This window comes from Mesoplodon mirus, assembly GCF_964341445.2.
Source record: "Mesoplodon mirus genome assembly, chromosome: 4".
NCBI classification, from domain to species: Eukaryota; Metazoa; Chordata; class Mammalia; order Artiodactyla; family Ziphiidae; genus Mesoplodon; species Mesoplodon mirus.
In genome coordinates this window covers 13,266,618-13,410,796 of record NC_138979.1, presented here as the reverse complement: position 1 = coordinate 13,410,796, position 144,179 = coordinate 13,266,618, and the positions used below count along the sequence as shown (strand labels likewise).

Here is a 144,179-nt window from a genome sequence, read left to right as displayed (position 1 = left end):
TGAGAGATGGGAAGAAAAGATGAACATGATTAATAGGTGTTTGTTTCATAAAGACTCTAGGGAGACTTTTAAATCCTTCACTTGCTCCTATATGCTCACCGAAGTGGAGAGCTAGTTCACATGCCTTTCAAAGCCTTCAAAGGAGAACTGAGTAGTTACTCAATCTTTACTGATGCTAAATTATTCCATTTGCGTCCTGTTGTTGTGAAATCAGGTGATCTTCATGCATTGGTGCAAGGTTAAATGTTGACTGTATTCATTAGAAACTTTTTTTTCAAATAAACACCTAAATTATGCCTCAAAAAGTGTTTCATGGTGAGTCTGTTTCAAATAATGCCTAAGAGGCATTAAAGACTAAAACATCTTTCTCGTTCTTTATTCCTCCCCTCCACCCGGAAAGAACTGCACTTTGAGTTTCCTTTTTAAATTCTTTTGATCAAAAAATGCATAATCTACTTTGATGCAGTTTTTTTGTTTTAAGAATCACTTTTGTTCTCCAAATTCGTATAACTATAAAGGGGAAGTTAAATGTACAATATTTGAACCTTTAAAATTATGGGTATTCACTTCTGATAAAGATTTTGCCATTCTTAACTATATTTTACTAAGATAACTATTTGATAAAAATATGAGTATAGCTTGACTAATTAAAACAGGACCCATAGATGCTGTGAGCACAGTAGCACAAAATTTCTATCACTTTGCTTTTGAAAGGTGTTTATTTGCAGCTGCATCTAAAATTTTTAATAATTCTGTCCAATATGTTCATGAATAAGATATTAATCCCTTAACTGTCGAAGTACAGCACGCTACACGCGCGCACTATATGTATACATGTGTATACACACACACACACACCCCACGCAGGAAGGAATCAATTGCTGTATTCCAGAAATGACAATGAAAGAGGAAAAATAAGCAAGAATTATAATTAGGCGTCTACAGTCTCATTCACAGAAGGGCAGTGCTTGGGGGTTAAGCTGTTGAGTTAAAAAAAAAAATCCCCCAACCAAAAACCAACCAGTTGCCTCTGATTGGAGCTTCCCGCAGGCTTTCGCGCTGAGCGAGGAGCGGGGAAGGCGTAGTTCTCGGGGGCGCTGGGGGCCGGGATCCCGTCACCGTCACCACCTCCCGAGGGGTCTTTCGGGAGCGCTCCCGCGGGCCCCGCAGGAGCCGGTGACAGTCCTAGGTGAGCGCCGAGAGCAGAGAAAGCGCCGAGCGCGTCCACAAAGCGCCCGGGCCGCCCCTCGCGCTAAGGCGCGGCGGCCCTAGCAGCGGGCGCAGAAGGAAGGACTGGACGGAAGCGGCGGCGGCGGCGGCGGCGGCTGGCGGGCGATCGGGGTCGCGGGCCGGGGCGCGGCCCGGGAGGCCGGCGGGGAGCCCACGGGTTGGGAGGCCCGCAGCCCGCGCCGCCGCCGCCGCCGCCGCCGCCCCCGCCCCCGCCCCAGCCCCAGCCGCGTGCGCGCGCGGCCGCATCAGCTGAGCGCGCGGCGCGTGTCACGTGGTGCGCGTGTCGAAGGTCACGGCGCGCTCACAATGGAGCTCTCGGAGTATGTGCAGAAAGGCTTCCAGATGCTGGCCGATCCCGGCTCCTTCGACTCCAACGCCTTCACGCTTCTCCTCCGGGCGGCTTTCCAGAGCCTGCTGGACGCCCAGGCGGACGAGGCCGTGTTAGGTAAGCCGCTGGGCTCTGAGCTGGATCGGCCTGGGTGGAGGGGCGCTCGGAGAAGAGGAGCGAGATGGAGCGAGAAGGGGAAAGCCCCGGGAAGAGGAAGTCTCCGGGGTTTGCCCTTCGCTCCGGACGGAGTGTGGGGATGTGGCTCTACCAGAACCCACATCGGACCCCGAGCATTGTTCTCTCCCCAGTTGGCACCTGCACACGGCCAGCTACACGTTCCTGGCCTGATTTCCTCTCCCAGGCTCTTTGTTCCTTTGTAAAGCCGGTGTTCAAGACTTGTTTGTGGCCTAAACATCTAAGGTTTTCAGCCTGGTCTGGGGCAAAGGCTGTTTGACACTTGGACTTCATCAGGGTAGCTCCCTGCAATTCAAGTTTTCAGTGCTAGGTTGACGAAGGTTTTAAAGGGTCTGCTTCCAAAGTAATTACTACGTCAAATAGTGTTGACATTTTTCAGCTTAGAGAATACCTCAAGTTCCTCTGATCATTCCAACACTCTAGTTCAATATGTTTTGCACAGGTTCCACGCCTAGACCCTTAAAATATGGTGCATAATGTTTTGTTCTGCACTAGTTATCAGGAGGCGAGTCTTATAAATGGTCGGGTCAGTGATTGCGGAGTGCGGTGTCAGTATGGATGGAGGCATATTTTAAGACAGATCGCTATTACATGATTTTCTTAAATATAAATATCTCAACAATTTTTTTTCTGTAGTTTCACGAGCTAAATACGTGTACGAAAAGTATGAAAGTGGAAGTTCTTTAAACGAAAATAGTAACCACCACCTGGTTAATCTCAAAAAAAAAAAAAAGGATGGCTGTGGAAACCTGAAAATATTTTGAAAATTGTATTTTATATTCTTAACTCGTTCCCTCTCCCCCACCTCCATGTGTTAATGTCCATGGAGCCAGTTAGCATAAAATTAATCAATCTTTAGAAGGAAAGTTTATTCATTCTTAAGTTTACACCATATAAAATATTTATCTCCTTATTTTCCTCGGAATTTACTCCATCCATCTTTAGAGTGACCACTGTATATTTTACTCTAGGACTATGTTTTTTAAAAAATAAATAAGAGTATTAAGGTAAACTAAAAGAAGGTAATTTGACCAGGTAATTGCATAATTATTGATGTGTGATCTTTACTGTTTTGCCATTGACCATGTTGCACATCTCATTTACTTATATTTTCCAGTCCTTATAGTTGAATTCTTCTTGTTATCTTGTTAAAGAGGGTTCTTTACCCAAATTAAAATACCTTTTTAGAAACAGGACTATAAAGAATTTATTGTCACAGGCATCACTGGCAATTAATTTATTTTAGATCACCCAGACTTGAAACATATCGATCCAGTGGTTTTAAAACATTGTCATGCAGCAGCTGCAACTTACATACTGGAGGCTGGAAAGCAAAGAGCTGACAAATCAACTCTAAGGTACAGGATTTATTTAAATATCCATTTGTTTTCAAATAGTGCCTTTATGATTCCAATTTCAGTTTTTAAAATGGAGACTAAACTTACGCTTTTTTTTTCTTTAGCAGTTACCTAGAAGACTGTAAATTTGATAGCGAGAGAATAGAATTGTTTTGCACGGAATATCAGGTTACTTACTTAAATTTTTAAAAATTAACAATTACTATTTTTCTTCTACTCTGTTTGCAAAGACGTATTTTCTTTCTTTTTTTTCCTCCCAGAATAATAGGAATTCCCTAGAAATCCTACTGGGAAGGTAGGTCCTGTATAAGGTGTCAAGCTGAGCTACTTTTTACTTGCAGGTATGAATGGAGAGTGTTGGTGTGAAACAAAACAGGACAAAAAAACGGGATCTAGACCAAAAGAAAAGGGGCTAAAGGGCAAGTGAAACAATTGCAGTTAAGCTAATGTTTTTAAAGATAAAGTTTATGGGGATAATTTTTTAAACGCTCTTTTACTCTTCAGAACTTGAAAATAAAGTTTAACAATGTTTTAAATTCAGAATGGATTAAAATTGTGTGTGTGTGGTGGGGAGGTGGTAGACACCATTGTTGGTGAAGATAAATACTAAAAGTTCTCCTGTAGCTATTATGTACAAAATTATCATTGTATCTTTCAGTATAGGCAGATCTTTCCCTCATATAACTGATGTTTCTTGGCATTTGGAATACCAGATAAAGGTAAAGTTTAACAAACTGTTCTCTAGTGGAACTTAGGGAACTTTTTTAAAAAAATAAGAGTTAAAGACTGAAATCAATGTGTCGTGTTGTTTTAGACCAATCAACTTGATAAGATGTACAGACCTGCATATTTGGTGACCTTAAGTGTAGAGGTATTTATACATAAGCCCTGTCTAAAAATTAAATGTGTAATGAAATTTAAAATTGCCTTGATTTAAATAAACAGCATTTTTTTCTTCCCTAGAACACTGATTCCCGATCCCACCCAGAGATTAGTTTTAGTTGCAACATGGAACAATTACAGGTACAGTATTAGGATCTGTGAATATGCCTATCTTTTTACAGATTTTCAATTGAGAATTATGCCTATGTAAAGTTCAAAAGAAAATTAACCATCTGTCAGTAGATAATAAAGGTTGGTTAAGGATTTAATGGTGAGGGGGCTTCAAAAGCAATATTTTAACGTAGGCTTCGCTTTTGAGATTATGATGTTACTAACAGAATTGGTCTGCATTTGCTGTTCCCTCCAATTAAAATAAACTTTTGTAGTGTTGAGTGTAAATTCCTTCTATTTGTGATAAGTGTGAGCCAGTAGGACAAAGCAAAAGGAAGAGCTTGGCTTTGAAAATGTCTTCTTTGCTTTCAGAAATTGAATTAAACTCTCAAAACATGATTTTTAAACAGTAGTTGTAAATGACTTTTTATAAAGGAGCAAGTATACAAAAATTCTAAAACTGTTTATATTGCCAGTGTAAGACTGGGGAAATTAAAAATTACATTGATTAATGGACATGACAACGAATTTATTTCTTACCACTTAAAAAAAATGAAGATCATTGCTTGAAATTTTGATGAGATTGAATTTTTCAAAAGGGATCTCCTGCAGAGTCGTTTTAATGTAACCATTAATCAAACTTTAAACTTTCAGAAGGTGTGAATACAGCATAATCTTTGTTAGATAACTTGAGAAATTTAATTTTGATATACTTTGCCTGTTCAGAGGATTCAGTTAGAAACTATATCTCACATCTGAGGGCAAGCAGCCCATTTGAAGATGAGATATTTTAGAGAAAAACCTTCTATTGACCTTCTTTTAATTTTTTATATCTTTTATATTTTAGAGGAAACCTTCTTTTGATAGTGGTTTGTCAAAGGTTTAAAATCTTTGTGAATTTTAAACTTGTTTAGAAAGTGTCCCCGACTCTTTTCTTGCATCTTTCTGAAAGTTGGATACTTCTTTCTTGTGTTTTTATCCTAAAAACGATCCATCATATACATCTTTCAGGACTTAGTAGGGAAACTTAAAGATGCTTCGAAAAGCCTGGAAAGAGCAACTCAGTTGTAACTTGGGGAAGTTAACGATCTGCCCCGGTCTAGAGGAAGACCAGGAACGCCTTGCCGTCCGCCGAACCATCGTTTCTGGGAGCTGGATGTCTTCCTTTTCAGGATAACAAATTTTTTCTTTTGGATTTCTGTCACTCATCAATTTTGACACTTTTTTTTTTTACACTTGTGAAAGGGTTAAGAGGGAAAGTTTGCCTAAGTATTTGAATCATCTTTAGTATTATCCGTACACTGATCATATTTGATCTTTTCCAAGTCTTCCAAAAGGAAGCAGACAGTATATTCTGAATAAATAAGTTGTTCCCACTAAAGAGTGCTGAGTTTGTTTGGATTTGAGTTTGTTAATTATTACTTTGAAAACACAGACACGATTGGCGTTAACTTTTAACGATCGCCTCTTCTCAGAATTAAAGTTAAGCATAGTGGGAAAGGATGCGATCTTCGGGGTTGCCTGAAGACCCCAGCTTCGGGACGTGGGGAAAGGGCGCGGTCGCCCCGCGCCGGGAGCCGGCCCGTCCCGTTACCTGTGCCCGAGGGCTCGCCCGCAGCCCGACCCTCGCCCGTGGGGCTCCGGAGGCCCGGCCCGGCCGGCCCCGCGCGGAGCCCCTGCCCGGAGCGAGCGGCTGCCCGCGCGCGCCCCGCCTCGGCCACTGGCGGGCGAGGAAGGGGGCCGGCGCGGCCGCGGGAAGACTGGGGCGGGCGCTGTTGTTTCCGCGAGCCCAACTCGGTCGCAGGTTCCGCGCCGCGGCGCCGGAGTCTGGGCCGCAGCCCGTGGGGCCGAGCGGGGGGCGGCGGCCGGGCGCTCTCCTCTGCTGGAGCCCGCGGACGTGTGCACCGCGGGCGGAGGCGGGCGGCGGAAAGAAAGAAATAACGGGGGGTGGGGTGGGCTGAACTGCTTGCGGGGCCAGAGCGATGCCCGCGCCGAGAGCAGGGTGGCGCGAGTGGCGCTGTGGAGAAATGTCTCCGCAGCCGCGCCAGCAACGCCGCCGCGCCGAGCGAGGGGGAGGGGGCCGGGTCGCGCTGCTCCGAGGGGAGGGGGCAGCCGCGGGCCCGACTACACCGACACTAATTCCCAGGCCGCCCTTAAGGAATGAGGGGAGCACGTGACCCGGTGGGGGGGCGGCGGGGGGAGGGGGCGGGCGGACTCTGAGCCATTTTGGAGCCGGTGTCAGTTTCCACTCTGCCTTCAGCGGTGCTTTTTTTTTTTTCCACCCTCCCCTCCCCCCTCCTCAGCCTTCCTCCCCTCCCCCCGCCTCTCCGCACGCACACACACGGCGCCCCCCACCCCCTCCTCCCCCCACGGCAACTATGAAATAATAATCGTAGTATTAAAGGCAGAGATCGGGGCGAGACAATGGGGATGTTGGCGAGGGAGCCCCGATCCGGATTAGAAACACCTCCCAGCCCCGCAGAATAATACTGATCGCGCCCCCTCCGCGCGCTCCCTCCCCCGAGTGCGGAGCGGGAGGAGGCGGCGGCGGCCGAGGAGGAGGAGGAGGAGGAGGCCCAGGAGGAGGAGGCGTTGGAGGCCGAGGAGGAGGAGGAGGAGGCCGCGGAGGAGGAGGCCGAGGCGGAGGAGGAGGAGGAGGCCGGGCTCGGGAGGCAGCATGAGCCGAGCGCGGCGGCCGCGGCTCCTCTCGGCTGCGCTCGTTGCCCATTGACAGCAGCGTCTGCAGCTCGCTTCAAGATGGCCGCTTGGCTCACATTCATTTTCTGCTGAACGACTTTTAACTTTCATTGTCTTTTCCGCCCGCTACGATCGCTTCTCGCCGGCTGCTTTTTCCGGGTACGTAGGAGGCGAGGCGCCTCCGGGACGGGGCCTGGGGGCGGCGGGGGTCGCGCCGGGCTCGGGCCGGCCGCCGGTGGACTGGGAGCGGCCCCCCCGCGCCTCGCCCGCGCCGGCCGGGAGGGCGCTGACAGCGTGGGCGCCGAGCCCCGCGCCGCCGCCGCCCGCCGCCCGCCGGCCCCGCGCGCCGCCCGGCCCCGCGCGCCGCCCGCGCCCGCGAGCGCGCGCCCGCCGCCGCCCGCCGACTCCCGCGGCGCCGGGACCGACCCGCAGCCCGCGCCGCCGCCGCCAGCCGGCCTCGGCGCCGCTCCAGCCGCCGCCCGCTCCAGCCCGGACGCGCCGCGCGCGGCCCCACGTTTTAGTTCCTTTCTCCCCCGAGCGCCCCTCTACACCCTCGCGACGCACATGGCCCCCGAGAAGAACACTTCTATTTGCAGCTTCTGCGGCTCTCCCGGCCACGGCGCCTTTTGTTGAGAGGTAGATTTTGATGAAACGGGGACGGGTGCCTGAAATCGGGAGCTGCTTGGGTCAAGTGGCTTCCCTCCTCTCCCGAAGAAAGGGCTTTGGAGGGGTTTAAACAGCCAGAGAACGCCCCCATTTTATAGGGACGGGTTGCGTGGGGGGCAGCGATCCCGCCAAGGTGGATGTTAGGCTGGTGAGAGCCCGAACAAAAATGTTATTAACTTAAGTTGAAGGGACACTTGTGAGAAATTGGATGGCTTGTAAGATGGCGGTTCCCAGTTGTTTCCAAGGTCTCCTGCGTTTGTGTTTAAAATGGTAAAGTTTTCAAGGTGTAATTTGTTGGGAGTCTTGGATAAGTTCTTCAAACATTACTTGGGACGTGCTCACTGGGAAGTGGGCATTTCAAATTTGGAGCTTTTTTTGGAGTGATGATGGTGAGTGGACGTTAGTCTTGCAAGAGGTTTCCTCTCTTTCTTTCTTTTTTCCTCTTTTTGTTTTTTTTCTCTCTCTCAGAGACTACAGTTTTTCTCTCAACCTCTAGTATGGGATGCACTTAGAACCATGACTCAAGTCCACAACGTTTTACAGGTTTTGCTAAATGTCAGCTTAGGTCATGTGGTGAGGAGATGCTTTGGAAAACGTGCACTAAAAAGTTGATGGCATATGTTTACGCAGTCTTTTGGGTTTGACAGCCGTATAGCATGATCTTTTTCCCAAAGATTTACAGTTAATAATTGGAAGTAAACAAGTATAGAGACTTTGATCGTTCCCAATTGCAATAAAAGGATTTAGTGGGCTTAGTGGTCACGGTTCAGTATTTGAAATACAAGCATGTATTAACCCCTTCCCTTAAAGTAGGCAAAATTCTGGGCATATTTATTCAAATCCAAGTGTAGGTTGGTGATGCCTAGAATATTATGAGTAGTTCAACCTATATTTTATAGGAAGCTTAACCCCCAAGTTCTGGGAACATATTATATGCCACGCTAAAGTCTTGAAACTTAAGGATGCCAATTGTTAACAGCATACGCTAACTTATGAGACTATATTAACATTTGAGTTTTATTTTAAGTAGAATCCCTTAGAGGTTGATTTTGTGGGCAAACATATTTTTTTTAAAATATTTGAGTTCATTCCCATACATCTGCCCCAAAGTGCAAAGGTGTTTGAAATAACCTACTTGTGTAAATTTACACCTAGTATCTTTAAAGCCATATAAGTCACTATGTATGCATGTGTGTATGTATACACACACATATACACACGCTTCTGTAAGAAAAGTGAGCATTTAGTTGTACTTGAAAAATCCATTAATGTTCTACCATCAAGTCCTTGGATGTGCATTAAGTGCCCCCAAAGGTAAAATTCTCCCTAGAAGTCAAGTTACCCCCAACTTTACCCATACTTGTATTGGGCTGGGAGCCCCACTGGGGTTATGGAGTTCATTTGCATTTGTTAGATTGCAATAGTCAAGCTGATTGTTAACATAAGAACTTGCTTCTGTTTTCCTTCATTTTGACATTACTGGTGTTAGGCCTCCAACTAAAGTGACAGCCCCAACTGAGTATGTTATAATGGCAAGTTTAAACTATTGAGTATTTTTTCCATTGTATGTTTGGTGCATTTTTGCTTGCTTAACTGGCAGTTTCTGTGGTGGAACCTAGAAGGTTTTCCTTTCTAAGGTGCAAGAGATTGTTTCTGAAACCTTATCAAGCATGTCAGATGTTTTGGAAGTCTTCATTAGGTTCCCAGTACTTTCAAGTGGTATAAAAAGATAAAGAACTGATTCTTATACAAGTAACAAAGTGGTATTTACTAGCATTATAAATGGTTATAGGGTTGTGGTCAAATTCTTGTGAATTGAGGTAGAGGAGTTGTGTGAATTAAGACTTAAGATGAATTTGAAAGGGTTTTGGTCAAGTGCATGAGACTTAAACGTTCAAAGCCAACCAGTAGATAACCTTTCACTGAGGTCTTATTGTTCTGTGTGTTAATATTTGTGTTTGTCTGGTGTTCATTTTATGTAAAGTAGAGGAGAAAGAAAGGCAGCTGTTTTTATTGATGCCCCTTCCTGAACTTCATGATCGGTGGCATTAGTGTGATGTGCTTTTGCAAGGGGACAGAAGTATCACCTTGCTAACTATCTTTCTAGTAAAGGTCCTGCTGTTTCATAAGGAGAGTTTTCTTTGAGAACCAAGAAGGCTTGTCTTTAATCACCAAGTACAATAGAATTAAATTTTGCTACTCTTTAGGGACACTGCTCCATCCACAACGCGTCTGTAATCCCACTTAGATTTATATTAACAATATGTTGACAATATTCCTCTAAACAAGTCATCCAAAGATAACTGAGGAGTCACACATGACGTTTTCTGGTTGAAGTCACTGGTTGCCACTGTGGTCAATTTTCATAAAAGAGGCTTTGTTTTGTTTTTACCGTTTTTTTTTTGTTTTGTGTGTGTGTGTGTGTGTGTGTGTGTGTGTGTTTAGTACTCTAAAACTTTTAGTTTCAGCCATTGAGCTGTGTTGATTAGTATTTCCCTCTTCTGCATTAAAATTCCCTGAGAATTAAAACCTCAGATGCATCTTCAAGTTTCACAAGTTCCTAGATTTCTGTTCAAGGCAGCTTTGAGAATGTGCTTCAGAAAAGTCTGGAAGCTTAGTCTTATTTCAGATTCTGAAATGAATGAAGTGGGAGTAAGAAATGCATTTTTCAAGCATACTGCACGAAGTAATTGACTTCCCTGATTGTCCGCTGTTGTATTGTTGCTGACAGTTCCCCACCGTGACTTTTCTGTAACATACGATATCTGTTGGGAATAGCATTTCATTGTGTGGGGTTTGCATGGAGGTGAGGCTGAGAAAATGACATTTGTTTTTCTCTGCTCTCGGTGCTCTGGGTTGACAAGGTGTTGATTTAGTGTTGGGAATGGGCTGGTCACATGGTTCTTTACTTATTGTCACTGCCGTCGATTCAGGTAGTTTTTCTTGCCTCTATCCAGCATAGCTCTGGTAAAACACAAGGCTTTGCCCACTCCTTGTCTGCTATGAAACAGATTTCAGTTTTCAGCCTTTCCAAAACTTTGTATCGCTCATCCTCATCTACAGAAGAACTTCCTATTAGAGAAGAAAGCTTTAAAGAGTTTCAGTTCAATAAACATCTCTGCAATTTGAGCCCTGACGGTTTCGGGCTAAGTGCACAGTTGGCAATTCTCAAAAGATCCCTTCATGAAATTTTTGACCTAGTGATTGCTAACAGGAGAGACCGAAAGAGTCAAGATCTGAAAGAAGCCCTTCGCGCCGAGTCGACGTGGAAAGAGGCCCCCAAGAGTGGCCGAAATGGCTGGAGTGCGGTTTGCATTTTCCTTTACCACTGCACGCTCCGGGGTCCCCCAGGCTGTCTGCCGGGTCGCCTCGGGCCAGGATCCTGCTCCCCAGCGCGGCGGGCCTCGTGGGGCCGCCCCACCCCCGCGCTGTGCGCCCGCACCCCACCCCGCCCCCGCGCGGCCCCGCCCCCGCGCCGTGCCGGCCCCTCCCCCGCGCCCGCCGCTGCCGCCGCCCGGCAGCCCCGCACGCCCGCCGAAGCTACGGGCTCGGCCCGGCTCCGCGCGGAGTTGCAGCGGTGGCCGGATGCCAAGTGTAAGTGTAAGTTGCTATGGAAACCCCGACAGAGGCGAGTTCCGAATCCGGAGCGAGACGGAGCCCCGGGCGCCGCCGGATCCGCCCCTCCGCATCCCGGCCCCCCGGCCCCCGGGCGTCCGCGCGCTCAGGCCCCAGCCCGAGGCCGACTCGAGGTGCTTCTCCTGCGGCCCCAGCACCCAGCTCCGGAAATGCCAGGGATGCAGATAGAGCAGAATTTGCTTTCCCTTTGTATCGCGTCAAAACGTGCCAGGTTCTGGTTGCCGGAACCGCTTAAAACAACCAGAACCCCTGGGAAGCCAGGGCATGCTCCTGGATTTTCGATCGAAGATCCATAAGGAAGTTTTACCCTAAATTTGGAGTCCTGGAACAAGCCCTAGCGGTTGGTAAATATCTGCGGGGAGCGTGTAGCGTCTGCAGCAGCCGTGGGGCTGCTGGGCTGGAGGACAAATGGAAGAAAGAGACCCGAATGCTCTCAGCTCCCAGCCCCCACCCCAGACCTTTTCTTCTCCCTCCTGGAATGACCTGAGAGACCAGAGATTACTTTTCTTGGATCCTTTTTCACCTTTTCAGTAGAATTGATTGAGGTCTGATCAGTGAATTCTTTCTGTAGAAGACGTTGGGACAGTCCAGCTGCACAGTGTTAAACGAGTTTTATGAACTCCTCCAGCATTTCAGAGCATATAGTTACTGGGAGTTGGAGATAATCTCGATTCTCTTTCTCTGAATTATGGCCAATATTTCTTTGTCTTGCAGGATCTTTTATCAAGCAGAAATGCATCGAACAACCAGAATCAAGATCACTGAGCTAAATCCCCACCTAATGTGTGTGCTTTGTGGAGGGTACTTCATTGATGCCACAACCATAATAGAATGTCTACATTCCTGTAAGTACACAGTTTTAGACCTTTTCTTGTGTCATGTATATTTAACATCTTGTCCTGAAATTTGAAAACTAACAATTCCCACTGTCCTTGAGAATGTTGGTACAAAATGAAGAAGTTGTTTTCTGCTCTTGCATTTAGTGACTTTTTGTTAATGCATATTTATTAAAATATTGTATAAATATAAATTGTATAAGTGTTCTCAGGATATTAACTGAGTTTGTTTATTTAATTAGAAATGCCTTTTGGTATTTACCATTTTGTTACTACTAGTTCTCTATTTCTGACACTAATTTTGTTGCTTAGCATCTACTTCCTGAACTTTAAAAAATTGGTGTTTTTATTTCTAGTCTGTAAAACGTGTATTGTGCGTTACCTGGAGACCAGCAAGTATTGTCCTATCTGTGATGTCCAAGTTCACAAGACCAGACCACTACTGAATATAAGGTAGGAAAATATTTTAAAACATTGTTTGTAATTGTTATTGGAATTGCATAATTATTGAATTTAGTATTTATTTCTTCACACAAAATTTACCCTTCAGTCCCCGTCTAATGCGTGTTCTTTGTGGAGGAGGATAGCCCTTAATTTCTTGGCCATTTTAATGATGACTAACTTTAAACAGAGTTCAATATTATTCAAGGGATTTTAAGATTTTTTTAAATCATTTTAAAAAATGGAATTAGTTCTCCATTTTTGCATTGCTTTATTGACCTTGTGACAGGCAAGAGTGCATGTGTTTAAACTGCTTCCATTCTCTCCTCTTTGTTCTCTTTCATATTAGCTAATTCAGTAGTTTGGAAGGCACACTTTTCTTGACTTAGTGAAATGTGAAGAATTTATTAGTGAATATAAAATAAAGTATTCTTCTAATTTAAAAACAGTGCGACTACATAAAGAAGTTTTATCCTCATAATTATCGTGTTGATGTAGTTATAGACAGTGTTACAATCAAGTAAAATACTATAACAGAGAAAACAAAGAATGTTTAAATACTTAATGAACACTTTTAGTTTTTGCCATATTAGTTGATAGTTTATTTTCTAATTTATTCTTTTTCAGGTCAGATAAAACTCTTCAAGATATTGTATACAAATTAGTTCCAGGGCTTTTCAAAAGTGAGTAACTTGCTTAAAACTGAATTTTTAAAAAGTACTTATCAGTTTTACCTGCTATGTTTAAGTCTTTTTTTTCCTCCTCTTTAGATGAAATGAAGAGAAGAAGGGATTTTTATGCAGCTCATCCTTCAGCTGATGGTAAACTCTTTAGAGGGGGAAAGACATTTTATTTGGAGGGAGAACTTAGCCAGTAATTTATTAAAATTAAGCTTAAAAGTACCAGTTCCATTCTTCTATATGTATAATATTTAATTAAGTATTTAATTCTTAAAAATTGAATTTAAAAATGTCTTTATAGCTGCCAATGGCTCTAATGAAGATAGAGGAGAAGTTGCAGATGAAGATAAGAGAATTATAACTGATGATGAAATAATAAGTTTATCCATTGAATTCTTTGACCAGAACAGGTAAATTCTTTAGAAAATGTGTTTTATGCTAATATATTTATTAGATACATTGTTTGCCTAATAAATTATTTGTTTCTTAGATTGGATCGGAAAGTAAATAAAGACAAGGAGAAATCGAAGGAGGAGGTATGTTCCATGATACAAAAACACATAGAAGATGCATTGTTTGGATTCTAGATTTTATGAGGGTATATGTTGCCCTTTAGAATATCCTAGGGTCAGATGTTGCTATCAAATAGAAGAAAATCATCATGTTTGATGTTTAAGAGTGATCTATATTCGATAGTTACTAGATAGAATTTATCTTATATATGATTACTATTCTTACAAAATATTTTCAGTAATTAATGTTTAATGCTTTGATGTACTGAAGGAATCTGTTCATTTAGTATTTATAATAATAGCAAACTCAAAGTATAGTTGAGAACTTAGTCAAATCTCAGCTTTGGTATTTGTACCTTTTATCATACTCAGACATCTATCTATTTTTTTTGACTTTAAAAAAAATCTTAAAGTTAGGAATTTTAAAAAATTATTTTTCTTAAATATGCTCTTAGGTGCATGATAAAAGATATTTACGATGCCCAGCAGCAATGACTGTGATGCACCTAAGAAAGTTTCTCAGAAGTAAAATGGACATACCTAATACTTTCCAGGTATCTACTTTATAGTCTTCATGCATTTTATGTAAATCGTTTTAAAAAAAATTTCAATGACATTTTTCTTCTTGGATTCTAAAGCCAAAACAACGGAAAATTTTTTTTAATTTAGTACTTTACTTGGAAATAGCTCTTAAAATATTTGGTATGGATTCTGTTTTATGCTGTGAAAACAAATCCCTTAATAATTTCAAGAAATGTTTTCCCTCATTTGAAGTTTCCAGAGGGATTCTTTCTTTGTTCAAATGTTTGGAGAAAATGTTTTTTAAAAGCATTTTTGGATTCTATTTAGATGGCCCAAAAAATCTAGATTTACCGTCATTCTTGGTGATGCCTAGTAACTGAAGTGTTCTTTTTCAACAGATTGATGTCATGTATGAAGAGGAACCTTTAAAGGATTACTATACACTAATGGATATTGCCTACATTTATACCTGGAGAAGGGTAAGTAGCGTACCTGATGCTCGCAGGTTATTTTGATAGACTGTACTTAAAGATCTAAGACTGATTTTTTTTTTCCTCTTAACTTTATAGAATGGTCCGCTTCCTTTGAAATACAGAGTTCGACCTACTTGTAAAAGAATGAAGATCAGTCATCAGAGAGATGGACTGACAAACGCTGGAGAACTGGAAAGTGACTCTGGGAGTGACAAGGCCAACAGCCCAGCAGGAGGTATTCCCTCCACCTCTTCTTGTTTGCCCAGCCCCGGCACTCCAGTCCAGTCTCCTCATCCTCAGTTTCCTCACATTTCCAGCACTATGAATGGAACCAGCAGCAGCCCCAGCGGTAACCACCAATCTTCCTTTGCCAATAGACCTCGAAAATCGTCAGTAAATGGGTCGTCAGCAACTTCATCTGGTTGATACCTGAGACTGTTGAGGAAAAAAATTTTAAACCCCTGATTTATATAGATATCTTCATGCCATTACAGCTTTATAGATGCTAATACATGTGACTGTCGTCCAATTTGCTTTCTTTTGTAGTGACGTTAAATTTGGCTATAAAAGATGGACTAGATGTGATGTTCATATGGACGTTAATTGAAAAGAAAGATTATTTCTCGAAAGAATTGATTTCTGAGAAAGCAGGCAAGATGTTTTTCTGTGTGTTAGGACAGATGTGAAATGGTTTCTGTAACCATTGTTTGGATTTGAAAATCTTCTGCGGTGGATATAAACATTGGGCCATAGTTTGTTAATCTCAACTAACGCCTACATTACATCCTCCCTGATTGTTCTTGTTATTATGCTGTTTTGTGAACCTGTAGAAAACAAGTGCTTTTTATCTTGAAATTCAACAAATGGAAAGAATATGCATAGAATAATGCATTCTATGTAGCCATGTCACTGTGAATAACAATTTCTTGCATATTTAGCCATTTTGATTCCTGTTTGATTTTTACTTCTCTGTTGCTGCGCGAAACCGATCAAAGGAAAGTAAACTTCAGTTTTACAATCTGTAAGCCTAAAAGCGGGTACTACCGTTTATTTTACTGACTTGTTTAAATGATTCGCTTTTGTATGAATCAGATGGCATTATGCTTATTGTACAATGCCATATTGGTATACGACATAACAGGAAACAGTATTGTATGATATATTTATAAATACTATAAAGAAAATATTGTGTTTCATGCATTCAGAGATGGTTGTTAAAATTCTCCCAACTGGTTCGACCTTTGCAGATACCTATGTTTGAGCCTTATCACCATTGAATATTTTTAATGTGGATATCTAATTCTAAATTTTGTTCCATTGGAAGCAACTGGCATATAGTAATACTGACTTTTTTCTAGTAATACCTGTTTACTTTTAAAATTAATAGTTGCATTAAAGAAAAACTTTTCACTAAGGAAATTGGAAATACTTTCTTCATTTCCCATTGCTTATGATGGAATTAATGTGTTTTTAAAATGCATATTGATCGCTGTAATTCTAAAACAAATATTTTAAATAAACCAGCAAATTGCTGGAAGAAGGCATTTTATCTAAAATTATTTTAATATGTGGCATAGTGGAAATTTCAAATTTAAGAATTGCTTTTACAGTTATAAACAGTGGAATATGCCCTCTCTGTAACGTCTGGAAATAGAAGCAATTTATTGTGAGCTTCTACAGGTATTAGTTTTTAAATAGAGTGAGCATGTTGAATTTAAAGTATGAATATCCCCAACAGTTTTCAGTTTTTGTTTTGCTTTGGTCGAACTTGTTCATCACCCATCAGTTATTTGTGAGGGTGTTTATTCTCTATGAAATTGTTTCATGTTTGTATGGGGAAATTGTAGTTAAACATTTCATTGTCCCCCGTCTGCAAAAGAAGCACAATTCTATTGCTCTGTCTTGCTTATAGTCATTAAATCATTACTTTTACATATATTGCTGTTACTTCTGCTTTCTTTAAAGATACAGTAAATGAAGTTTTATGAAACCACAAAATACATATATTTTTATTTTGACCTAAATTTGTACAGTCCCATTGTAAGTGTTGTTTCTAATGATAGATGTAAAATTAAATTTCATTTGTAATTGGAAAAAATCCAATAAAAAGGATATTCATTTAGAAAATAGCTAAGACTTTAATAAAAATTTGATATGAAAAGCACAATGTGCAGAAGTTTTGGAAACCCTATTGTGGATTACAACAGGTAAAAGCTGAAGAACATCCATTGCTGTCTTAGTGATGTTGCTGAGAGTACATGCTTTGTTGTATAATTGCTTGAAAGCCCAATTGAAAGATGTATCTGTTTATTTACTCTACAATCTTTGAAGTAAAAGTTACCCATGTTTGCCAATTTTGGTGAATTTAACTCATTTTTCTAGGCTTTTCTTCTCAAGTTGTTCATGATGTTATCTAAGACAAGAAAAAATAGTTAATGGGAGTTTCAAGTGATGTTTTTACTTTGGATATGACTGTATATAAAAAATGCAAAAATATTTTTCAAAGGCTAAGAACTTAAAGTACCAGTGGATTGTCATTCGACTTACACAAAACCAAGTCATAGGATCAACACAGAGCTCAAAGATTTTACATCTCAACCTTTTTATGGACTTATTTTTTAAATTACTTAGTAAAATATCAGATATTGCATTTATGGCTTACCTAGCACTATTGCACCATATTTGAAAACATGTCCATTTATTTTGTTTGAAAGAGGAATTTCCCCCCTACTCAATTTGAAAATTGCTTAAGCTTTAAAGGCTATTTCAGCTAAAATTTGTCTTTTAATAAAACAGAAGAGAGTATAATGTTTTGTATTTTATAAGCAGCCATCACGGGTTTGACAATTAGGCTTTAAAACTTTTACTGAACTACCACTTAAAATTTCAATGTTACCAAAACCCATATCAAAGCTGCTAACTTTGTAACTCTTAGCAGTCAATGCAGGGTGCGTGAAAAGTCGGCTTTAAGTTTGGCTTTTGCTTCTGAACAGTATTCTGGCATTCTATACCACAAAGTTAGAGCTAAAAATATTCCACAGAAAATGCCTAAATTGATTTCACAGATTTTAGCTTAAATGCAAAAAAAGAATGAGGCTGGTTGCTGTTGTATAAATAGTGATCTATCTTGCTTTACACATGCATACCACTTTACAAGTACCTTTTTGCTTTTAAAATTGCCGGCCGTTAATTGCTCTGAGTTGAAAAAAAAGTTGCCCTTCAGTTGACTTAACCTACCAACCATATTGCTTTGTTTCCTTATCCATATGTGCAAATGTTAGGACCTTTGGAGGTACAATGCAACAGGCAGAGTAAGCTGATAGGGGCTTTCCTTCATCCTTTCCTCTTATTCTTTTCCCAATATTGGAGTTGCAGTTCATTTGTGAAGTCTTTCCATACACTCGTTGCATAGGCCTATCAAAAAGTTTTGTTATGAAACCTTAATAGCAATGTAAAAGGAATCCATGTGAAATCCTACTTGCACTGGCCAAGAAGAAATGAAAATGTTTGTTTTTTGAAAAATAGCTTATGGTAATCTTTGGAGGAGATCGGATTTTAATTTTAGAAACAATTTGCACATGGAACCTAGTCTCCTTTAGAATCCTGAGGTGAAGGAAGTGTTATTTTCATTTCTCTTTATATTTTAAAGATTTTAAAGATATATCTTTTCCTTCTGACATTACCCTGGAATGACAGTTGGAAATTCTGATTCAGTTTGGTGGTCCATGAAATGGAGGCTCCATATTATTTTGAAATACAATGATTGTTTCTTCCATACAGTTTTACTCGCCTTTTATCCAAAACAAAAGGTCTTGATGAAATTACATTTTAAAGGACCCTTAAAAAAAAGTATATACCTTTAAGACTTCTAAGTTTCAAAGAGCACAGAACGCAGCTCCAACATAAGGCTCTTGGGTTAGATAAGGTCACTTCGCTTGAGGATATTTCTTCAAGTAAAACATGAACAGTACAACAGGGGATTATTTCTAAGGTAGCTTAAAAAAATCCGGATTCCTCCAAAATAAAACTTGAATTAAACTGGGACCACAGAATTCAGATAGATGGGTTCTTTACAAGGAAGAGAAAGTATCACATATTAGAGCCTCCCAGTAGATCAGACTTGGGAAATACCACCGCGAAGCCTGTCCATCTCCTTACAAATCTCAAGATCGCCCAGTTTTGATTATGAAAGTCTCCGAAAATGTTTACACAGTCGAGTGTTTCCTGTTTCCGCACTTAATTTTTTTAACGTTTTTTCTTCTTTTGGTTCTTGAAACGGATTTCCTTTATTTGCACCAGTTTCTTTTTCTGAGTGTGCAATTTCTAGAGGTCTCACATGAAGACTTCACCATCAACGTTTTGTCTTCATCAAGTCGACGACATCAACAGTTATTTATCACTGGAAAGGCTACTCCAGGATCCTTATGAGTTTTCTGAAGAAGTTCAAGTGCCTGTGGAAAACTCACCCGAAGTCTCATTTAACCCCCTAAATGAATAGTAAGCACTCAATAAAACTTCCAATGGATGAGTTAAATTACCCCCATTCTTCTGTTTTCTTAAAATATCCCTTCCAGAGGCTATTAGAAGGGAATTTCCCAAAATAGCAAGTGATGTTCCCTCAGAGTCACCTACATTTCAGTTAAAAAAAAAAAAAGTTACTTCTCGCTCTGATTGTTGGGTGGTCATCAACTCCAAACTTCAAAGTGAACGTGATTTCAAGTTCCGTGCGGATTCGGTCTCTTCAACTCTGTCCTTCTAAGTTAGCTAGAACCCAACAGACCCTCGGAAGGCTGCGGACTAGGGTACTCGGGAAACGCGTCGAAAATTGGGATGGAAGGAACGAGAACGTTATAGAGATGGATAAAGAAGTTACTGGAGACAGCAAAGCCTGTCCAGGAGCTCCAGTCTTAGGTCTAAGTGCCCCCACGGGTGGAAATATTCAAAGAAAGCCGAAGACAGCAGCGCAGTGCGCGGCTTGCAAGATAAAGCGGGGGCGAGGGTAAGTAGGGTGGAAAGAGCAGCGGCTTTAAAAAAAAAAGAGAGAAAGGCTTCCTATGTTCGGGTGCCCGGTGGAAAGGGCACAGGACGCCCGGCTGTTGAAAATGACCTTCGTTTCCCGGCAGCGCTGCCTTCCCGATTAGGGAGCCTTTACCAAAAGGACCGGTTACAGAGAAAACGGCCCTTCTCCCTGTTTTATTTTTTAACCAGCAGCTCTCCGAGAACCGCAAAGAGCGACAGCCCAGACCTCCGCCCCCGATTGCGCCGCGGGGTTCGGCCCGGCCCAACGCTCGAGCCCAGGCCGCAGGGCACCGGGAGGCCATTTTGCGCGTGCGCCGCGCGCCACTCTCGGCTCGGCGGACTCGGATCCCGCCAATTTTGAAAGCGAGATTCCCAGGCCTCGGCAGGCTGGGGAGGCGGGAAAACGAAGTCGTGTCTCCAAGGCCGGACCCGGTGGCGAGCGGCGGCGACAGCCGGGTGCGCGTGATCTCACAAGGCGGCCCCCGTCCTGCCGAAGGCCTCTCCACCGGGCGGGACACCGAGGCGCGCAACCGGCCCCTGGGCCGCGAGCTCAGCGCGGGCAGGAAAGTGTCCCACGTCCCGGGAGGCGGCGTCGTCGCCTGCAAAGCCCTCAGAAGCGATTCCTTGCGGGGCCATTCCAGATTATCGCCTCGCTTTGCCCTCCTCCCTCCGGCTGCTTCAAATCCTGTGCCCTTTCTCCTTCAATAACAAGGTATCCTTGGAGTTTAGGGTTTTGTTGTAAAGACTGTAAGCCAAATTATTAACAAAATATAAAACTTCCATTTGAGGGTTCCCGAAGGCTGAGCTTCAGCCTTCCCGAAGGGTCCTCGAGTTGAACTTGTTTAATGGGTAGAACGGGCTCTAATCCCCTGGGAAGATAACCTGACCAGGTGACAGTGTCGAAGAAGGGGTGGCTGCGCGATAGGAATCTTAAGATCTGGGCAAAGGACCACACTTTGGGACCCAAATGCGAAGCCTGGGTCTCCGGGCAGGGCGAACCTGGAAGGTCCGGTGCTCTCGCACTCCGGCGCCATTGAGACCCCGGCGGGGCAGAGGATCGGGCGGTCGGAGGTTGGGACATCGCCTCTGAAAGCCGCCGGGACGCAGCGGTTTCCAGCAGAGTCCGCGCCTGCCTGATCCCCGGGGCAGAAAAGCTTCTCTGACCCAGGAGTCCCACGTGCGCCCAAAAACAGGGAGAGGAAGGGACGCCTTGGGGAGGGGACCGGGGTAACAGCAGAGAAATGAAAGCGGCCTAAAATGGGCGACGCCCGGCAAGTCCTCTTTATCGGCGCGGCAGACTGCAGGAGCCGCCATTTGGTGGCGGATTTCGGTATTTCAGTAGCACGTTGTGCTGAACGTCACAACTGGCTTGTCTACGTGGCAAGGTCGTTTCGGAACCGCCGTTTTTAAAAATGCAAATTTCCCCCTGGCCTCCCCCCTTCCCCGGAGCACCGACCCCTCCCCCACTCGCGGTGGAGAGCGACGCATCTCGGCTCCCCCTCGACCCGGGGCGGGGACCTCGGGGCTGCACTGGGCTCCACCCGCGCCCAAGGGCTAGTGTGATGCGGGGTGGAGCCCAGCGCAGGACTAACGTGTGTTTTTCTCCCCGTTTTTCCCAGATTGCGGGCCCGCAGCTTTCCTCTCCCCTGCGGAGAATCTCATTTCCTTGGGGCGGGGACGGGCATTATCTTTTTGCGGGGGTCGCGTGCCAGCCCTGGCCTCCCGCCTCACACCTCTCGGAAGCAAGGAAGAGAAACGCGGGCCAGGCCTGGCCGAAAGGGACCCACCCGACGAGACGCGGCTCCTCGGGTAGTGTCGGGTTAGCATCCCGGACTCGCGCTTTCAGCTCGCTCCAGAGCCCTCGGGAGACCCGGGGAGCTACACACCTCTGGGGAGTGCCAGGACGTCGGCGTCCCACCCGGGGTCACCCTGTCTTCCACGGTCTCCATTAAAAGCCCCCGAAGCGCGAGGTGCCTATCGAGTGGAGAACAAAGGGCCGAGGGGCGAGCGCAAGGCGAGTCGGCGCGCGCGGCTGCCCTTGGCTGGGCCCGGCTCGGAGGCGGGGGCGCCAGGAGGGCCGACTTGCGGCCAGGAAGGGAGGCGGCGGGCGCGCAGCGGAGTCCGCAGCCCCCGCCTCCCCGGCGGACTGAAAGAGCCCAGTCTTTGAGCCAGAGCTGCCATGTTGCATTCGCGGAGGACGCCAGTAATTTGACGCTCCCGAGGCAGCGACACCCCCAACCCGAGAGCCTTTCGGGGCCCTACGTGCCGCACAGCAGTGGTCACAGCCCGAAGGGACCGCGGGGCGCGGGCGGGAGCGCGAGCCCTGCGGGCGGCCGAGCCGGGGCGGCCGCGGCGCCACCGCTTCCCCTCGCCACCTTCCTTCCAGGGGCTGCAGGGCTGCGCGCTCGGCAGAGGCTCGGTTGCCAGTAGCAACCACACGACGGCGATTTGCAGCCAGGGCTGCAGCCGCGGGTACCGCCGCCGCTTCGTACATCTCGGTGTCTAGCATTTAGAACTCTAGGGGTTGCCCTCGTTGACATCTCTCGCCCCGACCCCTCCGGGTCCTCATCCTCCAAGACCCTCAGCTCCACTCAAAAGCTAGTTCCCCCAGCTCGGCCCTGCCCCCATGGCAGACAATAGATAAATAGGCTCCAAGCGCACGCTGCCGCGCAGGCACCTGAGCCCCCGAGATCCCGGCGCTCGGCTTCGTTCCAGCCCCAGGTGCCCTCGTCTCCAACTTGAGCCGAAATTCTTTGTCAATGGCCAGTCCATTAAAAAGCTTTTCTAGATATCAGCAATAAGGATGGTGGTAAAGAAGTCAAGATGCCCACTCCCTCTCTAGTAACATCGACACAAAGAGCTTAGGGTTGTGTCTGCCCTTGGTAAAGGTGGCTTTCCTCTGGGTTATAAAAAACCACAGGCAAACGCTACAGTCTTCCCTCTTCTTTGTCTACCACGAATATTTTGCATGAAATTCATAATATAACTGCTTGTGTAGCTCAAACATTACCTCCAGATACTTGTTCTTATACATAAGTGGATGGAGCACTTTCTTCTCCCTCATCTCATGTGATGAACCACACCAGACCTCAGCAGTGGGGATGCATAAAGAAAATGATTGACATTAACCGTTAGGAATCTTTCTGCCTTTTCTAATGTCTGTGGCTCTAGGACGTTGATTTAATTTTTAACAGAACTCTTGTTAATGTTTTAAACAAGTTTTTATTGAAGAAAAATCTTCAAAGTATCCAGCAAAATATTTTGATTAGCTAGTAGGATAACCCCGGGAAATACATGCATTGTCAAATTTCATCGCTCTTAACAACTGACCCGGTTTTAAACAGCTATTAAATTAGTGGAGTGTTCTTCCTAGATTGACATTTAATGTAAATCACAGATGTGCTGAAATTTTTAAGTTTAAAGCTCCTTGAGGACAAGCACCTGTCTTATTTATCTTTGTATGCTCCGGAGTCCCTTTAACATAACTCAACAAATATTTGTTGAATTTCCAGAGGATTCCAGAAGTTCAATAACCCTTATGAGAAATAAAACTTACTAATAACTACTATAAAGCTTGGCTATCTTTAATGAACTCAATGAAAAGGTAAAGATTTTCCAAGCCAGTGGCACTAATCAGATATCCTCATTCGTGCATATTTTTACCTAATTATATTTCGAATGTGGTGACTGTACTAAAAAATATCTGACAGATGTTTCCAGAATTCTAAGAATAAGAACTTGTCACTTTGTTATTTTCCCACCAAAGGTGTCTGGAAATTGGTTAAATAGGCATAAGATGATATTTTAAAGTGACTTTCATACAGCACAGGCAGGGTGTTAACTGTCTTCACAGTTCAACAGGAACTCTTAAGGAGCTACTATTGGATACTGCAAAACTAAGACAATGCAGCTTGAAATATCCTATTTAATTTAATCTTTAAAACATACTGAAAATAGTTAATATGTCTTAATCATATCTGATGATAAACTCAAATCAACATGCCTCCTAAAATGCTTCTTAGGTATGATGTTATGAAAGGGGTTCACCTTTAAGCTTCACAAAACGTCAAGTTCATTAAATAAGACAGTTTACTTCAAAGAAGAAAGTTAGCACTACTTGGTTCCTGGGGGCAACATAATGACCTGTAGCTTGCCCAACACTCCCCACCTCCACCTGAAAAACACGAAAGCAAGGCTTTAGTGAAAAGTTCCTTTCTATGGTCTTTCAGGAAAGAAGCTCCAACAACTTGCTTTGGACCAAGTTAAAGAGATTATCTCCCTTTTTCATTACGACTGTGTCTTTCAATGAATTGAAGGATAAGATCAAAGTGCATTCATATTCATGTGAATTATCTCTATTGACTTGAATAATGATGGATTTCATTGTTTTATTTAAACTGAAACCAGAAATGCTGCTGCTTTTGAGTCTACACCCCTAAGGCTGTAGAATTTCTTCTGAGGACTCAAAAGCCAAGCAATGAGGTCTGACAACCACGTCATTTCCATAATGTACTTCCATACAAAGGATTTTTTACTGGAATTGGTTACATTTCTATAGAATCTTACCATGCAATTTTTGACTCCTTTCCAACCTGAACAAGACTCCTAAGTTCAATAAACACTCATCCAAAATACTTAAGTATAAATGATACTGGGAAAATGGAGTGCTGTTTAGAAAGCATCTAGCTGTTCATGAATCAGAAAATTAATGTTACCAGTAATTAATTCAGAAGAGTGTTTTTCCTTTGAACATGATATATTACAGTTTGTTTTCTAGTGTAACTGAGGAAGTCAGTCAGGGTAAGCTTGGGAAAATGTGTTCACCAGCTGTTTCTTTCTAAATATGCCTCATGACAATTATCTTAAAATATATTCATTTGGGTTCTCTTCAAACCATGCCATCATTTTCTAATGAGAAAGAGGTTACGAGACCTGAAGGACTCCACTCACTTTTACTAAATAATCATTCTGCTCAAATTATTCACCAATTAAAATTATCACTTTGGAGACCACTTCTAAGGAAATTCATTAGAATAAAGTAAGTTTACAACAGAATGATATAAGCAACCTTTAAAATAGGCTTAAGGAAATCCTTTTTCATGAACTTAATATACACAATTCGTATAGGCTCTCTAAACTTAAAGACAGACCTTAGTGCAACCAAGTCTATTATATTATCATGGTCTGCAATGGGTTCTGAGAATACACTTTCCAAGAAAACTGGTATCTTAATTGGTATCAGTCTTAGATGTTTGCCATACGTTTAAAGCATTATGCATAAGCATGATATTTTTAAAAATCAAGGTTTTTCTATCCAGTTGTGCTACAAGAAGTCTCTATCTTAATTGTCCCCATTTGGTGTCCTCAGTATTGCAAGGCAATCTTTAAGCCAAAAGTTTTTTAGTAAGTTTGGTTCTCTGGGATTTGACCATAAGTATACTGACATTACTTGTATACATCTCATTTTATCTGTAAACTTCCAAGACCTTTACCCTTGACTTATAATCAAAATGATAAGCAATTACGTATTATTTCACCGGGAAAAAAAAGCACTCCTAGAATAAAAAGCATTTCTTTACTATTCATTTCCTGTCTTATTAATGGGAAAGGCATTAGTATTTTCTTCATATTGGTAATCATTAATCTTTTCTTATGTTGTCCATATGAAAACCTTTATTCTTCGCTTTAAAAAATAAATATGAGGTAACACTGGAGTAGGACGTAAAGTAGTTCAGCTTTAGCAATATTCAGATGTTTCCTCAGAAATACCAAAAAAAAAAAAAAAGGCAGGAGTTGTGTTGTATAGCTTACTTGGACTAAGGAGGATGCAAATCATAGCGCAAGTTATCACCACTTAAAAAATGGGAAGCTGTGCCACTGAGTCTTCCAAGTCTAGCCTACGTTTTAGCGGAGCTCTCTCTCGGCTCTGATAATCTGTAGGGGGAACCGACGTGCAGGGTGGATAGACAGCCTGTACTATTTTTGTGAAAGCAGAAACCTTGAACACCGTCTATCTGTACTTTTGCAGTATTTCCTAGGAGTCAGAGCATACAGTCAGTTATTTTTCAGAGTAATCAATGAGCAAGAAGTTTTGGCTTGAGATTTGATGTAGCGAAATGACGTCAAAAATTAAAAAAAAAAACAAACCAAAAACACGAGGCTCGCACATGCGCAGTGACATGCAGCTCTTTTTTCTTTCCTTTTTTTAAAGTAAGCTTTGGGCTTCTCACTCAGCCTTTGGGATCCGGCCTGCGCCGCCGGGGTCTAGGGAGCTGGCTGATGTAAGGTGGTGTAGGATTCCCACACCCCACTCCCGGCCAAGAGAGTCTGATCTCCCTCCCCCGCCAACGGGGCTCTCTTTTTTTAAGTCCCGAGAGGAGCAAGTCAGGGGAAGCAGGGCCGAACGGAGCGGCCGCCGCGAGCTTTTCTGGCTGCGCAACGCTGCGGGGCCTTTGCTCCCGGGGTTCCAGCTTCCGCCCGCTCCGGGCTCGCCCCTGCGAGTTGGCCACACCATTCCCGGGCCCACGGGTCAGCCGCGCCGCGGGGAGGCTCGGGCCGGGACCCCTCCGCTGGAGCCTGCGCGGCGGTGCGGTGCTTGATGGAGGCCTGGCCGGGGGAAGCAAAGCGAAAGGACAGAGGCCTTCTTCATCTTGCAACCCGCCCCCAGCAGACACCGGCTTGCGGCATCTGCGGCCCCTTCCCTCCTGATCCCCAGGCCAGCGGCCCGCAGGGCTACGAGCAAGCCGAAGCTGGGACCTCCCCCCTCGCTCACACCCACAGGCCCGCGGCCGCCCCCGGAGGCCCCGCTGGAGGGGGGCCGCCCGCGCGTAGCCTGCGCCACGCTTCCGCACTCTGCCCCTCGGGCCGCGCGCCCCCGCCTCTTCCTCCAGCCGGCGCTCCTGGCGCTGCAGTCCCCGCGCCCCCTTTTCGGCCCAGCCCAGCGACCCACGGCGGGGTCTTAGCGGGTTTCTGATTCGAACGATGGTCTGACCCCAACCCCAACAGATTCCCACGCCCCCTCCCCGGTGAGAACTGCGCGGAGTCCGCGGAGGTGCCCGCTGGAGTCTGAGAAACTCTGGCCTAAAGGAAAAGCCGAGGACATCGGAGGAGCATCGCGTTCTTCCCTTTTCCTGGGGCCCCGACACCCCGTCCACATTGAACGCAGTTGCCTGCCCGAGGCTAGCGCCGTCGAGCCGGGGACCCCGTGCCCATTGCTCGCGCGGAAACCCGCCTACGTCTAGCTTCTCGGCGTCGGCCCAGAACCTTCCGCTTGCGGCGGGCGGGGCCGCAGCGCAGCCCTGGCGGGACCCGCACATGGGGTATGCGTGAGCCGCGTCCTCCTGGGTGTTGGCCTAGATGCGCGCTTGGTGGGCTCCGGGTTTTTTTTCCTATGTGGCACCTTCCATCTTTTGTCTCTTGTGTCCTGTACTAATAAAAACGTGGGAAAGGAATAGCACTGACCTTGTCTCAGAGAAGTCCAACAGGGCCAAGATTTTAAAGGGGTGGGGGGCCTGTGGAGCTCTGAGAAGGAGTGGCTGACAGACTTCTATGGCAGGGTGCCTAGAGGGTATCTGGTGGTGCGGGGTTTGGGTACAGTCTTTAAAGGAATACTCACATAAGTCTTTAAAAAGATATTCACATAACACACACGCACACCAAGCAGCAATAAATTGGTCTTTATGCATGTCCCATTCCCTTCGAAAATGTTATGCTGTACTTCAGACATTAGAATCATCAATTTTTAGTATCAATCACTTTGTGCTATATGGTGGCTTTGGAGGTGAACTTATTCGTGTGTGGAATCCCCCTAATCACGGTTTACTTTGGAAGTGGAAAGGATGAGTTCAATCTATGCATCCACTGAATTCCTGGAAAAGGAAGCTATGTACAGGCGTATCTTTAGAACTTTGGGGCCAGCAAAATCACTGTCATTTCAACATTTTATTGGCCTTCACACAAAGAAACGTAAAAACTTTAAAGTCTGAAATATAAGGAGTTGACTTTAAAAGGCTTGAAAAGTAAAGAATAGGAAACAAGACACAAACACAACATCAGCATAGAAATGTTAATCTTCCCTTTCTGGATGGAAGTGTCCGAGTCTTTTCTGCTCTGCTGACAAACTTGATGGCACAACCGGTTGGTCTGCTAAAACCCAAATGTAAACTCCTGAGGCTTTTACTCAAAAGAGCAGAGCGACATTTAAGATGTCATATGTTTGCTTTCATCATTATAGGTCATATTTTGAGTCCACTAACTTGGTTATGGGGTATATAATACCTTTATTTTTCATTCAAGTATGTAAATATTAATTTTAGATTTGATGTTGGCAAAATGATTATTGTATTCTTATGACTTGCATAATTACATGCAGTTGCCAAATGAATGCATATTTAAATACTACCATTATGTTTTAATTCTTTGGGGGAGGAGGGAAGGAGATTTCATATCTAGGCAAAAGTCAGCTAATTTTTCTTAAAAACAAGACACCTTTTATTAGTTAAGTGATGTTTTAGATATTCTCACTTCTTCCCCTAGGTTATCCTAAGTCCCTCTTTGTTCCTAAGGCACTTAACAGTGCTGAGTGCAATAACAGCCCTTAAAACAGGGCAGGCTGCAGTATATGCTTATTTAATGAATTAAACTTTCTTTAGATGTCGATCTCCCACTAAGTTTCATGTCCTAGAAGACAAGCACATTCTGTTAGTAGTAGTGTCTGGCACACACTGATATTTAATGTTTTTGGCTTGGGAGAGGAATATATATACACTTGATTCATTCAACAGCAGTTTTTAAAATGTGTATATTAATATCTACTTAGAACATATAAAGCTTTAACTTTTAAAATTCTTCTAGAAGCTGAAGGAAAAGAAAACATGTCTGTTAAAATTAGTAAAATTTCTTTTAGGCATGTGCAGAATATCTTCCCATGATAATGGGTTTTTCTGAATTCCCAGAGCAGATTTTTAAAGAGAAACAGAACAGGATTTTTAAACTGGCTTTATAATGTTGTCTTTTTTGAGTCTCATTTTCATAAAAAGATAAATGCAAAAATGATTTTGAAATTACATGTGATTAGCTTTATACAAAAGGGGACAAAGTCTTCACACAAATCTTTCTTGGAAACATTTTTGCAAGTTATTCAGATAAGTTTCATTCTCAATCAAATGTATAGTTTAATGTGTCGAGTACACTGTATATCTGTATTAAAGTCAGCTGGTACTTTAAGAAGAGTAATCTTAAATAGCACCTTTTCTTCCTTTTTTTTTTTTAATTGAAATATCCCTTTGAATAGTTTTCTTTCTCACTGCTTAACTGTTAGAGGTGTGTATGTCATCTTGGTGCATTCAACTAGCTTTGTAAAACAGAATGGTATTTTATTTTGTAGTTAGTTGAAAAGTGAGTCAGAAAATATAGATTGGCTCTGTCAGTAAAAGTAATCTTTCAGTTTTGCCATATCTTATATTTGAATTACTAACAATTCATTTATGTTTTACAATTAATCTGTTACAGTTCTCCATTTAATTTTAAGGATTTTAAAAAAGAAAGCTAGAATAAAGAGCGAAGATCTAGCTTCTTTAGTATGTCCAGTTTCAGATATAAAGTAGGGATTCTATATTGTGTTTCATCAGGAACAATACAGTTTAACCCACAGACACTGTTAATGACAAATACTCAGAATCTATAGTTAAAAATAATTTATATACCACTTGAACTTAAGTTTTCAAACTTTGTAGGGTTCCGTAAGTAGACTGTTATGTTTATAGGTTTAGCCTTTTTTTCACTATTGAGCTCTTATCTCAACACGTTTCAAGTAGAAAATACATAGTAAAAAGAATTGCTAAAAATGGCAGCTGTAGTCACTTCGGAGTTTTAATTGTTAAAGGACTGAAACCAAATATGGAACCTTTTAGTTTTAAGGGGATTTCTTTTTTCACAATGCAAAAAGGAACTGAAAATAAAATTACAGTGAAGGTGTATTTGCCATTTTAATTATTTGTTCAACTTGTCCCTCCCCCCCACCCAATCTCTAAATTAGTACACACAAAAACTTTAATTCTAAAGGACCTGTTTCCTTAGGGAAATGTGGAGGTCACTGTTAAACTTTATGCCTCAGAGTTAAGTAAAGGGATTGTGGGTATCATTGGCTTCTGAACTCCGGAGCAAAAGACATGCACCTGATCTGGGGGTGGTAGGGACCCGGCTGAACATACTTATTCCTCCCTCTGATTGTTAGTCCATTCCACAACTATGTGGGGCTTCACAAAATACCAGGACTTTATCAGAGAGCTCAAGTCAGAGTGAGATTTGAAAGATTATTATATAGGACTCAACCCAGCTAAGTTTGCATGCTCCCTTCTATTAAAGAAGAGGTATCAAGAGGTTTCCTGTCTTGGCACTACTCAGCAGCAGCTGTGACTATCCGCTCACTTGACATCTGGCGAAATTGTAGTTTCTGATGGAGGAACATTTAACGTTGACACCTGTCACTGAAACATTTGGTATACAGTTTTCAGACAAACTAGAAACCAGTGATAGACTACCTAACTTGTCAAAAGACACTGGGTAAAGAATTAAAGTTATGTCAGCAAGGGAAGTCTGGTTAAGATAATTTCAATCAAGACTTTCCAGGTAAAGATTCTCTCAGTTTCTTTTGAAATGTCCTTCAGCAACAGAATGAACACTAAATTTAAAAGACAAAGACAACATGTTTAAAAATCAAATAAAAGTGAGGAAACAGCAAAGTTGGTAGTAATTTGGAGAAAGTCAAGGAAGACAGGACGTTTATCATATTGTTTCCTCGTCTGCTTTTCTCACTGAATCTCTAGGAGTGCTTATTAAATGCTATCAATACAGTATAATTAAATGTATGACCATAGTTGTCTTGACCCTCCAGGAATCCTGAAACCTGAACTGCCGGGTATATAAAATCTGGACTAAAGGGGAAAACATTTGACTTTAAGGTTGTACTGACGGTAATGTATTTATCAGACTACACAGTGTCCTATGTGAGATTTTTCTCGACCGTCGAAGCCCAGGCGACTCCATCGTAGCAGTTTGCTTGTCTCGCCGCACTTGGAACCAGGTTCCTGGGCGCGTGGGGCTCCCTCCGGGTTCGGTCTGTGAAACTCCGTGACCTCCTGGCAGACGCCTTGTGCCCATAGGGTGTGACCCTCGACGGCGCACGGCTCCCGCGGCCGCCGGGCGAGCTCCGCACGTCGGGGAAGTAGCGCAGGCTGAGCTCCCTGGTGGACGCCGACCGCGCACGGGGCGCCCGAGCACCGCGCCCTGACGTCACGCCCAGGACGGCCGTTGACGCGAGAGGGCCACGTTCCGGTTCCGGTCGGTTGCCCGGGAGACGCGGGTACACAGACCTGGCTCCCGTCGGAGTCCGAGCGGTCCCCGCGGTCGCCCCCTCCGCGGACTCGCAGGCTGGGCGCGGACGAGCCGGGCGCCGCCTAGTTGGTGGCGAGGGCGCCATGAGTCAGAGGCAGGTGCTGAAAGGTAGGTCCGGGCGCCCCGACGGGGGGCGGCGGGGCCCGGGGGCCGCGGGCGGCCCGCTCCAGCGTGTCTCTCCCCGCAGGGTTCGAGGAGTACCGGAAAGCCCGGACCCAATTCGTGCAGATGGTGGCGGAGCTGGCGACCAGACCGCAGAACAGCGAGACGCTGCAAAACGCGGGTGAGCCCTCACCTCGCACTCGCGTCGCTCCACGCCCCTGACCTCGCCTCGCCCGTCGCCCCGCACCCCGGCCCCGCGTCCCTTGCTGTCCCGGCTTCGCCCCGCACCTCCATTCCTAGTCTCCCTGGGTCCTTGGCCCTGCCTCGCCCCTCACCCCGTATCCCCTGCCCCTCGTCGCCCAGTGTCCCCTGGCTTCGCCTCGCCCCGGGTCCCCGTCGCCCCGCTCCCCAGCCGGCTGAGCTGTTGGGGAGCGGCAGGATGGGGACAGGAGGACAGCGTCCCTAAATTCCTCCAATCCACCGCGGAGGCTGTAGAAGCGTTCGGTCTCTTTAGCGGGTCAAGTTTCCAGGTTGGTGTGAGAGGGACCCGACGTCCCTATTTCCATCTTTATCGCAACCAAGCAAATGTCAGGTTGTCTGAATCTACCCTAATCAGACCCATTTTATCCGGATGCCCTGCCTTTGATCATCTTCGACTTGACTTTCTCACACCAAAGGAATTCCAGAGCAGTTGACCCGTTATTTCTTGTCTTGCATTAGCGAAAGAGCAAAGATATGCTTGAATATTTCCCAAGAGATTCCAAGTAGGCAGAGACCTAGCTTTGAGAAATCCTTGTGGTGCTCGTATTCCACGTCTCGATCCGAACTCATGTACACTCTACAGGGAGAGGAAGAGTGTGTGCCTGTGTGTGTGATTTGCTTCTTATCTTTTAACATAAACAGAGAAGAAAATGGTGGTACCCACCCCCACCTCTGTCTCTGTCTCTGATTAAGGATGAGTCCACCACCATCTGAAGGTAGAATTTTATTGCTACTGTGTCATGAGAAATCTTCAATTTATGGGATGTGATCTTTAAAACTCATTAAATTAACACGGATTTGAAGAAAATTCAGAACATATTTTCAGGGCATGAATGTTTAGACATGATGTTTACTCTGGGTTTCTTTGAAGGGAATTACTACTGCACCTAGCTGGCAATTTCTTTTGTCACTGGGAGGGATTCTGGTGTTTATTATTGCATGTTTTTATTTTGGGAGGGGGATGTATTTAGAATAGGGAAAGTGTATTTTATAATCATTTAAAAAACTTAATTTTGAGATAATTGTAGATTTACGTGCGGTGGTAAGAAATAATATACAGAGCTAATGTACCTCAAAACTGTAGTATATCACAACCAGAATATTGACATTGATAAAAATGCATCAGTTTGTTTTTCAGTTTTCCTTGTACTTTAAGTGTATGTGTGTTTAGTTCTATACAATTTTATACCGTGTGTATCCATCACCACTGTTGTCAAGGTACTACTTTCATCACTACAAGGATCCCTTGTGATGCCTTTTTATAGCCACACCTATCTCGCTCTTGTTCCTAACCCTGGGCAACCATTAATCTGTTCTCCATTTTGAAAATTTCAAAGTTGATAGTCTTTTGCTCTACCGTTGTTTCATGTGAATTCATCTTCTTTCTTCTGCACGTGTGTGTGTGCTTGTATGCATGCACGTATACTCCTCAAAGTGCCCAGAACAGTGCTGGACACACAGAGTTTCATATATACTGACCATGTTAACTTCATTAGAGCATATTACATTTTTTGAATGTGCTTATTTTTGGATTTTTTTTCCCTTTCAGTCCTACTCAGTGGCCTTCATGAATGGACACTTGCTATTTACAAATATTTAATTTTCTGGACAGTATGTATACAGCTAAACTAAAACATGATTTCTTAAAAAGGGAAAATGATTGACATTCTTTTATAAATTTGATACTGAAATATGGATGTACAGATGATAACTCTTAAGATACAGAATATCATGTTTTAGTGTAATAGTGACAGATTATCTCTTCCCATAAGTATACAATGTAGAATATATTGTGGAATTTAATCAATCCAAACAGGCTAAGTCATCATCAAAGTATAAGTGACTTAGGTATGGCATTCTTAAATAGCCATCTATTTCCACTTATGGTCTGGCTTATGAAGGAATGGAATACAAAAGGAATATAACTCAATGTTTTGAAGTTATCTGCACTTGCCTAATATCTTGATGGAATGGTAAGATTTTTCTTTCCCCTGAGGAACTTATTTTAATGTATTTCATATTATCTAAATGCAACTTAAGCCCCCCTTTAATAACTTTAAATAGGGACAGATGAGTATTCCAATATATTTATTCTTTTAATGTAAAAAACCCTGTAAGCTTTGTTATGAAAACTTCTCTTAATAGTCAACTTAACCATTTAAATGGTTTATTTTTAAAACATCACCATGGATTTAAAAATACTTTTGAGTGAGCCACAGTATGTGTCATAAAGTATATATATATTTTTTTTTCATAAAATATATATTTTGATCAAGCTTTTTTTTTTTTCAGTCAAGTGACTTCATTTTGGTATCATAAGATACCAGTGCATTTTATTCCTGACTTTGACATACTGTCTGCATACCTGGGAGGGTTTTGTTTTGTTTTCTCACTTGTCTCCCCTAATAAACTGTTTAAATAAATATGTATCATAGATCCAAAATAATGTGAAAAAAAGTTTCCATATAGGTATCATGATAAATCAGTAGTTCACTGGTTTAGAATTTTTAAATTCATTCAGTGTGAAAGGAATCTTAAAGGTGAAAGTTATCAATGAAGTTTTATTTCATTTAAAATCTCTGATCTTTCTCATTGTGTTTTTGATGTGCTAATGAGAGAATCTGTTCTATTAAATATGTCCAAAGTAATTATAAAACAGAGTGTTGCAAGATATCTTCTTCAGAGTATTTGGACAAAAATAAGTTTGAGTTCCACTCAAAATTGTTACTAGAAAGAACTGTGTACAATGTGTCTATAACCTAGAGGTTTTTTTTTTCCTCACTGAGATTTTGTTCCTTCTAAATCAAAAGGACATACATGAAAACATTAAAAAGTTTAATGTTTGTTATAAAATCTCTTTATGCTCCCTCAAACCCTGTATGTTTGAGCCATTACATCTTGCAGCTATTTAAAAATGAATTTGGATACTTCCTCTCTTTGAATAATAATACATGACTTCAATGGTAGTGATAATACATCGTTACTTGTACCAATTGTGGAATTTCAGCAATTGGAGGTGGTTGTTTAATTATAAAATATAAGAAAGGTGTTTTGTGGTATATTGGAGTACCAGGCCACTCTTTGGTTGTTTAGAAGGTCTTTTAAAATAAGCCAGTAAAAGCCCGAAGAACATGATTTTTAAATTGCTTAGCTGCACGAAATAAACTTCTTCTGAAGCAGCTATTTATATAAGAAAAGTGGGGGTAAAGTTTAAAATAATACTTTGTAATATTTTGCTTGTAACCTATATATAGCCAAACAGTAAACATGGCAAATCATAGTTATGCACATTTTCAGAAGAGTAGGAATAGAAAAGTTTGCCTATCACTTTAAATAAGCACCTGTATGAAGCTAATTTGCAAATTGAGGCAATTTATTTGGTTCATAATTCAAGAAAATAAGTAATGTATGTTGACATAAAATGATTTTAAATTGCATGTGTCTGGGGCAGGGTGAAAATCTTCATATTAATGATCTAGAACTTCAATTTGCTATGAGAAGGAAAAGCCTGTAGTAAACATTTATAATGTATTTAAAACACATCCTGGGAGGTACATGTACAATACCATGATTCTTCTACAAAAACTATTGTTCCAAAGGATATTAGAACTGAAAAGATAATTAGTAAAGCAACTCCAGAAAACTTAACCAATTATGCCCTTTAAATTTGATGTATTTGCCAATATAAAAGGAGTCATACTTCTGAATGTATGATAATTAATTCAAAGCACTGACTTTTTTTTTTTTAAGGATAGGGTAGGGATAGAGGGCTTTTTCTTTCTTTCTTTCTTTCTTTTTTTTTTCCCAATATACTTAAGTGGAAAATGTTCCAGGGAACTATAAAAATTCTGAATTTTTATGCACCTACCAATATGTCCTAAAAACAAGATTTTTCAGAATGTTATTCTGTGTCCCAAATCGTTGTTCCTACATGGACATTTATCTGTTTTGTTTTCTAAGCATTGGTACATAAGTAGAAAATAATGCAACCAGGGCTGGGATCTCACTGTTTTCTTAGGAAAAGTTTGATGACTAAAAAGAAAAATCCAAGCTGTAGATAAACCTGTAAGAGTGGGTTTTTGAAATGGCAGATTGTGGGGTTACATTTTAATGTCACAGATTAAATGTTTTTGAAAAGTTACTTAAGTGTTTCCTAAAAGCACTTTACATTCGTTGAATGTTTTTTCAAGACCTTTGCTCCTCTGACTACTAGAACCTTTTCCTACACTTCTTTGCCTGATTAATTCCTGCTCATTCTTTATGGCTCTGTTCAGATGTTGATTCCTCAGGGAAACCTTCCTTGAGCCCTCCCAGCGGGTTGAGTTTATTGATTTATCTTTCCCTGCTTCTAATATTTCTCTTTCATAGTCCTTGTCACAACTGTAATGGTTTAGTTTCTGCTTTCTCTACCAGATGTAAATTTCACGTCTAGCATAATGCTTAGCATAGAGCAGATGTTCAACATGTTTAAATAGAACGAAGGAAGGAGTAATTATTTTTCTAAGTGTTTTCACATCTCTTAGAAGATTAGATTCTTATAACAGCTCAGGTAAGGTATCTTGTTCACTGTGGTTAAAGCCCAAAGAAGGTTGGGTAATTGCCCTCATCACAAAGTGAGTTAGTGGCCAATCTGGGGCTAGGATCTGTTTCTTAATTGCTGTCTGACCTTGTGCTCTTTCTGTGTTACCTCAGGGGTATCAGGAAACTATTCCTAGATGTTCTAGGAGTTCCAGATAAACCTCAGTGTTAACTGTTAAAACAAGTCATCTGTTTAGGCCTTTGGGTACCAGTGACTGTCCAGTAATTGTGCATAACTGCTTTTGAGGTCTCGTTGAGTACCATTATGGGATCTTGAGTGGAGGCCCAGATGCAGAGGACTAACTTTAATTGGTAAATACCTGGGGGTTTGAGGGAGTGGAAGTTGTATTTAGGGCTTAAACTGGCCTCAGAGCTCTAGAAGACCTTCTGGTTTCCTCTGGCTTCTAAGGAAAGTCTTATCAAACCAGAAGCTCTTTAAAATCACCTGGGGAAAGTGTGTAATCCACTGGAAGTTGAGAACCAATAGAGTACTTGAGAGAGTTGTTGGACTGAGACCTGCTATTATCAGGACGAGTGCCCAAGAGACTTCCTCAGGGCCCAGGGAGGCCAGCTGCCCTGTGACTGACTGCCTGCTCTCCTGGGTTTTCTGAGAACATGTGAGGTACAGTACAGTGAAGAGGGAGGCCCTTGATATTTGTTGGTTGGTTGATGTGAGTGTATACTCAACACTTCCCTTTGTTCTTTATTTAATCGCACTTGGTGTGAAGGGCTTTTCTTCCATGTTCACTGGGGGCAGAACTTTGGGATTTCTACTGAGTAGATTTACTGGCCCTAGGAGAAATCCAGGGCCATACCTTGAGAAAACAAATTGGCCTTGTCTTGTAGTGGGTGGAATGGCCCATTTGAACACAGGTCAGACTTCCCTAATTTTCAAAGTGAAGTATTGGTTTTGCCATACACCCCAGTTTTCTATTATAAGGGTGGCTTAATTTTAAATTTATTGTTTATTCAAGTTCTGTTAAAAAATCTAGGTGAAAACAAATGATATTTGTGCTTGTGTATGTGTGCATGTGTCTCCAAAGGAAATGATCTCTCTCCACTTTTCCATATATTCTAAGTTGTATCTCTGTGTCAAGTTAGAATCACTATTATATTATGTAAGTAGACTAGATTACATTAGTTTTCTATTAAAATGTCTTTGTAGAATTAGTCTAATAATTCTAAAAGTCCCTCTTTTTTTTTGAGGGCTTATTTAAAAATAGATACTTAGACTTTCCCATAACTTTAAAAACCTATCATTGAAGATGTCCATTTTGCTGTTAAATTTTTTAATACAAAGATATACTCTTTTATCCAACCAATCTTTTATTAACTATTATGTTTCAAGTCAGGCCTAGGTATGATTTCAGGAAAAAAAATTGTTCCTGCTTCCTTTTATTTCACAAAGTGGTTCTCGTTCTACTTTTGCTGCCACAAAACTCAGTGCTGTGTTCAGAGTTCAGCTGTAGCAACTATCACTATATTTCTGATTTAAAAAATAACCAGCCCCCGTCTCCACTCCATGGCTCTTAATTATTATCTTTGTATCCATATCTTTTAGAGTAAACTATCTCAAAAAAAAATAAACTAGGTAGAGTATGATTAAAACAAAGAATTTCATCTGAAGATAGATTTTTGAACTGATTGCCTTCCAAAAGTTTCCCTTCAGATATTACCCATGAAACCTCTTGGAGCAGACAGTCCTTTTAGAACTGTCCTCTTTATTCTCTATACTGACCCCATTCCTAAACATTCCAATCTTCTCCAGGAAGATGGGTGTAATAGGTATATATTGTAAAAGAGAAAACACATTGACAGAAGAAGACAGAACTAATTTAAAATTTGCAGCTCTCTAGAAGGCTTTAAATTAAAATAGAATTATATGTATGTGTGTTGGTTTTAGGTGAGGGGATAGTTTAAATGACCCATTTGAGTTCCTTAAAGCTTTATGAATTTATAATACTGACACTTATGTACCTGACCTCGTGTACCTAACAAAAGAACTATGAGCACGTTATCCATTTTGTTATTTTAACTAAAATTTACCTAAAAAGAGAAAATTGCATATTAATTTTCAGAGTTTGTTCGTTCATCATTCAACATTCACTGAGTGTCCAAGTGCCAGATACATGCTTAGATGCTGATCATGCAAAAATTGAAGGCATAGACTCTGCCCGTAAGGAGCTTATTTGCTAATGGTGAGATATATAAATACATACTTTTTGATAAGTGTCTGCTATATAGACATATGGAACACATATGAAGGGTACCTAACCAAGTTTTAGGAATGAGGGGTGCTGGTCATGGGAGACTTTTAGGAGGAGGTGTTATCTGTGCTGACTTTCTTAGGAGTTAGCTAGATGAAGAAATGGGAGAGGAAAACTGCATTTGGGTAGAGGGAACATTATGTGCAAAGGCAAATAGGCAAGAGAACAGATGGTACTTGATAGAAAAGGCAGATGTTTAGGTATGGCTGGAACTTCTTGGGGTAGTAGGACAGGGGAGAGGCACATCAGTGGCTGGAGAGGAAAATAGCCCTAATTACGAAGGACCTCATCTGAAGTTTGGATTTATCCTAAAATTGATAGAAAACCATTGAAAAGTGTTAACTAGAGGGATGGAGGGATTCATTTTGTGTTTTAGGGAGATGATTTTCACAGTAGTGGGGAGAATAGATTGGAGGGGATTGAAACAGGATCGGGAAGACCAGGTATCCATTTTTGCTATAGCAGTCATGCTGGATAAGAGGTCTGCTGGACTTGTGACTTAGTAGAAGGGGGCTGGCAGGTGCAGGTGAGGAGAGAGAGGAGTTCAAAATGACTCCAAGGAAAACTCTAATTCAAAAAGATACATGTACCCTAGTGTTCACAGCAGCATTATTCACAATAGCCAACGCATGGAAGCAACCTAAATGTTCATAGACAGATGAATGGATAAAGAAGATGTGGTATATATATGCAATGGAATATTACTCAGGCATAAAAAAGAATGAAATAATGCCATTTGCAGCAACATGGATGGACCTGGAGATTATCATACTAAGTGAAGTAAGCCAGACAGAAAGTCAAATACCATATGATACCACTTATATGTGGAATCTAAAATATGATACAAATGAACTCATTTACAAAACTACAAAACAGAAACAGACTCACAGACATAGAAAACAAATTTATGGTTACCAAAGAGGAAAGAGGGTGGAGGAGGGATAAATTAGGAGTTTGGGATTAACAGATACAAACTACTATATATAAAATAGATAAACAACAAGGTCCTACTGTATAGCATAGGGATACACACACACACACACACATCTGAATCACTTTGCTGTATACTAGAAACTAACACGACATTGTAAATTAAGTATAGTTCAATAAAATTGTTTTTAAAAATTGTTACAGCCCTCCACCTGGCAGAGGGTCCAGTACAACATAGGCACTCAATAAATGTTGAAACAGCTTTGGAATGGCAAACTTGTTGCTTGATGAAAGGCAGTCCTTCATGCTTTCACAATAAAATGACTTTTAGAAAGAAACAAAGAAACAAACAAAATGACTCCAAGGCTTCTGGTTACTTAGGCAAATTAGCACTCTTCATTAATGGAGAAGGGATACAAACAGCTCGGGGAAATGGCGATTTCACTCTGCAACAGTGCTGAGGTTGAAGTGTGTCTGGGAGATCTATGTGCCAGTGACTCTGGTAAGCAGTTTGGATAGATAGGGCTCTGGGGCTCAGGAGAGAGATCTGAAATGAAAATAAAGGCTTGGATATGTGGAACTTACATGTTCATTTGAAAACTATGTTAAAAGCCCATTTTATATTTCTTCATGTAACTATAAACACGTAAGTTCTAATCATTTTTATCTGAAGTATCATGTAAATTGAACTTGCCATAACTTTTATGGTCTACATACTCAGTATAAATCTCACATATAGACGGTGGTGGCAGTGACCTAGTCAAGAGTCACAGTTACACTGGAGAAATCAATGGAATTTCGGTTTAATACAGTAATCATGGAAGAGACCTACAGTAACATTAATGGCAGAATCATGTGAATTCAACAGATGGTATGCATTCTAAACCTAGCACAGAGGCCAGTTTTCATTGGTAAATGGGTTGACTGACACTGGAGAAATAGGAGGGCATAGACTCCCGAGCTATAAATAGCATCTACCTGGTAGGATTGTAATGAGGATTAATGGGTTAATATTTGTAGATTTTTTTAGAGGAGTGCCTGGTGATGCTCTAGAAGTATGTGTTAAATAAGTGAATACATACTGTGCTTCCTTGCCCTCTTAGAAGAGTTGCTGGCTACCAGTGAGAGGGTCAGTGATCTCTGTCTCATCTTCCTCTCACTCCTCCGCACTCAACAGTGACATGTCAGGTGTGGTAGTCCTTCACTCACAAACGACTGAACTGACAGTGAATCACCAAACAAAATTCAGAGGATACTGAAGTTAATGAGAATAACTTTAAAAGGAGAAAATATATTACCCTTGATCATAAGAGCTTCTTGAATCATTTATGATTACAATTGAATTTTATGTAAAAAAAACTATATATACATTTTGTGATTCACTCTGACCATTTAAATAAATTATAAGGATCTTTGCATGTTGTAAGGGATATAACACCTAAAATCATAATTGACTTTATAGTTATGGCAGTGAAAAAGTGTTTCACAGGAAGCAAGACAAATAGATATGTGATACCAAAACTTACTAATTCTTAATCAAATGAAAGAATAGTGGCCAGAGGTATATAATCATAGAGGATGAAAGAAATCAAATCAAGGCCTGAAAATTCTTCTCTAAAGAAAAGCAAGGGAGGAACACAAATATTTTCAAGTGAAAAATGACCAGTGAAGGAAAACGAGAACATGCTTTAAAACTCACCAGTGTCATAAAACTTGCTTCAGTAAAAATATAGACATGTAAATGTAATAACTTGTTAAAGAAGTAAAAAAACTAAAATCAGAGGAAAGCTGATGAGTGTAATTGGAATTACTCTGTGATAGGAGAGTAGGTAGTGCTTGAAATAGTAAAATCCAAGTGGATAGTGGTCTCTAGAATCAGGACCACAAAGTGTTTCAATAAGAGTTAGATGTGCGTTCAGAACTGTGCTAGGTAATTTGAGAAACAGAAGAAAAGTGTAAAACATAAGCACTGCTCTAGAGATGTTCATTATTATACTGAGGAGGTAAGATATTTATTCACATAAAATAGAGAACCACATAAATATCAAGGATGGCTACTGTGCTTTGCACAACTTCGGGAATGCCATTTATATCATGATCTACGTGAATGGCATCGCCTGGATTTGTGCAGTATGCAGCCTGCCCAGCCATACATCGTGGGCCTGGGAATTATTCAAAGTCTTTATTTTCATTTATTTACCTCCCTGAGAATGAGTAGTGCAAACAATAAAGCTCCCCATAGCTTCCCATTTCTCTTAGAACAACATCACAAAAATCTTCATTTAACCTATAGCTAAACTTATCTGGCCCCAGCCAACCTCTCCAGCTTTATCCCTTGCCACGTCACCCCTCCCACTTCACATTTCAGACCAGTATAGATTTATCATGGCTTCTTCAACAGTCTGCAGCAATCATGCATCCCTTGTCCAAGCCAGAAACTGGGAAGTATCAGTGATTCCTCCGTCTTCTTCACAATAATCAGTTTGTCTTTTAAATATCTCCTTAGACCCTTCACTTTTCTCTTTCCCTTTTGCCATCACTGTACTCCAGGCTATCTTCACATCTGGCCTAGGTTCCTATAATAGCTTCCTAAGTGGTCTTCTCTCTTTTCATCCTTTCTCCCCAGTGTAATCTGAGATCCTTCTTTACAAAGTGCAAATCTGATCTGTCACTGCACTGACATTAATGCTCAGATTAAATTTAGAATCCTTAAAACAGTTCATTGGACCCTTCAGGACTTTTGTCTCTGTTAATCTCAGGCTTCTTTCTCCAACTCCTCTCTCCTCTCTTGTACTAAAGTCAAACTGTATTCTCAGTTTTGTCATCATATCAAACTCTTTTTGGTTTTGAGCTTCATTTATACAGTTTCTTCTGGTTGGAGTTCTCTCCAATCCCTACGCCTTCCAATTTTTTCAGCAGACAATCTGCCTGAGAGCCTTCAGATCTCAATTCAGATGTCAATTAGCCTTTGCACCTTCCCTCTGTCCCTCAAAGCCTGGGTCAGATGCTCTACTGTGTTTTTGCAGAGCATCCTGTACTCCTTTAGTTGCACACATCATAATGTGTTGTTTATCTCTCATGACCCCTTTATGAGTTCCTTGAGGTCAGGGACAATTGTGTTTTAACACATTGTAGATTCTTAATATTTCTTAAATGAATGGTGAATGAGTTATTCATTCCATAGTAATTCTAAAATACATCGTAGAAAAGGCTCAGTTTGTGGGGCCATGCGACCTTAAATATTTCTCCATTACAGTGTAAGGTACTGATTGATTAATGAGTCATCTATGTTAATAATAATACAATGTTGATGAAAAATATGGTCAACATAGGGAATTGATTCCTTTAGAGCACTTTTATTTATCAAGCATCCAACTGGTGTTTATTTTGTCCTAGATAATCTTCCTAGCACTTTAGAAATTTTAGCTCATTTTAATTCTCACAACAGCTTTATAAGGTGGTCCTAGAATTTGTCACCATTTTACAAATGAGGAAACTGAGACACAGAGTAGTTAAGTAATCTTGCTGAGGCCCCACAGCCAGGAAGTAGCAGAGCCCAGATTTTTTTTCTTTTTTTTTTTTTTTTTTTGCAGTACGTGGGCCTCTCACTGTTGTGGCCTCTCCCGTTGCGGAGCACAGGCTCCGGACGCGCAGGCTCAGTGGCCATGGCTCACGGGCCCAGCCACTCTGCGGCATGTGGGATCCTCCTGGACCGGGGCACGAACCCGTGTCCCCTGCATCGGCAGGCGGACTCTCAACCACTGTGCCACCAGGGAAGCCCAAGAGCCCAGATTTGAACCTAGTCTCCCTCCAGATACATGCTGTTAACCACCTCAGTCTGTTGTCTCTCAGCATAGGCAGTCAGGTACCAAGTAGGGCAAGATTCCTTCTATTTCTAAAGCACGAAGTTTCTTTCATATTTTAATTGGGCCCCAACAGAATGCCTGAGTAACGTTGACATTGACGGTTAAGGGTGAATCCTTTGCTGAGTATGCAGAAATTACTTCTTCCAAAACTTGAATGAACTGTAGTAGCAGTTTCATAGTAAATGGATACTTGGAAAGTAGTTTCAGATTAAAATAAAACGTATTGTTTGAGTTTAAAATTTTAAAGCTTTGTAAAATTTGTAACAAATCTTTAACATATTTTATGTTTGTGATAATTTTGAATAAAACTGGAAAGTAAAAAATATTCATTTTAAGTCTAAGAAACAAGGAGGGGCCTCAAAGTACACTATCAAGAGAGTGAAAAGACAGCTCACAGAATGGGAGAAAATGTTTGCAAAGCATATATTTGATAAGAACTTAATATTTAGAATATATAAAGAACTATAACCACCAACAACAAAATATCCACTTCAAAAATGTGCAGAAGATTTAAATCAATTATATTTCTTCAAAGAAGATAAACAAACAGACAATAAACACATGAAAAGTAGCTCAATATCACTAGTCATTGGAAAATGCAAATCAAACCATAGTGAGATACCCCTTCACACCCATCAGGATGGCTGTTATAAACAACAACAAAATATTGGTGAGGATGTGGGGAAATTGGAACTCTTGTAATTTGCTGGTGGCAATGTAAAAGGGTGCCATCACTGTGGAAGCAGTTTGGTGGTTCCTCAAAAAGTTAAGCATAGAATTATCATTTAGTCCAGCAATTCCGCTCCCAGGTATATACTCAAAAGAATTGAAAGCAGGGACTCAAATGGATATGTGTACACCACTGTTCACAGCAGCATTATTCACAATAACCTAAAGGTGGAAACAACCCAAATGTCTATCAACACATGACTAGACAAACAAAATGTATATACATACAATGGAATATTATTCAGTCTTAAAAAGGAATGAAATTTTGATACATGCTGCAATACAGATGACCCTTAAAAACATTATGCTAAGTGAAAGAAGCCAGATGAAAACGGACAAATGTTGTATGATTCCACTTATATGAAGTATCTAAAATAGGCAAAATAATAGAGACAGAAAACAGAATAGAAACTATCACAGGCTGGGGGTAGGGGGAAATGGGGAGTTATTGTTTAATTGGTATAGAGTGTCTGTTAGGAATGATGAATAAGTTCTGGAAATGACAGTAGTGATGGTTGCACAACATTATGACTGTACTTAATGCCACTGAATTGTACACTTTAAATGGTTAAAATGATCAATTTGATGCTATGTATATTTTACCACAATTAAAACAAAACAAAACAAAACAAAAAAGTAACCAGGGCAACCAGAAATCTTTACTATGGCTTAAATGAACCCAAAGAATTGTTTTTAATGGAACAAAGTTGAGATGTTAAATATCTTTATAAAACACCTCAGATGAAAGTAATATCTATATAAATTATACACATGTAATATGAGAATGAGTGAGTTATTTTTTTGTCTTTAGAAATGTTTGACCTTTTTTTCCTGACTTACATATGCAATTGGCATGCAAAATTAAAGTGATTAGGCCTATGTTGTATTAAAAGGAATTAAGGGAAAGAGTTGTGATTATTTTGAGGCTATTCTATAATCTCTTCCACTAGATTATTAGTTTTTTGAGAGCATGAACTGCCTTTACTCATGTATGAGGTCTTATTTCTTGCCACTCGGTAAACCTTGATCTATTTTTTGAATGAATGATGGTGGGTAGGATTAGCGAGGTTGTTTTTTGCAAAACTGGATTACAGTGTAAGTATTAGAAGCAGCGTCTCCAGTATGGCACTGGAACAAGAAATACAGAAAAGAAACTCAAAGCTATAAAGTTGGGGGTGGGGAAGATTGTAAAGATTTAGCCTGTAGGTTAAATTTCAGAACATTTTCACACCATTTAATCAATTTATATAGAGAAAACAGAATTGTTTTATAGATATTAGAGTATAATACAGGAATAATATTTACTATTAGATATAATATTGGGTTGGCCAAAAAGTTTGTTTGGGTTTTTCTGTAAGATGTTATGGAAATACCCAAACGAACTTTTTGGCCAACCCAATATTAGCTAGTACGTGTTGACTCCTTCGGTGGAGACCCTAATGAGTCATTAGCTGCTCACTAGAGACCTTGTCTATCAGATATTGTAGCGGTAATTCAGACTGTTGTAACTTATGGACTCTACATTTTCATGCATTCACTCACCAAGGATCAGTCACCATGAATTCCTAATGGACAGACAAGTAAGGAAAATTTTCTTTTTATGTTATATATGCTTCTCTTTCCCTCCTTCTCTCCCTCCCTCCTTTCCTTCCTTCCTTCCTCAGTTCCTTTTGCATCATTATCTGTACATCTAGGACAAACCTGCAATTAGAATAATAAAGTGTGCTTAGCCTATGTAAGAGATAAAAACATGTCCCTGGGGATTGAGGACTATGAAGCACTAAGAGGCAATTCAAGGACTAGAAATTTGGGGTAATATTTTCTCTAGTAAGAATGACCTTATTATTTTTTTTAAAGATTTTTTTTTGATGTGGACCATTTTTATTTTGTTTATTTTTGGCTGCATTGGGTCTTCGTTGCTGAGTGCGGGCTTTCTCTAGTTGCAGTGAGCAGGGGCTCCTCTTCGTTGTGGTGTGCGGGCTTCTCATTGCAGTGGCTTCTCTTGTTGCAGAGCACGGGCTCTAGGCACACGGGCTTCAGTAGTTATGGCACGAGGGCTCAGTAGTTGTGGCACGAGGGCTCAGTAGTTGTGGTGCGAGGGCTTAGTAGTTGTGGCGCACGGGCTTAGTTGCTGACGTGGACCATTTTTAAAGTCTTTATTGAATTTGTTACAATATTGCTTATGTTTTGTTTTGTTTTTTTTTGGCTGTGAGGCATGTGGGATCTTAGCTCCCCGACCAGATATCAAACCCGCATCCCCTGCATTGGAAGGCAAAGTCTTAACCACTGGACCACCAGGGAAGCCCCAGAATGACCTTATTTAAACAGATATTTTAAATGGAAACTTTAGCTTTTACTTTTTTTTTTTTTTTGCGGTATGCGGGCCTCTCACTGCTGTGGCCTCCCCCGCTGCGGAGCACAGGCTCCGGATGCGCAGGCCCAGCGGCCATGGCTCACGGGCCCAGCCGCTCCGCGGCACATGGGATCCTCCCAGACCGGGGCACGAACCCGCATCCCCTGCATCGGCAGGCGGACTCCCAACCACTGCGCCACCAGGGAGGCCCAGCTTTTACTTTTATATTCAAAGGTTTAAAATTTTTCAAAATTCTTACTGTCTGAACAAAGGAATATGATAGAGCAGAAGCATCTGCACAGAAGTCTAAATTGGATTTTGAATACTGGAGTAGAAGGAAAGGAATTGTGTGTCATTTTATTGACCTTATTTTTCCTGGGCCAGGTGCAGTAGAAAAAGGGAGGAGAAAATGTACAAAGCAGAAAATTCCTTTGAGTATATGGACAAGTGAAATACATCTTTGGGGGTAAAATATCTTATTGCTAAAATGGCAAACTGAAAATATCCAACATTGGGAGACTTGTGGTGTGTTAGCTAAATATAGTAACTAATAATAAATAATAATATAATAAGAAATATTATAAGCTTAGACAAACTCATTCTTCAAATTCGTAACATAAAAGTTCAGAGTTCTTGCAGTTTAATTCAAAATTCTAGGTTGAATAACCCAGTATGGATTGATTTTCCATTTATATTTCAAAAGACAATAAGCCACTGCCTTCACATAATTATATCAAGTGAGGAGAAAAGGAAATACCCGAATCATCAGGGAAAAATAACATGAAACATATTTGTGATTCTCTTAAAACTATTCTGAGCATCCTCATTAACGTATTTATTATGAAACTTTAAATATATGTTAACAAATTTAACTATTTGTATTGATTTGTTTTATTTAAAATGGTGCATATTCATTATAAAAAATACCAAGTTATACTCAAGAACAAAAACAAAAAAACCAACCCAGTTAAAAAAATGGGCAAAGGACTTAAATGGACAGTTCAGCAAAGAAGATGTACAAATGACCAATAAGCACATTCACCATCACTAACGATAGGGAAATAAAAATCAAACCACAAGGACATACCACTTCAAACCTATTAGGATGGTTATTCTAAAAAAAAATAACAAGCGTTGGTGAGGATGGGGAGAAATTTAAACACTTGTACTTTGCTGGTGGGAGTGTAAAATGATGTAGCCGCTGTGGAAAGCAGTTTAATGGTTCATAGCTAGTGGTGATGATTACACACCATTGTAAATGTATTTAATGCCTCTGAATTGTACATCCCAAAATGGTAAAAATGGTAATTTTTATGTTATGTATATTTTACCACTGTTAAAAAACTTAAATTGAGTAATAAAGCAACTACAAAGAAGAGATCAACAAATTGTTTTAGATTCAACTTTCTAGAAGGAACCCATGTTAACGTTTGGTAGTCATTCTAATACCTTATTCTGTGCATTAAACTTTTTGTTGTGAGATATTACAGAAATTATCTCTGTAAATAGTATAGAGAATAATATAAGCAACACTTATGCACATGGACATGCTGATTTGTTTAACACGAGCTGTGGCCTAGGCCTGAGGAGGGGCCTAGGCACACTTTATGTGCCTGCAAAGTTAACCAGCCTGAGTGGGATGCAGACTTGCAATGGTGGCCTTCTGTAAAATGATCTAACCAAACCAACTTAGACGTAAAAATGATCACTAAAGGAAATTGGGAGCTGCGAAAAGCCACAGGTCTCATCATTAAATGTTTCTGTGATGAGCATCATTATTCTCTGCTTATGTTATTTGGTAGTACTACTTATCTTAGTTTGGTCTAATCCTAAATGTTATTGTAAATGTTTTCCTTTTATTTCTATTTCACATGTTTCTGGATTCTTATAAAAGAATATTGGTAATATGTATTTGCTTTTATAGGTCACTGGGGTATGTTTTTGAAGAAAAGATGTAATAACATCAAGCTGAATAGCCTGCTGTAAATTACGTTTGGAAAGTCAAATTTCTAAACTTGTTCTCGTTTGAACTCTCGTCATTGCCTTTTTTGTAATCTTAGACTAAAACACCATCATTAAAGCACAGATAGCAGTTGGCTATTTTGCATATTTTATAGTAAAAAGGCAAAGTTAATACAGGGTTGGAAGTATCCAGCAAAATGGCCCAAATGCAATCACGTTTCCCCACCTCCCCAATTTTCCATACATATTACTTATTTAGTATCAAAAAAGAATGTCTGAATTGCTAACCTTGCTCCACCACTGTGTGAGGATTTCCCTAACCTTTCTCAGCCCCCATTTCTACATCTGTAAAATAGACATGATAATAGGGCTTACTTCCTAGGTTTGTTATGAGAGTTCAGTGAATTAATATGGGAAATAAGTTCTTAAAACAATGCATGCACAAAATAATATATAATATAAGCTACTTTTATTATCGTTGTTGTCATGATGGTATTCCTACTGTGTATTCAAGCCTAGAATGAATATTATGAGAGCTAGTATTGTGATTGATTTATTTGGAGATAATGTCAGAAATCTGAATTTGCAGCCCTGTATGAATGGGAGGCCCTAGCCAAATGGCCCTCCTAGCTCACCTAGCTCTGAAGTAAAGTTCAGTTAGAATCAAAGAAAAAAACATCGGAAGACTTGATTGAGAGGAAAGGACTGAACTGAGCCCTGAAAGATAGGATGTGCAAAGGCTGTGTGGGCGGGACCCAGCTCCCCAACACCTGCCTCCCTGCCACGTGCTAGGTAGGCATTCTACTCTGTGCTTTACAACCTCTCTCTGCGTTCATGACGTCACGCAGCCAGTGTTTGCCAAATCAGGGATTTAAACTCTGGTTCTCCAAAGCCTTTCTTATTTCCATGCTAAGCTGCTACTTTGATAATTACAGGTTGTATTCTTCTGTGCCTTAGCCAGTTAGGTGCTGCTTGATATCCCATTAGTTTTTTAGTTTTTAGTGGATGATTTTGTTGTTGTTTTACTGATATATTCCCCTGAATTCTCCTATCTGCGTATATGCTGAATGGTATGCTTGCCTTTTAATTTAAAATTTGCTGATTTCTGTTTTCTCATAACTTAGGTGTAATGTCTTTGCTGAGGCCTCTTCTTCTGGATGTGGCCCCAACAATTCAACAGACTGCTGCCTTGGCTCTGGGGAGACTGGCTAGTTATAATGAGGACCTAGCAGAAGCAGTCGTGAAGGGCAACATTCTTCCCCAGCTTGTTTATTCCTTGGCAGAACGGGATGTAAGAAGTTTTAAAAACTAAGTTATGTGTTTTTTTGTTTGTTTGTTTTGGATTTTTAAAAAAATTGATAGTTTGGGTACAGTTGCAAGTTTGTAGGCATAGAATTATTAGGATGTTAATACAACCTTCAATTCTTTGAACTGCATGTAATAATACTTTTAGGGTATTTTACTTTGGGGCTGATAGGCAGCTTTTCTCCCTTGCTGTTAATATAAGGAGAAAACATATTACAATTTTTAATGGAATTATACGTAAAGCAGTATTTCTCAGCACGGGTTTATTCAAGTTGTAGGATCAGTCTTAGAAAGGTGTATGGAGCCCTGGGCAAATAAGTTATATACAATGGTGAAATCTGGTTAATGGACAATGTAAGAGACAGCTTTGAAGCAAGGGGGAGAGAAGCATCCAAAAGGAAAGAGAATACATGTAATGGAAGGTTTGACAAAGCATTTTTTTCCAAGGATGCAAGCATGTCAGCCCTTTTAAGGGCCATATAAGAGTACCTCTATTGTTTTTTTCATCCTGTCTGGTTCCCTCTATGTTTCTAACAATAGTTAAGGATCTGCCTCTACATAGGGTCTTGGACTGTTCATTTCATCCTCCTAGTTTATCATAACCTAGGGATGTACCTTTCTTGACATATCTTTAAGATTAAATTCCTATTTGTTGTAACCAAAGGACAAACAATACAATTTTAAAAAGGGGGGGACTTCCCTGGTGGCGCAGTGGTTAAAAATCCGCCTGCCAATGCAGGGAACACGGGTTTGAGCCCTGGTCTGGGAAGATCCCACATGCCGCGGAGCAACTAAGCCTGTGCGCCACAATTACTGAGCCTGTGCTCTAGAGCCCGCGAGCCACAACTACTGACCCTGTGCGCCTGGAGGCCGTGCTCTGCAACAAGAGAGGCCACTGCAATGAGAAGCCTGTGCACCACAACAAAGAGTAGCCCCTGCTCGCCGCAACTAGAGGAAGCCCGCGCGCAGTGATGAAGACCCAATGCGGCCAAAAATAAATAAAATCAAATCTTAAAAAAAAAACCACCAAACATAATGAGATAGCACTCTACCTACTAGGATGGCCATAAAAAATAAGAGAAAGAAAAAAAGGAAAATAATAATAAAAGTGTTAGTGAAGATGTGGAGAAGTTTTGTAAAATCGTGCAGCTGCTATGGAAAACAGTTTGGCACTTCCTCAGCAAGTTAAACAATAATTACCATATGACCCAGCAGTTCTACTCCTAGTTATGTTTCTGAAGGAATTGAAAACAGGTGTTCAAACAAAACTTCACACAAATGTTCATAGCAGCATTATCCACAATAGCCCAAAGAATGACTAGATAAACTAAATGTTATGTATCCATACGATGGAACATTATCAGTCATAACAAGGGATGAAATCATGATACACTCTACAACATGGGTGAACCTTGAAAACTTTATGCTAACAGAAAGAAGCCAGACAAAGCTACATGTTGTATGATTCCATTTATATGAAATATCCAGAATATGCAGCTCCATAGAGATGGAAGCAGATGAATGGTTACCAGAGGCTGGGGGGAGGAGGGAGTGAGAAGTGGCTGCTTAGCATGTAGGAGGTTTCTTGTTGGAGGGATGAAAATATTCTAGAACTAGATAGGTATGGTTGCACAACATTGTGAATGCTCTAAATGCCACTGAATTGTACACTTTAACATGATTAAAATAGTAAATTTTATGTTATGTGTATTTACCAAAAAAAATCCTAATTGTTTTAAAATGTGCCTTATTTTTTTAGATTGGAGAGTAATTTGCTAATAACTGTCTTATCCCTGGGAGGAGTTACAGAAATTTTATTTTTCTTGTAGGCATTCCTTCTATCATCAGATGCTTAGGCTTTTAGCTCCTTCTCTGAGGGCAGGGTCTGTGTTTGGTGTCTCACATAGGAGGTTCTCAACAGAAGTTTTCTAAGTGTGAATGAGTACCCATTAGCTGTAAAGAGACAAAAAGTCCTAGGGCAGAAGTGAGGAGAAAGTGAGAATGTGAAGCATCATTCACAGGCTTCTGTCTCCTTCCCCTACCAGGCCTTTAGCCCACTTCTCACAGGAGATTTAATATCTTCTTTATGAGGTACAAAGTCCTCTGGTTTTGCTTTTCCTTCCTTTTTTTTTTTTTTTTTTAAAGGGTAATTCTTTTGGTGGGGAATTCCGGGAGAGAAGAGAGTTAGGGATTTGGAATGAGATCAGAGAGTGATATTCTAGGCACTGTAGTTAGTACTGACTATTGATGCCCAGTAAAGTGTGAATTTGAAAATTCTGCAATATAAAAAGTCAAATTAGCTTAAGGTAATGACAAGAAATGTGTCACCGTTATTTTTCCACAATTATGAGAAAATGATCTATGGGAAGCTACTCTAAAACTATTCTAATTTTTATAATAAAATAGGAGATTTTTGGTTACTGACATGTAAAATTAGACTTTATAACAAATATCTTAATGCCTGTATATGTTGACATTTAAGAAACTAAAGAAATATATCAAATCAAAACATCATTACTAACATAGCATATTTCTTATCTTGTCAATATATACTGATTTTGGAGATACAATATGTTAAAGTATACTTGATGTATTTTCTCTTACATAATTTTTTATTGAATCTTACTATTTTAGCCTGCGTAAATAGAATGCTTTCAAAACAGATGCTATAGTTACCTAGTCGCTTTTTTTTTGTAGTCACTGTAAAGAAATAGAAACTTAGAATCTAAAATAGGGCATTAATTGGGCTCTATTAATGAAAGAGTTAGGAGACTATTACTGTGTCATTATGCTAACCATAAAACAGTGAGTGTTATAGCCAAATACTTCCTCTGCATCTATTTTTTTAGCAATATGAAGAAAAACAGGTTAGTCTTGTGTTTCAGTTTTATTTCTTAATCTGATAAAATTTACATATAGAACATATTATAAGTATGAAGCATTACTTGAAATTCACATAATGGTACGTCATTTATATCTTTGTAAAAAAGCATTTCTAAGAAGGGATAAATAACATAACCCACTGTTGGGCTGGTTTATTTGCCAGGAGGAGTTTTAAAATGTATCATGAATATTTTGCCTTTATGTTTATCTGAGGATTGCTAAGGGAGACTCAGAACATAGTTGTTATTTCAGGATAACGTGGGACACCAGAAAGGTTAGTTGAGGTCATGCTTAGAGACTGAGAGCAAGTAAAGGAAACGAATTTGTTAGGTGACAGTTTAGTTGCATGCGCTAACAATCTAAGAGTTCCCATAGGGCAAACAAATACCTTTCACTGTAATGCACAAACATGAAATCTCATTATTTTATGAATTTGTAGGAAATATAATGTTTATATTTTATTTTATACAATTTCCAAATGCATGTTTCAGAGTAAAACATTTGAAATGTATTTTAAGACTTAAATCCTTTCAGTTCAGTTACTGAGCAAAAGCAATGGGGGAAACATCAAAAAATCAAAATGATATTGCAGGATGTTTTTCATCTCTTATATTTAATAGCTGTTGAGCTTTTTTTCTTAGTTTTATTTTTTATTTTATTTATTTATTTTTTGAGCTTTTTAAAAAAAAATATATCAATGTCATTTTAATGTTGGTTTTGGTCTATTTTAACTTTTAGCTCAATTCACTTTGAGTTTTGTCTATTTATCCTTGTAGCGTTTTTACAAGAAAGGAGCTGCCTTTGTGTTACAAGCAGTTGGTAAACATTCTCCCCAACTAGCTCAGGCGATAGTGGATTGTGGAGCACTGAATACGCTGGTGATATGCTTGGAAGATTTTGATCCTGGAGTCAAACAGGCTGCAGCCTGTGCATTTGACAGTATTGCAAGACATAATGCAGGTAATGGGCCTTATTATAAAGTAGGATTGTTAAAGTTTAGATTAATTAGGTAAATCTGGTTTTGCTTAGTAGACCATAGATATGAGAGGTCTTTTTTTTTAATTTTTAATTTTTGGCTGCATTGGGTCTTTGTTGTGGTGCGCGGGCTTTCTCTAGTTGTGGCGAGCGGGAGCTACTCTTCATTGTGGTGCTCCGGCTTCTCGCGGTGGCTTCTCTTGTTGCGGAGCATGGGCTCTAGAGCACAGGCTCAGTAGTTGTGGTTCGCGGGCTCTAGAGCGCAGGCTCAGTAGTTGTGGCGCACGAACTTAGTTGCTCCGCGGCATGTGGGATCTTCCCAGACCAGGGCTCGAACCCGTGTCCCCTGCATTGGCAGGCAGATTCCCAACCACTGTGCCACCAGGGAAGTCCCAGATATGACGTCTTAATGATGTTTCTGTACATTATGAGAGATAAGTTTTGAATGATGGTCAAGTTGTTTGGATCACAAATTCACCAAAAAACCTATACATTTCAGTCTTTATGTTAGTTAGCAAAGGAAAAATTTGAAGACAGAAAGGGAATCAGGGGGATGTGGGGACAATGAGATATTGATTAGATTCAAGGACCTTGGTAAATTGGTTCCGTTACAAAATTGTTTGAGTTTGTCACCCCTCAGGGGACATTGGGTCTTCACTCTCACTTATGGTAGGGTGTTCCAAGCCAGCCAAGAGCCATGTTGTATGAGTGAATATTGTTGAAAAGATATGGATGTGGTAACTTGCTAGAACATATTTGTATTCAGCCCATAATAGTCAGGAAGGAGGAGAAAGAGAAGGAGCACCTTTTCTTATAAACTGAGCTCAATGAAGCCATCAAGAAGGGCCCTGGGGCTTCCCTGGTGGCGCAGTGGTTGAGAGTCCGCCTGCCGATGCAGGGGACACGGGTTTGTGCCCCAGTCCGGGAAGATCCCACATGCCGCAGAGCAGCTGGTCCCGTGAGCCATGGCCGCTGAGCCTGCACGTCCGGAGCCTGTGCTCCGCAACGGGAGAGGCCACAACAGTGAGAGGCCCACGTACCGCAAAAAAAAAAAAAAGAAAAGAAAAAGAAGGGGCCTGGGCCTCTTGTGTGAAGGTTGTGCTGACACACCTGATCGGTAAAAAATACATAGGGAACAAAATTGCCCCCACCACTTTACAGAAGTTGCTAAATAGTATGAACAAACAACACAACAAGAAAATAACAGTTTTAAGACAAACATATGTAAAAGTGTAAACTTTGCTGGTAATCAAGAACTGCATATTAAAACATCAGTGAAAGTATCTTTTCCTACCTATTATTATTTGGGGGGAAAAAAGAGTAAAGCAGAAATATAACCAAGTGGTTAAGAGCATTGTGGCCTTAGGACAGAATCTGAGTTTGAGTCCAAGTTCTACTACTTAGTGTAACCTTGGACATGGCTTTTAAACTTTCTGAAACTTAACTTCCTCATCTGCAAGAGAGGAAGTACTACTTCAGAGATTTGTTGTGAGGATGATGAGATAGACCAATGCTTGGTACATGGTAAGTAATCAATAAATGCAAGGTATGAATACTGTATTAATTCTGAAGGTTTGAGAGGGCATGATGATGTTTCTGTCCACTGATGGAGGCACTACAAATTGTATAAACTTGTGCAAAGGCATTTGGCAAAACTAATCTAAGCCATGAAAGAGTTCATGGTTACTCTAGAAAGCCTGATTTGGGAATTCTTCCTAAGGAAAAATCCCACAGAATGAAGAAGCTGCATTCATGCAAATGTTATTGTAGTATTATTATCTAATATCAAAACCCCTCAAATATTTGGCAGGAATTTAGTGGTTAAATTATAGTCGTTTACTTAATGGAATCTCACTCAACAAATAAAAGGTAATTATGAATCCTACATGATAACATGGAAAAGTGATTATAATGTGAAAAAAAGACAAAATTGTGCATTACAATTATAATATAAAAATAAATTTTTATGTGGATATAAATTACAAGGACATACGTGTTTGTGCTACTAGGGTGATAGACTTAAGGATGTTTTTAATTTGTTTTCCAGATTTTTCAGTGTGTGTGCATATATAAAATAATAGCTACCGTTTATCAAGTAATTACCGTGTGCCTGGCTCTGTGCAGTATGCTTTAGGATATTATCTCATTTTGGCTACAGATACACTTAGGGCAGGTATTACTCTCCTTGTTAAAAAGAGGAAGAAAGTGGAACTTAGGATACCTGAAATCATGTTAATGGTGGAACCAAAATTTGAGTCTAAATCTGTCTTGACTCCAAAGCCATATGTCAACCCCTGTACCATACAGTTTCATTAAGTACTCCTTGAAAGAGTTTTGAAGAAGAAACTCAAAACAGAAATAGGAAGTGGCTGTCCCATGGTTATGTTTTTAATTTTATTATTATTTTTATTATTATTATTATTTTTGTGGTACGCGGGCCTCTCACTGTTGTGGCCTCTCCCATTGAGGAGCACAGGCTCCCGACTCGCAGGCTCGGCGGCCATGGCTCACGGGCCTAGCTGCTCCGTGGCATGTGGGATCTTCCCGGACCGGGGCACAAACCCGCGTCCCCTGCATCGCAGGCGGACTCTTAACCACTGCACCACCAGGGAAGCCCCATGGTTATGTTTAATTTGGGTTTAAAAAAATTATTTATTTAATGTATTTATTTTTGGCTGTGTTTGTTCTTCATTGCTGCGTATGGGCTTTCTCTAGTTGTGGCGAGCGGGGGCTACTCTTGGCTGCGGTGCGTGGGCACTACTCTTCATTGCGTTGCACTGGCTTCTCATTGCGGTGGCTTCTCTTGTTGTGGAGCACAGGCTCTAGGCGCGTGGGCTTTAGTAGTTGTGGCACATGGGCTCAGTAGTTGCGGCCCGCGGGCTCTAGAGCACAGGCTCAGTGGTTGTGGCGCACGGGCTTAGCTGCTCCGTGGCATGTGGGATCTTCCCGGACCAGGGCTCGAACCCGTGTCTGCTGCATTGGCAGGCGGATTCTTAAGCACCGCGCCACCAGGGAAGTCCTTTAATTTGGTTTTTAAATGGTGACAGTATTGGAGACAAAATAATAAAATGATATAAAAGTAAATTGAGAAGGAAAACTATTGTTATGCTTAGAATGATTCAGAATTGGTATATGAAAATTATTTCTTTAATATCTGGATTTTGGTTTTCCAAGTAGCTTCACCTTAGGACTATTGTTTAACACGTGTTGATTGAGAAAACTAAAGCAATGTTTTAAATTAGAAGCTGGTTATCACGGGGAAACTACATGAGTATATTTAGTAATTTTTTTTTTTTAATGTCAGAGGACTTTACGGCAAACAGATTGTAACATGAGTATTTTAAAGAGTGGTGCAAAAGAGCTTTGAGGACAACCATGCAGACACGCTCTGAGGCAGGTGCCCATAGGTAACCTTTCCATACCTCCCTTTTGTTGAATCTGCGGCTAAATGATTATAGTTCATAAATAGGCTCTGTCTTCAGGATTCTATTCCAATTTTTTGCTATAATCTGGCTCCCACATGGAATTCCCAGTTTAATTTCAATATTTCACAGTAGTTAGGGGCTTGGGACCCAGAAGCTCCCAGAAGAGATTACTGCATAGATTTCTCAGAAGGAAAGGGAATTGTTATCTAGTAAGCAGTAAGTCATCAGTCATCCTGAATATCAGTGAAAATAGAAGATTTACCTCCAAATAACCTGATTTCTTTCTTGATGATCTCTTGAAAATGGAATATATTGAGATTAAAGGGGTTCATTCAGTGTTTTCTTCTGGGTATTCGTGGTGAGTTGTTTGATTAGATAGTTTAAGAAATATAAACTTTAAAGGAGGTACAAAAGAAATGTACCTTTAAGGGCAATAAGAAAGGAACCTTTAAGGAAAAACGTTTTGTGTATAGGAAACAAAAATAAAGTAAGCATACAATTAGTAGAAGAGGGAAATCTATGGGCATCCTCTGACTTTTCCTTATTTGAAAAATGCAATTTCTAAAAGTTACTTCTATGTATAGATTTTAAAGCATTTTACAGATAACCAAGGGAAACTGGGGGCTATCCACCAGAAATGGTGGTGGCGGTGGTTTTAACTTGGGGCAAATGGTCTCATTAAATGTCCACGCTTGACTCACCAGGTACGGAATACAATTGATAATATGTACCTCTTACTCGGAAGATAAATAAGCTACTTCTTTCTACTCTGGGCTCCTTAATAAAGGTCGAGGTAGCATTCTTCTCAGACTGGTTGTCCCTCTTCCTCCGTCTTGCTGCATTCTCCCACTCAGCAGAATTATTCTGGTTACATATTTACCTAATCGGCGTCAAATCTCTCACTCTTTCCGAGGACTGGTCTTGCTTTTGGAGCTACAGGGCGCGAGGCAGGAGGAGCGGTGGGCTCTGCGGCCGCAGTGCTCCCACCGGTAGGGCCCAGGCGGGGGCTTCCTCGCGCTCAGGGCCCTCCTTCCTCGCTCTGCCTGGCAGCCTGGCTCTGGCCTTGTGCCCGTCGGTGGCACAGCAGCTTTGTGGTGGAGCGCCGCCAGCGAACTTGTGCGCAGCATGTGGCAGTCATCAGAGTACTTGGGACAGAGGTGAGAGCAGCGGCCTGGCCGCAGCCTGAGGAAGGAGGAGCCACGTAAGTGTTTTGTAGGAATGATCTTCCACATTTGGGCTGAAAACTAAGTTTTCAGTGTTTAGGAGCTTTAGCTCCTAAATGTCTCTTGTAAACTTTGCCTCCTGTAAACCTTTGCTGTCTCAGAATAAACTTTGGCTGTTCTCAGTCCTGACAAAGAGGAATACGTTTGATTAGGTGTTCTAAAACATTTAAATTATGAACACATTATAATATATATATATATATATAATATTAACATATTATAGGTGAGGAAACTGAAATAGAGAGGTTAAATGATTTATTCTGGTCAGACAGCAATTTATGGCAGAACTGCTTGGCAATTACTCAAAACCCTTCAGAAAGTCTTCCTTTTTATAATGTGAGAAAGGCAAGTGTATGAAAGCTCATCATTCTTCATTTTAAGCTCCTTGTAGTATCGGATAGTCTTGCCAGATACCTCTGTTTTTAATCCCTGATGACTGGTTTCCACATGTGTGACTATTCTTTCTCTCAGGGATATCATTTATATCCTAAATCAAATGAGAAATTTCCCTTCCAGCTCAGTAGCAGTCAGGAGAGGAGATTGCTGCCGCCACAGTGAGCAGTGCAGTAATTGGCTTATTCTGATACTACAGACACATCGAGTAGATTACAAACTGTTTACCAAATAGATAATGTAAGGAAGGAATCCAGACAGAGCTGGCTGGCCTGATTCTTTTCTATGTCATCTGTCAGTAGTTGCAGTACGCAGGCTCAGCAGTTGTGGCACGCAGGCTCTAGGGCCCATGGGCTTCAGCAGTTACGGCTTGTGGGCTAGAGTGTAGGCTCAGTAGTTGTGGCGCACAGGCTTAGTTGCTTGGCAGCATGTGGGATCTTCTCGGACCAGGGCTCGAACCCATGTCCCCTGCATTGGCAGGTGGATTCTTAACCACTGCACCACCAGGGAATTCCCTAGAAAATTTTAAAGTATATACATGGTACACATTCCCATCTCACAGCACTGACTTAGAGTTCCTGTGCCTGCACTCTGTGTTTTGTGTGTGTGAGGGGGTTGTTGTTGTTAAAAGGCAATGTAGTGGTGATGCTGTGGTCTCAAAAAGTCACACTTAATATTCATGTTTATTAATCAGTATAACTGAACAGTAATATGTGTAGTAAGTTAAGGAATATGGAACTAAACTTACCATTTGGGGACAAGTAAATGATGGGTCAACTTCAAGCAATCACTTACTGATGTAAGGGCTGAAATGTACTTTATAAGTGGCCAAACTACCAGACTCGCACATTGTTGATGGGGCCACATACTGATAATCCCCTTTGGAAAACAATATTGCGTTCATATTAGGTTGACCTTATGAAATTACCTATATTTGATTGGTTTTGACTTAACAAAAACAGAAGTTTCATGTGGTTTAATCTAAAAATATCAAGAACCTCAAAAAATGTCAACATTCTTCCCCTCAGGACCCTCACTTCTGAGCCTCTATCTTAAGTAAACACATACATGCACACACATATGTGTGAATGTGTGTATGTTTGTCTAACCTGTAGTGTATATATGTATCAATGTAGGACCCGTGGTAGCCAGCCTCCCAAACGCCCCTCAGAGATCCCATGTCCTGGCATTCTCACCCTTGTACAGTCCCCTCCCACATTGTACCAGGATTGGTCTGTGTTACCACCAGAATGCTGCAGAAGTGACGGTCTGTCACTTCTGAGAGTAGGTGACCAGCTCTGCAGGATCGAGGCTTCTGTTGTGGGGTTCTCTCATCACTCACTCTGAGGGAAGCCAGGTGCTGTGACATGAGGACACACTCAGGCAGCCTGTGGAAAGGCCCATGTCATGAGGAGCTAAGGTCTTCGACAACCAGCAAGAAACCGGAGCTTCCTACAACTACACGAGTGAGCTTGGAAGCAGATCCTACCCCAATTGTGCCTTCAGACGACTGCAGCCCCAGCAGACAGTGTGACAGAAACTTCATGAGAAACTCCAAGCCTGAACCCCCCAGCTAGGCTGCTTGTGGATTCCTGACCCACAGAAAATATGAGATAAGGAATGATGCTTTAAGCTGCTGAGTTTGGGTCATTTTGTATGTAGCAATGGATAACTAATAAATAAACGTAATCTTAATGCACAAAGAAGTTCACTGTACTGAACTTAAGAATGGCAAAGCCCCAAAGCAAACAAAACAATTAAGTGCCCTGAGTAGCTGGGGTGGGGGGGAGAGGTTAAGTAAATTATGGAACATTTACTCAGTGGGATATCATGCAGTTATTAACAATGTTGGGCTGGCTCATCCTCAGGAATAAAAGTGGACAGTGGAGGCCCACAGGTAGCTTCATTAACCACCCAGAGGCAGTCACCCCGAGAACTGCTGACCGGGGACCACTTGTATAAAAACACCCTGTAAACTTTCTAACCATCCAGTGCTTCGTTTCTGTTTCCTCTGGCCTTTGTGTGTTCTTGTAGAGAATTCCACGGGGGCACTGCTAAACCTTTACTGTTTAGCCTCCTCCGTCAGCCTGAGCTTCTCGAAGGCAGGGACTTGCCTAAAACTGGGCTTGAACAAAGAACAAATGCCAGTGAAGTTCAAAAGTTTGAATAATAAAATCTTCATTTTCCATCTAAGGATTTTCTTTTTCCTCCCAGCAGAATGTGGATTGTAGGTGGAATGAAACTAAAATGATTGCTGCAATATTATATAAAGCAAGTAGAAATGAATGGAAACATGTCTAGATACAAAAAGCGTATTTTGTAAAAAGCTGATTCCAAGTAATTTATTATTTTCTTCATTACAAGAGCACTCCAGACCCTCTCTGTAACTTTGCCTTTTCCAATTCAGCTTAGTCTCAGCTGTTGAGTAAAGTATAAAACTAAAAGTTGCTAAAATCGGGGTTTTAAAAGTGGCTTTGTATCTTATGCTACCTATGATCTTCCAAGGCCGTACCCAACTCTACCTTTTCCCACCTTCTCTTTCTCTCATCTCCACTTCTTGACTTTTCCTTTCTGTATTTTGAAGCTGTTTTTTATACTTGAGCCTTGTATAAGTGCGCCATCCATCCAGCTGATTGTAATTTCTTACTAAGGCCCCGTTAACTCCAGATCAATGGCTTATTTGACTCACTTGACTTTTTAAAGAAGCTAGAATTATTTAACCTTCAAAGCATATGTATGTATGTGTGTTAACCCTTAATCTCTCAGACACTCAATCCATATGTAAGGGTTAGACCGATGGCTCTGGAGATGGGGTGGAAAGAAGTGGCGTGGAGATAATGGGTAGGAAAAATGACATTTGTGGGAGCAGGGGATAAATAAAAATCATACATTAGATTTTTTCATAATAATATGCAAATTCCCGCCACCTTTTCTCACTCCGACATGCAATTGGAGATATCAGTTTCTCAGCTCAGAATTATAGCTCTAGTGAGCCATCGTAACCTGTAGAAGGATATTGCCTCTCTCAGGTGTGTTGGTGTAGAATAAAGGTTTTTTGGTAGCTGGCTTCCATGCCTTCCTCTTCCTAGTCACATCCCTGTGTAGTCTCCGTCCACATTGCACCAATGAAATATAGCAGAAGTGATGGCATGTCACTTCTGAGGTTAGATTATAAAAGACTATGGCTTTTGTCTTGGGTTCTGTCCTCTGGATCACTCACTCTGGGGGAAGCCTCATCATGAGCAGCCTATGAAAGAGCCCAGAAATGGGGAGGAACTGATGCCTTCTTCCAACTCCTGTGGGTACGCTGGGAAGAAGATCCTGTAGACCCAGTGTATCCCGGTCAAGCCTCAGATAACTGCAGCCCTAGCTGATGGCTTGATTGCAGCCTCGTGAGAGGTCACAGCCTGAACCAGCCAGCTGAGCCGCTCCCAGATTCCTGACCTACAGAAACTGTAAGGTTATAAACGTTTCCTGTTTTAAGCGGCTAAGTTTGGTGTAGCAGTAGGTAACTAAACGAGTTGTAAGCAGCTGGGTGAGACAAATTTCTTCCACTTTAAAAGTGACATTCCTAAAATCATACTGGCGTATGGTCAGTATATAACCAGTTTTGGCGATTACACCTCCATATTTGTTTTTACTGCAATTTCACCAAATCATGAAAAATTTGGTTGAATGGGATGATTATATAACATAAGATTGACATCATAAGTGATAGCCAAATCTTAAATGTATTTTTTAACCCGCTTTATTTCACAAAGGTTTTGAAGTGATATAGTTGTGTTTTACAGCCAGATGCAAAACCAGCCTATCTTTTTTTTTTTTTTTAATTATTATTTCTTTTTGTGGTACGCGGGCCTCTCACTGTTGTGGCCTCTCCCGTTGCGGAGCACAGGCTCCGGACGCGCAGGCTCAGAGGCCATGGCTCACGGGCCCAGCTGCTCTGCGGCATGTGGGATCCTCCCAGACCGGGGCACGAACCTGTGTCCCCTGCATTGGCAGGCGGACCCTCAACCACTGCGCCACCAGGGAAGCCCCAGCCTATCTTTAAACTAAGAAATAGGGCCACCTAAATGCAAAGAAATTATGATTCATAACTTTATTTTATTTTATTTTATTTTATTTTATTTTATTTATTTTATTTATTTTTTTTTTCTTTTTGCGGTATGCGGGCCTCTCACTGTTGTGGCCTCTCCCGTTGCGGAGCACAGGCTCCGGACGCGCAGGCCCAGCGGCCATGGCTCACGGGCCCAGCCGCTCCGCGGCATATGGGATCCTCCCAGACCGGGGCATGAACCCGTATCCCCTGCATCGGCAGGCGGACTCTCAACCACTGCGCCACCAGGGAGGCCCCATAACTTTATTTTATTTTTAATGAAAAAATAGAATAGAAATTTTTGTAGGGCTTAAAACCAGTGAGTTAAAAGCAGTGTTTGGAAAACGAAATTAAAAAGCAATAAAGTTAAAAGGAATTAGAGTTTTTGAGGTGTTTGATTTGCCTAATTATTTTTGAATTAGTATGCTAAATATATATATATATATTTTTTTTCTTCCTTTTTTTCCTTTCGGAGAACCTCTTCATTTTGAGTCCTTTTTATGAGTTCTCATGATGGATCACTTAATTTTGCTCACATTCTTCCCTCTTACATCTCCATTATGAGCAGAAAAATTAGTGGAGTATCATAATATATGTTTAGATTAATCCTTTTTTTGCAGGCCAATTTTTAGGTTTTCATCAATTTCTTGGAATTCACCTCTGAATTTTCTTGTGTAACCACTATAGTGGTTCTTCCTTTATGACTCTAGAGTGTGTCTTCAAGAATCAAATGTAGAAAGAATGTCACCTTTCTACATCCAGAAAGTCCCCACAGCTCGTTTTAGAAGGTGTAAGGTTTAAGCCTAGGGTTGTAAAATGATGGACGTGTTTTATTTAGCCTGCACTATGTTGTCTTACACAGTGTGTTTTAAGTTTCCAACACTTAAAAACCAGGCAATTTCACATTAAAAATCAGATGTCTGGCTTCTCTTGAAAAATCCTAGGATCTGACAACGGTTGGCCTATATTCCTATGTGGCTGCGCTGGGCTGAAGCTGAGTAGTTGCTGCTCCTTGTAGCTGCTGCATATAGTTTTCCAGTTTACTGTGCTTCCTACTCAGTTATTTTTCTTACACCTGCTGGCTTCACTTATTTTAATTACTTGTCTGGGCCCTGTGTTTACCGCTTCTGATCTAAACAAACCACTAGTCATACCAATTAAGAGGAGGGGGTTGGGGGCTTCCCTGGTGGCGCAGTGCTTGAGAGTCCGCCTGCCAATGCAGGGGACGTGGGTTCATGCCTCGGTCTGGGAAGATCCTACATGCCGCGGAGCAGCTGGGCCCGTGAGCCATGGCCGCTGAGCCTGCGCATCCGGAGCCTGTGCTCTGCAATGGGAGAGGCCACAGCAGTGAGAGGCCCACGTACCGAAAAAAAAAAAAAAAGGAGGGGGTTAAGGCCATTGTGAGAACTGTTAAAATAAAGCAAAATTACTTTTGCCTGACGCACCTACTTTTACGTGTTACAGCTGTGCCTATTATACGCTGATGGACTTTACTCTCTGTACTCTTCCCTTCTGGTCAACATAAAGTCATCCCTAAATATTCCATTCATCCAGCTTTAGATACTAGTAATTTTATGAATGTTGTTGATCTTAAATGTCCTCCCTTTTATCTGTGTCTCCTTTTGTTTTAAAAATTAAATCTAAAGTTGTATTGAGCTTGTCATGGTCCGATAGAGGTGGCTGCCTCAATTCCTTCACTCAGCAGTGAGGTATTCAGGAGGCCAAAGAGAACTAGTTATTCCTTTACTGAAAACAGCTGACCATCAGATTTGAGGACTGCATACCAGTTGTCTACATGCATGCAGTCAATGGCTTTAATTATTATTTATGAATAAGGAAGGTGCTGTTGGATAGTTTTATTTCTACTGACAATTTGAAGTCTAAAAAATTGTTAAAAATGAATAAGCCTTAACATTTAAAAAATGTAATATTTTAACTAATAAAGGCATGAATTAAGATGAGGGGAAGTGTGAAAAAGTAAATGGATAATATTTCTAGTGTATATTAGTAATTCTTCAAAGAATAATTATGCATTCTTTCCTAATATTTTGTTTTAAGGAGACATATTCCCACCATTTTTAAAAATAAGAAACTTTCTTCCATAGTGAGAAATAAGCTAAAGTGTTTATTTTTCTTTAGAATAGTAATGTTAGTATAGTTAGCCCCAGCAATAGCTATATGTGTGGTCAAAGGACATGTTCATATTTCTTTTATTTTTTAAAAACAATCACATTGAAGAAAATTTGTCAAATAGAGAAGAAAATATCACCAATAGTACCATCAACCCCATCTAAATCTTGTTAGTATGTTAGTATAACATAAAGCCTTCTTTCTCTGAATTTTTTTTTTGCATAACTACTTCTAATTTTGCTGGTTACCTAACAGTATATGATTATGTCACATGTTCTTGCATAAAAGAAGATGTAGTCTTAAAAAATTTGTTTTTTGAAGATTCATTTAAAATTTAAAATGAGGTTAAGGAAAAAAATGAGGTTAAGATATTTTCAGGCACTGAAGATAAATTAATTGGCTCTTTTTTTTTCTTGATCAAACCTTTTATGAGCATCTGTACATATCAATCTTTGATTCCCTAAGTTTAATAATTAATTAAACAACCCAGACTCATTTCCAAATTAGAGTTAAAAATGAATTCTTTGAGATTTCTCCTATAGGGAGTAACTTTTAAGTGTACCAGATTTTTGTATGTGTTTTTGGTTACTACCGCTTTCTTTAGAGTAGAAAAGTAGAAGAAAAGGGGAGCAGGAAGGAGGATGGGAAGCACTGCCTGAAACGGCACCCCGTGTGTTTCCCCAAACTCTCCACGCACCTGACTCCCAGCTCCACTCTGTGCTGTGGTCTGTTCACATATTCACCCTGAGCAGAGTCTACTAGAACAGAACAATGTTCTTACTCTATTCTGCTTCCCCAAGATCTAGCCAAGTTTCTAGCACATAGTAAGCACGTAATGAACACTCAGTGACCAGAAAGGAGAGGAAAATAAGCACATACACCAAGCCTGAGAGAGGACAGAATTGTATCAATATGTTTGGGGCTGTAAGTTACAGAATATCAACTACAGGTGGCTTAAGCAATGAGGACATTTTTTTATTTCACATGACACAAAATGCAGAGTCAGGGCAGTTCCAAGGTTGGTTATGCAGCTGAACAGTGTCTTGGAGGACCCAGATGTTTTTCATTTTTGTACTCGGCCATCCTCAGCATATTGGCAGTTTCTTCTGTTATAGTTGCAAGATGGCTGTAGGAGTTCCAGATGTCATTTGCAGGCAGATACGCCCATGTCCAGCAAAGAAGAGGTGGTGTTTCCTCCTGTGTATTTCTGTTTATTACAGAGGAAAACCACTCACAGATGCTTCTAGCTGACTTCTACTCAGGTCCCATTCACCAGGATTGATTAACAAGCCCACGCCCTGACCGACAAAGGCTATGGGGTAGACATCAACGGTGACTGGCACAGAAATACCAGAGGAAGCAACGGTAGGGAAGAGGAGAAGGGTATACCACAGGAAAAAGAGTAGTGACAGAGGCAGGATGAAATAGCCTGTGGAATGTGTAATATAGTATGGTGTGCATTATTTAGGTCTATTATACTCTTACCTCTATATACACTGTCTTATACCCAATATATGAATGAAAGTGGTAGAACAGTATCATTTATGAATTACAGTGTGTGCCACCCAAGAACAGAGCTGGGTTTTGTAGGACCATATAAATTGGAGATGTAAGGTATATGAAACTGCAAGTACAAAATTGCTAGGCCCCATCCAGGTCCCTGGAAGCTTCATTACCTTCAGGCAACCCTTTCTTTGGTACCCTCCCCAGCCTTCCCCTCATTTAGCATCACTGATCCAGAAAGAATGGAAAACAGCTTTGGATGGAAATGGGTAACAAGTCAGAAGAACTGAGTTTGCTTTATTATTAACATTATAGAGTTCAGGAAAAGGAAGATACGGTACTCAGTTACTCAAGGAAAGAATAAAATGTATGGGAATTACAAAGATGATAAATTTTTTGAAAAAGAACTTTATTTTTATTAATAGTTTTATTAATACTTTGTTTTCATTAATCGTTTTATTAACTGTTTATTAATAGTTTATTAACTTTAAAAAAACTTATTTATTTTATTTATTTTTGGCTGCATTGGGTCTTCGTTGCTGTGTGCGGGCTTTCTCTAGTTGTGGAGAGCGGGGGCTACTCTTCGAAGCCTTCATGGTGTGCGGGCTTCTCATTCTGGTGGCTTCTCTTGTTGTGGAGCACAGGCTCTAGAGCTCAGGCTCAGTAGTTGTGGCGCACGGGCTTAGTTGCTCCGTGGCACGTGGGATCTTCCCGGACCAGGGCTCGAACCCGTGTCCCCTGAATTGGCAGGCGGATTCTTAACCACTGTGCCACCAGGGAAGCCCATATTAACTGTTTTTTAAACAGTTGCTTACTGCAGATTCTTTACTCTTAGAAACTGTATAAAAGTGAAAATACATAAATAGGTGAACTTCCCATTGTATTTCATATTTCACACTTGGGTTTTTTAATTGAAACATATTTGCTAATCAGTGTAGTGTTAATTTGTAGAAGTGTCTCATCTGCACCCGTGTTGAATGAGTCTGACACATAATAACCTTCCATTAATACTTGTTTAATGAAAGAATGAATGAATCGTTTATGCAATATCGGGACTTTTAAGATAATTATAATAATTGAAGGAAAACAAGTGTTGGACACTAACCTGTATTTTCTAACATTATTTCCTTTTAGAAAATGTGATATTACCAATCTTTTGAAAAATTAAAGACTGTATTTTCTTTAAAGACTAAGAGATATGCTGAATTGATAGCTTGGCTATTAAGATATAAATTGCCAAGGCACTATAAATCTGAGAAAATGAGAGCATAATTTGAAAGGAAGAGATTATAGAAATGGGTATACGTGATTCAGCAAGAAAGGCCATGAGTACAATGAGAGTAGAATCTGTAACTATGCACTGTTTTATGCTTCTCAACAGATAGTTTTTACACGTATATTATATGGGTCTGCCTGCTTGTCTCTTGTTTTCTATAATTTTAAAATGTGTTATTTTTTATAGCTGTTATTTTTGGGCACACAAGTGAATCAACATGTATATACAAAAGATACTATTTCTGACATGTAAAATGCTTAAGATAAATTTATTTCTTTATCTTACATTAACATTTATATATATTAAAGCCTGTTCAGTTGTAGTTCTCATTTTTGAAAGTGTTTTTGTATGTACAATGAAAATACACCTTTTAATATTGTACAAAATTTTTTTAAAAATCTTTTAAAAGTACAATAAGATGAAAGGAATTAAAAAATCGACATTATTGGCACAAGATTCATGTTAATGTTTACTCATGTAAATAGCACAAAATACTGCCTAATTAGTGTGGTTGGTAAATTTTTGGTACTTTAATTTTCTCTGTTATTGTAAACCATGCATAAAATGCTTGCCTATTGAGAAGTGCAGAATTGTCAGAGCTTAAACAGCTGACATCTGCTTACTCTCTTAAAAAAGGAAAAAGAATAGGAAGCCATTTCAGCTTAATCTACCTCAAATGTGTTCATGTAAATGGAGGTCCATCTATTGACCTGTATTCTTTTCAGCTCAGGATTGGTCCACATGGTTCATGAAACCAGGAAGCCTGATTAGAAATGCAGATGTCGAGACAGTGAAGTACACCCTCCCCTTTTCCCTTTGCTGTATCTGTCAGGGTGAAAAGTGGCTTGTACAAGGGTCAGTCACCCATACTCACTTAATTACTTTTCTTGGACCCACAGAGCTGTCACAAGCTGTGGTGGACACGGGAGCCATTCCTCTTTTAGTGCTCTATATCCAAGAGCCAGAAACTGCTTTGAAAAGGATTGGTGCTTTGGCCCTCAGTGATATTGCAAAGCATTCTCCAGAGTTGGCACAGACAGTGGTGGACGCAGGAGCAATTGCTCACTTAGCCCAGATGATCCTGAACCATAATGCTGGGTTGAAGGTATTTAAAAATAAAGAAAAAAACAAACCAGGATTTCGATAATCTAAGCAGATGGAAATGTGTGCAGATTAATATTATACATTTTAAAATAATTAGTAAATTATCATGGAAAACATATGAATATATTATGTATTTGGTTGTTTAATATGTGAAAACTGTGCTGTAAGGGTTAGACAATAAAGATGTGACTGGGAAAAAGTATGTGCAACGCTGAAAACTAGAAGTAGCATCAGAATTAATACTAATAATTAAAATAAGGAATCACGTAATGATTAAATCTCAGGGTTAGAAGGGACCTAAAGGTTTTCTAGCCCATTGTTATACTTAAGTTTCCTGTAAAAATTGCCAGATTTATAGTAGTCTTTTTTTATAGCTTTCTAAAATCTAATTTTCAGTTAATAGTCACCAATTATACTTTTATATTCTAATAGTTATATTCTATAAGATTTAAAAATTGTTAATGTTAATTAAGCAATGTAAAGTTTTTAAAAATGATATTGGAAATATCCCAAAATGTTAGTTCTGCTTGATTGTTACTGTACTACATTACTGTGTTTATCATAAATTAACAATTTAAGTATTGCATAATTAAGAAATAGTATTCATCCCAGGGTCATATTCTTTGACCAGCCTCAATTGATAAGAGATTTAAATAGTCAATACTGTGAACTAAGATGTTTAACTTGGAAATTAGGGAATTTAAGAAATTGAGTATTTAGGTATAAGAAGACTAGGATGTGAATGCCTCGAGACTCCTAGATTATTTTGGATGTGTGATTGTTTTTTCCTCTTTATAAAGGAATTTGAGTGTGTATGAAGCTGTTTAAATTATGTCTGAACTCCACAGTGGAGTCTGTGTAACATTTGGGTTTGGTTTTTGCTCAACAGCGTCAGGTCCTTTCAGCTCTCAGTCAGATTGCGAAACATTCTGTGGATCTAGCAGAAATGGTGGTTGAAGCAGAGATTTTTCCAGCTGTACTTACCTGTCTGAAGGACAAAGATGAACACGTGAAGAAAAATGCTTCCACTTTAATTAGAGAGATTGTGAAACATACACCTGAGGTAAAACAGGGGGAAAAAAAAAACAGCTTCAAAATACAACAGTATGGGGCTTCCCTGGTGGCATGGTGGTTGAGAGTCCGCCTGCCGATTCAGGGGACACGGGTTCGTGCCCTGGTCCGGGAAGATCCCACATGCTGCGGAGCGGCTGGGCCCGTGAGCCATGGCCACTGAGCCTGCGCGTCTGGAGCCTGTGCTCCGCAACGGGAGAGGCCACAATGGTGAGAGGCCCATGTACTGCAAAAAAAAAAAAAAAAAAAAAAAAAAAAAAAAAAAACCAATCAGTATGCAGTTAGTTTTAGTTTTAAAGTAAAACATCAATTTGTTCACAGGGCTCAGGGGCAGTGTCACATGTTCTGAGAGTTTCTCATCCTCAGCACTGTTGACATTTTGGACCAGATCATTCTTTGTTTTGAGGGGCTGTCCTGTACACTGTAGGATGGATGTTTAGCAGCATCCCTGGTCTCTGCCCACTAGATGCCAGTAGCACCCCTCCCCCAAGTGACGATCAGAAATGTCCCCACATATTACTAAATGTTTCCTAGGGTACAAGAGTGCCCCAGTTGAGAACCACTGGGTTATATCAATGGAGTTTGAGTCTGAAATCTCAGGTTTTAATCATTTTCTGCTTTCCATTTCTAGATTGTAGGGACCGTGGACCTTTGTTGTCCTCTCACTCTAGGTCAGCTGGGCGTAGTGAGAGATGGTGCCCCTCCAGGTTGGGAGAGACCATCAGGCCCCCTGACCTGGCGTAACTGCTCCAACAGCTGCTCTTGCACAGTGGTTCCTGCTCTGAGGTGTGAGGTGGGAAAGGAATAGAGACGAAGGAATAGAGACGAAGGAATAGAGATGAAGCGAACCTGGGTAGCTTCTCAAGTTATGTCTTTTTCTGTGTAAATTTTCACTAATCAATTTCATTTCACTAAACTTTTAAGTCCTTATTCTTTTTTTTAAAATATTTATTTACTTATGTGGATGTGCCGGGTCTTAGTGGCAGCACACAGGATATTTGTTGTGGCTTGGGGGATCTTTAGTTGCGGCACATGGGATCTAGTTCCCTGACCAGGGATCGAACCCGGGCCCCCTGCATTGGGAGCTCGGAGTCTTAGCCACTGGACCACCAGGGAAGTCCCAAGTCCTCATTCTTTTTTTTTTTTTTTTTTTGTGGTATGCGGGCCTCTCACTGTTGTGGCCTCTCCCGTTGCGGAGCACAGGCTCCGGATGCGCAGGCCCAGCGGCCATGGCTCACGGGCCCAGCCGCTCCGCGGCATATGGGATCCTCCCAGACCGGGGCACGAACCCGTATCCCCTGCATCAGCAGGCGGACTCTCAACCACTGCGCCACCAGGGAGGCCCCCTCATTCTTAATTTCACCCAACATCTTTATCTGGTTGAGATTTTTCAAGACTGGAGTGCAGTCAGCTAGAGATCATTGCTAGCAAAGGAAGGATAATGAGGCTAGACTATTTCAAGTCTGATCTCACCTTTCAGCATTCAGTGATTAATCCAGTTCTTACTCACGCCTTGTGATGGGGGGTTTCAGCAGTTAGCTAGTTATGAACTAGCCCTAGGCTTAGTGTTTAGGTGAGGAATTTTGACATCCATTATGATAAGGATAGAGTTGTGCAAGAAAAATTGAACCACAGAGAGGGTCCTCACAGTGAGCATGTTGTGTACATTAGAAATAGCAGGACTGTTACCCTTGTACACTTCTTTGATAAATATAATAATTTCACTAAATGATATTTCAGATTTTACCAGACACTTTTTAGGTCCTAAATTTTAAAATTTGGCAATGCTAAAGTAATATTTAAAGATCATCATACACTTTAGGGCCATGGTGATCTAGCTCTCCTTCTTTTCTCTTAGCTTTCTCAGCTGCTGGTGAACATGGGGGGAGTTGCTGCCGTGATCGATTGCATTGGGTCCTGCAAAGGAAACGTAAAGCTGCCGGGCATCATGACTCTTGGCTACGTGGCAGCTCATTCTGAGAACCTGGCAATGGCGGTCATCACGTCCAAGGTTTGTTCTTGCTTCCTTTTCCTCTAGTTATTGCAGAGAGATACTCTAAGACAGAACCGCAGATTAATACTATCCCACAGAGTGTAAAATATAGCTGACCAGAGTCAAAGAATTACCAGCTTTCTTCAAGGCTTTTTGGTAAGTTTCCCAAAGCAGTGCTTGAAGTAAAGTTTACTTGGCAGGAAGTTTAAAGTTTTACTCAGTGTTTAATATCAATAAAATGTCAGCACCTCTGAGTGTTAGTATCACCTGTATCTAAATACCATGTATTTGTATCTTGAAGGATTGGCTTTACAAGTATGTAAAGCATACTTTGATTAAAGACAGCTGTCATAGATGACGTGCCCAGTGGTCATTTTTATTATTCCCTACACTCTCCCTTCCTGCCATTTGGGCAGGATATGACAATGGATGGCCGTCTCTCCTTCAGCTTCCATGAGCTAATTTCTCTTCTTAGACATGGGCAATTCAGAGCACATGTTGGATAGCATGTTTCTGATGTGCTGTGTCCTTGCTCTAGGGATTTGGCCTTATCTCAATTTACAACTTGGAATTAACCCACCAGATCATGTAGCCCTGGCTCATCGTAGGTGCTCAAAAAATATTTGTTGAATGAATGAATATTGATCTCCTGAAGCGTGCTTCAAAGGCTGTGTGCTCCCAGTGTCTCTGGCAACCCTCTAGGATGTGGGTTTCTTATCAGCATGGAAAATCTGCTGCTGTATGTTAAACAGAAGTGTGGATTTTTTTTTTATCTTTGCTAATCCTCAGAATAAAAATGAGCCTCAGATCTTTATTTTCTACCTATTCCTTGATAATTCTTTACTTCACTCCCTTTTTATCTCTAGCCTTTCCTTTTGTTCTTCTATTACCAAAGACTCTGATACTGACTAGAGCAGCAGTGCTGCTTTCTGAAGGGTCACCACGGGGATGTGATCAGGATTCTTGATTCTCGGTTCTTTTGTGGATAGTCAGAAAGCCTACTGTAGGAAGGATGAGGAAGGAAGCAGCAATTGCTTTTGCTGAAGCAGCAATTGCTTTTGCTTCCCGTGTTTCTTCCCCAGACTAACCAGGAGGTGCTCCCTGCCTTTGGTCTGGGGCTGCTTCTGGCCTCTCCCATCGGGTTTGTCTTCCACTTAACTGAAGATCAAGGTTGGGGCAGCAGCAGTTTGAGGCAGACCACGCAACACTGCCTCATCCTTTCCCGTTCCGTGTAGTACTCTCAGGACTGACAACACCTCCAATCTAAATAATACTTTCTAATGTGCAAAGCACATTCAACGCTCCTTGTCTCATTTGCTGTTCAAAACAACTGAGACCAGTAAGTCAGAGTGTTGGGCATGGGGTAAAGGGGGCTGTCTTCTTTTCCTCCTGCTTCTTCAGTCTTGGTATGTCTCAGAAGTATGGACTTCCTGGAGAGTTGCCTCATTCTGAAGATAGAAAGATTCTGACCGTTTTTTTTTTTTTTTTTTTTTTTGGTATGGGCAGACACATTTTCAGTCGTAAGAAAGAAGTCAAAGAAATATGGCAGATCTCTTCTTTAAGAAATTGGTCTTAAAAACCTAATTTAATGGTGGAGGGAAAAAAAGTATATATGATCATTTGGCCTTTGCTGTGGTAGCATGACCCATGTGATAGTGGCTTTTGTGGTACTAAATTTAAGGTGATAATTCTTCTAGTCTCAAGTTAGTTAGAAAATTATGCCTATACAGAATGAATTATAATTCAATTTGGTTATTTGACTCTTCCTTGGGTATATAAACTGTGATGCATTTGAGGCCCTTTAGTTAATTCTGTTTTGATTATTTAGATAAAATTGAAGTTTGAAGCACAAGATATAAGCATATGCCATCCGTGTAACAAAAGTACTCATCCCTACTTTGACATTCAATCATGTTAAAATGGGCAAAACTATCATTTAAATGTTGACCAAAATTAATGGAAATTTACTATTTCAGAAAAGATTTTAGTGACTATATTTCACCTAAAATTTACTTAAATAGGATTCTTGCTCATATTATTCATTTGATTTTGGATCTATAGTAGGTATTTTGTTCTCAGATCTGTTATACTTGGTGAAAAGTCAATTTTTAAAAGGATTCTAAATTAACATTTTTAACAAGGGAAAATAAAAGGTTTTATTTATATTTTTATTTTTTTAACATCTTCGTTGGAGTATAATTGCTTTACAGTGGTGTGTTTCTGCTTTATAACAAAGTGAATCAGCTATACATATACATGTATCCCCATATCTCTTCCCTCTTGCGTCTCCCTCCCGCCCTTCCTATCCCACCCCTCTAGGTGGTCACAAAGCACTGAGCTGTCTCCCTGTGCTATGCGGCTGCTTCCCACTATCTATTTTACATTTGGTAGTATATGTAAGTCCATGCCAATCTCTCACTTCGTCCCAGTTTACCCTTCCCCCTCCCCATGTCCTCAAGTCCATTCTCTAGGTCTGTGTCTTTATTCCTGTCCTGCCCTTAGGTTCATCAGAACCATTTTTTTTCTTTTAGATTCTGTATATATGTATTAGCATACAGTATTTGTTTTTCTCTTTCTGACTTATTTCAGTCTGTATGACAAACTCTCGGTCCATCCACCTCACTACAAATAACTCAATTTTATTTCTTTCTATGGCTGAGTAATATTCCAATGTATATATGTGCCACATCTTCTTTATCCATTCATCTGTTGTTGGACACCTAGGTTGCTTCCATGTCCTGGCTGTTGTAAATAGAGCTGCAGTGAACATTGTGGTACATGACTCTTTTTGAATTATGGTTTTCTCAGGGTATATGCCCAGTAGTGGGATTGCTGGGTCATATGGTAATTCTATTTTTAGTTTTTTTTGTTTTGTTTTGTTTCGTTTTTTTGCGGTACATGGGCCTCTCACTGTTGTGGCCTCTCCCGTTGTGGAGCACAGGCTCCGGACGTGCAGGCCCAGCAGCCATGGCTCACGGGCCCAGCTGCTCCGTGGCATGTAGGATCTTCCCAGACCAGGGCACGAACCTGCGTCCCCTGGATCGGCAGGCGGACTCTCAACCACTGCGCCACCAGGGAAGCCCTATTTTTAGTTTTTTAAGAAACCTCCACACTGTTCTCCATAGTGGCTGTATCAATTTACATTCCCACCAACAGTGCAATAGGGTTCCCTTTTCTCCACACCCTCTCCAGCATTTATTGTTTGTACATATTTTGATGATGGCCATTCTGACTGGTGTGAGGTGATACCTCATTGTAGTTTTGATTTGCATTTCTCTAATGATTAGTGACCTTGAGCATTCTTTCATGTGTTTGTTGGCAATCTGTATATCTTCTTTGGAGAAATGTCTATTTAGGTCTTCTGCCCATTTTTGGATTGGGTTGTTTGTTTTTTGATATTGAGCTGCATGAGCTGCTTGTAAATTTTGGAGATTAATCCTTTGTCAGTTTCTTCATTTGCAAATATTTTCTCCCATTCTGAGGATTGTCTTTTCATCTTGTTTATGGTTTCCTTTGCTGTGCAAAAGCTTTTAAGTTTCATTAGGTCCCATTTGTTTATTTTTGTTTTTATTTCCATTTCTCTAGGAGGTGGGTCAAAAAGGATCTTGCTGTGATTTATGGCATAGAGTGTTCTGCCTGTGTTTTCCTCTAAGAGTTTTATAGTGTCTGGCCTGACATTTAGGTCTGTAATCCATTTTGAGTTAATTTTTATGTATGGTGTTAGGGAGTGTTCTAATTTCATTCTTTTACGTGTAGCTGTCCAGTTTTCCCAGCACCAGTTATTGAAGAGGCTATCTTTTCTCCATTGTATATTCTTGCCTCCTTTATCAAAAATAAGGTGGCCATATTGCATGGGTTTATCTCTTGGCTTTCTATCCTGTTCCATTGATCTAGATTTCTGTTTTTGTGCAAGTACCATACTGTCTTGATTACTGTAGCTTTGTAGTTTAGTCTGAAGTCCAGGAGCCTGATTCCTCCAGCTCCATTTTTCTTTCTCAAGATTGCTTTTGCTATTCAGGGTCTTTTGTGTTTCCATACAAATTGTGAATTTTTTTGTTCTAGTTCTGTGAAAAATGCCATTGATAGTTTGATAGAGATTGCATTGCATCTGTAGGTTGCTTTGGGTAGTATAGTCATTTTCACAATGTTGATTCTTCCAATCCAGGAACATGGTTTATCTCTCCATCTGTTTGTATCATCTTTAATTTCTTTCATCAGTGTCTTAGAGTTTTCTGCATAAAGGTCTTTTGTCTTCTTAGGTAGGTTTATTCCTAGGTATTTTATTCTTTTTGTTGCGATGGTAAATGGGAGTGTTTCCTTAATTTCTTTCAGATTTTTCATCATTAGTGTATAGGAATGCAAGAGAGTTCTGTGCATTAATATTGTATGCTGCTACTTTGCCAAGTTCATTGATTAGATCTAGCAGTTTTCTGGTAGAGTCTTTAGGATTCTCTGTGTATAGTATCATGTAATCTGCAAATGGTGGCAGTTTTACTTCTTCTTTTCCGATTTGGATTCCTTTTATTTCGTTTTCTTCTTTGGTTGCTGTGGCTAAAACTTCCAAAACTGTGTTGAATAATAGTGGTGAGAGTGGGCAACCTTGTCTTGTTCCTGATCTTAGTGGAAATGGTTTCAGTTTTTCACCATTGAGAATGATGTTAGCGGTGGGTTTGTCATATATGGCCTTTATTATGTTGAGGTAAGTTTCCTCTGTGCCTACTTTCTGGAGGGTTTTTATTTTAAATCGGTATTGAATTTTGTTGAAAGCTTTTTCTGCATCTATTGAGATGATCATATGGTTTTTATCCTTCAATTTGTTAATATGGCATTATCACATTGTTTTATTTGCATATATTGAAGAATCCTTGTATTCCTGGGATAAACCCCACTTGATCATGGTGAATGAACCTTTTAATGTGCTGTTGGATTCTGTTTGCTAGTATTTTGTTGGATTTTTGCATCTATGTTCATCAGTGATTTGGCCTGTAGTTTTCTTTGGGACATCTTTGTCTGGTTTTGGTATCAGGGTGATATTGGCCTTGTAGAATGAGTTTGGGAGTGTTCCTCCCTCTGCTATATTTTGGAAGAGTTTGAGAAGGATAGGTGTTAGCTCTTCTCTAAGTGTTTGATAGAATTCTCCTGTGAAGCCATCTAGTCCTGGGCTTTCGTTTGTTGGAAGATTTTTAATCACAGTCTCACTTTCATTGCTTTTGATTGGGCTGTTTATATTTTCTGTTCCTTCCTGGTTCAGTCTCGGGAGGTTGTGCTTTTCTAAGAATTTGTCCATTTCTTCCAGGTTGTCCATTTTATTGGCATAGAGTTGCTTGTAGTAATCTCTCATGATCTTTTGTATTTCTGCAGTGTCAGTTGTTACTTCTCCCTTTTCATTTCTAATTCTATTGATTTGAGTCTCCTCCCTTTTTTTCTTGATGAGTCTAGCTAATGGTTTATCAATTTTGTTTATCTTCTCAAAGAACCAGCTTTTAGTTTTATTGATCTTTGCTATCGTTTCCTTCATTTCTTTTTCATTTATTTCTGCTCTGATCTTTATGATTTCTTTCCTTCTGCTAACTTTGGGGTATTTTTTGTTCTTCTTTCTCTAATTGCTTTAGGTGTAAGGTAGGTTGTTTATTTGAGATGCTTCTTGTTTCTTGAGGTACGATTGTATTGCTATAAACTTCCCTCTTAGAACTGCTTTTGCTGCATCCCATAGGTTTTAGGTTGTTGTGTTTTCATTGTCATGTGTTTCTAGGTGTTTTCTCCTCTTTGATTTTTTCAGTGATCTCTTGGTTATTTAGTAGTGTATTGTTTAGCCTCCATGTGTTTGTCTTTTTTACAGACTTTTTCCTGTAATTGATATCTAGTCTCATAGCGTTGTGGTCAGAAAATATACTTGATACGATTTAAATTTTCTTAAATTTGCCAAGGCTTGATTTGTGACCCAAGGTATGATCTATCCTGGAGAATGTTCCCTGAGCCGTTGAGATGAAAGTGTATTCTCTTGTTTTTGGATGGAATGTCCTATAAATATTAATTAAGTCCATCTTGTTCAATGTATCATTTAAAGCTTGTGTTTCCTTATTTATTTTCATTTTGGATGATCTGTCCATTGCTGAAAGTGGGGTGTTAAAGTCCCGTACTATGATTGTGTTACTGTCGATTTCCCCATTCATGGCTGTTAGCATTTGCCGTATGTACTGAGGTGCTCCTATGTTGGGTGCTTAAATATTTACAATTGTTATATCTTCTTCTTGGATTGGTCCTTTGAGCATTATATAGTGTCCTTCTTTGTCTCTTGTAATAGTCTTTATTTTAAAGTCTATTTTGTCTGATATGAGAATTGCTACTCCAGCTTTCTTTTGATTTCCATTTGCATGGAATATCTTTTTCCATCTCCTCACTTTCAGTCTGTATGTGTCCCTAGGTCTGAAGTGGGTCTCTTGTAGATAGCATATATATGGGTCTTGTTTCTGTATCCATTCAGGCAATCTGTGTCTTTTGGTTGGAGCATTTAATCCATTTACATTTCAGGTAATTATTGATATGTATGTTCCTATGACCATTTTCTTAATTGTTTTTGGTTCGTTATTGTAGGTCTTTTCCTTCTCTTGTGTTTCCTGTCTAGAGGAGTTCCTTTAGCCCTTGTTGTAAAGCTGGTTTGGTGGGGCTGAGTTCTCTTAGCTTTTGCTTGTCTGTAAAGTTTTTAATTTCTCTCTTGAATCTGAATGCGATCCTTGCTGGGTAGAGTAATCTTGGTTGTAGGTTTTTCCCTTTCATCACTTTAAATATGTCCTGCCACTCCCTTCTGGCTTGCAGAGTTTCTACTGAAAAATCAGCTGTTAACCTTATGGGAATTCCCTTGTGTGTTATTTGTTGTTTTTCCCTTGCTGCTTTTAATATTTTTTCTTTGTATTTAATTTTTGATAGTTTGATTAATATGTGCCTTGGTGTGTTTCTCCTTGGATTTATTCTGTATGGGACTCTATGCACTTCCTGGTCTTGATTGACTATTTCCTTTCCCATATTAGGGAAGTTTTCAACTATAATCTCTTCAAATATTTTCTCAGTCCCTTTCTTTTTCTCTTCTTCTGGGACCCCTATAATTTAAATGTTTGTGCATTTACTGTTGTCCCAGAAGTCTCTGAGACTGTCCTCTGTTCTTTTCATTCTTTTTTCTTTATTTTGCTCTGCAGCAGTTATTTCCACTATTTTATCTTCCAGGTCACTTATCCGTTCTTCTGCCTCAGTTATTTGGCTATTGATTCCTTCTAGAGAATTTTTAATTTCATTTATTGTGTTGTTCATCATTTGTTTGCTCTTTAGTTCTTCTAGGTCCTTGTTAAACACTTCTTGTATTTTCTCCATTCTACTTCCAAGATTTTGGATCATCTTTACTATCAGTACTCTGAATCCTTTTTCAGGTAGACTGCCTATTTCCTCTTCATTTGTTTGGTCTGGTGGGTTTTTACCTTGCTCCTTCAACTGCTGTGTGTTTCTCTGTCTTCTCACTTTGCTTAACTTACTGTGTTTGGGGTCTCCTTTCGCAGCCTGCAGGTTCGTAGTTCCCATTGTTTTTGGTGTCTGCCCCCAGTGGCTAAGGTTGGTTCAGTGGGTTGTGTACACTTCCTGGTGGAGGGGACTAGTGCCTGTGCTCTGGTGGATGAGGCTGGATCTTGTCTTTCTGGTGGGCAGGACCATGTCTGGTGGTGTGTTTTCGGGTGTCTGTGACCTTATTATGATTTTAGGCAGGCTCTCTGCTAATGGGTGGGGTTGTGTTCCTGTCTTGCTAGTTGGTTGGCATAGGGTGTCCAGCACTGTAGCTTGCTGGTCATTGTGTGGGGCTGGGTCTTAGCATTGAGATGGAGATCTCTGGGAGAGCTTTCACCGTTTGATATTATGTGAAGCCAGGAGGTCTCTGGTGGACTAGTGTCCTGAACTCGGCTCTCCCACCTCAGAGCCACAGGCCTGACACCCGGCTGGAGGACCAAGACCCACATGGCTCAGAAGAAAAGGGAGAAAAAAAGAAAGAAAGAAAGAAAGAGAGAGAGAGAGAGAGAGAGAGAGAGAGAGTAAAATAAAGTTATTACAAAAAAATAATTATTAAAAATAAAAAAATTAAAAAGTAATTTAAAAAAAAGAGAGCAACCAAAGCAAAAAACAAATCCACCAATGATAACAAACGCTAAAAACTATACTTAAAAGCAAACAAAAAAATTAATTAATTAATTTTAAAAAAGCAAACAAAAACGGACAGACAGAACCCTAGGACAAATGGTAAATGCAAAGCTATACAAACGAAATCACACAAAGAAGCATACACATACACACTCACCAAAAGAGAAAAAGGAAAAAAAAATATATATCATTGCTCCCAAAGTCCACCTCCTCAATTTGGGATGGTTCGTTGTCTATTCAGGTATTCCACAGATGCAGGGTACATCAAGTTGACTGTGGAGATTTAATCCACTGCTCCTGAGGCTGCTGGGAGAGATTTCCCTTTCTCTTCCTTGTTCGCACAGCTCCCTGGGTTTCAGCTTTGGATTTGGACCCGCCTCTGCGTATAGGTCGCCTGAGGGCGTCTGGTCTTCACTCAAACAGGATGGGGTTAAAGGAACAGCTGATTCGGGGGCTGTGGCTCACTCAGGCCGGGGGGAGGGAGGGGCACGAAGTGCGGGGCGAGCCTGCGGCGGCAGAGGCTGGCGTGACGTTGCACCAGCCTGAGGCGCGCCGTGTGTTCTCCCGGGGAAGTTGTCCCTGGATCACGGGACCCTGGCAGTGGCGGGCTGCACAGGCTCCTGGGTGGGGAGGTGTGGATAGTGACATGTGCTCACACAGAGGCTTCTTGGTGGCGGCAGCAGCAGCCTTAGCGTCTCATGCCCTTCTCCGGGGTCTGCGCTGGTAGCTGCGGCTCGCGCCCGTCTCTGGAGCTCGTTTAGGTGTTGCTCTGAATCCCCTCTCCTCGTGCACCCCGAAACAATGGTCTCTTGCCTCTTCGGCAGCTCCAGACTTTTTCCTGGACTCCCTCCCGGCTAGCCGTGGCGCACTAGCCCCTTCCGGCTGTGTTCACACCGCCAACCCCAGTCCTCTCCCTGCACTCCGACCGAAGCCCGAGCCTCAGCTGCCAGCCCCCACCCGCCCCAGCGGGTGAGCAGACAAGCCTCTCGGGCTAGTGAGTGCCGGTCGGCACCGATCCTCTGTGTGGGTATCTCTCTGCTTTGCCCTCCGCACCCCTGTGGCTGTGCTCTCCTCCGTGGCTCCGAAGCTTCTCCCCTCCGCCACCCGCAGTCTCCGCCCGTGAAGGGGCTTCTAGTGTGTGGAAACCTTTCCTCCTTCACGGCTCCCTCCCACTGGTGCAGGTCCCGTCCCTATCCTTTTGACTCTGTTTATTCTTTTTTCTTTTGCCCTACCCAGGTATGTGGGGAGTTTCTTGCCTTTTGGGAAGTCTGAGATCTTCTGCCAGCGTTCAGTAGGTGTTCTGTAGGAGTTGTTCCACATGTAGATGTATTTCTGATGTTTTTGCGGGGAGGAAGGTGATCTCCACGTCTTACTCTTCTGTCATCTTGAAGGTCTCCTTCAACCAAAATGCTGCTGCATTGGCTTTTTAAAGTCACACATGCAGATGTCTGGGGTGGTTGATGATCAGTGATGTTGATAACAAAGAAAAGATGTGTGTTCTAAGTGGTGACACAGAGGAGTCCAGCTCCCTGATCAGATCTGGAAATCCTTTGCCCCGGGGGCGACCTCGGAGAGCATCCTGCGCTCCCCACAGCTTCCCCGGACTCTGGGGCGCCACCTGCAGCTGAGTCACCCGCCCGGCTGCGTCTGGGATGTGTGCGCCGGCCCCAGCCGGCCTCCCCTCAAGCAAAAGGTTTTAAAATCCTACACATTTTTAATTTGTCACAGTGGAATCTGGTTTTGCCTAAATACTAGTCTGTGGCATCTGTTTTTTGGTTAAACGCCTCTGTTTGGGGAGTAAACGTTAGTGGAGATATTTAGTTTAGTTGGATTGTTACAGATAATTAAGGTAAATTAGTTCTAGTCATTTTATTGACTTGAAAAATGACAGCCCCTGTGAAGTGCTCATTTATTGAACCGTTTAAGAAAAGGATCAAGACGAAAATGATTCCTTCTAATGTTTGAGAGACAGGGAAGACTCTTTAATCCTGCTCTGGATTCGTAACTCTTGCTCTTTTGATCAACGCTGCAGGGTGTGCCCCAGCTGTCAGTCTGCTTGTCGGAAGAGCCAGAAGATCATATTAAGGCTGCTGCTGCCTGGGCCTTGGGACAGATTGGGAGGCACACTCCGGAGCACGCCCGGGCTGTCGCGGTCACAAACACTTTGCCTGTCCTGCTTTCTTTGTACATGTCGACCGAAAGTTCTGAGGATCTTCAAATGAAAGTAAGTGCTTAATTCTTGACTGTTTTAATGAAGATTTGTTAGATTTTGACTCATTCTTTAAAATGTGTAATTTAAAATGTTTTAATTTTCATCACGGACAATATCGCTTTTCTGAGTCAAGAAATTAATTTATCAGAAGTGAGGTGACTCTTTGAAAATGAGTTACCTTTGTCTCTAAAAATCAGTGATATATTTTAAAGAAAGTTCTCTGTAGGTACAAAGTTGTTTGTAAAATGAATGTCTGGTTGTTGCCTTCTACATTTCGATTGACTTTTGTTATGAAATAGGTTATTGAATAATAGGATTTTGGAGGTGGAATTGGCCAGAGAGTACTTTAGTCCATTTTACATTAAAAAATTGATTCTAAAGAAATTTAAGCTGCTTTCTCAAGGTATTCCTGAAGCATGAGCTACCTCTCCTAACTCCAAGTCTGCCTGATCTTTTAATTATGTCTTATATTTGTTCCTAAAAGGAAAAATGACTGAATGACTGTAAGATTCACTAAATTAAACATTTTAAATCATGCATTTAAAAAAAAATAAAGATTTCTAAAAAAATGTTACTAGCTACTGACATGATTCATAAAACATGAATATAAAGTAGGATGGGTTTGTAAAATAATTTTAGAATTTCAAAGAAAGAAAAATGCTTCCCAGCATACTCCCAATTAGGAAAACATGCAACTTTTGGAAAACAGCTTTCAGAATTGACTTGGGTTGAGAGAAGTACACAGAAAAGTCAATCAAAATAACAGTAAATTAAATTACTTTTAAATTTTAATTAAAACACTAAAGTAACAAATAGGAAAACAGATTTGCTGGAACAACTTCAGATGCTCTAACGAGGCAGGAAGTCTGCTTGAACTTACAGTTGAGAGACTCTGAAAGCAATGTAGTGATTCATTTATTTGGTTTATAAATTTTATAAAAGTGAGTTTATGTTGATTTGGTTATGTTTACATGTTTTTTCTCTACAGATTCATTGGGGGAAGTTGATTTCTAAGATTAACGCTTTTTCCGTTTTTATAAGACTTCCTAGATCAAAGCAATGATTTAATAGATTTAGGGCTTTTCCCTTACTTGTCTCCAATGTTGACTCCATTCCTTGGCAATGCTTGGTAGAGAGTAAGATTGACAATGTGCTAAGGTCTTTTCCTGTTTAACAATTGTGTGATTCTTTGACTTTCTGGTGAGAAACCACAACTCCATTTCCAGTTTTGAGTTGTCCAAGTACATCTGATTTACATACATATAATTTTATTTTATTTTATTTTTTAAAAATGTATTTATTTTATTTTTGGCTGTGTTGGGTCTTCATTGCCGTGCACGGGCTTTCTCTAGTTGCGGTGAGCGGGGGCTACTCTTCATTGCAGTGGGTGGGCTTCTCACTTTGGTGGCTTCTCTTTGTTGTGGAGAGTGGGCTTTAGGTGCACGGGCTTCAGTAGTTGTGGCGTGAGGGCTCAATAGTTGTGGCTCATGGGCTCTAGAGCACAGGCTCAGTACTTGTGGCCCATGGGCTTAGTTGCTCCGCAGCATGTGGGATCTTCCTGGACCAGGGCTCGAACCCGTGTCCCCTGCATTGGCAGGCAGATTCTTAACCACTGCACCACCACGGAAGCCCTACATATAATTTTAGCCTGTGTATGTAGTTCTCTTTTTGCGGCATATTTCTTTAACCCATTATCATAATTGTCTTTCTTCCTCCCTCTTCCCTTCCCCACTTCCTCCTCTTCCCTCCTCCCTCCTCCTCACTTTTCATCCTTCCCACCCTTACCTCTAGTAATCCAGGGAAATAAAAGAATACATCAGCTAGAGCATGAATAATTAATAGTGGAGTCAATAGTAATTATAGTTGAGAAACCCTTGCAAATAGTCTCTGAGGGAGTACTATATACTATTTACATACTACCAAGTTTATATAACTTGGTTTTTAATGAGTTATTATGATATTATATTGTATAAATATCACCAGAGTAAAATAAGTTTGATAACTTTACTTTTTGAAGTCAGATAATTTTTATCTTGTATTAGTTTAATAAAAGTGGTTTTATTAAAACATTTAGGTTTACTAATAGAAGGTTCCTTCTGCCTTTATTTAATATAATATTTACTTTCAGGAAATACAGTGGGTATTAAATTAAAAGTGATTTATCAATCATTATCCTGTCAACAATCTTTCCAAGGCTTTAAATCCATCCAGATATTTTCTTTTTTTTTTTTTTTTTTTTTTTTTTTTTCTTTTTGCGGTATGCGGGCCTCCCACTGTTGTGGCCTCTCCCGTTGCGGAGCACAGGCTCCGGATGCGCAGGCCCAGCGGCCATGGCTCACGGGCCCAGCCGCTTCGCGGCATATGGGATCCTCCCAGACCGGGGCACGAACCCGTATCCCCTGCATCGGCAGGCGGACTCTCAACCACTGCGCCACCAGGGAGGCCCCAGATATTTTCTTATTGTAGGGACTTAATCATTCCTTTTTTTTTCTTCCCCAAGGTCTCTTGGATTCTATCAGTTGTTGTTTTAAAGGCTTTAGAGTGAAAGTCCAAATCTGTTTGATGTGACACTATCTCAGTAGGGAAAATGTATCCAAGAGCTTTAGGAACTGTCTAATGGTGTTTCTCATTTGTTACTCTGTAGCAGCTTTCAAATTATAAGGCCATGTTGAAGTTCATTTTGTCCCAAAGGCATGTCAGCTTCTGTATGCATTCTCTAATTGGTTCTGATCCATGAGAGAGAGCCAAGGAGCAGCCCCTTGGAATTTCGTGCACATTTTCACATAGCCTTACTGTCTATACACCTATGTAATTTCAAATACCTTATAAAAACTGAAAAAATATATATATCTTTTATATAATCAGCTTACCTACATATATTTTGATAATATTCAGGCAACTACATTTTCATTTGTTTTGATTCAGAGGTATCATATCGAAATGCATCATCTTAGTTTGGCATTTGGATGGTTATAAAACTATTCAAATAGTTATAAAACTATTTCTAAGATAATTATTTGATTTAATTATTGTATTCTTATTGTCTTGGTTGTTCCCCTTTATTTTTAACAGCTTTATTGAAATATAACTCATATACCATATAATTTACCCATTTAAACTATACAATTCAATGGTTTTAGTATCTTCACAGGTGCAAACATCACCACAGTCAAATTTTAGAACATTTTCATTCTCCCATTAGCAGTCACTCCATATCCTTCCTGTTTAGCCCCAGGCAACCATTAATTTACTATCTGTCTTTGGGGATTTGCCTCTTCTGGACAGTTCATTTAAATGGAACCATACAATATATGTGGCCTTTTGTGCCTGGCTTCTCTCACTTAAAGTTTCAAGGTTCATCCATGTTGTAGCATATATCAATATTTTGTTCCTTTTAATTGCCAAATAATATTCCATTGTATTGATATACCACATTTTATTTTTCTGTTCACTGCTTAGACATTGGGTTGTTTCTACTCTTTGACTATTATAAATAATGCTGCTATGAGCATTACTGTGCAAGTTTTGTGTGGATGTATGTTTCCATTTCTCTTGGGTATGTCCCTAGGAATGGAATTTGCTAGGTCATATGATAACTCTTTTTGACATTTTGAGGAACTGCCGAACTGTTTTGCAATGTGACTGTACCATTTTACATTCCCACCAGCAATGTATGAGGGTTCTAATTTTTCCACATCTTTGCCATCACTTGTTATTGTCTTTGTTTTTTATTATAGCCATCCTAGTGGGTGTGAATTGGTATCACATTCTGGTTTCGATTTGCATTTCCTTGATGGCTAATGATGCTGAAAATCTTTTCATGTGCTTATTGGCCATTTGTATATCGTCCTTGGAGAAATGTCTAATCAGACCCTTTGCCCATTTTTAAATTGGGCTATTTATCTTTTTATTATTGAGTTGTCAGGGTTCTTTATATATTTCTGGATACAAATCCTTATCAAATGTATGATTTAAAAATATTTTCTCCCATTCTGTGGATTGTCTTATCACTTTATTGATGGTATTGTTTAGAGCACATTTAAAAAAAAGTTTTAATGAAGTTCAGTCTATTTTTCTTCTTTTGCTGCTTGTGCTTTTAGAGCTATATCTGAGAAGACTTTGCCTAACACAAGGTCATGAAGATTTACTCCTATGTGCTCCCCTCATTTAAATAACTATAGCTCTTTGGGTCAGAATGCTTTCAGAATAAAATTAACTTTTGAATAAGAAACATTTTTCATTTTAAGCAATTTTCATTAGAGATCATTCATTAAGGAAAGCAACAGTGAATAATTTTTTGTTACTCCTTTCATTTTCTGTGAAAAACAAGTGAAGTGGCACCAAGTGTTTGCCTAGAATTGACAATTGTATTTTGTTAATTACTACACTTATGTGTGTTGTTGAGATAAAAAAAATAGTATTGCTAGTCACTTACTGTGGTTTTTACAATAGCTTTGATCAGTGTGGCTAAAGTCAGTTTTTAGAAATATCAGAAAAATTAATGAATGTAGAACTGTAGATGCTATGCTAGTTCATAGGAAAACCAGGCTCAAACTCAAGTTGCCATAAGTAGATAGCCCATGACTCCTTCCCTCACATCATCATGTATTATATATGTCTAAGGATAAGCACTAGCTACTAAATGCTCTGACATTTAGCAAAATTCATAATCTCTTATTCATTATTTCAAAGTAACATATTACTTGATTTCCTGAATTAGATAAATAAAAGGGTTTGTTGACCCCATGTAATTTCTGTACAATTCGCAGAATGAAGTTGTAGGAACAATTTTATTTCACTCAGAGCCATAAATAACCAAATAAAAGGCACATTTTCTAAAGGCTTATTCATTTTAAATCCAAAATATGACGTGATCTTATATGTAGAAAATCCTAAGGAATACACACAGACACACACATACACAAATACTAGAACTAATAAGAGTTCAACAAAATCACTAGGTATAAGATCAATATAAAAATCAATTGTATTGGGCTTCCCTAGTGGCGCAGTGGTTGAGAGTCTGCCTGCCGATGCAGGGGACATGGCTTCGTGCCCCCGTCCAGGAAGATCCCACATGCCGCGGAGCGGCTAGGCCCGTGAGCCATGGCCGCTGAGCCTGCGCGTCCAGAGCCTGTGCTCCGCAATGGGAGAGGCCACAACAGTGAGAGGCCTGCGTACCGCAAAAAAAAAAAAAAAAAATCAATTGTATTTCCATATCTTAGTAATGAGTAATTCAAATATGAAGTTAAGAAAATAGTTTCATTCACAATAGCATCAAAAAGAATAAAATATTTAGGAATAAATTTAACAAAAGAAGTATAAGATTCGTACACTGAAAACTATAAAACGTTGCTGAAAAAAATGAAAGAAGATCTGAATAAATGAAGAGACATTCCATGTTTACAGATTGGAAGATTCAATATTGTTAAAATGGCAATTCAATATTGTGAAAACCATCTACATATTCAATACAATTCCTGTCAAAATCCCAGCTGGCTTTTTTCCCCCCAGAAGTTGAGAAGCTGATCCTAAAATTCATATGGAAATGCAAAGGACTCAGACTAGCCAAAACAATCTTGAAAAAGAAAGACTTACACTGCCCAACCTCAAAATTTATTATAAAGCTACAGGAATCAAGATAGAGTGGTACTTGCTTACAGAAAGACATATATATATCAATGTAGTAATTGAATTGAAAATCTGAAGTAGACCCTTTTATGGTCAATTGATTTTTCACAAAGGTGCCAAGGCAATTTAATGTTAGTCTTTTCAGCAAACTGTACTAGGATAATTATTATATCCTCAGACAAAAATATTAATTTGGACCCGTGTCTCATACCATATACCAGAATTAACTAAAAATGGATAATAGGTCTAAATATAAGAATTAAGACTATAAAACTCTTAGAAGAAAACTTAGAAGGAAATCTTTTTAACCTTGGATTAGGCATTGATTTCTTAGAAATGACGCTTAAAGCACAAGTAATAAAAGAAAACATTGATAAATTAGGTTTCATCAAAATGAAAAACTTGTATGCTTCAGAAGACATCACTGAGAAAATGAAAAGACAAGCCGCAGACTTGGAAAAATTACTTGCAAATCATATATTCAAGCAAGGACTTGTATTCAAAATATATAAAGAGCTCTTAAAACTCAATAAGAGGACAACCCAACTAAAAAATGGGCAAAAGATCTGAATAGACATTTCACCAACAAATGATCAATCAGCACATGAAAAGATGTTCAACATCATTAGTGACGATAGAAATGCAAATCAAAACCATAATGAGATATTACTTTACACCCACAAGAATGTAACTATAAACAGGCACAAGGTTTCTTTTGGGATGATGAAAATGTTCTAAAATTAGATTGTGGTGATGGTTGCACAGCTCTGTAAATTTACTAAAAATCTATGGATTTTAAAATGAGTGAATTTATGGTATGTAAATTATATCTCAATAATGTTGTTAAAAAAATCTTAAACCCAGGAATTGACAAGTAAACAAAATCTTAATTAACTAATATGCTAATATTTCTTTCATGCTGGATAATACAACTGATTATTAATCACGATATACATCCTGATCTAGAAGTTTATAGTAAAAAATCAAGTATATTTCTTTTTTTTTTTTTTTTTTTGCGATACACAGGCCTCTCACTGTTGTGGCCTCTCCTGTTGCGGAGCACAGGCTCCGGACGTGCAGGCTCAGTGGCCATGGCTCACGGGCCCAGCCGCTCCGCGGCATGTGGGATCCTCCTGGACCGGGGCACGAACCTGCGTCCCCTGCATCGGCAGGCGGACTCTCAACCACTGCGCCACCAGGGAAGCCCTCAAGTATATTTCTTGATGAAGGATAGTGAAGCTCAGTGGATTTCTAGTATAACTAGAGTTCTTGATTAATAAGTTGGCAGTCTATCACCAACTTGGAACCTTTAAAATTGGAGTAAGGCTGTCTGCATGGTACAGTGGATGCCGCTGGTAGACCTTGTCACCAACAGCAGTTAAGTTCCTCACAAGCTCTTCACTTCATTTTCAAATTCCAGGAACACAAGACATGAATTCTTGTCAAGCTTTCATTGATTACTTACTTTGGTATGTATTTTGCTTTGTATTTCAATAGAGTAAAAAAGCCATAAAGAATATCCTACAAAAATGTACCTATTTACCAGCTCTCGAGCCATTTCTGTATGGTGCTCCTCCCAATATTCTGAAGTATGTGGTTGGACAGTTCAGTAAGGTAAGACATGCTCTCTTAGCCTAGAAGTGGGGGAAGAAAATTGAAATGGGGTATTAACTTGTTTCTTCTGCTGGGTCAATGTTTTCTTCTATAAGATGGGGGCAGGGTTTTACTAGCTAACTTTCACCTATCATATTGACATGGAAGGTAATATAGGTTAATAAAATTAACATAAGCTAATAAAATTCACACATAAATAATTCACACTTTCTTCTTCCTCACATTTTCCTCACAGCCTCTGTACTGTCTTTTTTATGTTCTTGGAGAGTAAAGAGTCAACATATAAAAACCTCATAGCGCAGATAATTTATACTGAGAAGTAACTTTTGGTAATTTCCCCAGTGTCTGTTAGTTTCACTCATCTGGGAACACTGCGAAGATCTTATAAAGAAAAGGAAAAAGGTCTCTGAGTCACTGAAATATTTTTTGCAACGTGCATGCACTTTACCGGCGATGCTTTGAGACGTCACTTGGAGTGTATTGACTTATTCTGTGAACAGTTTTAACAAACGTGGCTGTCATATTTCTTAGACCACTGCAGATTCAAGGTAGTAAGGTAGAAAGGTCAAGCTGCTGGAGGGGCTCAGCCAGTGGGACTGACTGTTGAAAGCAGAGGCTGAGAGAGAGTGAGTGGGTTCTCACAGCTGTGGATGGCCAGGAGGGGGACCCTGAGCTGTCAACTGTGTTCAGGAGGTTGGTTTTAAGAAAACAGGGTCTTTGGAGTTAGTATCCCACTGTGTCCGTGAGCCCAGGCTCTGGAGCTGGGGTGCCTGGATTCTCCATGTACCAGCAGCAATGCCTTTAGCAAGTCTTGACCTCTCTAAACCTTAGTGTGATTACCCATAAATGGGGTTAATAAAAGAACCTATTTATAGGGTCATTGTAAGGGTTAATGAGATGTTATATATAAAGAGTTTAGCCTAATCCCAGGCATATACTAAGCACTCAAAAAAAAAAAAAAACCCCACAAAATCCCAAAAAGTTGTTTTTAAGAAATAAAACATGGACGTGGTTAAGGCTGATTTTTAAAAAATAATAAAAATGAATGGCAGGCCAAATTCATTTGAATAGTCAGTTATAATGCTATATAAAGGAGGTACCACTGTTTGTACATTGTATTTCTACAAATAATGAACAAAAACTATATATTGCTGTAATGTTTAGGTTAGGCCCTACAGCTAAATAGGTCTAGTTTTAGATACTCATCTGAAAGATCATACTGTCTGCTAACAGCCCTCAGTTCTCTGAATCCTTCCCATGATCTCCAACAGCTTGGTTGCCCCTCAAGCACCATAGTCACTGGATGGTAGAAGGTTGTAAGTTGCTGAAGGTCCCTCAGGATACAATTCTGTGTGTCAAACACCTATGCTCTGTCTTCCTCCTTCTAAGAAAATAATCGAACTTTGTTTTCTTGGTGCTAAGTAAGAAAGTGACCAGCTAATTCGATCAGCTAAGAGGGAGGGAGATGTAAGGAGATGAGTGGATCATTCACAGTCATCAGCTCTTGAAAGTGAGTAGTTGACATGATTTCTGAAAACTTCATTTTATCATCTAATCTTTTTGGCTACAGGGAGTGAGATATTCTGGTTTTATTGAACTTGAACTTGAATTTTACTAAACTTTATGAAAATGAACACTAGCTTGAACTGAGTTCAAAATAAGTCACGTTTTAAAGTAAATCAGTGGGATTTGTGGAAGTTAGACAGCCAAGATAAAATAAAGACAATACTGCATATCACATACTCTTATAAATGTGCCTTTGGGAATATTTCTTCAGGCAGAATTTTGCATTTTCTTAATCTAAGGATCCAGAGCACTAGAAAAGAGATGGGAAAGCAAGGCAGAAGGTAAAAAGGTATGAATTTAACGTGGCTGCAGACAGATAGGAGGTAATAAAAACCCTCCAGGCCAAACAAAATATTTAAAACCGACACATCTATAGGCTTTTCCATTTTTAGATATACACACTAGTGCCAGCTTTTACTGTCCAGTTGATGCGTATTATCATTCTATTAGCAAGATCCTTTTGTAGTTTTAAGTATTAAAGTGCCTACATGTACCCAGCACTCTGTTAAGCATTAAGGGATAGGCAAAAAAAGAATAAGACCAAGTTCTTTTTCAAGGAATTTTATGATCCAGCTGGGAGACCAGATGGAACAATCAAAAAACACTTCTATGTACTAGACTTCATGATAAACTTAAAAAAAAATTGAGAATGAGTGAATGCAGCCTGAGATATTCAGGGAGGACTTCAGTGGAAGAAGTACAAGTGAAAACAAAGCTGGTCTTTAAAGAAAGAGTAAGAATGGAGGAAGAAAGAAAGGATGTTTCTGTCAGAGGGAATGGTAGCAATGGCCACGGAAGGAAGAAAGCAGGAACCGCATCCCCAGCCCCCAGGACCTTCCTTATTTGTTCCTTGTCTGGTGGTCGTGTTGTCTTGCATGATTAACCTCTTCATCTCCACTGGCTCTTTCCTTTCAACACACTAACATCCATTGTCAAACCCAGTGACTTTATTTAGTTCTCCTTGGTCGCTTCTTAAAGTCTTCTCTCTCATTTGTTGGTTCTTTACTTCCCTGGTTTTTCTTCTGTGTCTAACACATCCTCCATTTCCTTTCTCTGCCTACTCCTTAGTATGTTCTTTCATTTCCTAAACATTTATTGAGCATCTATTAGGCACCAGGCACTAGAGAAATGAATGAATGAATAGTTTCTACCTTCAATGATATTTATGAGTGATAGACATATAAACTAATAATTAAAATATTATGTGGCAAGTGCACTGATAGGGGTTTAACAGAATTCCATGAGAGAAGAAAAGTACCCAACTCATCCTGGGAAAAGAGAATAGGGGTATCCCAGAGAAAGTTTCTTAAAGGAGGTGACATCTGAGCTGAGTCTTAAAACATAAGCAAGAGTGGGAATTTCCTGATGGTCCAGTTTCCACTGCAGGGGGCACTGGTTTGACCCCTGGTTGGGGAACTAAGATCCTGCATGCCACGTGGCGTGGCCAAAAAAAAAAAAAAGATAAGCAAGAGTGAGCCAGTAATGGGGGAGGTGTGTGGAGGGTGGAAGGGTATTCTAGGAAGAGGAAACAGCATAGGCAAAGGCAAGAAATGGTTTGGACACACCCTTTGAGATTATTGAAATAAAATTTAGCATAGAGATCGGTAGGGAAGGATGCTAGAGAGGTATTTAGGACCTGAGTCACAGAAGGCCCTCTGTGCCTTGTTAAGGAGATTGGAGAGACCTTCAGTTTGTATAAGAGAAGAACGGATACTGCTTTACCTTGTATGTATATGAGTGGCTCTCCATTATCTTTGCTCCTGTTCATTGCCTTTATTCCATCTCCACGACATAAATAAAAAGTTAACAAATTTCTAAAAAGGCTGCATTTGACTTCCAATGATCAGCAAATTTAGGCTCATTATGTTACAGGTATATTGGACATAAATTCTCTTATATATTTCCTGAGATATATTATTGCTTTTCAGTAGTAAAAATCCAACTTGGAAAAGAAAAGCTGACATTTTTATGTGCTTCACTTTTCAAGGTGCTGCCACATGATAGCAAAGCTCGACGACTTTTTGTAACAAGTGGTGGACTTAAAAAGGTTCAAGAGATAAAAGCAGAACCTGGATCTCTCCTTCAAGAATACATCAACAGTGTTAACAACTGTTACCCAGAAGAAATAGTAAGGTGGGAAAAATGGACTTTGAGAAGGTCAAAGTTATAATGTAGTTTTTCTGTTCTCAAACCTAGATTTTATATCTACTGTGTCAAAATGTGGACTTTGAAATAGCACATAAGACCAGTGTATACTTCTACTTCTCTCTTGATCTCTTTTATCCCTCAAATTAAATGATGTTCTGATTGACACATACATTTCCACATCAAACTGGGATGCCATTTGAGATATTTCTGTACTAATTTAATACATGCTTTACTAAAGAGTACCCAAATACAGAGTTCAAAGTAAATTAACAATCTTTAATATAAACCTGATTTAGAAAGAGTCTGATTTTCATAGTTCCCTGCATATTATTTCTCTGCCTTAAGCTCCATTCATATCGGTGAGAGTATTACAAATAAAAAGGAGATGTTGAATGGCAAAAAGAAAGTTACTATCTATATTTGAAATAATTAAATAAATAATGTTTTTATGAAATGCAGATGCTTCATAGTAATGTAGCAGGAAGATTTTCTCAAGATTAATTTTTTTAATGAGGTTGGTTTCAGAGCATTAAACCTAAGCCTCAGTCCCTGTAAGCCTAAAAGAGAACTATACCACTAAACCCCAAATAAATAAAAACAAAGTTACCAAGTACAAATAGAATTATTAAGCAACTGAATCTTGAAAAATGTCCACAAAACATGCAGAATTAAAGGCTATATTTATCGATATTTTTTCTAATACTACACTCATTTCTTATTTTCTCTTAATATTAGAGATTACAAATTCCAATCTTTAAAATTTGTTATAATTTATATGTTATGTAAACTATTCTTCCTATTTATTTATTTTTCTTCAATTTATTTATTTATTTTTTAAACTTTTTATTTTTTATTGGCATATAGTTTATTAACAGTGTTGTGATAGTTTCAGGTGTACAGCAAAGTGATTCAGTTATACATACACATGTATCTATTCTTCTTCAAATTCTTTTCCCATTTAGGTTGTTACATAATATTAAGCAGAGTTCCCTGTGCTATACAGTAGGTCCTTGTTGGTTATCCATTTTAAATACAGCAGTGTGTACATGTCAGTCACAAACTCCCTAACTATCCCTTCCCCTCACCCTTCCCTCCTGGTAACCATAAGTTCGTTCTCTAAGTCTGTGAGTCTGTTTCTGTTTTGTAAATAAGTTTATTTGTGTCATTTCTTCTTAGATTCTGCATATAAGTGATATCATACGATATTTCTCTTTCTCTGTCTGACTTAACTTCACTCAGTATGACAATCTCTAGCTTGGTCCATGTTGCTGCAAATGGCATTATTTCATTCTTTTTAATGGCTGAGTAATATTCCATTGTATATATGTACCACATCTTCTTTATCCATTCCTCTGTTGATGGACATTTAGGTTGCTTCCATGTCTTGGCTGTTGTAAACAGTGCCTCAGTGAACACTGGGGTGCATATATCCTTTTGGACCATGTTTTTCTCTGGATATATGGTAAGGAGTGGGATTGCAGGATCATATGGTAGCTCTATTTTTAGTTTTTTAAGGAATTTCCAGACTGCTCTCCATAGTGGCTGTACCAATTTACATTCCCACCAATGGTGTGGAAGGGTTCCCTTTTCTCCACACCCTCTACAGCATTTATTGTTTGTGGATTTTTTGATGATAGCCATTTTGACTGGCGTGAGGTGATGTCTCATTGTAGTTTTGATTTGCATTTCTCTAATAATTAGTGATGTTGAACATCTTTTCATGTGCTTCTTGGCCATCTGTATGTCATCTCTGGAGAAATGTCTATTTAGGTCTTCTGCCCTTTTTTTTTTTTTTTTTTTCAGTATACTGGCCTCTCACTGCTGTGACCTCTCCTGCTGCGGAGCACAGGCTCCGGATGCGCAGGCTCAGTGGCCATGGCCCACGGGCCCAGCTGCTCTGCAGCACGTGGGATCCTCCTGGACCGGGGCACGAACCCGCGTCCCCTGCATCAGCAGGTGGACTCCCAACCACTGCGCCACCAGGGAAGCCCCTTCCGCCCATTTTTTGACTGGGGTTGTTTGTTTTGATGATATTAAGCCACATGAGCTGTTTATAAGTTTTGGAGACTAATCCTTTGTCGGTCACATCATTTGCAAATATTTTCTCCCAATCTGTGGGTTGTCTTTTCATTTTGTTTATGGTTTCCTTTGATGTGCAAAAGCTTTTGAGTTTAATTAGGTCCCATTTGTTTATTTTTGTTTTTGTTTCCATTACTCTGGGAGTATTCTTCCTATTTAATATCAGTGGTTTTTAATACATATGGTAACATTGATTTTAAAAGCACAAAAATAATTTTAATATTGAAATTTGTTTTATATTCACATATACTCTGCCAGCAAGTTCTTTCCAGAGGTGTACAAGTTCATTCACTTTGGGGAGGTTTATGAGAACTTCTTGACCAAAAGAGTTCCAATAAATTAGCTTTGACAATATTAATATATATAAAATACATCAAAGAAGTAGTATATCATAACATGTATATACACTATGTATAATATGTAAATAAAATAACATATCAAAAAGGTTGTATAACATAAATATGTGTGAACCCACTAAATGAAGGAAATGTGAAAACCTTTTATGAAGAAAATAAAGTTAATTTTTGTGCATGGAATGTATGTCCCTTCAGGAAGAATGCTATCTTATATAAGTTTAAAATAACTTTCTATGCAATTTTCTAACATAAACAGAATTATAGAAAAATGGAAAACGCGAACTAACTGGTCCCCCAAATGGAGTGACCTATTAGAATTAACCAATGGTAAGGTGCTTTCTTGAATAGAAGTCTTCTTTCCACTAATTTCTAGGATTATTTTACAGGGCACCAGGGGAAATAAAAAACTCTGTCATGTTAGAATTTGACCTGGTTCTTTGTCAAAATACCATTGTAAAATTTCCACTTTTCATATTCTGGGATCTGGGGTTTCATTTTGAAAACTGGCTAATCATCATGAAGAATTTTGGTTAGCTGGCTAACTTTTTCAAGTTTCTGACATATATTTTTTAAAGCATTGGGCTCTGTAGAACTTAGAGGAGTTTTATAGAAATCTCTGAAAATTTGCCTTTCTATGAAAGCAGACAAATATAATCTCAAAACTGTTTAATTTTTGCTATCATAATTCTCAAAAATGACTTGGTGACTATTTTAGAATTATTCTTTATAAGACAGATTATCAGTGGATACTTTCTCTCAGCTGCTTTTAGCCTAAACATTTATTTCACATTGCCTTCTAATTTTAGTAATCTTTAAAAATGTTTAATAAAGGTGGTTGGTATGATGAGAGGGAAGGCGCCCAGGACGAGATGTTAGAAGACCTAAGTTCTAATCCTGGGCCACTCCACAGCTGTTGTCTTCTGGATCTCTGCCTAAACTGGGGTGCAAGGCATGCATACAGTCTTCCATTCAGCACATTTCTGGTGTGATAACAGCTATTACAGTAACCTAAATTCTACATGGGTCTAGGATGAGTTAACTCCCCTATATTCTTAAAGGCCAGGAAAAAGTAGGGTGATAGCCAGAGGAAAGGCATTTCCAGTTCTTTTTTGGAGGTTCATTTTGGTTCTTTCATGAGGAATATGGCTAAAACCTCGGACTTAGGTATCAAACTGATCTAAGTTCCTATCTCAGTCCAAACGACTTGCTAACTGTGACTTTGAAGATATTACTTAACCCTCTTAACCAGTTTTCTCATCTGTAAAATGTGAATAATTACCTACTTCACAGAGTTGCTATTAGGATTAAGTGAGAGGCTATTAGGATTAGCCACAGGGTTTACAGATAGGAAGAATTCAATTCAGTAAATATCTGTTATATCTGTCCCCCTTCTTGTTCTTTTTTTCTTTTTCTTTTTTTTTGAAGTTGAAATACAGTTGATTTACAATGTTGTGTTAGTTTCTGGTGTACAGCTAAGTGATTCATATATATATATATTCAGATATATTCATATATTCTTTTTCATATTCTTTTCCATTATGGTTTATTACAGGATATTGAATATAGTTCCCTGTGTTATACAGTAGAACCTTGTTGTTTATCTATTTCATATATAATAGTTTGTATCTGCTAATCTCGAACTTTGAATTTATCCCTTCCCCATCCCCTGCCCCCTCTGGTAACCATAAGTTTGTTTTCTATGTCTGTGAGTCTGCTTCTGTTTTTTAAATAAGTTCATTTGTATCATATTTTAGATTCCACATGTAAGTGATATCATATGGTATTTGTCTTTCCCTTTATGGCTTACTTCACTTAGTATGATAATCTCTAGATCCATCCATGTTGCTGCAAATGACATCATTTCATTCTTTTATATGGTTGAGTAGTATTCCATTGTGTGTGTGTGTGTGTGTGTGTGTGTGTGTGTGTATACTAAATCTTTATCTGTTCATCTGTCAATGGACATTTAGGTTGCTTCCATGTCTTGGCTATTGTAAATAGTGCTTCTATGAACATTGGGGTGTATGTATCTTTTCAGATTATAGTTTTGTCTGGATATATGCCCAGGAGTGTTATTGCTGGATCGTATGGCAACCCTATTTTTAGTTTTTAAGGAACCTCCATGCTGCTTTCCACAGTGGCTGCACCAATTTACATTCCCATCAACAATGTAGGAGGATTTTTTCTCCACACTCTCTCCAGCATTTGTTATTTGTAGACTTTTTAATGATGGCCATTCTGACCAGTGTGAGGTGATATCTCATTGTAGTTTTTATTTGCATTTCTCTAATAATTAGAAATGTTGAACATCTTTTCATGTGCCTGTTGGACATCTGTGTATCATCTTTGGAGAGATGTCTATTGAGGTGTTCTGCCCATTTTTTGATTGGGTTTTTTGTTTTTTTGTTATTGAGTTATATGAGCTGTTTGCATATTTTGGAAATTAAGCCCTTGTTGGTAGCATCGTTTGCAAATGTTTTCTCCCAGTCCATAGACTTTTCATTTTGTGCATGGTTTCCTTTGCTTGCAGAACCTTATAAGTCTGATTAGGTCCCATTTGTTTATTGTTGCTTTTATTTCTATTGCCTTGGGAGACTGACCTTAGAAAACATTGCTACAATTTATGTCAGAAAATGTTTAACCTGTGTTATGTTCTAGGAGTTTTATGGTGCCATGTCTTATATTTAAGTCTTTGAGCCATTTCCAGTTTATTTTTATGTATGATGTGAGGGAGTGTTCTAACTTTATTGATTTACATGTGGCTGTCCAGCTTTCCCAACACCAAGGAAACAGATATTCAGGTACAGGAGGGTCCCAAACAAGATGAACCCCCACACACCTACACCAAGGCATATTATTCTTGTTCTTTTTTCTATCCATGTTAAGTCACATTATTAGCTAGATCAAATTTAACATTATAATAATACTGGAGAAACTTATGTAGCAGCACATGGCCACTTATCATTTTTCACTATTTGTTTTGATGATAAATGCATAGCAAGCAAATATTTGTTTCATTTTTGCAAGTATAAAAGACATAAATAAAGATTGTTCTGATTAGATTTAAATTGCTTTTAATTGCTAAGGTAGGGATTCCAAACTTTTTCCTGATGAGAAGCTACTTCTGAATTCCTTAGTGACCAGAGGACAGACAGCAGAAGCAAGAAGAACTACAATCCTGCAGCCTGTGGAACAAAAATCACATTCACAGAAAGATAGACAAGATGAAAAGGCAGAGGGCTATGTACCAGATGAAGGAACAAGATAAAACCCCAGAAAAACAACTAAATGAAGTGGAGATAGGCAATCTTCCAGAAAAAAGAATTCAGAATAATGATAGTGAAGATGATCCAGGACCTCAGAAAAAGAATGGAGGCAAAGATCAAGAAGATGCAAGAAATGTTTAACAAAGACCTAGAAGAATTAAAGAACAAACAAACAGAGATAAACAATACAATAACTGAAATGAAAACTACACTAGAAGGAATCAATAGCAGAATAACTGAGGCAGAAGAACGGATAAGTGACCTGGAAGACAGAATGGTGGAATTCACTGCTGCGGAACAGAACAAAGAGAAAAGAATGAAAAGAAACAAAGATAGCCTAAGAAACCTCTGGGACAACACTAAACCCAACAACATTCGCATTATAGGGGTCCCAGAAGGAGAAGAGAGAGAGAAAGGACCAGAGAAAATATTTGAAGAGACTATAGTCGAAAACTTCCCTAACATGGGGAAGGAAATAGCCACCCAGGTCCAGGAAGCGCAGAGAGTCCCATACAGGGTACACCCAAGGAGAAACACCCCAAGACACATAGTAACCAAATAGGCAAAAATTAAAGACAAAGAAAAATTATTCAAAGCAGCAAGGGAAAAATGACAAATAATCTACAAGGGAACTCCCATAAGGTTAACAGCTGATTTCTAGCTTAAACTCTACAAGCCAGAAGGGAGTGGCATGCTATACTTAAAGTGATGAAAGGGAAGAACCTACAACCAAGATTACTCTACCTGGCAAGGATCTCATTCAGATTCGATGGAGAAATCAAAAGCTTTACAGACAAGCAAAAGCTAAGAGAATTCAGCACCACCAAACCAGCTCAACAACAAATGCTAAGTGGGAAACACAAGGAAAGAAAAGGACCTACAAAAACAAACCCAAAACAATTAAGAAAATGGTCATAGGAACATACATATCGATAATTACCTTAAACATGAATGGATTAAATGCTCCAACCAAAAGACACAGACTGCCTGAATGGATACAAAAACAAGACCCATATATATGCTGCCTACAAGAGACCCACTTCAGACCTAGGGACACATTCAGACTGAAAGTGAGGGGATGGAAAAAGATACTCCATGCAAATGGAAATCAAAAGAAAGCTGGAGTAGCAATACTCATATCAGATAAAATAGACTTTAAAATAAAGAATGTTACAAGAGACAAGGAAGGACACTACATAGTGATCAAGGGATCAATCCAAGAAGAAGATATAAGAATTATAAATATATATGCACCCAACGTAGGAGCACCTCAGTACATAAGGCAACTGCTAACAGCTCTAAAAGAGGAAGTCAACAGTAACACAATAATAGTGGGGGACTTTAACACCTCACTTACACCAATGGACAGATCATCCAAAATGAAAATAAATACGGAAACAGAAGCTTTAAATGACACAATAGACCAGATACATTTAATTGATATTTATAGGACATTCCATCCAAAAACAGCAGATTACACTTTCTTCTCAAGTGCGCACGGAACATTCTCCATGATAGATCACATCTTGGGTCACAAATCAAGCCTCAGTAAATTTAAGAAAATTGAAATCATATCAAGCATCTTTTCTGACCACAACTCTATGAGATTAGAAATGAATTACAGGGAAAAACCCACAAACACATGGAGGCTAAACAAATACTAAATAACCAAGAGATCACTGAAGAAATCAAAGAGGAAATCAAAAAATACCTAGAGACGAATGACTATGAAAACACGAGGATCCCAAACCCATGGGATGCAGCAAAAGCAGTTCTGAGAAGGAAGTTTATAGCTATACAAGCCTACCTCAAGAAACAAGAAAAATCTCAGATAAACAATCTAACCTTACACCTAAAGGAACTAGAGAAAGAAGAACAAACAAAACCCAAAGTTAGCAGAAGGAAAGAAATCATAAAGATCAGAGCAGAAATAAATGGAATAGAAACAAAGAAAAAAATAGCAAAGATCAATAAAACTAAAAGCTGGTTCTTTGAGAAGATAAACAAAATTGATAAACCATTAGCCAGACTCATCAAGAAAAAGAGGGAGAGGACTCAAATCAATAAAATTGGAAGTGAAAAAGGAGAAGTTACAACAGACACCGTGGAAATATAAAACATCCTAAGAGACTACTACAAGCAACTCTATGCCAATAAAATGGACAACCTGGAAGAAATGGACAAATTCTTAGAAAGGTATAAGCTTCCGAGACTGAACCAGGAAGAAATAGAAGGTATGAACAGACCAATCACAAGTAATGAAATTGAAACTGTGATTAAAAATCTTCCAACAAACAAAGTCCAGGACCAGATGGCTTCACAGGTGAATTCTATCAAACATTCAGAGAAGAGCTAACACCCATCCTTCTCAAACTCCTCCAAAAAATTGCAGGGGAAGGAACACTCCCAAACTTATTCTATGAGGCCACCATCACCCTGATACCAAAACCAGAGAAAGATACTACAAAAAAAGAAAATTACAGACCAATATCACTGATGAATATAGATGCAAAAATCCTCAACAAAATACTAGCAAACAGAATCCAACAGCACATTAAAAGGATCATACACCATGATGAAGTGGGATTTATCCCAGGGATGCAAGGATTCTTCAATATATGCAAATCAATCAATGTGATACACCATATTAACAAACTGAAGAATAAAAACCATATGATCATCTCAATAGATGCAGAAAAAACTTTTGACCAAGTTCAACACCCATTTATGATAAAAACTCTTCAGAAAGTGGGCATAGAAGGAACCTACCTCAACATAATAAAGGCCATATATGACAAACCCACCACAAACATCATTCTCAGTGGTGAAAAAATGAAAGCATTTCCTGTAAGATCAGGAGCAAGACAAGGATGTCAACTCTCACCACTGTTATTCAACATAGTTTTGGAAGTCCTAGCCACAGCAATCAGAGAAGAAAAAGAAATAAAAGGAATACAAATTGGAAAAGAAGAAGTAAAACTGTCACTGTTTGCAGATGACATGATACTATACATAGAGAATCCTAAAGATGCCACCAGAAAACTACTAGAGCTAATCAATGAATTTGGTAAAGTTGCAGGATACAAAATTAATGCACAGAAATCTCTTGCATTCCTATACACTAATGATGAAAAATCTGAAAGAGAAATTAAGGAAACACTCCCATTTACCACTGCAACAAAAAGAATAAAATACCTAGGAATAAACCTACCTAGGGAGACAAAAGACCTGTGTACAGAAAACTATAAGACACTGATGAAAGAAATTAAAAATGATACCAACAGATGGAGAGATATACCATGTTCTTGGATTGAAAGAATCAATATTATGAAAATGACTATCCTACCCACAGCAATCTACAGATTCAATGCAATCCCTATCAGATTACCAGTGGCATTTTTTACGGAACTAGATGAAAAAAATCTTAAAATTTGTATGGAGACACAAAAGACCCCAAATAACCAAAGCAGTCTTGAGGGAAAAAAACGGAGCTGGAGGAATCAGACTCCCTGACTTCAGACTATACTATAAAGCTACAGTAATCAAGACAATATAGTACTGGCACAAAAACAGAAACATAGATCAATGGAACAAGGTAGAAAGCCCAGAGGTAAACCCATGCACCTATGGTCAACTAATCTATGACAAAGTAGGCAAGGATATACACTGGAGAAAAGACAGTCTCTTCAATAAGTGGTGCTGGCAAAACTGGACAGCTACATGTAAAAGAATGAAATTAGAACACTCCCTAACACCATACACAAAAATAAAGTCAAAATGGATTCGAGACCTAATTGTAAGACCAGACACTATCAAACTCTTAGAGGAAAACATAGGAAGAACACTCTTTGACATAAATCACAGCAAGATCTTTTTTGATCCACATGCTAGAGTAATGGAAATAAAAACAAAAATAAACAAATGGGACCTAGTGAAACTTCAAAGCTTTTGCACAGGGCCTCCCTGGTGGCGCAGTGGTTGAGAGTCCGCCTGCCGATGCAGGGGATACGGGTTCGTGCCCCAGTCTGGGAGGATCCCATATGCCGCGGAGCGGCTGGGCCCGTGAGCCATGGCCGCTGGGCCTGTGCATCCGGAGCCTGTGCTCCGCAACGGGAGAGGCCACAACAGTGAGAGGCCCGCGTACCGCAAAAAGAAAAAAAAAAAAAAAAAAAAAAAAAAAAGCTTTTGCACAGCAAAGGAAACCATAAATAAGATGAAAAGACAACCCTCAGAATGGGAGAAAATATTTGCAAACGAGTCAACGGACAAAGGATTAGTCTCCAAAATATATAAACAGCTCATGCAACTCAATAGTAAAAAACCAAACAACCCAATCCAAAAATGGGCAGAAGACCTAAATAGACATTTCTCCAAAGAAGACATACAGATGGCCAAGAAGCACATGAAAAGCTGCTCAACATCACTAATTATTAGAGAAATGCAAATCAAAACTACAATGAGGTATCACCTCACACCAGTTAGAATGGGCATCATCAGAAAATCTACAAACAGCAAATGCTGGAGAGGGTGTAGAGAAATGGGAACCCTCCTGCACTGTTGGTGGGAATTAAATTGATACAGCCACTATGGAGAACAGTATGGAGGTTCCTTAAAAAACTAAAAATAGAATTACCATATGATCCAGCAATCCCACTACTGGGCATATACCCAGAGAAAACCATAATTCAAAAAGACACATGCACCCCGATGTTCATTGCAGCACTATTTACAATAAGCAGGTCATGGAAGCAACCTAAATGCCTATCGACAGACGAATGGATAAAGAAGAAGTGGTACATATATACAATGGAATATTACTCAGCCATAAAAAGGAATGAAATTGGGTCATTTGTTGAGATGTGGATGGTTCTAGAGACTGTCATACAGAGTGAAGTTAAGTTAGAAAGAGAAAAACAACTATTGTATATTAATGCATATATGTGGAACCTAGAATAATGGTACAGGTAGACCGGTTTGTGGGGCAGAATTTGAGACATAGATGTAGAGAACAAACCTATGGACACCAAGCGGGGAGAGTGGCGGGTGGGTGGTGGTAGTGGTGTGATGAATTGGGCGATTGGGATTGACACATATACACTGAGATGTATTAAATTGATGACTAATAAGAACCTGCTGTATAAAAAAATTAAAAACTTTAAAAAAATTAAAAATTAAATCAAATAGAAAAAAAATCCCAGGAATTCCTACGACTTTAGAACAGAAGCCAATTTTACTAATTTCTTATTGTTTGTAAAAGTAATTATCTTAAGTGACTTAAGAATACAATATTTTAAATATAAATCCATTTTTGGAGTACATTCTGAAGACAAATAAATATACAAAGAATCAAAAAAAAAAGTCTACAGATAATAAATGCTAGAGAGGGTGTAGAGAAAAGGGAACCCTCGTGTATTGTTGGTGGGGATGTAAATTGGTGGAGCCACTGTGGAAAACAGTATGAGGTTTCCTTAAATAAAAATAGACCAAAAAAAAAAAAAAAAACCAAAAGGAATTCCTTAGCATCAGACAGATTCTAGCTGGAATGGGATTTCTGACAGTTAATGGGTAACTTGATGTACTTATTTATGGGTCCATACACTGAGTTACATACGTGGTCTGTATGCATTTATGAGAAGTTAGGTAGTGATAAGTGTACACCCTGCTGAAGGGGTGAGAAGTATAAGTCCTGAGCACATTTCCTTCCCCGTGGGGAATCCTGGAGATTGTGGCATCGCTGAGGTCCCTGGGGAGACAGGTATACAGTGGCAATTAGCCTGGCAATTAGCCAGGTAAAACCTCAAGAATTATAGGTAGGTCCTAATTTATTTACTGGGAACCTTTATTTTAAAGCAATACTGTCCAACAGAAATATAATATGAGCCACATGTGTCATTTAAAATTTTCTAGTAGCCACATTTTAAGAAGTAAAATGAAACAGCGTAAATAAATATTAATGATATATTTTTGTTAGCCCAATATATCTAAGCTTTATAATTTCAATTTGTAATCAGTATAAAAATTATCAATCAGCTATTTTACATTTTTATACTAAGTTTTTGAAATCTGGTGGCTATTTTATCACTTCTAGTGCATCTCAATTCAGATATTAAATTTCATTGGAAATACATGATCTGTGTTTAGATTATATAAAGTTTACAGTTGAAAAAGTAGATTCACAGGTTGTTCCAAGCACACCTAAAATTTTTCTAATAACTAATTGAATATCAGTTATTAATATTTTTAATTAAAATTAAATATAAAAATTCAGTTCCTCAGTCATATTTCTAGGGCTCAAGAACTACATGTAGCTAGTGGCTACCATTTGAAACAGCACAATTTTTAAAGTTTTGGTTTTTCTAAATCCACTTTCTACCATTTCTATAAAAAGTACTACCTAGGGCTTCCCTGGTGGTGCCGTGATTGGGGGTCCGCCTGCCGATGTAGGGGACGCGGGTTCGTGCCCCGGTCTGGGAGGATCCCACGTGGCACAGAGCGGCTGGGCCCGTGAGCCATGGCCGCCGGGCCTGCGCGTCCGGAGCCTGTGCTCCGCAGCGGGGGAGGCCATGGCGGTGAGAGGCCTGCGTACCGCAGAAAAGAAAAGAAAAAAAAGTACTACCTATCTCGTGTCTAACACATTTATAAGACCCAGGAAGGTGAGGCCTGCTTAAAATTTGTGACTAACTCAGAGAGAAACAGTTGTAACTTCCTTGGTTTAGGAATACTTTGAAGAGACTCACTGTTGAGGGACAATTTTTTTCAAGGGTAGGAGGCCTTTGGTGGAGATACATTCTTTAAGGTAGCTCTTTATGTATGCATGTATGTATCTGTTTATCTATGACCGCCTATAAGCACACTGTTGAGAAAACACTTGATAAAACACAGTTTTATCCACGTTAACTTGACAAATTGTGGAAGAAATTAATGTAATATAAATTATGAGTTTTTAAGTCAAGCATCTGAGGATAGATAAAGATTATTAACAAAGGATAAAGCAAGTCTTGAACATCAGGTTTTATTTGGAGAAAACACCTTAGGAGGTTTAATGATTTTGAATGTTTTAGAAAATTTTAAATTACACTTACTAGATTTTTTAATCCTTTTAGTGTATTCCAGAATGTCTGCCAATTTTTATTTGACATACTTTTATATGCATATAAATTCTTTTCATGGTATATGAAGCATCTCACAATGCATTAATCAATATATATAATACTTTTATACTATATATTTTATAAAATGATAAATTTATAAATGTAAATTTATAGTACTATAGATGCCCAAAACCAACTAAAAGGATTTATTTCCTAGGTTAGTATGATGAAGTATTTGTAAACTATTTATTAAATAGCTGTTTAATGTGAATTATACTCCCAGAAATTTTTGTTTTTATGGGTAGCCAGATCTGATTAAAACATACGTTGAGGGCTTCCCTGGCGGCACAGTGGTTGAGAATCCGCCTGCCAATGCAGAGGACATGGGTTCGAGCTCTGGTCCAGGAAGATCCCACATGCCGCAGAGCAACTAAATCCATGCGCCACAACTACTGAGCCCGCAAGCCACAACTACTGAGCCCTTGTGCCACAACTACTGAAGCCCGTGCATCTAGAGCCCGTGCTCTGCAACAAGAGAAGCCTCCGCAATGAGAAGCCCGTGAACCGAAATGAAGAGTAGCCTCCGCTCGCCGCAACTAGAGAAAGTCCGCATGCAGCAACGAAGACCCAACACAGCCAAAAATAAATAAATTAATTAATTTTAAAAAAACATACGTTGAGAATAATCTGTAGGGTAGTCAGAATGTGGAAGTTGATTAGTAATGATAGACTGTGTTGTCTAACTTACAAAAAAAACCCATTAGCTATGATCATGAAAGCAACATCAGTCACTTGACATAATGAAAACAGTCTCTGTAATAAAATATTGTTACTGGATCCAAGTTCCTGGCTTTGAAAATACACCTTCTTTGTCATTGCACTGATATCCCTTAAATGTTTGCTGTTTATCTGGCAGTCTTGTGAGCTGTTGTTCTCTTCCTTGATCATCTCTACCCTCATGCACAAAGCATTCCTGGAGCATACCTGGTCAGTGTATTAGAGGTTTCACTCAGAGAATTATTTCAGATAAATATCTTATATTAAATCTTTTTTGCCTACTGTGCCAAATCTTTTCACAAAGATCTAATAGAAAATTTTCTTTTTCAGGTATTTTTCCCCTGGATATTCAGATACACTTCTGCAGAGAGTGGACAGCTATCAACCACTTAATAACTGAGCAAAGTTACATTTTTATACTCAAATTCACAGCAGAGTATTTATGAATGACAGTTGTTAAAGCTCTTTCTAAATATTTGAATTAAATTCATTCTAGATTTATTCACTGTGAAAAGCCTTTGGATATTTTCTATATTTATGGAATACTTTAAAAATTAGTGGCTTGAATGTATGAGGAACTAACTATTCATGGTCATTTGCATAGGATATGCTCTAAAGGTAAATTTTAAAAAGACATTAAAGGATCTAAGGCATTAGTTATTGTTCCATTAAAGACCACACACACACACACACACACACACACACACACACACACACACACACACACACACCCTTCCAACTAGATACAGATGAAAGATGGTGTTCAAAAACTCTTATCTTGCCAATTCCTCACAGGCACAGGCAGGGAAGGCTTGCCTTGCAAATTCCACAGTAGGATATCCAAGGGAAGTACTAACTGAAAGAGGACACTGATTACAAAGTACAGGGCATTTGAAAGACATACTGATGCTGGTTACACAAATGTGTTAGCCAAACACATGGAATCTATCGATAACCTGCCAGGTTTTCCTAAAATTTAGGAAGTCTCCCCTTCATCCTAAGCTTCCTAAACCTCTTCTTACCCTGCCTAAACTGTTCCTTACCTTTCCTGGGGCTGGACGGGGTAGAAGTCAATATTAACCACTATACTATTGCAGGCATGCGTTCCATTTTTATTGAAAGGTTTCTTCTTAGTCTAGCCCTGCTCATGAATGAACAAGGAAGCAAGCAAATAAAATGGGTCCTCAGTGTTCCCTTGTCCTAGCTTCACATTCCCAGGTTTCAAAAGTCAGATTTTCAGGGATTTAAGGAAAAATTTGAAAAGAATACTATCCGACTCAGACTTTACATTTTCACAAACAGAGCTGAAAGGAGGGTAAAAGGGAGAGTTGTGATAAAATTTTAAATAAGAACAGCACTAGAACTGTCCTTTTCAGTTTTCCTATGTAGTGTTTCTGACCTTGGGGAATATGTGATTAGACTGAGGAGTCTTGGTTAGTTGGCAACTGTGTCTTTTTTTTAATTTAAAGGACATTCCTTACAGTGATCTCCCCTGGAGGCCTGGAGAGGAAGTAAATGGTAACCAGAGAGCCCCTTGGACACACTGTTTCCAGTCTGGTTGGCCTTCAGGTTTCCTTCTTAGACTCTTTTTTTTTTTCCCCCTCTCAAAAGAAGCCTACCCATTTATTTTTGGTATTTTCTGGATTCATCTCTGTCATCATTTCCTAACGGTACATAGCTTTGTTGTATATTTTAAAATTTCATCATACCCAAGATTACCCCATTTCGTTTTGCCTTGTATCAGTCTAGAATTGCCTGCAGTTTTTTTTGAAAAGGGCCTATTTTGTTTCCTTGCAGTAATCTCTTAGATCCATTGCATAAGAAAATGTAATCTTTATCCTCAGTTTTGTAGCTTCCCTTTCTCTCCTTCCTGCCTGCCCAGCTTCTCTTATGAACCTTTTAACAAACTGAGAAAATAAAGGTGGTTTCCATCTTTCTTCATTAATAATGACAGAAATTAGTCCATCTGCTATAAGATCTCCTCAAATGTTATGGGAATGGTGAATTTCCTATTAGGTACTTCTTGCTATTGTATGTTGTATTTGAAATTTTTCACTTCTTAAATCATTTCATACTTATCAAATAGTTTTAAGCTAAGAAAAATAAAAATATTTAGTGGAATTTGAATGGGTGCTTTAAGTTGTTCATATGCAATTTAGAAAATATATGCTATGAAATGTTTCTTGACATAAAACACAAAGCAGAATGAAGCTTTCTTTATTCTTTGCAAAGTCTATTATGAGACTTTAAAAAAAATATTTTCTATTTGTGCTAGAGGAAAAATAGTGTCTCTCACTGATGGTATTCTTTGTTATTTTCACTCCTGGTTTGAATTTTGTCAATTCCAATCCTCTGTTTCCCCTCCCCACCCCCTGCAGTTTATTTAAAATTCAACTATCATTAGGATATCTCATTTAGCTTACATGAACAACAGTTTATTTTTATCATTTCAGGAATAGAATGGTTGAATCTTATTATTGGTTGAACCTTATTATTATTCATTCAGTTCACCTGTTGTGGAAATAGGTGTGTATCAGTGGTACCTGAAAGGAGACGGTGAAAGTTTGGGTTCTGATCATGTCTGTTAAATAGTAAAGGTGATAATACTTGCTCAGCAGACTCATAAGATGCTTATGAAGATAACTTGCAATGATGCATGTAACAATTTTGTAAACTCTTCTGTGCAAACCAATATGTGATTTATGGGCAGTCTGAAAGTCAGTGACAGATTATACATTTTGGCCAGCAGTTGGGCACACCAGGCCCCATACTCTTAGATCAGTGGAGTTTATTCCAGATGATTTATTATAAAGAAAAGCTAAATTTCCTGCCCTCATGGAGTTTTCTAATATAAACACATTTGCCCAGACACAGGGAATAAAATAGGCACAAGACACTGAACACCAAACAGGCATATTTCATTCAGTATGTAAAAACAAATGACAACCTCATAGTTACAGGCGGTTGACCTGTTTTTCTAACCTTTTCTCTTGAACTATCCCCTTAAAGACAGGATTAAAGATTTGCTTGTTTCTAAACTTGATTTGAGGTCCTGCTTAACATAAACCCTGACCTTAAATTCCTGGGTGAGGCCATCTCCAATCCAAGACGTCAAGTTTAGAAACTAACCTTGAAAGAATGAAGGATTTGTCTGTTGTGTTTTTAGATCTCCAACCCTTTCCTTAAATTCATAAACCCTGACCTTAAATTCCTGGGTAAGGCCATCTCCAATCTAAGATGTCAAATTTAGAAACTGACCTTGAAAGCATGAAGGATTTGTCTGTTGTGTTTTCAAATCATCTAACTTTAAGATAGGTGCTAGCAAATGTTGAGGCTTATGTATACTGTGGCTTATTTTGCCACAAAATTCACTGTATAGAAAATACCGGTTTGTAGCTCTTCTGTTTCAGAGATTAAAAGGATCAAATGACAGTCTTAATTGTAACTATTGCATTTACCCATTGGTTAAGGCACTTTGGACTTTTTTTAGGTTAAAACTGGCTTTTATTTTAATTATTTTTTTAATTGTATAGTTGATTTACAGTGTTATATTAGTTTCAGGTGTACAACATAGAGATTCAATAATTTTACAGATTATACTCCATTTAAAGTTATTATAAAATATTGGCTATCTTCCCTGACTGTACAATATATCCTTGTAGCTTATTTGTCTTATACATGGTAATTTGTGCTTCTTAATTCCCTACCCCTAACTTGCCCCTCCTCCCTTCCCTCTTCCCACTGGTAACCACTATATGTGTGAGTCTGTTTCTGTTCTGTTGTATTTATTTCTTTATTTTTTTAAATATTCCACATATAAGTGAGATCATACAGTATTTGTCTTTCTCTGTCTGACTTATTTCACATAGCATAATGCCCTCCAAGTCCATCCATGTTGTTACATCAACTATTAGCTTCTTTTACCTTGTTTGTCCCTGACAGCTGTAAGGAGGGAAGAAGAAGAGGAGGAATTTGGACCATTGATTTGCAGCGTGTCTTACTGACAGTTAAATACAGTGGTTTGTTCTGTTTTCTGCCTCTCGAGGGTTATTTAATTAAATTCATGACCTAGGATGCTAACCAGCCCCACATCTAAAATAATTGCTTCTCTGTTGGTGAGATGTAAAGCCGGGATTGATTTTCCCCTGGCTGATAGCTCTCCTTTCTGAGTCATGAATGTCATCTCCACTCTCTTCCCCACATAATTTGATCTCTGTATTTGATCCCTATTTACTATACACTTCACTAAACAGATGTCTGAGTAATTAAAATCCCACATGGGCACTCTCATCAGTGAGTTACATCTATTTAACAGTCAGCTTAGAAACTTGTCACCCTTGGCTCCTCTCCCATCCTGGTGTCATCTGTCACTGGCCTTTAGCAGGCTTTAAATATTAGAGTTCAAACCTGCTATGTTTGTTTGCCTGCGTTCATAGAACCTCTCTTTTCGTTTTCTGATTGCATTTTCTTCACAAGTCCCTGATCTCTTTCTCCTTCAACTCACCTGGATTTTCTGTACGGTTTTCTACCAGCATTCAAATTATCATTGGATGAATCATTCTATATTTCATTCATGCCAGCACTGGCAATTAAAAAAAAAATCAGAACAGTGCTGTCAGAACCATGGATTAAGAGTGCCTTTTATTTTTTTCCCCTGAGGCATAGCCAAATATTTCAGTCTGAACAATCCCCCCATTTTTAAAAACTATTTGAGATCAAATCCTAGAAACCTGTTTGGTGGCTACAGCTCACTGAAGGATTTTGATGGCCAAGAGTTATAGAACGAAAGAATGTGGGTTTGGAGCAGGAAAAGGAAGTTAGGAAGGACTTATTACATGAAATTTACTCACTTTTGAGAGAGGACTTAGACAAATTTATTTATGAAAACGTTTATACTTAGACAATGTTCTTACGAAAAATCTTACACTGATATAACATTACATGCAACTTGAGGTTAATGCTGTAATTTACAATAGGTTAAAGAATTCCCTTTGCAGTTGATGACACGTATCAATTTTAGGAACATTTTGAAATGAGTACAGAGTATATATTTTCTGATATCTATCATTTGAGATGAACAAAAACAGATAAATGAGTGGGCAACAGTCTTAGAGTAAAAGAATTCTTTATTTTCCTACTTTTAAATAGAGTTAGCTCCAGTGCATTTAATTAACATGGATCATTTTATAGATGTAAGTTTATCAGAACATGAGAGTCTCTTGCGAAGTTCCTTTGTGTTCACAACACTGGGAAATAAATAAGGTGATCAAAAAACAAGCAACAAGTTCAGAGGTTAACTAATACTGTTTTAGTTCTATGAGAGCAAGTTCTAAAAGTATTTGCATAAACTTTATTACCATGATTGTATTTGAAAACTACATGAAAATCCTATTGTGCAATGGACCTTCATTTTGGCTGTTTAGACATAACTTCTAGTCTTGTTAACTAACGAAGGCCAGGTAAGTAAACAGAAACGTGAATTAACAACAGTATTCTTAGACAAATAGTGACATAGAGTAGAGCTAGTATTTCAGGAAGGTAAACGAGTTCGACATGATGAGAATGCCGTGGGTGTGATTTCTTTCACTGTTTATCATCCAGCATCATGACACACCTGATGGCTGGTGAGCTAGAATGATTTTCATTCTCCCCATGCTAGGATAACCTCCCCTTGCCTGTTCCCCAGCTCCCTTCCCCTCCTTGCAGCTTGCATTTAATCTACTTAAAGTTTGGGGCACTTCTTTCTCTGATCCAAGCCTTGCTAAGTCTTTGTTTTCCCTCCAGTCATTCCTTATCACATGTCCATCCATGCTCTTTCTTCAGAGTATATATATATAAAAAAAAAGATGACTAATTCCAGTGACCCATTTCTGGCTTCCCACTGCCTTAGTGTAAATCAGGGAGAGTATTTCCTGACCTCCTTACAAAGCTGTGAGGGACAAATGTGCTCCTGTGGATGAAAGGGCTTTATACATGGTTACTTGTGGCCAAGGGGTTTGGGCTCCAGCCCCAGCTGCCTGGCTCAAATACAGTTTCGACCACTCCCTTGCTGTGTGAGCTTCAGCAAGCTGCTTAACGTTTTCCGTGCCTCAGTTTCCTAATGTGGAAAATGGAGATTGTAAAGTACCTAAGTCCTGAGGTTGTTTGGTGATGGGTACGTGAGACGATTCATGCATATTGTGAAGTCGGCACATTGCTCAAAACAGTCTCTGTTTTGAGCCCCCAGAAGGTGTTAACACAAGTGCAGGCATCCGTGAGCTTCCTCACAGCCTCCTCTCTCCAGCGGGGCCTCTGCGACCTGTTCTCATTCAGGCACTGCAGAAAGCTAGGTTGTATCCCTTGGGCGTGGTCTGTGACAGCCAAAGATGGGGCAGGATGTAAGAATCCTTCCTGGTTGAGCACACGCATTTGAGGATCGGCAGGTACTTTTAACAACTGCCTCTCTTTCTCTAAATCGTGTTCACTCGGCGTCGCTTCTCCTCTAATGACTTGTTTATGTCGATATTTCAGTTTGCTGCCTATTTGTACTTAAAGCCACAAAGATACATCTTTCCTAATCTGGAAAATGGGGATAGTAAGAGTATCTACCCCTGCGTTTGCAATGAGATAAATCAAGTGAAGCCCTTCAGAGGAGAGAGGGAAGCACAATATTCTAGGGGTGCTTTTGAAAAAGAAAATGGAAAAAAAAGCATTTGTAATCCAAGTATCATCACTTTGTACCCATGAAATGAGGTGGAAACAAACAAAAAACATACCAAAAGCAAATACCTTGCATTCTAAAACTGGGACAAATGATTCTTCCGAATGAACTCTCTTCTTCAAAGTGGTTCCCCCTGAACTCATTAAGACATAACCCATAATACAGTGATGCTGTTTTTGCCCGAAAGGTGTTGGGATTTCTTCTTTGAAAAGGCTTTTAAGGACCTTGTTGCAAATACTAACTCTTATGGCAAATATCTTTCTACTTCTTGACTTTTTATTTAATATTGTTTGTAATTTTTGACACACAGATGGTCTAAATGCTTATGCAAATACATCTATATATCTTCTATTTCGTAGTTTTTTTCCCACACAAAATTCCTTATTTAAGGGACTCATTTTCTTTTAGTTCTTTCACAGTTTCGTTTTTACATTTGTCCCTTTGATCCATCTGGGATGTATTTCAGTAAATTGTATGAAGTGAGCATCTAATCGACTAAATTACTGGCCAGTTTTGAATAATCTATGTCCTCCTCGTTGGTGATGCTTCATTTATTGGCATATTAAATTTTCTTTCAGGGCTTTTTCTGAACTATTAATCTATTTGTCAAGCTTTTCTCAGTAGTTCAAAATCATTGTAATTACTGTGGCTTTATAACATGTATTAACATCTGGTACAGTGAATCTCCTATTATTATTCTTCCTTTTCAAAAGTATTCTGGCTACTCTCCTGCTTTTTCTTCCAAACGGAAATTAATTTTTTTCAACTTAAAAAAAAATCTTATTAGAATTTGGGTTAAAATCACAAATAAAGGAATAGATACATTTATCTAGAAGCATAACAGATTTCTCAATCTATTTAAATCTTTTTGCTTTCATGCTTTTTCTCCTCTCTTTTTTTGTATCAATCCCTTCCAGGTGTTGCCAATATTATTTATATTTTAATAGAATCTTTTAAAAATACATATTTCCCTACAGGTTATTACTGGATCTGGAAAAGTTACTGGTTTTTACTAATTATTTTATAATAGCTTTTTAATCATGTCTTGAGTTTTCTAGGCAAAAGTATCATCTGCAAATAAAGGTAACTTTTCTTCTGCCTTCAATATTTTACCTATTTCTGTTTCTTGTCAGAATTATTTCAGCATAATTTTAAAGGATAGTGCTGATAGCGGGCATCTTTATACCTGATTTTTTTTTTTTGCGGTACGCGGGCCTCTCACTGGCGTGGCCTCTCCCGTTGTGGAGCACAGGCTCCGGACGTGCAGGCTCAGCGGCCATGGCTCACGGGCCTAGCCGCTCCGCGGCATGTGGGATCTTCCTGGACCGGGGCACGAACCCGTGTCCCCCTGCATCGGCAGGCGGACTCTCAACCACTGCGCCACCTGGGAGGCCCCTATACCTGATTTTAATGAGAATGTCTCTCCTGTCATATCATTGAGTATGGAAATTTAAAAATACACACGAAAGTAGATTGAATAGTAAAATGAACTCTCACGTGCTCATCACCTACCCTCAACAATTATCGATATTTTTGCAAACATTTTTAGAGGGATTATAAATTAATCCAGACTAATTTTTAGATGCTAATTTGGAAATATCTATTCAGAAATGGATCCAGCAATTCCATTGCTAGGCATTAATCCTATACTCAAGGATGCTCAGTGTCACTGTATAGAATTGCAGAAAACTAGAAAATGTTCCCCAATAGGAGAGTGAAAAACTATGGCGCATTCATATAATATGTGAACTGTTACATAATTCACATATTCATATAATAAGTTATGAAAAATTTTGGTAGATCTATGTGCTGATATGGGAAGGTGTCCAAGTTATTGTATACAATGAAAAAAATCAAGTGCAGAACAATACGTATAGTAAGATTCTATTTGATTTTTTTCAAAGGGATGGTCATATGCTTTTATGTTCATGGAAGATTTCTGGAAGGACATGTAAGAAACTGTTAATGAAGGTTGTGTCTGGGAAGGAGAATAAGGAGTGATGATGGGAGGGTGAGGAATTACTATACACTTTCTCTTCTTCCTTACAGTTTGGCTGTTTTACCATTAGCATTATTTTTATAGAACCTTATTAAAATATATGATGCTGGCTATTGGTTTAATATTTACTAAGAGGTCTTTTAAAAACTTTAGTTGTTTTAATCAGGAGTAGGTGTTAGATTTTTATCATCTATTGAGATAACAAAGTTTTTTCTTATATGGCCTAAATGTATGATTTGTTATTTCAATTATTTTCCCATTATTAAAATATCTTGGCATTTCTAGGATAAAAGCTACTTGATCATGTTAAAAATTACTTATTTCATTGAATGTAATTTGCTGATAGTTCTGGGGGGAATTCTGGCATTTGATTTCTTATGTGACTTTATATTTTTTGGCTATTCTTTTTGTACCACAGTTGATAGGTTTTATAATAATTATATTTGCTTCATAAAATGGATTAAATTTTAATATATTTATGCATGCAGAAAGGGAATTACATGTCCTTCAAAATTTCCAAGAATTTGCCCATAAAATCTCTAGGGTGAGCCTTTTTTGACTTCTTCTCTAGTTTTGATCTACTTAGTTTTTCTAACTTCTTCTTGATTAAATTTGGGTGATTTATGTTTTTCCTGGAAAAAACATATTGGCATGTAGCTAACTATACATAGTATTCTCATATAATCCCCTCAGACGTCTCCATATCTCTTGTCTCCTTTCTCCTTTATAATTTTATTTATATTTTCTTTTTTTAATTAAATAGATTTGCCAGATATTTCTCTACTTTCTTATTTTTTCCAAAGAATTACTTTTGGAATTGATCAATAATTGTTTTTTGTTTTCTCATTCATTAATTTCTGCTTCAATCTTTTCCTTAATTCTCCTTTTCTAAAAGTTTAATTTTAAAAAAGTATCACTCCGTTCACTTATTATTTTTTCGTGTTCAGTTTTCTCCTGCTAAACAATGTTCCTCAGCTTGGTCTGGTTTCAAATGACTGTAGGGTTATTTCTAAAAATTAAATCCACTCTCAAAAGAGAAAGATTTGCTATCACTGATGATGTTATTTAAAAGAATGTGACTCAGTCTCTTTCAGAACTCTAAAGAATTCTAAAAATGCTTGAGTAACGACAACTGCAGCAAAGCTTATGACCTATTCTGAAAAGGCCAAGACCTATTTGTATATATAAAACCTAGAACGTTATCTGCCCTCATATATTCGGAAAGAATCAAGTGCTAGAATTTAAAGAGAAGCTCTCACGTTTGCTTAATGGGATGTCCTCTGATACCGCATGTCTATAACCTAAGGTATTTTTTTCTTTCTGTGAAAATTTATTTAAATACATTATGTGTACAGCCTGGCTTTGTGTTTGTTTGTGATTGAAATTAACCCCAGATAAAACATTTTTCAAATGTAAAGATTAAAAATTGTTCACGATAGGATGACAAAGTTTTCTCTGCAAAAATCAATTCATTATGATGATGTAGATAAGGCAGAACATGTTTTTAAAAATAACTTTTAAATGCTCTGGTACACCATATTATGAGCAATAAAAATGTCTCTAATAAAAAAAATATTGTGCCAATAGAAAGGTAGATTTGCAGGTGTGACCTCTGCCAGCTATGTAGCAGATCATCATCAGAGCCACATGTTTGTAGATTATGTAACAGTGTTTAAGTGGCCAGGAAAGGGAGGATTTTGTGGTCAAGAAAGTGGAAATGTCCTATTTAACATATGACCCTGGCCAGTCTCATCTCAAATTACTGTTGATCAAGTTACAGATGGTTGGCAAGCCAAGTGGGAGGGAAGAAAAAGGTCTGACAACCCTGCAAGAAACAGGAGGCCACAAAGCCAGTGGCTGTTATCATTAAAAATACAAACTTACTCGTCTTCAGTATTTAAAGTAAGGCAAAGAAAAATTGTTCTGCAAAGCATTCAGGAACAGAAGATGTTCCTGCAAGTGGTTTTAACATATCCTTCCCTAATAATAAGATTTTAGCAAAGATAGAACATGGCTTTATGAATGAACCAAAAAACATAACCAGACCTCCCCCCGACAAAATGACAGCTTTATGATCATGATTGAAAAGCATTTTCTTGGTTTTGCACTCACATGCATCTCAAGTTGTTTAAGCTTCCAAATGTTCAAAACATACAAGTGCCTGTGCTCTAGGAACTTACTCTTGAGAGGAAACACCACTAGGAACCTATAAATGGAAAAACAAATTTTTAATCTCTACTAACTCACACAGAGGTATGTGTATATAAATGTATGTACTTAGTATTGGTTTCAGCTGGTTGCTTTTTCAAGTAGCAGTTCAGGACTAATAGTGTCCTGTCCTAAGCCAAAAGGAATCTTAATTTTGTTTGCTATTGTGGCTGTGAAATTTTCAGTAAAGCACAGAGTGAAAGACCAAAGGCTGCTAAAGGATTACCTAGAAAGCAGAGCCTGAGGCCAAGTTTAAGCGCTAAGATTTTATTAGGAGGTGCAATTCCAGGGCAGCAAGGGTGAGGGGAAAGGCAAAGGAAAGCAAATGGAAAGCGGTGCTTCGCGAGAGAAGTACAGCTGATTGCTCAGTCCCCAGGGACACCTTCCCGACAAGCCATGCAGAACCATCACGCCTTGGGACCAGCTGCCTATGGAAAAAAGGGGAGAGGAGTTTATATGTTTGCTACTTCTTGCTCTCTGCCCTCTTAGGTTGTCCTCTGTGGTGTAAGTTTGCCTCGTGGGGCTCCAATGCCCCACTTTTCTGGGTGTGTCTTCTGACCCTCCCAGCAATTGCCAAGGAGACAGGAACAAGCCGAACCTCAGGGTTTTTCACCTGAGTCTGGGACTGGTGGGAGGAGCCAGTGCCTCCGACCGACCGACCGACCGACCGTCAGAATGGGGCTGCGGGGGAGACGGTGCTGAAGCCTGACCCTCACCCACGGGGAGGCTGTTCTGAGAGGAGACCACAGCAGTGGAGGCCAGGCCTCCGCACCGAGCTAGAGGGTGGAGGTGGGACTGAGCAAAGCGGCGAGGCGCACAAGCTGGGTCTGGTACCGTGCCTCCTTCGAGGGCCGGAGCTGGTCCTGTGCTGATGTTCACTCCCTCCTGGAGAAGGAGGAGCCACTCAGTTCAGAGATAGCACGCGTTCAGCTCTCAGATTTTGTAAATGTAATTATTTTCCACCAAACGGTCCCATGCTCCTCGACTACCCTTACCCACTACTTTAACTCTCCCCCCGCCCAAGATCGTTTGAGGTGTAATTTGAGAGTAATAAAATCCACCCATGTGAAGGCTGCAGAGCGTTGAATTTTGGCAGCTGCACACGTCCTCAACATCCACTCCCATCAAGGCGTGGAACTGCGCCATCACGCCCACAGTTCCCTCCTGCTCCTCTGCCTCCCATCCTCTCGCCTCTTTCATCACCACAGTTTTGCTTCTTCTACAATTCCAGATAAACGCAATCGGACTCGATAAGGTCTTCCGCGTTTACCTCTCCTCCCGCCCCCAGCATAATGTTTTTTTAGATCCATCCGCGTTGCCGCATGTATTAATTCTGGGTCCCTTTTCACCGCTCGCTCTGTTGGAGAACTTCACTCTGTGTGCTAAACGCCGGGCATTTTACCTGCAGTCGCTCACTGGGAGCCATCACAACCACCCTGCTTCCCAGCACAGGGACACGAGGCTGGCGGTGCCCGGCGGGGGAGCTTGGGAGGGGGCTCCGGGCCGACCCCGGCCAGTCAGGCTGCCACGCTCGCCGCGGTCCGGGGCCCGACTCGCGGCACCTGCTGTCCGGCTGGAGAGGGGGACAGCGGGGCCGGCCGTGTACAGCCGCGGGCCAGACAAACCCCCACTCCCGGGACGGAGGCCCTGCCAGGGCGCCCGTGAGGCCGGAGAGGCCGTACCCCTCCAGCCGCCGGCCTCCAGGGCCGCCTGCTCTCGAGGGACGGGCCGGAACCTCCGACCACCAGCAAAGGCTGGGCCGCGGGCGGTCGACGCGCACGAGCGCGAGGAAGCCGCGTTTCCGCGGACGCGTCACGGCGGCCGGGCGTCTCACCGGGAGCCGTTTCCCTCCGCGCGGACGGCGCTACTTCCCGCGGGGCCGGAGGGGTAGTGTCGTGGACGAGGGGAGCGCGGGCTCGGCTGGTGCCCGCCACGGCCCGGGGAGGCCGCCCCGTCCCTGCCGCTGCAAAGGAACGAGCGGGAAGAGTGGTCCCGAGTCGTTTTCTCCTCCTCCGCGCTCTCCTCGCTACGACAGCCCGCGGAGACCGGGTTTGAAGGATAGGGTGGAAACAAAGATGCCGGTCCTTTGCCCTTCGGCGAGGCGCGGCCTGGCCGCCGCTATTGTCTGGCTGCCTGACGGAGAGCAGTGGCTCTCCTTTTCTTCTGCCGAACGTGCTGCCCCTTCGGCGGCAGCGGAGGGACTGACGAGGAGGCTTTGTCTGCGGGAAAAGAGCTGTGGCGAAGCGGCGCCCCTTTAATGGCCGCCGGGCCGCCCCCGCGCGGGCTCCGCTGGCGATGTTTTCCGTGTCAGTTAAACCCGGGGAAGTCTGCTTTTTCCTTCCCGACATTTTCATTCTGACTGGAGTCTTGGAGTTTGAGGACTGCCCTCCGCCTAAACTGACTCCATCTCCTTTAGCGATTCTGAAACCAGATGAGACCGAGTTCTCGTCCCTCAGAAAAAATTGAATTGGGAAACCGTGGAGGTGGGCGAGGCTCACCCGTGCTTACAGTCCTGAGATATGTTTTGCTGAGCCCACCCTGGTGCCTCAGACGCAGGCCTCAGGAGAGGGCTGTGCGGGTTAAAGTTATCTGGGGATCCCGTTAGTCTGTGGTTTTTTATGAATATCCAGGGAAACTGCCTGACCAGAGAAGGTGGAAGGAGCTGAACCTCAAAGAAAGGGGCTTCCAGTCCGCGGCGAAGGCGTCTATTGTTTGGTTACGCGACAGCCCTCAGTGACGGAAGAGAGGGCAGGAGGGTCTTTTTTGAGAGCACCGAAGTCCAGCCTGGGCTCGCAGCTTGTGACTGCTGATCTCCCCTCTTGTTTCCCTTCGTAGCCTTTCTTGCCACCTGCTAGACGTTGCATATTTTACATACTTACTGTTTGGCTTCTCTCCGCCACTTGATCTAAACCTGGGAGAGCCGGGAGGTGTTTTGTTCACTGGGGTTCCCTGGAGCCTAGCACAGTGCCTGGCAAAGTACTGGGGGGGGGGGCTTCATAAATAGTTACTGACTCAGTGAATGAAAAACGCATGGCACATTATTTAAAGGCATCGTGAGAGAAGCACGGAACCACAAGCCACGTGACAAAAGAAAAATTGATCTCTTCAGACCTGCTCTTTTCGTTTCGGAGCAATCATTGGTGAGGAATAGCCAAGAGATAGTGATACCCCACTATTAGGTTTTCCAAAGGAGAATAATGAAAGAAGTGAGCTTTTATGTCTAGGGTGCTTTCCACTTCATTCTAGAGATTAATTCTCTGAGGTGAGCCCAACAAAAATCTGTGAGGAAAATGGAAGTCCTTTTTTTTTTTTTTTAACTAGTCGTAGGTGACCCTCGGACACATGCTCAACCCCATCCGGGAGTTTAGGTGGCCAGTCTGATGAGCAAGACATGGGGCTCTGGGACATTCAGAACACAAGACGGACATCAGTGAGCCCCACGTAACTATGTTTCTGTGCTGGACCCTCAATGTCATGTCTAGTACATGAAGACACACCCGGGGAGTGTGTTTCACGTGAAAATTAGCCGGCTAAATCCTTCTGTTCTCTGAACACCCTTTCATCCCCACAGGATGCTGATGCATAAATGATGGATTAGTTTTGAAGGAAGTGAAAATGGGGTGTTTTGAGAGTGAAGAGGATCAGAACAGCCAGCTGCTGTAAGGAATTACCCCTGTCTCAACCTCTGTTTCTTTGGAACTTTTGGTTGTGAAAGAGCCACACCTTGGCCAGGAAAGTTTATAATATACGTCAAAGTATACCTGACAGATTGGAAAGTCCTTCACACAAAAAAATAAGCTTAAGATCTCATATATTAATGCCTCAACCAACCAGTAATCATATCATCCTGGTATGCAAAACTGGAGGTATCCTGTAAGATCATTCATTCATTCAACAAGTATACTATATTATTATGTGTCATGCCTTGTTCTAGATGCTGCAGATATAGCAGTGGGGAAAAAAAAGACAAAAATCCCTTTCCTGTTTTATATTGTTCTACTCCCAGACCCCTTCTGTCTTTTCACTACATCTTTTTTCTTTACTTGTTTTCACCTTTCATTTGCCATCTACTTTACCACTTTTTTTTAAAACATTTCTATTTTCTGCCCCTCACTTCATCCAAAATATGAACATATCAAATAAAAATACATGATGAAATATATTTTAAAAATCAAGTCCTTTAAAAGACCTAACTTTTACCGAAAAGAATTCATTTCTAAAACTTTCCTTTTATGGCTATAATTTTTAAAAGTTTAAAAATGATTTTCCTGGTTTCCTTCAGTTGACTATTGTATAAGTGAAGATAATTACTATTCAGTCAGCTTTCACCCTTCCCTGAGAATGTTTCCTTCACCCAGACTTTGCCTGACCGTACTAATCTTACAATAAATCATACAGTAAAACATTATGTGGAGAATAGCAATATTAAATTTTTAAAAATAGAGGTGTTCCTTTTCCAGATGTTTTTAAAAGGAGTAAACTGAATGTTGGCCTAGAGATTCGGAATATAAACGTGCAAGAAGTTTCTAGTGCACAACACAGCACCAGAAGGAATTTTCTTAGTTGTACTAACTCTACTCTTTTTCAGCAGTTTTCTCTAAATTTTCTCCCTTTGATTCAATCCAAAATGCTTACTGACCCAAACGTTACCTGAAGACCATGGCTTAACTACAATACTTCCCTTTCCCTGTTTCACATTTAAATCTGTTGTGTTTCAAACTTGCTTAAACATTCTTTTGAACAATCCCTATATTCCTGCTCATTCCCTTCAGCCTGAACTGAGGAAGCAGACCTCTCTGTCCTCCCTCACCTCCCCCCATCCCCACTGCCAACCCCCAACTGCTCAAGCCTGGGGGTTAGAGCTGGATTACCCAACACGCTAGTGATTCTCAATCCTGGTTGGCATATTAGAATCAGACTTTTAAAAAGTACTGACTTCTAGGGCCTACCCCTGACCAATGAGATTAGAATCTGTGGAGTTAGAGTCCCAGCATTGGTACTTTTATAAAGCTCTCAAGGAGATTCTAATGAAAGCTAGTTTGAGAAACAGTGCAGTGGGCAGCTCAAGCATCTGTCTAAGGCAGCTATTCTCAAACTTCAGTGCTTCAGAACACCTGAAAGGGCTTGTTAAAACGCAGATTGCGAGGTCCTGCACCCTGAGTTTCTGATTCAGTAAATTAGGGGTTGGGGCAGAGAATTAGCATTTCTAACAAGCTCCCCAGTGATGCTGCTCTACTGCTGGTTCAGGGATTACACTTTCAGAACCACTGTCCTAGGACACCGAGGAAAACAGGGGCACCAAGAAAAAATGAGGGGGAAAAAACCAGATGGATTGTATCTGATACTTCAAACGAAGCTTCTAAGTAACTATCACGGTGCAAATCAGAACCTTTCTTAGTTTCTTTACCTTTATTTTATGTCTAGTATTATTTTTGATTTAGAGTTGTACTTGGGGAGATAGGACTCCCATAATTCTTTCTTTGCTAGAAGTGACTTCTAAAAGTCTTAAGCCCTACAGTTAAGTACCCCACAAGCCAATGCATCTCTTCATGTAAACCACAGCTTTCACCCTTCCATGAGAATGTTTCCTTCACCAGATTTTCCCTGACCATAATGAGTCATAGCCCACCATAAAGCATTTACGGAGAGTAGCAAAGTAAAACGCGCGCACGGACACACACACACTCCTCACTTTTCCCAACAAAAAGCTGTAAGGCTGAAATAGTATTTATCTTGTCTTCCAGGTGATAGGTGAATGTATCTTGCATGTTCAACCCTGTGACAGAGAACTTGACCTATGGAGGGCATGCAAATATCATTGCAAGAGGACCTGTCAGAGTTATGGAAATGAAAGGTACTTTTGCTTTTGAATAACTCTTCCATCTGTTTTTGCACTTTATCTTCTGTCTACCAGCACATGAGATATTTCTACTTTATATGGAGAAAATCAGGTGCAGGAAGCTTTTAAACTTGCCCAGAACCATACAGCTCATTTGGTCTGAAGTGAGAGCTCTTTGCTCCCAAGCTCTGCATTCTTTTCTCTAGAATATGCTGTAATTCAAATGCCAGAACACTGGATCTGAAGGAAAGAGGGAAAGAATCTGAGATTTTTTTTTATCACGTAGAAGTGAAATCTAAGAAAAACACCCTACATTTTTCAAGTCCATGTAAGTAACAGGGTTAATGTGTAGTTAGAAAGAATTTAGATGCAATTTATGATACCTTAGGGAAGAACAATCTGAAACGGGAGTAAGATGACAACGTGGATGGACCTTGAGGGCAATATGTTAAGTGAAATAAGTTAGGAAGAGAAAGACAAATACTATATGATTTCACTTATAGGTGGAATCTTTAAAAAACAAAGAAACAAACAAAAACCAACCTCATGGAAACAGAGAACAAATTGGTTGCCATTGGTGGAGGATGGGGGAGTGTGAGAAATGGATTAAGGAGATCAAAAGGTATAAACTTCCAGTTATAAAGTAATTGTCAGGGGTTGTAATGTACAGCATGGTGACCATAGTTAATTGTACTGTATTACATATTTAACGGTTGCTAAATAGTAAATCTTTAAAGTTTTAATCAAAAGAAAAAAATTCTATACTGTGTGGTAATGGATGTTAACTAGATTTATTGTGGTGATCATTTCACAATATATACAAATATAGAATTATTATATTGTACATCTGAAACTAATATAATGTTGTTTGCCAAATATGCCTCAATTAGAAAGAGAGAAGGAAAGAAAGAAAGAAAAAAGAAAGAAAGAAAGAAGGGGGGAGGGATGGAGGAAGGAAGGAAGAAAGGGGAGTAAGAGAAGTAGAAAAGATTTAAGGTAAAACGTGTGTATAGTAGCTAATAGTCCTGGAGCCTGAAAGAAATTCTGATGGACCTTGAAAGAAAACAGGGCAGAAGACTAATGTTTTCAGTTAACTACTGTTGTGTTACGAGCCACCTCCAAATTTAGTGACTTAAAGAAAGACCGTTTTACTTGCTCATGATTCTTTGGGTTAGGAATTCAGGCAGGGCTCAGTGAGGATGGCTCTTCTCTGCTCCATTTCCTCTTGACTGGGGTGCCTCAGCTGGAGGATCCAAGGTGACCTCATCCACTTGTCTGGGCCTTGGCGCTGATACCTGGGTGGGGCACCTTGGTTCTCTTCCACATGCTTCCTCTCTCTCTCTCTCTCTCTCTCTCTCTCTCTCTCTCTCTCTCTCTCCCTGCCATGTGGTCACACATCATTCAGTAGTCTAGCCCAAGCATTTTTACATGGTGGATGTCTTCCAAGGAGTGAAAGGGATTACACAGCATCAATTTCACTGTGTTCTGTTGGTCAAAGCAAGTCCAAGGGCCAGCACAGAGTCGAAAGATTGGGATTCCACTCTTTTTTTTTTTTTTTTGCGGTACGCGGGCCTCTAACTCTTGTGGCCTCTCCCGTTGCAGAGCACAGGCTCCGGACGTGCAGGCTCAGCGGCCATGGTTCACGGGCCCAGGCCCAGCCGCTCTGCAGCATGTGGGATCTTCCCGGACCGGGGCACGAGCCCGTGTCCCCTGCCTCGGTAGGCGGACTCTCAACCACTGCGCCACCTGGGAAGCCCTGGGATTCCACTCTTGGTGGGAGAATGATACAGGCACATTGCAAAGGGGATGTGGTTCTGCTGTTTGAAAGAAGTCAGACACAAAAGAGTACATTCTGTATGATTCTATTTATGTGAATTTCTGGAAAAGGTAAACTGATCTAGAGGAAAAGAAAGTAAATCACTGGTTGCCTGTGGCTGAAGGGTGGTGACAGCAAAAAAGCATGAGGGCACTTTTGGGGATGATAGAAATGTTCTGTACCTTGATTGTGGTGGTGTATACACATGGAACATTTGTCAAAATGTGCATTTTATTACAACTATTTGGTAAATTATAGCAAAAAAGTAGGAGGTAGGAGGGACTGTGGGACCATCTTCAGAAATAATCTGCTGTATATAAAAGCTGAGATCTGAAGGAACCTTTGAAGATCATCTGAGCCAGCGTCTTCACTTTACAGAGGAGGAAAATGAGGTCTAGAAAGAGGAACTTACCAAAGGATACTCTGTTAGTGACAACATCAGGATTGCAACCCAGTCTTCTGACCACAGTCTTCCTCTAATCAAATTGGGGAAAAGGATTCCCCAGGCCTGTGTCCCACTGAGGCTCACTTAGACGTAAGCATGTCTGAAAGTGAAGGCTGGACCGTGAGAGCTGTCAGTATCCCTTTGTACTCCAGAAAAGTTTCCAGGAATCTCCAGTGCTCAGATTTCTGCACTCTGTTCCTAGTTCTGAGAGACTATGGACGAGTTCCTGTAAGTCAGCTCCTGTAATAAAGATGAATGGAGCAATATTTATACATAGACATGAACACTGTGTGGAAGAAACAAGAGAAGAGCAGCTTTGCCACAGCTAGCTTTGTCTACTGTGCTGCCTCTGGGTTTTCTGCGAGGTTGCTGCCTGGGAAAGGGCAAGGAGGTCTGTGGAGCTAGAGAAACGTTATTATTCACTTAGATCTTACTAAAGTAATAAACCCACCTTTTAGGCTTGTAAGTTAAGAATTATTGCTAGCTTTCATAAAGTGCTCCACAGAGTAAGATAAGGTTGAAATAATAAAAAATAGTACTGCCACTCGTAGTAATATGCAAATGTTAGAACATATTTAGGGAATGTGAAAAAATGAATACAGTTCATGCTCTACCTTTACTATACTGTCTTTACTCGGAAAAAGTTATTTCAAACCTTGTCCAAAGTGTCTCAGACATTTATCAGATGTATCCAACTCCTTTGGATGCCAAAGAACCTTTTAAAAATTATCTGTGAGAGACGGCAGAATGCTGTGGCCTGAGATGATTTGTGGCTGGTACATAAGAGAGTAATACCCTGCTGATCTTGAGCAGTTACCCAGAGAACTACGGACTTGAACTGTGGAGGGACTCTGAACTTTTTGCTAACACTAAGTCACTTTTGGAATTAGTTACCATAACACTAAAAATGAATGATTCAGCAAGGGAAGTTTTTTCAAGAGAACATCACTCTGATAGATTTCTGAAGCTTGGAGTTTTCTTCATTTTACTTTTAGGTTGTCATTTCCCCCATTTTTCTGTTACCTGTATCTTAAAAATTATTATATAGTAAGCATCTTATTAAGTGAAGGGACACTGATTTTCATCTTGAACTTGTGGTTCCTCTCTCAGAGCTGCTGTTTGAGAGGAGCCTGTTCTTTCACAGACTTGAAGGGCAGTTGCAGAATACCTCCACTGGCCTAACACTAGTGCCAGGTGGAAAGTGATGCATTTATGGAAAGAATTCAAGCCAAAGAAATCTACTCTCATTTGGATTACCCCAGCTGGGCAGTACTTTGCTCCTGAATGGATTCCCCTTGGGCTAAGTTGGGTTAAAGAGGGCAAAACAATATGGGATATAAGGGAATCAGCCCAGGGCTCTCTTAGAGTTTAACCTCAGCAATCCTATAAAACTTAGCTTGGTCTAGGCCAGACATTCTCAACTAAAGACCTTTTTAAAAGTTACACGTTCACTCCATGGTTGCCATGTTTTGAAATATCTGGATTACCCAAAATGTAGTAACCCTTGTAGCTTTTACCGAGGTCCATGCACATTTTGGTAAGGTTTTTTTGATAGCACTGGGAACCATGGACAGATCACCAGTACTACCGTAAGAGCTCAGGAACCCAGCATGATAGGAAACTCACGAGGGAGGTCAACCAAGACTGCTAGGTCTTCTACATCCCTGCCAACCTGGCTCCACTTCCCACCATCACCACTGTTCCTCTGGAACCCATGGTGGTTTTAATCACCTCCTATTCACGCCATTGGTGAGGGAGGTGTTCGCACCCTAGAGTTATGAGCGTGGCCAGACACACAACCCCTGACACTGGACAGAAGAGATTGACAGTAGTTTATTGGTCACCTACACTCACAGCTGGGAGGAGGAGGACACTGCGCACAGGGCCACGTGCAGGTTGCACTCGAGGATGGAATGAACAACCATGACTTGTGTGGGTAAGGCAGACTTCTTTGTAGCATCAAGAGGGTGAAGTGCCCCCTGATTCCCATGGGAGGATGTGACTGGCTTATTTGAATTCTGAGGGCTGGCAGGGAACTGAAACCCACCACTCAGGGATTAGCTCCTGGTCCATTTAATAAGGAGGTTTGTTTGGCTGGGGGACCTTATCCTCTGGAGCAGAGTGGGGAGGGGAACTTGTGGTTAGGCCATTTGAGGTCTCCCATTTTTCCCCAGATGTCAAGACATGCATAATATTGGGCCTTAATTTTAGGCCTTATGCCACAATAGCCATGATCTGTCCATGGTTCCCAGTGCTATCAAAAAAACCTTACCAAAATGTGCATGGACCTCGGTAAAAGCTACAAGGGTTACTACATTTTGGGTAATCCAGATATTTCAATCTAGACCACCATCTACAATGTCCTCTTATAACTGGGAGGGAAAAAAGAGATGGAGTGAGGCAAAGGGTGCAAGCCAAATCTTTCTAGTTAATACTTCCAGTTAGTCACATAGCAAATGCTCACTGAATATCTTCACGTGCCAGCACTAGACTAGGCCTTGAGACTTACAGGTGAATGGAGCCCAGTCCTATTTTGAAAAAGTCAAATGGAGGAGAAACGGAGGACATGAGCAGATGGTCATACTGAGCGACAGATGCAGGAGCCAAGACTTGTGCCTGTGCTGTGAGAGCACAGTGATGGGGGCAGGTCATCCAGGGACGAGGGCCCGTGGCCCCTGAGCTGGCCTCGTAGGATGAGTAGGGGTTTGCCAGTCAGAGAAGGGAGAGATGGGGGCATCCTATCAGAGGGACCAGCATGACCAAAGGTGGAAATGGTCACGACATGGTAAAAATAAGTGACACATAGTCCCGCAAGAAGGGGGAGGGGTGGGTGTTGTTAGCCTAGTGATTGGGACAGGATTGACACAGCCTCAGAGAGGCAGCCTGGGACAGGCAGGAGCATTGTACTGCGAGGGCCGCTCCGGAAGCTTCTGCTTCTGTCACCCTCCTTCCCCACATTTCCCTCCAGTCCTCTGTCTCCTGCAGGCATCTTGTCATCTTGTTGCAGAATCAGATTCTGCCCTTATCTTACTGGGGGCGGGGGTTATGGGAGCAAGGTGAGAGGCAAAGAGAGGCGTGTGCTAAGGGGACCAGAATAAACTTCATGCTCTTGACCATCTCGCCAAAGGCTGCCTCTGAATACATGTGCAACGTATTGTGCCAAAGGTCCCAGGCACAGGCCAGGCTAGCTGGGCACTGCCCGAGCTCTGTCACGAGCGCTCAGGTCACCTGACCTCTCTCTCCTGCTGCTGCTCTTGGCATCTTCTCCACGCTCTGCTCCTGCTCTCCTTGGCCATGACGGTCAACTCTGTAAAAGCCACAGACTCCTCTAGAGACTGAGGAGGCGGGAACCAAGCAGCTAATTTTCCCGGAGCAGAAATAAGGTAGAGGGAATTAAAGGTATTTTTACCCAGTTCAGGAACTCTGCCATCAGCGGTCCTACTTTAGACGGATAGATCCTCAAGCTGTATTCATTTTCTTATACAATGTTCTGCTTTCACATGTGCTGATATCTTGGATTGGAAATTGCCTTCCCTTCATCTCTCCCTAGGTTCTCATCTGGAAAACTCCTACTCTTCTTTCAAAACCTAGTTCAAAAGTCACCTCCTTAAGAAGCCTCCCTCTGGCAAGCTAGTTTCTTCCTTCTGGTGGAGTGCCAGAAGGAAGAATTGATTATAATTCTGTTTGCATGCATTTTCTTCACTCTTATCTAAATTCCTGAGGCATCTTTGTTTCCATAACAACCAGCCATAACAGACATGTACATAGTAGGTATTCGGTAAAACTTAAATGAATAAAAAGCCAAAGAAAACATTAAAATAAAAATCATACATATGGATCAAGCTTCCAACTATCAATTTATAGAAAATAGAGTACAGAAAAAGATGTTTTTCTTTTCCTGCCACCCTGGGATATAATCAGCAAAATCCTGAGAGGAGAACCCCTTTAGGACAAACACCCCAGTTTCCTGGAAAATAAATTACAAAGGGGGAAAGAGAGTTGGAGGAGGACCAATAATTTAAAAGAGACTTAGGAGACCCATCAAACAACTGCAAAGTATGGACTTTACTCAGATCTTGATTTTTTAAAAATATTAGATTATGACACGTATGAGACCTTGGAAATTTGAACGTGGGACATTTGATGACTTTAAGGACTGATTGTTAATTGTTTCAGATGTGATAATGGTGATGTGTTGATATGTTTCCTTGGAAAAGAAAGTAGTCATTATATTTTAGAGATAAGTTCTGAAATGTTCATGAGTGAAATTTTATGTCTGGAATTTGCTTCAAAATAATATGGGAGGGAAGAAGTGGATGAGAGTGTGAATGGGGCAGGTTTGGCCATGGGGTTGATGGGGTTGAGGCTGAGTGATGGGTGGACACAGAAAGAATCACCCTATACGTATTTTTATGTATGCCTGAAATTGTTATCACATTTTTTAAAAACAATAAAAAGTCTTTAAAATTCTTGAATGTTTTGTGTTTATACTTTGCTGTACAGTAACTATTTGCTGTACACTTTGCTGTACAGTAACTATTTTAAATAACAGAATTGAAATGATTACTCCTCACTTCAGTGTGAAAACAAATTTGTTTAATGTATGCGTATCTGTGGTTTTATTGTGTACTTGTGCTAGAATATTTTCCAAAGGAACATCTTTATTTAAAAAAAATAAGTAAAGCCAGTTAGAAAGTAGAGGGCTTATATTGAGAACTTCACTTTCTTTCTTCTTTTTTTACAAATTTATTTTATTCAAGTATAGTTGATTTACAATGTTGTATTAATTTCTGCTGTATAGCAAAGTGATTCAGTTGCACATATATATTCATTCTTTTTCATATGCTTTTCCATTATGGTTTATCACAGCGTATTGAATGTAGTTCCCTGTGTTATACAGTAGGACCTTGTTGTTTATCCATTCTATATATAATAGTTTGCATCTGCTAACCCAAACTCCCAATCCATCCCTCCCCTACTCCCCCTCCTGCTTGGTGACCAAATCTGTTCTCTATGTCTGTGAGTCTGTTTCTGTTTTGTAGATAAGTTCATTTGTGTCATATTTTAGATTCCACATATAAGTGATATCTTATAGTATTTGTCTTTCTCTTTCTGACTTACCTCACTTAGATAACCTCTAGGTCCATCCATGTTGCTGCAAATGGCATTATTTCATTCTTTTTTATGGCTGAGTAGTATTCCATTGTATATATGTACCACATCTTCTTTATCTATTCATCTGTCGACAGACATTTAGTTGTTTCCTCATCTTGGCTATTGTGAATAGTGCTTCTCTGAACGTAGGGCTGCATGTATCTTTTTGAATTATAGTTTTCTCTGGATATATGCCCAGGAGCGGGATTGCTGGATCATATGGCAACTCTATTTTTAGTTTTTTGAGGAACATTCATACTGTTTTCCATAGTGGCTGTACCAATTTACGTTCCCAACAGTGTAGGAGGGTTCCCTTTAGAAATTCACTTTCTTAGCCAATTTTTGGGAACACATCTGTTTTTCAACATATATAGTTGAATCAACTACTAAACTATATTATTTTAATATTTATTGCCACTTGCAGGCAGTTCTCAGGTGCAAAGCAAATTTGGAAAAATAGTTTCTAAGCACAATCTCCAACAACTTTAGCAATAAGTAGATTTTAAAGTTTGTTCACTTCCATAAAGTCCAAAGTTCTATAAGTTAAACAGTGAGTTTCCAAGGGTGCTTATCGGTGTGAATAAACAAGGTGTGGTGATACTCAGATGGGAAGTTTTTGAAAAAAAGAAAAAGAAAAAGAAAATAACCTTCATTGAGTCAGTTTGCACAATATTGGTTACTTAGAGAGAACATTTTATTATCTGTATCTTCAACATAATATTGCCTTCAATTTTTTTCGAGAAATATCTTCTGAAACTTAAATATTATAAATAAAAATTTGGATTTTTTTTGTCAGGTTTGCCTAATATAATCTAGGGATGAGGGGTCATTTTCCTACTCCTTCTGCAACTCTCACCCTGTGAATTACGGACACTCAGTCAGTTGGTCCTTGGAACCAATGGTCGCCATTAAGTGTGTGTTTAGTTAACATAGCACTTTTATATGTAAAAGTTTAGTTTTTATGTTAATTAAAAACATTCCTCAGTTTTTAATGTATCTTGAGATTTTTTAAGGTGTTTGTGAGTATTGCTGTATGACCAGGAAGTTTATTGAATGTCTCCTGTGCCCCCTAACATGCTCAGTTGCTTTGAAAAGTCACAACTCATTCATTTAAACCTCCCCATACGCCTCAGGAAGAGTTTTATTGTTTCCACTTTGCAAATGGGAAAAGTAAGACTCAGAGAGGCTAAGAGACTTGTCTAAGGTCACAGCTTGTAAGCAGTGCAGGGCGTCGAGTGTTGGCTACCCTGGTTTATACTCTTCTGCCCTGCGCTCTGTTTAATTGTCTTCTCCTCAAGGTTGTGAGCCCCTCGAGAGCAGTCTTTCATTAGTCTAAACATGGAAGTGGATGTTTAATAAATATTTGTTAGATGATCTCAGCAAGTCATCCAAGTGTCAACACCATACAGCTGTAACCTCCTTAGGCCAGGAGCTGGGGTTCTTGGCCCATATGTTCCAAGCTGGCCTTTGGGACTGTGTATGATTATACAATAACCACCTAAGAAAAATGTTTGAGAATATACCTGGAAGCTTAAACCTACATAAAGAAAAAGTGCAAAAAGGAATGATTCCAAAGAATAGGGTCCAGGTTGAAAAACATTGAGGTTTAAATTTGGAAAATGACAAATCGACCAGAAAGGTTGATACAGTTTGGTCTTCACTCTATAGTTTTACTTCAGAACAAGTAGAGAAATTAACAACCTATGGAAGAAAATTCCTGGAACACTGGGATCAAGTCAATACACCTGATGGTTCTGGAAGACAGGATTTTCAGAGGTAAAAATACAATAGATCACTCCCTGAACTCCCTTCCTCAGCCCGTGGGTGTCTACCTGACTTCCCTTGGCCAAGAAGGAATATTTCCCTAATGTGGCCTTATCTATGGTATCAGTGCAGCCTCATCAGAGATGAGGCACTTAACTCAAACTGCCGTATGCTTTGACAAATGTGATGGTTAATTTTGTGTGTCAACTTCATTGGCCATGGGTTGCCCAGATACTTGGTTCAACATTATTCTGGGTGTGTCTGTGAGGGTGTTTCTAGATGGGATTCGCATTTGAATTGGTACACCGAGTAAAGCAGATGGCCCTTCCAGTATGAGTGAGCTTCATCCTCCATTGAAGGCCTGAATAGAGCACAAAGGGAGAGGGTGTAGAGAGAACTTTCTCTCTTTCTGTCTGTCTTTGAGTTGGGACATTGGTCTTCTGTCTTTGGACTTGGACTCAGAGTGGAATTATACCGTGGGCTCTCCTGAGTGTCCAGCTTGCAGACTGCATACCTTGGGACTTTTTAGCCTCTATAATTGCGTGAGCCAGTTAGTTATAATAAATCTCTGTCTCTGTCTCTGTCTCTTTTTCTCTCTCTGTCTCACTCTGTATATATCACATTGGTTCTGTTTATCCTGGAAAACCCAGGACCAATACAACAGGTGAGATGTTAAATAATAGCTGATGATACTACCTACCATTTATTGCATGCCAGTATCTGCCAGGGGCAGTACTAAACATTTTACACAAGTTATCTCATGTAATCTTGAAAGAACCAAATGAAGAAACTAAGGTTCAGGGAGTTGTGACTTTTCAGCTAGAAGTTTCAAAACTGGGTCTGTCGAACTCTAGAGCCCAGGCCTTTTCTTGCAGTTGTGATGCTGGGTGAGGATGACCAGCCGTGCCATAAAAGTGGATTTGTGTTTAACGAGCTCTTGTGGCAAAAGTTTGTAAGCATTCAAAGTTACTGAGGAGCTGTGCCCTAGAAAGACGTAGAGAAAACCGTGAAGGTGACAGGCCTAGGAACAGAGGCCTGGCGCAAGGCCCCCAAGGAGCTCTTGAGCAGCAACTCACTATTTAACATTCAGAATACAAAGCCAAAAAGTAAACTAACTTTAAGGTGGAGTCTGCATTTTCAAAGAAAGGAGACGCACTTTCAAGAAAGGGGCAAACTGAGTAGATGAAGCTATTGGAAAATTTGCCCTGCTGTTTCTAGCACCTGCTCTTCTATGTCTAGACTTCCTGCCTCAGCTCCTCCCTGTGCTGTGATAGCTCAGCACAGCTGGCAGAGTCGCTCTTCCAAAGAATCGAGGTTATTGTAGGCTCTTTGAGGGCAGGTCCTGGGGTCGTGATGAGACTCCGATCTGGGAGGTTCTCAGCAAATTTTGCCGACTGTTCCAGGGATCCGAGCATGCTGAGTGAGAACTAGGGCCACCTTTGTTATCCTCTTTTTCCCGTTGCCATGGAGTGTGTGGGACAAGGGCTGCCATCCTGCTGTGCCAGTTCCTTTCTCACTCCTACTGCAGATGGACTGACTTGGCCTGGTGTGAGGACACGCTTAGCTTTCCCCAGTATTGTAATTCATAAGGTCCTTTAATTTTGTCTTTTCTTAAAACGTCCAATGGGAGGATGGCTAAAATGAAAAAGGTGTATAATAGCAAGGGTTGGTGAGGACGTGGAGCAACTGGAATGATCATACTCTGCTGGTGGGAGTATAAACTACTGCAGCCACTTTGGAAAACTGAGAGTACCTAGTAAAGCTAAACACATACATGCCCTCTACCCTAAGGCCCAGCAATTCCACTCCTAGGTGTATAGACCAACAGAAGGGTGTACACACGTACTAGGATCCTCACAGCAGCGTGTATTAGCCTCAAACTAGAAACAAAGTGTCCATTTACAGTAGAATGGATAAGTAAATCGTGGCATTTTTATGCAAGGGAATACTACACGGCAACGACAGGAAGAAACTGCAACTACGTACAACTGTATGTGTGAATCTCACATGTTGGACAAAAGAGGCCGGATGCAAGAGAATCCATACTCTGTGATTCCACTTCTATAACAGTAAGATGTTTACATTAAAATATGAAAACAGGGCTTCCCTGGTGGCGCAGTGGTTGAGAGTCCACCTGCCGAGGCAGGGGACACGGGTTCGTGCCCCGGTCTGGGAAGATCCCACATGCCGCGGAGCAGCTGGGCTCGTGAGCCATGGCCGCTGGGCCTGCGCGTCCGGAGCCTGTGCTCCGCAACGGGAAAGGCAACAACAGTGAGAGGCCCGCGTACCGCAAAAAAAAAAAAAAGAAAACATTTCCTAAAGGTAAACTAGCCTGTGGCATTACGACTGCGGGTCATAGTTACGTGGTGTGTGGGGGGAGGCACTGGGTGCAGCGGGGCTCTCGGGTGCTGGGAATGCTCTGCTGCTTGATAAAGTCGCTCGTTGCGTGGCTTTATACACTGTGAAAATTTGTCAAGCTGTGCACTTATGATTGGTCCACTTTTCTCTATGTGTGTTATACGTCAATGCAATTTACCAAAAAAAAAAAAATGTGCAGTGAATTCTTTGAAACTTCTCTACTAAAGAAAGTCTTTTAAATTGTGGGTTAACCCTGACATTGTTTCTTCACAAGAAGTGAACTCAATTGACATTGTTTCTTCACAAGAAGTGAACTCAATTCTGAACTCTTGTATCATTTATAATATACAAATATCATGATGCTTTGTGTTACTAGCAATGTTTAGTCTCAAATATGTTCTGTAAAATAGTAGTTTTCTATTTAGAAAGAAGCCCGTTTGCCAACACTTACGTAGGAATCATTTAATGAGAAGCATATGAGTTTCATCTAGTCTGAAACTGCTTTTACATCTACTGTTTCCATAGAACAAAACTGCCAGTTTTTTTAATACATTTATTTTATTTTATTTATTTTTGGCTGCGTTGGGTCTTCATTGCCGCATGCGAGTTTTTCTCTAGTTGCAGCGAGCGGGGGGCTACTCTTCGTTGCGGTGCGAGAGCCTCTCATTGCAGTGGCTTCTCTTGTTGCGGAGCATGGGCTCTAGATGCACAGGCTTCAGTAGTTGTGGCATGCAGGCTCAGGAGTTGTGGCGCATGGGCTTAGTTGCTGTGCGGCATGTGGGATCTTCCCGGACCAGGGCTGGAACCCTGGACACAGTGCAGGCTGTGTCCCCTGCATTGGCAGGCAGATTCTTAACCACTGCACCACCAGGGAAGCCCCTGATGGCCAGTTTTTTAAGGAACAGTAAGTAGGTCAATTTCTGAAGGCCAGTAGCTGATAATTTCTAACCCATTAGTTTGCTAATAAAATCAAGCACAGGAAATCCAAAAATTCTTGGCATCGGAGTGAACTTACAATATAAAACTTCTTAAAACCACCAGTACACGGATATCAAAAGTGTCCCCTGACTCTGTGAGTCTAGGGAAGCAAATACACATTTCAATATTCATCCCAATGTAGGGTGCCTCACAGGGGCTCAAAGGGAGCTCTGACTACATGTAATATAGATTCTGTAATGCTTTAAATTCAGACTCTGACCATATACTGTTGCATGGTTAAAATCAATATGGTAAGTGTTAAGTGAAAAATGGCCAAATGGCATTTAAAATTTAAAAAACAGAGATAGCACTCAAATCCAACCCACTAGAATATTCTTCCTTTCCTGCAAGTTGAATGGTGAATCTGTTTTCAGAAACTGATTTATTTCTTCCCAGGCCTTGCACTTATGTCCCTCTCCTTGGATGTTTTGTTGAGTAGGGAAGTCACCTTAAAACTCAAGGTCCCAAGCCAACTTTTCAAAAGGGGCCTCTTTTAAAGCCCAGTGTTTCGGGCTTCCCTGGTGGCGCAGTGGTTGAGAGTCCGCCTGCCGATGCAGGGGACGCGGGTTCGTGCCCCGGTCCGGGAAGATCCCACATGCCGCGGAGCGGCTGGGCCCGTGAGCCATGGCCACTGAGCCTGCGCGTCCGGAGCCTGTGCTCCGCAACGGGAGAGGCCACAGCAGTGAGAGGCCTACGTACCGCAAAGAAAAAAAAAAAAAAAAAAAGCCTGGTGTTTCCAGAAGCGCCCTCAGCGTGTTCCTTCTGTCGTAACAGTGTAGTAGTGGTGGTAGCAATGACGGCGGCAACGACAGCAGCTGACGTTCATATCAGGACTCCTGTGGGCTGGGAGCTTGTGTGAGCCATGCAGGGCTGCTGCAGCAGAACACCGTGGAGCAGGTGCTTTAAACAACACGGATTTAGGTCCCACAGTTCTGGAGTCCGGGAAGTCCAGTATCAAGGTCTAGTGAGATGCCACTGCCTGCTGTGCAGACAGCTGACTTCTCCTTGTATCCTCCTGTGTCGGGGAGCAGAGAGAGAGAAAGCAAACTCTCTTATGTCTCTTCTTATATGGGCACTAGTTCCATTCACGAGGGCTCTACCCTCAAAACCTAATCATCTCCCAAAGGCCCCCTTGTAATACCATCACACTGGAGGTTAGGACCTCAACATGTGACTTTTGGGGGGCTACAAACATTTAGTCCATAACAGAACTGTTGTAGCTGTTTTCTATATATTAAACCATTTAATCCTGCCAACAACACAGAAAGGCAACTATTAAACCATCATCATCATTGTTCCATTTTGTAGGGGAGAAAACTGAGGCACAGAAAGGGGAGGGGACTCGTCCAAGACTGTGTAGCTAGTAGGTGAAGGAGTCAGGATTCTGGCTCTGGACGGTGATTCTCAACGTTGATTGCACGATGGATTCACTTGGAGACCTTTTTAAACTCTGATGCCTGGGTCTCAGCTGCAGTGTCCCCACCCCATGCCCCACCCCAATTCCAGATCCTAATTTAACTTTTCAGGGATTTTAAAAATACTCCTTGGGCAATTCTAGTGGGTGGCCAGGGTTGGGCCTCTGGTCTGGCACCTGGCATCTTAGCATTCTCCTATGCAGTCATGAAAAACTCTTGAGGAGACACTGTACCTTGATTTTCCCCTTTGGGCACAAATTGGTTAAAAGTCAGTGGAAGGACAAATCTTGTGAATGAAATAATGACGACCCATGAGCAGCAGCCAGCCAAAAGGTTTTAGGCAAGTGCCTCAGGACTTAGTTTTTTCATCTGCAAAGCAAAGGGTTTGACTTGAATAATTTCCTGCTTCCTTCCAGTCCTATGAGTCTATGAATGAAATCAATATATTAAACCCTTGATTATCCATGAGTGGATGATCCACAGAAAATGTTTAATCTGAGGACTAGCTTCCTTCAGTCAACCTTCTTATCAACTGGTGTACGCCCAGGAATGCATATCAATTTGATTTTTGGCCTAAGCAGAACATAATGAGGAAGGAAAGAATCATGTGTGTTTGCATGTGTGTACATGTGAAAACCATGCAAAAGATAAATTAAATGATTTGGAGGGATTGTCTGCTGTCTTGGATGATCCACATCATTGCCCCCTCCAAGAGCGTTGATAATTGAAAGTTGCCTGTAGACTGATTGCTGACAGCTGAAGGATCCATGTTGCCAAGGAAGCTATGGCTGTAAGCCAAATAGCAACCTGATTAATTATCCTTTTATTTGTGCTGTCCCAGCGCTCCATCCTCTTCCCTCACCACAGTGGTGTCCAGTTTCAGGAGCTTGGAAGAGAATAGTAAGCCCCCCCCCCCGCCACAAATGAACAGCCCCTCTTTCCTGAGGCAGAAAGTACTACAGAGAGATTTCTCATCCCTCCTCAGGTCCTTTGCTCACTGCCCCACTTGCTGACTCTACCTAAGATAATAATTAAATCAAGGACCAATAATTAAATCATTGGTCCAGTCACACTGGCTTTCCACATGGAGGATTTCAGCAAAATGCTCTCTGTTCTTCAATATGATGCATATGGAGGTTGCCCAAAATAGTACAACAGAGGCTCCAAGATAAGAACAAACTGCCGTGGCTAAGAGACTAAACCTTATCCCCAGTAGCTCTGTGCTGACTGGACTTAAGTAATTATCCTCAGGGTTTTAGCTTGGAGTGACACACAGAATTCTGACTGCCTTTTCTAAAACCAGTTTTAAACGACTGGCTTTCACAAGGGTATTAAATAGGCATTGAACTTATGACTGCAGGGCAGAGCATTGATGGCAGGAGGGTATGGTCTCTGGTCTACACCACCTACAGGAAGAGCCCAGCAACAGAGACGAGCCCATGTGTGTTTCTGCACAGCCTGGGCTAATATCAGGGCTGAGGGGTACTTCCTACCACAGCAATTTGTGGTTTCCAAAGGCTTTCCCTGCCCATGACTCAGTCAGTGCCCTCAGCACAGAGTCCTCCAGTCCCTGAGAAGCCACTTTCTGATTTGTACTGGGCGTGCCCACCAGTGGCCAGCTCTATACCGGTCTGCTAGGTCTTTCCCTCCAGGGCTGGCCTCTGGGATGTGTCACCTTAACTCTGGGAAACAAGACCCAGGAAGAGGGTGGTTCTACCCAGCACCAGAGCCTTTCCTGGCCGACAGCTTTCCTTGTGATGAAGTCAGGTAGACCTCAGGCGTCTGCGCCATCTGAGGCTCAATGGTGGTGATTATTTCACTGAGGACCAGTCTGATTTTGCATAGATTTTAAACAAATCTTTTAAGAGTAGGGTCCTATCCTGGGGGCAGCTGGAGGGGGACAGATTTCCTCTTAGAATGTGAGCTTTGAAGTGCACTCTGCCGGCTCTCTTGCTCTGGGCTTTTCAGGAACACAGTTGTACATTGATTTGGGAGTTTCTCCTAATGGGCTGGAAAACACAGCTTTCCTGTGGGGGGTGGCTCAGTGAAGCAGCTATTTTAAAAACCAGTGGAGGCCCACACAGAGACCCCCTCCAGCGAGGTCGCTCCAGACACTTCCTGAGGTCAATAAAAAGAAGCTGAGCCTGTGTTTCTTTTAGTGGAATAGACAAGTTCTCAGATACTTGGACACTGATTTAGGCATAGATTTGTGCTTAAACCACATGAACAGATTACTCTGGTATCTAAGCCATATAGATAAGTTGATTTCACTATCTATACTTGTCTATATATGTAACTTATTAGCTTGTCTTAATGCCTTTCTTCCAAAGAACAATTTATTTAGCCTTTAGAAAACACATTGATTTTTAAGTAATAATATTGTTTTATAAAATAACTTTAGCTTAGTCTAAAATTGTTTTGCTTCTCTGCACATTCCATAGGTTTACTGGGGTAAACTGATCTTCTCTTTATCTGTTCACTAAATTACTTTATGACTTTACCTATTGCCCTAAGAATATTTGTTGATAAATATGGAGAACTTTTACATTTTCCTAGTCATCAAAGGAATGTAAACTAAAACTCGAAGATAATGATTCTCCCCCATCAAAGAGTCATCATAGCAAAGAAACTAATATTGCCACTTATTGCTGGTGTGACATCTAGGAATGTATCCCAACACAGAATTACTTTTAAATAGGAGGGAAAGTTTTATGTACAAGTTACTCAGCACTACTCTACTTTATAATAATAATAAAAAAAGTTGAAAACAATCTAAATATCTGATTAAAGGGGACTCATGGAATGACTGGCCATATTGCAATGAAAAATAGCTCTAATGAAGAACAGTGGAAAGGTTTATGATATACAGCTAAATGAAAAAGCAGGCTATAACACAGAGTATAGGCAGCGGCAACTATGTTAAAAAAAATAAACTATGTATAAAATGTGTTTCTCTTTCACCTCCTTCCTTCACTGGCTGCTCAGGGCCTTCAGAAAAAGCCCTGAAGTTTGCTGCAATTTTCAGCTGGGCCCAGCCTCGCCTCTGCTCCCACACTGCTCCGCTTCCCTTAGCCCAGCCTGCTCTCCAGTGCATCCTGCCTCCAGGCCTTTGCATGTGCTGTTCTCTTGCCCAGAAAGTGCTTCTCTCTTCCTCATCTCAGTGCATTCCCCAGTCCTCCTTGACAAGTGTTTTCTGTGCTATACGTTGATGTTTTAAGGTTTTGCCTTCTGCTCTAATTTCTCCTGTGCTTTCATTTTCTGCATATTCATGCAAGTACTTAAGAAGAGGAAAGCTTCTAGGAGGCATGTGATTTTTGTATCATATTTACTAAACATACCCTGAAGAACATTTCATGAGCAAACCTAAGAGTTACAGATGCCCAGATCTCTCTCTCTCTCTCTCTCTCTTTTTTTTTATTGGAGTATAGTTGATTTACAATGTTCTGTTAGTTTCAGGTATACAGCAAAGTGATTCAGTTATACATACACATATATCCATTCTTTTTCAAATTCTTTCCCATATAGGTTATTACAGATTATTGAGTAGAGTTCCCTGTGCTATATAGTAGGTCCTTGTTGGTTATCTACTTTATATATAGTAGTGCGTATATGTTGATCCCAATTTATCCCTCCCCCCCACCTTTCCCCTTTGGTAACCATAAGTTTGTTTTCTATATCTGTGAGTCTGTTTCTGTTTTGTAAATAAGTTCATTTGTATCATTTTTTGGATCCCACATATAAGTGATATCATATGATATTTGTCTTTGTCTGACTTACTTCACTTAGTATGATAATCTCTAGGTCCATCCATGTTGCTGCAAATGGCATTATTTCATTCTTTTTACGTCTGAGTAGTATTCCATTGTAGACATGTACCACATCTTCTTTATTCATTCATCTGTTGATGGACATTTAGGTTGTTTCCATGTCTTCGCTATTGTGAATAGTGCTGCTGTGAACATAAGGATGCACATATCTTTTTGAATTATGGTTTTCTCCAGATATATTCCCAGGAGTGGGACTGCAGGATCATATGGTAGCTCTGTTTTCAGATACCCAGATCTGTTGCTGCAGGTCCCAGGGAAACTTGCAATCAGTGCTCGGTGATCCATCCAAAAGTGGAATAAAGTTGTGTCTGAAAAGTCTTAACTCATGTTGCATGACAAACTCATATTTGCGACTTAGTTGCACTGGTGGTAGCAGAACCAGCGATCATGTGAGGAAAGGGATTTGGAAGCCATGCAGCCCCCGATGAGCGTGCACTTGGGACATTGCCCCAGTCTCCCAAGCTCTGCCCTGGGCCTGGTATACAGTGTTTATCCCCACTGGGACCCTGGCTTATATTGAACAGACAAGTCCAAGGTTGGTGAGAAGGAAAGTATGGCAAGTATCTATCCGTCATTCAAGATAACACGTAATAAAAATCAAATGCTATATAAATTTTTCATGATTAGACACCTACAGGTCAGGATCCAGGGCAGGATGCATAATGGCAATTACAGAACGTCCCTCAATAGTCTTTCTGATAATACAAAATCAGTTCACATCAAATACACTTAAAATAACCAATTCACCCAATATTATGGCTAACAAGAGCTGAAATTGAATCTTAATGTGGTTCATGAGTATATTCAGCAGTTTCTTAAAACTCTTCGTATAATCACAGTTCTTTATTGTTGAAATTACCAGGTTTTGTGATACAAATATATCAGATTCATAATTAAAATGCCGTTGTCTATTAATGCCACCACAGCATTTCCACAAGTAGACACTTAAAAAAAATCCTACACACTTTCAAGGATGAATGAACTCCTCTTTTAGGAGAGATCCCTCCCTACACATGCTTTATTTATTAATATTAATTTTTATTAATATGACCAAGAAGGATAAAGTATTAAGAGAATGAGCACTAATGAGACCTAGAGCACAAAATTAAAAATAGCCATCACTGGGCTTCCCTGGTGGCGCAGTGGTTAAGAATCTGCCTGCCAATGCAGGGGATACAGGTTCGAGTCCTGGTCTGGGAAGATCCCACATGCCGCGGAGCAACTAAGCCCGTGAGCCACAACTACTGAGCCTGCACGTCTGGAGCCTGTGCTCCACAACGGGAGAGGCCATGACAGTGAGAGGCCCGCGCACCGCGATGAAGAGTGTCCTCCGCTCGCTGCAACTGGAGAAAGCCCTCGCACAGAAACAAAGACCCAACACAGCCAAAAATAAATAAATAAATTTATTTTTTTTAAAAATAGCCATCACTTTGCCTAAACTGTGAAATAGTCCCTCCAGACTTCCCACCTCGTCCGTGGTTTGACCATGGTATTGATTCTAAGGCTCGTGAAACAATGTGGTCAGAGTCATCATAGAAAAAATATAAAGCTATAATGAAAGTTTTTTGTACAGAAGGTTCCAGTATGGTCAGAATAGCTTATCTTATGCCCTACTCTGTGGTTTAGGGATGGATGAGGAGTCTGGTCCCCACCTGCTCCCCACAGGGCTCTGGGACGGGAGAGGATTTCCACACGTTTGCCATAACTGGCCAAGCACAGAGGAGCCAGCTGGCAAGCAAGAGTGAGGCAGGAGTGGACCTGGGTTTAGAGGGCAGTGGAAAAGAGCTGGGGAATACTCTGCCCTCCACTGACAAGGTGGCCAAAAATCTAAAAAGGACTTTGGGGTATACTGCTCTTGGAAAGCAACAGTGCATTTTCCCCAGGAAGCTAAGCATTGGTGCCTAGGAGCTCCCAGCCTAAAAAAAACAACAACAGATTTTTGGGTTTCCGGGAAACCAGGCATCGCCCTTAAAGGCTCATCATATTCTCACATTCTTGTATAACCTGTTTTGCCCCCTCTGGTTTAATTTTCGTGAAAATCTGTAAAATGAAATTGACTAGAGCAGAGGCATCCAGCCTTTTACCACCAAGTACTCTTTTTAGTATCACAGAAAAAAAGAAGTATTCATTAATTGGTTTTCCATTTTTTAGGTTCAGAGCACCTGATCAGCAGGCAGGACAAATATTATCCCAAATTACTGATGTTGTTCTAGCCAAATGCCATGGCTCATGGCATTTTAATCAGACACAGGGTTCTTACAGCAGGTCCATGTTGAAGGCTGTTGGACTTTGGGAGATATTTTTAAAAGTCTGAGGACTCCTTTCAGTGTCATGAAGACTCTCGACAAGCTGGGGCCTGGTGTATTGGACAGAAGAGAACCTGGGAAGCAGAGAGCCCGGAGCAGGCCGATGTAGATGCTGCTGGGGCTGAGGACTTTACACGCTTCCGGTGGCCTTGGTGGAGCCGGAAGGCAGAAGTTCACACAGCGCAGAGCAGGTCTGTTTCCAGGGTAGGGGGAGCTCTCCAAGAGCAAGCGAGGTGCTCAAGGGACACAAAGGTTAAACAACAACAACACATAGATATTTTGAAAGCTTTCCGAAAAGCTTAAAAAAGAAGGAGGAGGAGAAGAAGAAGGAAAGAAAGAAAGAAAGACCCCAAGGAGAGAATATATAATCAAGTGTGCCCTTCAGAACACAGGTGACAGACATGGTTTAAAGAAGGGGAGGACCATTTCCACTGGGGAAATCAGCATTGTTGAGCAGATGCCATGTGCCAGGCACTGTGCTGGGTGCTTTATGGGGCTGGGTTTTTCCAATAGCATAGTGGGGGTCACACACATCATTCTCTTGCCTGTGCCCCTGGACTCACAGCCGAATGCCCGCATGAAGGGCACTGTCACCCGAACAACTACCACGGCAGCATCAAACTACAGCAACATGGACAGAAACAGGTAACATTACTGAGAGCTTGACCAAGATCAGGCACAGGATTAGCTTTTTACATGGATCAATTAGTTCAGCCCTGAGGACATCCCGATTACAGAGGCACTATTAAGCTGGAAAAACCGAGACTCGGTGACTTCACAAAGAGACCACAAAGAGAGAGAGAAGGATATCTGGGACCCAAATCCCAAGTCTGTCTGGCTTCAGAGCCCTTGCTTATAATAATTAGAGTGGATGATAAGAGGGGATAAAAATGAAGAGCTGCTTCACTAAAGTTTCCACGGAAACCAGAGAGCAAAAAAAAACACAGTGTCAGTGGCTATGGAGGTGGAGGCACACTTAACACAGAGCCTCAGGGAGCCACGTGTGGACTGAGCTGGCCCTGCAGCTCCCAGCATCCACCACACCCAGCC

General features: G+C 40.4%; 3 protein-coding genes across 9 annotated transcripts; all 3 read left to right on the top strand.

The window, feature by feature from the left end:
- Positions 1 to 1,498: 1,498 nt before the first annotated feature.
- On the top strand, positions 1,499 to 5,485 carry COMMD3 (COMM domain containing 3). 2 transcript variants are annotated; one of them, XM_082619563.1, is made up of 8 exons: positions 1,499 to 1,675; positions 3,000 to 3,111; positions 3,219 to 3,279; positions 3,372 to 3,406; positions 3,770 to 3,830; positions 3,926 to 3,982; positions 4,075 to 4,134; positions 5,116 to 5,485. In XM_082619563.1, exons 1-8 carry the CDS (start codon positions 1,537 to 1,539, stop codon positions 5,173 to 5,175), a joined length of 585 nt encoding a protein of 194 aa, XP_082475689.1. In that variant the 5' UTR covers positions 1,499 to 1,536; the 3' UTR covers positions 5,176 to 5,485. The 2 variants fall into 2 exon arrangements, with proteins under 2 accessions (XP_082475689.1, XP_082475688.1); XM_082619562.1 differs by having other exon boundaries at positions 1,500 to 1,675; positions 3,216 to 3,279.
- A 1,282-nt stretch (positions 5,486 to 6,767) lies between these two features.
- Positions 6,768 to 16,915, top strand: BMI1 (BMI1 proto-oncogene, polycomb ring finger). 5 transcript variants are annotated; one of them, XM_082619557.1, is made up of 10 exons: positions 6,768 to 6,960; positions 11,818 to 11,948; positions 12,296 to 12,392; positions 13,008 to 13,063; positions 13,151 to 13,201; positions 13,362 to 13,470; positions 13,551 to 13,596; positions 14,028 to 14,126; positions 14,493 to 14,573; positions 14,664 to 16,915. In XM_082619557.1, the coding sequence occupies exons 2-10, from the start codon at positions 11,837 to 11,839 to the stop codon at positions 14,991 to 14,993; spliced, it is 981 nt and encodes a 326-aa protein (XP_082475683.1). In that variant the 5' UTR covers positions 6,768 to 6,960; positions 11,818 to 11,836; the 3' UTR covers positions 14,994 to 16,915. The 5 variants fall into 5 exon arrangements, with proteins under 5 accessions (XP_082475683.1, XP_082475684.1, XP_082475686.1 ...); XM_082619558.1 differs by lacking the exon at positions 6,768 to 6,960 and adding an exon at positions 7,283 to 7,437; XM_082619560.1 differs by lacking the exon at positions 6,768 to 6,960 and adding an exon at positions 10,980 to 11,061.
- A 14,264-nt stretch (positions 16,916 to 31,179) lies between these two features.
- On the top strand, positions 31,180 to 106,815 carry SPAG6 (sperm associated antigen 6; the record flags this gene model as incomplete). 2 transcript variants are annotated; one of them, XM_082616816.1, is made up of 10 exons in its annotated part: positions 31,180 to 31,263; positions 49,153 to 49,319; positions 52,993 to 53,176; positions 68,137 to 68,342; positions 69,231 to 69,404; positions 71,271 to 71,423; positions 81,613 to 81,804; positions 88,921 to 89,037; positions 92,591 to 92,736; positions 106,651 to 106,815. In XM_082616816.1, exons 1-10 carry the CDS (start codon positions 31,209 to 31,211, stop codon positions 106,718 to 106,720), a joined length of 1,464 nt encoding a protein of 487 aa, XP_082472942.1. In that variant the 5' UTR covers positions 31,180 to 31,208. The 2 variants fall into 2 exon arrangements, with proteins under 2 accessions (XP_082472942.1, XP_082472943.1); XM_082616817.1 differs by lacking the exon at positions 92,591 to 92,736 and having other exon boundaries at positions 106,651 to 106,713.
- Between the last annotated feature and the right edge of the window lie 37,364 nt (positions 106,816 to 144,179).

Coding starts and splice junctions, on each gene's coding strand:
- COMMD3 (XM_082619562.1), top strand. CDS start 1,537: ATGGAGCTCTCGGAGTATGTGCAGAAAGGCTTCCAGATGCTGGCCGAT. Junction 3,983..4,074: donor TGGTGACCTTAAGTGTAGAG/GTATTTATACAT, acceptor TTTCTTCCCTAG/AACACTGATTCCCGATCCCA. Junction 4,135..5,115: donor GCAACATGGAACAATTACAG/GTACAGTATTAG, acceptor TACATCTTTCAG/GACTTAGTAGGGAAACTTAA.
- BMI1 (XM_082619557.1), top strand. CDS start 11,837: ATGCATCGAACAACCAGAATCAAGATCACTGAGCTAAATCCCCACCTA. Junction 11,949..12,295: donor AATAGAATGTCTACATTCCT/GTAAGTACACAG, acceptor TTTTATTTCTAG/TCTGTAAAACGTGTATTGTG. Junction 13,064..13,150: donor AGTTCCAGGGCTTTTCAAAA/GTGAGTAACTTG, acceptor CCTCCTCTTTAG/ATGAAATGAAGAGAAGAAGG.